The following is a 110,134-nucleotide window of genomic DNA, read 5'->3' as shown; positions in this document are numbered from 1 at the left end:
CTTGGTCCTCGTCCAGGCATCATCCCTGGGATGGTGTCTTCATCCTGCCCACCCAGCACCAGCACTGAGCACCTCTAACCTGCCCATCTGGCACCATCTCTGGGTGCTTCCATCTCCATCCAGACACCATCCCTGTGCTGCATCATCCTGCCTGTGTGCCACCATCCCTGGGCATCTCCACCCTTCTCATCCAGCACCATCCCTGGGCACCCCAAGCCTGTCCATCCAGCACCACCCCTGGGCATCTCAATCCTCATCCAGGCACCACCTCGGGGCATCTCCATCCTTCTCACTCAGCACCACCCATGGCAGCTCCATCCCACCCCCGCGCCACCACCCCTGGGATCCCCATCCTAAGGACATTCCCCCCAGGCCGGGGTCCCCGCAGCCTCCTCCTCGGCTGGATCTGGCCCCTGGGGAAGCTGCTGGGGCTGGAGCAGTGCCAGGCCGGCCAGCAGTGACGTGGAAACCCAGGCGAGCGGAGGGAGCAAGGCGCGAGGGAGTCCCGCGCTGTCCCCCGCCGGGCCCCCCCCCCCGGCCACTGCTTGCTCCAGCCGGGGCCGCAGCCAAGCCTCTGCTGTTCCAGTTGGCCACGGCTCGGCCCCGAGTTATCTGCAGCTCCGCGGCGGTCACATTTTCCACTGCTCCGTGTTTGTGTTTGAAAGGCGGCTGGGAGGAGGGGAGGAGAAGGGAGAGCACGAGAAAAGAGAGATTCCCCGTGGGCCTGGCTGTGGGCAGGGGGTGGGTGGGAAGGTGCATTTATGGCAGGGAGATGGAGCAGGGTTTGCACCTGGGGCAGGAGCATTAATCAAGGACGGAGCAGGAACGAGGGATGAGAGAGGTACCCAGGATGGGAGCACAATTTGGGTATGGGGGCATCGCTCAGAGATGGAAGCATCATCAAGGGCTGGGAGCATGACCTGGGGATGGGAGCATGGCGTGGGGATGGGAGCACAATTTGGGGGTGGGAGCATCGCTCAGAGACAGGAGGATGACCCAGGGATGGGAGTGGTACCCAGGGACAGAGCGATGCCACAGGATGGAGCTGCACCCCAGAGTTTGGAGTGGTACCCAGGGATGGAGGGGTAGTGGGGATGGAGGAGTACCAAGGATGGAGCAGAACCAGGGATGGGAGCGGTAACCAGGGATGGGGAAGGTACCCACGGACAGGAGCACAACCCAGGGATGGGAGAGGTACCCAGGGATGGGGAAGGTACCCACGGACAGGAGCACAACCCCGGGACAGGAGCACAGCCCCAGGATGGAGCCATGCCCGGGGATGGGCCCATGACTCAGAGGCAGCGCAGGCGTCGCTGCAGCCCCAGCCCTTCTGCTCCCCTCTGCTGCAGCACGGGCTGAGGCTCCCGGGCACCAGCAGCCAAAACAGCCTGGGGCGGTGGCTCCCCTCGAAGTCCCCTCTTTACTCCCAGCCCCTCCGGACCCCTGGGGATGCGGGTGCCCCCTGTTTGGGGCTCACCCCACAGCGGGGCCGAGGCGGTTCCTCGAGTGAGCGAGCGCCGGCCAGGCGCATGCCGTGCGCGCCGGAGGGGACGTCACCGGGGCCGGATCCTCGCCCTGCTTCCTCGAAGGAGCCGGCTGCTGCGTGCCAGGGTGACGCTGGCGGCTCAGGGCTGACCTGGTTTCTCTCCTCCAGCCCTTCCTCACTCGCTCGCATCCCTCTGGCCGGCCTGGCCCCGGTGCAGAGTGCTGAGAGCGCGCCGACGGCTTCCTGTGTGGGCGGAGGAATTTGGCACCCGGCCGCCGGGGATGGTAGCCGGCCGATGCGCAACGCCTGGCCGTGCGGCCCACCCGGCACCAGGGGAGCAGCTGCAGCACAGCAGAGAGGGGTCTTGGGGCCCTGTCCCCCCGCCGGGATGGGGATGTCGGAGCGGGGATGGAGGTGGCAGGAGGTGGCCTGCGTGGGGCATGTGGTGTGCACGGCCCTGAGTGTGCACATGTGTGGCACGGGCGTGGGGCTGGTGCTGCCTGGAACACTTGTGCATGCACAGGGGTTGCATGCGTGTGTGGGTGCTATGTGCAGGGGTTGCATGCACAGGGGCTACATGTGCAGGGTTTGCATGTGCAGGGGTTGCATGTGCAAGGATTGCTCACACAGCAGTTGCATCTGCAGGGTTTGCATGTGCAGGGGCTGCATGTGCAGGGGTTGAATGCTCAGAAGCCGAATGTAGAACCTGCATGCACGCAGATGCAGCCTCCTCTATCCCCTTCCCTCAGCCCTGGTGTGGCTCTGAGCTAAACGTCCGGCTTCACTGGGGGTCACAAACATAGCCCCCCTGACCCCCAGACTTGTGTCCCTTTGGGATGTCTCCTTGTCACCGGAGGGGGTGCGCTGAGGGATTGGGGTGCTCGCTGTGACCCTGTGGTACCGGAGCATCCTGGTCCCTGAGGGACGGGGAACAGGGACCCTTCTCCCCCCCTGCAGCTCCGGGGACTCCCAGAGAAGCCCCAGCACTTTGCCAGCACCCCAGGAGCTGCTTCTCTCCACTCAGCCCAACCGATCAGAATTTCAATGCCTCATGTGCTCTGTGGCCTGCGGGTGACTGGTTTGGGGTCCAAGGAGCTGAGGGGGGGGCAGGAGGTGCTCAAGTCCCTAGTAGCTATCAGAGAATCCACACTACACCTCCAGAACCAGCAGCGAGGGCTGAGCATCTGATCCTGGTGGGTCTGGACCATCCTCATCCCCGTCCCCATCTCCATCGCCCTCATCCTGGCCAGAGCTGGAGCAGGAACGCACGGGGAGCTCGGCGAGCACCCAGCCAGCTGCTGGCAGCTCTCCGGGGATGTGAGCCAGAGCATGCTCCAGCTGGAAGCACCCCGAGGTGCTGCCACGGGCAGGGCTGGGCAATGGGGGGCCGGGGGATGTGTGAATGGGGCCTGGCTGCAGCGAGGGGGTGACGGAGGGAGGGATTCAGGGAGGGACGGAGAGACAGAAGGGATGGAGGGATGAAGGGAGGGCTGGAGGAAGGGAAGAAGGGATGGATAAATAAGGAGCAGATAAGCAGTGGGATGCTTGGATGGTTGGTTGGATGGAGAGACGATGGGAAAAGGGATCGATGGGTGCAGGGACGCGCTGCTGGAAGGGACACGCAGCTGGAGAGAGGCGTGGCTGCATCTTGGCCAAGGGGGACATTTAACAGCACCAGCAACAAACCCTACAAGCAATACGCTCAGGTCTCTCCACAAAACCCCTTTATTCCCTCTCTGCCCCCCAAGCCCCATCCCCTCCTGCCTCAGGGACCATGCCCGTGGGCTGCCCCCAGCAGCGGTGCCGTGCCCCCAGCCTCGGGGCGGGCACCCCGGGTGTCCCCACGTGCCCGGGCCTGTGGTCGCTGCCGTCCCCACGGAAGCATGGCCCCCCCGTGCCGTGCCCGCGGGCAGGGGTGGGAGAGGCTCCTCCGGCTCGCCCTGACCTGCCGAGGTGCAGCCACGGGGCCCCTCAGCACCTGCAGAGCCGGCACCGGCTGCGCAGCTCCTCCTGCCCCGCAGGGCCAGGGGCTCCCTCCTGGCCTGCGCCAGGGGATGGAGCATGGGGCTGGGTCTGCCCCAGCACCGCAGGGAGGGCACGGTGCTGCCCGCGGTGTGGGCACGGTGCTGCCCATGGTATGGGCTTGGTGCTGCCTGTGGGGTATGGGATCCATTCTGCCCATGGTATGGGCACGGTGCTGCCCATTGTATGGGCGCTGTGCTTCCTGTGGTGTGGGCACAGTGCTGCTCGTGATATGGGCACCGTGCTGCCCATGGTATGGGTACGGTGGTGTCCATGGGGTGTGGGCATGGTGTTGCCTGTGGAATATGGGCATGGTGCTGCCTGCGGTATGGGCATGGTGCTGCCCATGGGGTATGGGCATAGTGCCACTCATGGTATAGGTATGGTGCTGCCCATAGGGTAGGGGCACGGTGCTGCTCATGGTATAGGCACAGTGCTGCCCGTGGTATAGTCCCAATGCTGCCCGTGGTATAGCCCTGATGCTGCCCATGGTTTAGCCCCAGTGCTGCTCATGGTATGGGCACCATGCTTCCTGCAGTATGGACATGGTGCTGCCCATGGTATGGGCTCCGTGCTGCCCATGGCACAGCCCTGGTGCTGTCCATGGTTTAGCCCCAGTACCGCCCACGGTATGGGCACCACACTGCTCATGGTATGGGCTCCGTGCTGCCCATGGCACAGCCCCAGTGCTGCCCACACACAGCCTCGATGCTGCCCAATGCACAACCACAGTGCTGCTCACAGCATAGCCCCCGTGCTGCCCACACTTTAGCCCCAACACTGCCCATGACATAGCCCCGACCCTGCCCATGGTATAGCCATGGTGCTGTCCACAGTATAGTCCCCATACTACCGTAGCATGGCCACCATGCTGCCCACAGTATAGCCCCTATACTGCCCACAGTCCAGCCCACATATTGCCCAATGTATAGCCCCCATACTGCCCACAGTATAGCCCCCATACTGCACACATTATAGCCCCCATGCTGCCCACAGTCCAGTCCCCATGCTGCTCAATCTATAGCCCCCATGTTGCCCCCTGTATAGTCCCCATACTGCCCACATTATAACCCGCCCCCCCCGCACCCGTTACAGCCCCGCTGCCGCCCCCGCGGGGCCGTGCCCACCCCTGCACTCGGTGCAGGCGGCTGCTGCCCCCCAGGTGCTGCAGGGAGGGGGCAGCACCGGGGGGGGGCCAAACCGGGGTGGTGGTGGTGGGGGAGATGGACTCAGCCCCTTCCCTTACCCCCTCCTTATCCCCCCCCCCCGGCCCCCCCGCAGCCTCCCCTCCCCCTGCCGACGTGGAGGCCGTGCTGGGGACGTGTCAGTTTGGGGGGGGCAAGAAGGGGGGGGAAAGGAGGAGAGGGGTAAAGATGTGGGGCAAAGATGGGGGGGAAAAGAATGGGGAGGGGCAAGGAAGGGTGGGGGCAAAGAAAGGGGGGTAAAGAAGGAGGGGAGCAAAGAAGGGGGGGCAAAAAAGGGCATTGCCTGTGCCTGCCCCCATTTTTTTGGGAGGGGGGATGCCCAGGGTGGAGGCCCCGGAGACTGGAGGGATGCTCGAGGCCCCGTGGGATGTCCCCGGCCCTGTCCGACGTGGGGACACAGCAGCTTCCCCCAGCTTTACGGTGCTGGGGGGGGTCCGGGGGGGCTGCATGGAGGGCATCCCCTGGCCCCCGCCGTGCCTCAGTTTCCCTCGCCCCGCTGCAGGCATGTGCGTGGGCAGGGAGGGGGCTGGCGGCCGTGGTTTTTTTTTTTGGGGGGGGGGGAAGAGCAGGCGGCGGGGTGTGGAGGGAAAGGACTTTTTATGTTTTTGCCCTGTTTTCATCCCTTTGAAATCCTTCTGTCGCGTGGCCCCGCCCCCTCCAGCACAGGCCCCGCCCACCATTGAGGCCCCTCCCCTCCCCCCTTCCCCCCCTTTCCAAGGAGCCCCCCCCCGGATTTCCACGATGGCCAGATCCTGCTGCCAAAGCGGCAGGGCTTGGCCCCGGCGGCTGGGGACGGGACGTGGCGGGGATGGGGGGGGCACAGGAGGGGTGTGGGGGGGCCCACGGAGGTGGGGGGACACCGTGGGAATAGGGGACATGGAAGGGATGGGGGGGCTCCACGAGGGTGGGGGGATGCCGTGGGAATTGGGGACCCCATGGGAGTGGGGGGGGGTGGGCTAAGGGGATTGGGGGGGCACTGTGCGAATAGGGGGACCCCATAGGGATAGGGGGGTGCTGTGGGGTCAGGGGGACATGGAAAATAATGGGGGGACCCCATGGGGATGGGGGGGGGTGCTGTGGGGACAGGGGGACCCCATAGGGCTGGGGGCACGGTGTGGGGATGGGGGACATGGAAAGGATGGGGATGGGGGGGCAGCAGCCCGAGAGGGAAGAGTTAACCCCCCTCGTCCTTGCTGGTCCCCCAGGCAGGGAACTGGGATGAACTGGAGGGAACGGGGAGGGAAGGCTGGGGCGAAGGTGCTGACGTGGGGCTGGGAGCGGGTGGGAAGCAGGCGGGGTGGGGGGGAGGAGGAGGAGGAGGAAGAGCAGAGGCTGGGCTCGGGCATTGCGGAGCTGGAGCAGAGCCCCAGCTGCAGGGCTGCTGGGGTGGAGAGGCCGGGCTGGGGGGGCTGGGCGGGGGGCACCGGCCCAGCTCCCCCCGCCAAGGCCCCAGGCTGAGCCCTGCCTTCCTTGGTGGTGGACGCGTCCTCCCCCTGCAGCGGGGCCTCCCTCCTGCCCCAGCCTCCCAGCCCCATGGAGATGGGGCCCCCCACTTTGGGGTCCCCTTGCCCAGGGACCCCCATACCCCAGCACCTCCCTGGAGCCCCCGGTTGGGGCTGGAGGGGGGGTGAGGGTTTGGGGGTGCCTGGGGGAAGGGGGACCCCCCTGGTGTTGTCCTCCCCCCCGAAGGACCACCCACTGTCACCCTCACACACCCCGCCTGGCCTCCAGTCGTCTGTCCTCCCACCCACCCAGCCTGCATGACTGGGGGACCCCAGACCCTAAATCTGAACCGAATCACTCCGAAGTTGGGGAACCACCAAACCCCAACCCCAGCAACCCCAGCCCAAACACCCAGCATCAACAGCCTTAACCCAACTGTCCAAACCCCCAGCCACCCCAGCCACCAGTAACCCCAACCCCCAGCCGCCCCATCCACCAGTAAACCCAACCACCAGCAACCCCAACCCCCAGTAACCCCATCCACCAGTAACTCCCAGTAACCCCAACCACCAGCAAACCCAATCACCAACTCAACAGCTCCAACCCAACAACCCCAACCACCAAATACCCCAAAATTCCAACCCAACAACCCCAACCCAATAATCCCATCCCAATTACCCCAACCCAACAACCTCAACCACCAAACACCCAACAACCCCAAGCCAACAACCCCAAGCCAACAACCCCAAACCAACAGCCCCGACCTAACAGCCCCGACCTGACCCCAAGCTCCAGCCCTTCTGGACGAGCCCTGACCACCCGCTGCCAGCCCCCTGGTGGGATTTGCCCTTTCTCCATTTATCCCCACCCAGTTCCACCAAGCTCCGCACTCAGCTTCCCACTCCCCCGCTGGGACTGAGCCACCCCAAAACCAGGAGGGCTCGGTGCTGGATGTGCCCAGCGTCCTTTGGAAATGGGGACTGTCACCCCCTGCTGGATTGGGGGGGGGGGGGGGGGAGACACCCTGCAGCTCTGTCCCCGTACAAACTCACAGCCCTGCAATATCCCCTGGGGGGATATTGGGGTTTGGGGCTTCAGCAGCCCCCGGGGTCCCCCCGCACATTGGGGCTGAGGAAGGGTGCGAGGTGGGCGCCGGCAGCCCCACGCCCCGGCCACGTGGCACCGGGGGCCACCGTCCCAGCCAGGCCCCGGGCGCCCGCCCAGCCCATGGCGGATGAGGTCACTCGGAGAAATCCCAGCCAGGCTCCGGTGCCGGCCGGCAGCGCGAGGAGCCCTTGCCTTCGTCCCTATTCCCATCCCCATCCTCATCCTATCCCCATCCCCATCCTCGTCCCATCTCCATCCCCGTCCCCGTCCCCAGGGGGATGAATCCAGCAGCCCCTCGGAATGCTCTTGCAGGAGGAAGAATGGGGTGGGGACCCCTCCAAAGGGAGCTGGGGGCCATGGGGAGGGAGGCAGGATGGGTGCTGGGGGTACCCCTGTGTTCCTCCTGCCCCCGTGGTCCAGCTGGGATGGGGCTGGGGAGCAGCGCCCCGGCCCCAGGGCTGCGTGGGGCCACAGCTGGGAGCAGCAAATTCTTCAATGAAATTGAAAAGGAGAAAAGGGGGGGAGAAAAAAGGGAAAAAAAAAAAAAAGGCGAGAGAGAAGAAAAGAGAACTGGCAACGGAAAATGTTCGGCGTGTACCTCGGCCCTCAGACTTTCCATCTCGGGCTCTGCAAGCTGAGACGGCGGGGGCCCGGGCTGGGCTGCTGCTGCTCGCCTGGGGGCTGTGCGGCCCCGTGCTGGGGGTGTCCCCACCCCGGGGGTGCCCTCACCCTGGGGATGTCCCCACGGGCTGCTCCCCGCCTTGGGGTGTTCCCATCCTTGGGATGCTTCCACTTTTGGGATGCTTCCCCCCTTGGGATGCTTCCCTCTTGGGATTCTAACCCCTTTGGGATGCTTCCCCTCTTTGGGATGCTCCCCAATTTGGGTTGCTCCCCCCTTTGGGATGCTCCCACCATTGGGATGCTCCCACCTTTGGGATGCCCCCTTCCCAAATCCCAAATCCCAAATTCCCAATCCCAAATCCCCCCCATCACCCCATGCCACGTCCCACGGCGGGGGACACAGACTGGGGCCACCTCCCCTGATCCACCATCACCGTCCCATCCACCTGCACCCCCCCCCCCAAGCTGGGGGTCCCTGGCGGGACACGAGCATCCTATCCCGGCCCCCCGCTCCCCTCTCCGGGGCGAGGAGCCGCGTCTCGCTGGCAGCCCGGAGCCCAATTAAGCAATTGCCCTGGCTGCTTTGAACGGGAGCTGGAAATAGCCGGCGCAGTCGCTGCCCGTGATTACGGGGTTTTGCCCTGCCTGCCACAATTGAGGGTGCCGAGGGACCAGGAATAGCCAGGGCGGTGCCAGGCTGCGGGCTGTGGCCGTGCCGGGGAAACTGAGGCACCCAGACCCCCACCCTCCCCGTGGGGGGGAGCCGTGCCACGGTGGGATGCAGGGGAAAGACCCCCCCTCCAAGCATCTCTTCAGGTGCTTTTTGGGGACTCTCGGGTCCCACAGCAAGAGGCGTGACCCCCCCAAAGGGTGCCACACCTGTGTGCCACAGCCCCGGGGGACACCCGGTGCCCTCCCCGCCTCCCCTGATGGACGCAAGGCCCTGGGGGCACCCAAGGGTGCGGCCGGCTGGGGCGGGGAGGGGGCACGGGATGGGGAGCGGGGCGGCTGGGTGGGTGGGGGGCGGCGGGGGCCGGGAGCGCTGCGGGGCCGCGGAGCGAGGGGGGGAGGAAAGAAAAAAGGGAGTTAATCCGATCCATGTGTCTGCGCTGTCGAGGGGAGTTAACTCACACCAGATGCCTGCGTCTGCTCCAGCTCCTTTCGGCGCAGGCAAACAAACCCCACCGCCCTCCTCCCCACCAGCGCCCCCGGCCCCATCAGCTGTGTTTTTTGCTAGGTCCTACCCCAAAACGCAGCGCCGACCCTCCGACCCCTGCCCGTGCCCCCCTCTGCTGGGTGACACCGCGGCCACTGAGGTTTTGGGGGTGGAAAAGTGACTTTTGGGGGTGTCTGCCTCCCTTCTCGCAGACAGGAGCCGCAGGCCCAGTTGGCACCAGTGCAACCAGTCTGGAAAGGGTCAGGGCTGGGGCTGGCGGGAGGGGGCTGCGACCCCCCCACCAGGGCCAGCCCCCGCTCCCAGATGTCCCCAAGGCGAAGGTCCCAGGCGGGTGTCACCGTCCCGTGCAGGACGTCCCGCAGCTGGGAGCCACAGCAGGCCTCCGCCTGCAACTCCCATCCCGCTTCCTAGGATCCTAATGGCTTTTCCAGGCTTTTATTATTATTATTCTAATTTTTTTTTTTTCAAAAAGCGGGATTTCTGCCCTTTCCCTCCCCCAGCCCCCAGCCCCTGCACCAAACCCTGCATTCCTGGGGCGGGCGGCCCGGGGCTGATGAGGTGGCACCGTCCCCCCCCTCCTCCCCTCCCGCTCTACATGCATATAAAAAACGATGACATTCTTTTCTTTTCTGTCATGCTGCAAAAATTAAAGACACATCTTCAGCCTGGAGCCCGGCCAGGGGTTTTCGAGTCGCCGAGGCATGATTGGAGGAGCCTTCGCCTGCAACGTGTCTCGGATGCATAGATACAGGCTTGAACGCCGGCCAGCTGCTCCGCGCGCGCGCCCGGGTGTGCAGCTCGCGCAGATAACTCCTGCTGCTGGCTTTTTTTTTTTTTTTTTCTTTGCATTTAATTGCAGCCTGGAAAAAAAGACCTGGAGAGGTCAGCGGCGCAGAGTGGTTTTTTTTTTTTTTTTGCTTACCAGTTCGACGTGTCTCTTCCCCCCCCCCCCCCCCCCCTCCCAGCCCCGCTCGCCTTCGTTGCATTGTGGAATTGTGGAATTGCTTTCGTGCCCCCTGCAAGAAAAGTCACCGAGGGACTCGCTCGGAAGCGGGTGTCCCCAGCGGGTGGCTTGGCTTTGCAACGAGCCACCCAAAACTCAACGGCCCAGCAGCTTGCAAACCCACACCCAAACAGAGAAGCTGGTGGGACAGCCTCCCCCAAAAACAAAACACCAGCCCCCAGCCCCATTTTCCCTAAAAACACCTCCAGCAAAAAAAGGGGTGCCCCCCGCCCTGTGCCACATTGCTTGGGGCGCTCGCTCGGGTCTCCTTCCCCCTCTGTCCCGGAGACCCAAGCGGCTGCCCCGGCCCTGGTGAAGCCGTATATTTTTTGGCGTGTAATTATAACCTCCCCAAATTGCACGGTATATTGTGGATTATTGTCAGCGAGCATTTTCTTTTTCCAACCAACGTGGCTCTTCAAATGTGGAAACAGCCATGGAGGCGTGCCAGACGGGAGGAAGAAAGGGGAGAGGGAAAGAAAGGAGAGAAAGAATAGGCGAAAAGAAAGTAAAAGATGGAAATAAAGCAAAAAAAACCACCAAGTTTGGGGCGCCCTGCTGAGTTTCTTGGGGGGGGGTCGGTGTTCCCCTGTGCCGCACAGGGCTCATGGCATGGGTGCTGCTGGTGCAGCCTGTGCTGCTCGGCCTGTGGGGCTTGGTGGGCGCTGGACACTGAGGGTCCTCATGGGGACAGCCCTGGGGTGTGGGTGGGGGGCACGGTGTGGGGGCGCAGCCAGGAGTGGGTGCTTGCACCCCAAATTCCCCACCCCAGCATCCGGTGTCGCACCGGGACCGCGTGGCACTGGGGTTCCCAAGGCAGCCACCTCGCCGTCCCGACCCAATCCAGCCACATCCTCACCCCGTAACTTTGGGACACCCCAAAAAAACAACCCCAAAACCCAAAAAACCCACCCCAATTCCCCCCAAACCCCCTCCCTGACACTCCCCATCCCCACATCCCAACCACGCTGGGGTCCCCATCCCAGCACCCCGCTTCGGGGTGCCGTGTATGCGTGTGCGAGGAGGGGGGGGAAAGGGGGGGGTGCGGGTGCCCCCGACACGCAGGGCCCCGCTGATTGGCCGAGGGGCTGTCCAAAATTCCCCGTGCGCTCCCGCGCAGGCTGCGATGGGTCCCACCTCTCCCCGCCGCCGCACCGTATATAAGGGGAGGCGAAGGAGTGGGAAAGGCAGTAGGAAGTTTCTGCTGGGGTCTGGATTGGAGCTACAGAGTGAGACCGGCCCTGAATGACCCGAACCTAAGACAAAGAGGCCCAAAGAGTCTACATGTCTAATATTTAGACATGTTCAGCTTTGTGGATTCTCGGTTACTGCTGTTGATAGCAGCGACTGTACTACTCACCCGCGGGCAAGGAGAAGAGGACAGTAAGTAGCCGCGGGGTCTCGCGCCCTCCACGCCGGCGGGGACGGGTGGGCTTTGACGCCTCGGCCTCGGGACGGGGCGAAAAGCGGTTTGCATCCTGCAAAAAAAAAATATTAAAAAATAATTAAATAGTATCTGGAGATAGAAAAGAGAGGGCTGGGTCGGCAAAAGGAAAGGCGAAGGGACGCAGAGGGGAGCGGGGCGCCGTGGGGTGCTGGGGCGGCCGGCCAAGAGGGAGGGAGAGGAGGGTGGAGGGAGAAGGGGCGGAGGAGACGGGAAAGGGGGGAAAAGAGCGAGGGGGGAGAGCAAGGGGAGGGGGGGGGCCCGGCCGCCGGCTCTGCAAAAGCCATCAGGAAAGAATTAGAAAAGTCTCAGATGATTCATAAGGAAAATGTTTCTGCAGCCCGTAAAGTCGGGGCTGTCTAGACAGCACTTTGTGGGCTGCGGGACGCCACGCTGCTGTCCCCCCCCCCCCAGCCCTGTCCCTGCTGGGGACACCTCGGCGGGGCTGGGGGTGCGGGGTGGGCCAGGGGGCATGGCTGGGGTCACCCCCCCCCCCCCCCCCCCCGACGTGTTCCCCCCGCACCCCGCTGGCGTGCCTTCGCCTGCCTGCGCCTGCCACCTGCAGGCATGGGGACACGGGGGACCCTGGGACAGCGCCAGGCCTGGGGCACAGCAGCCACGGCCCTTCGCATTTTTCCCGATTTTGTCATTTTTGGGGGGTTTGGGTAGTTTTTTTTTTCTTTTTTTTTTTCTTTTGGGTCCTTTTCTTCCTGCATTTTGCATCGCGTTTTGCAAGGCGCCTTTTGCGTTTGGCAACGTCCATTTTGCAACGCGCGTTTTGCATTTTTTGGTTTTCTTTTTTGTTTTTGGTGGAGGGGGAGCGTTTTGCATTTTTCTAAACATTTGCTGCATTTTTACCCTTTCCTCTTGGCCACCAGTGGGGTGGAGCAGGGGGGAGAATCCCTGGCACGGGGCAACCCCGCATCCCCTCCCCGGCCCCCCCAGCCCCGCTGCGAGGCCGCCCCAAGCCCTGGCACCCCGCCCTGCGTGCCGCAGCCCCCCTCTGCCTGCAGCCTCTGGACGCTGCTCATTCTGGCCTGATCCAGCCCCATCCTGGCTCTGATTTCAGCCCAGATGTGGGGGCCAGCCCGCCAGCCTCGCCTCGCCCCCCCGCTTTGCACCGAGCCTTTCTCCAGGCATCGCCTGCACGAAGCCCCCCGAGCCCCCCGGTATTTTCCTTGGCCCCCGCGGGCCAGGACGCAGCAACTGGCTGGGGGTTTTGTTTAAATTCCAGAGTAAGTGGGAAGAGTTTATTGTGGCGGTGCTTTTCCTGTGTCACCGAGACGGGCTGATGAGAACCAGATGAAGGGAGCGAAGCTGCAGAAGCAGGAGGCGGAGAGGGGGGGGATCCCGGGGAGGGGGGAGCGCGGACCCGTGCCCCTGACGCCCCCGCACCCTGCCCCGTTCTCCCAGTCCAGACTGGAAGCTGCGTACAGGATGGGCTCACGTACAACGACAAGGATGTGTGGAAACCCGAGCCCTGCCAGATCTGCGTCTGCGACAGCGGCAACATCCTCTGCGACGAGGTGATCTGCGAGGACACCTCCGACTGCCCCAACGCCGAGATCCCCTTCGGAGAGTGCTGCCCCATCTGTCCCGACACCGACGGTACCGTGCCCCCCTCAGCCCCCCCGGGGATGGGCGCTGGGTGGGTGCTCAGCCCCTCTAAATGCCCTCCTTTCTCCCGCAGCCTCCCCAGTCTACCCAGAAAGCACTGGAGTAGAGGTAATCACCCCCACCCCCTTAAAAAAAAAAACATATCCTTGATGTTTCCCCATTTTTTGGACGAACCCAACCGCCCCTCTCGCCTCTCCCCCACAGGGTCCTAAGGGAGACACCGGCCCCAAAGGAGACAGGGTGGGTACCGCCGCCAGCACCCCACTCCCTGGGCACCCCCTGCCTGGGGCGCCCCGCTGGAGCTCAACCTCTTGTTCCCCCCCCCCTCAGGGACTCCCCGGCCCCCCTGGCAGAGATGGCATCCCTGGACAGCCTGGCCTCCCGGGACCCCCAGGCCCTCCAGGACCTCCAGGCCTCGGCGGAGTGAGTATGGGGGGGTCCCCCCAGCTGTGAACCCCTCCCTGTATACTCTAGGGATGCTTGTGTCCCGCTCAGCCCCTTCTCTTCCTTCCCCCCCCCGCAGAACTTCGCTCCTCAAATGTCCTACGGCTATGACGAGAAGGCCGGTGGCATGGCTGTGCCCGGCCCCATGGTGAGCACCGGGATGGCACGCGGCACCCATGGGTGGGGAGGGGTCATGTGGGGGGCGGAAAGCTGGGTGAAATGAGGGGATGGGGAGGGTGAGATGTGGTGGTGGTGCCCAGGGTGCTGCCAAGGGGTGGGGGGTGTTGGGGGTGGGACTGGGGAGATGGGGAGAGCAAAGAGTAGGGAAGGGGACAGGGATGGGGATGGGGGGTGATGGGGACTGGGATGGGGTGGTGATGGGGGCTAGGATGGGGATGGGGTGTGATGGGGATTGGGATGGGGATGGGGTGGCAATGGGGACTGGGATAGGGTGGGGATGTGGATAGCAAGAGGTGGTGAAAGGGACTGGGATGGGGTGGCAACAGGGACAGCAAGAGGTGATCATGAGGACAGAGATGGGGATGGGTGCCAATGGGGACTGGTATGGGGTGGTGATTGGGATAGGGATGGTTTGGCAGTGTGGACTTCAATGGGGTAGCAATGGGGGCATCAGTGGGATAGCAATGGGGACATCAATGTTATAGTGATGGGACAGAGATTGGGTGGTGATGGGGACATCAGTGAGGTAGCAATGGGTACATAAATAGGGCGGCTATAGGGCAGGGATGGAGAAATCAGTTGGTTAGCAATGGGACAGGGATGGAGTGACAATGGGGACATCAATAGGGTAGCAATGGGGACGTCAATATGGCAGCAACAGGGACATCAGTAGGGCAGCAATGGGACAGGGATTGGGTGGTGATGGAGACATGCACTGCTGATGGGGGACAGAGGTGGGTGGCAGTGGGGACATAAATGGGGTAGCAATGGGACAGGGGTGGGGTGGTGATGGGGACATCAATGGGGTAGCAATGGGGACATAAATAGGGTAATGACAGGGATGGGGTGGTGGTGGGGACAGGAATAGGGTGGTGGTGGGGTCAGGGATGGGGTGGCAAGAGGGACATCAGTGGGACAGGGATGGGGATAGGGATGGGGACAGGGATGGGGACGGGGTGCCTGGCACCCACTCAGCACCTCTTCCCTTTCTCCCTTCCAGGGTCCAGCTGGTCCCCGCGGTCTCCCTGGCCCTCCTGGTGCTCCCGTGAGTATCTCATCCTCCTCAACCTCTTCCTCCTCCTCCTCCTCCCCCCCACCAGCTCCTTTCTGGGGACGAACAGCCCCAAGGGCCATCCTGGCATGGGGCCCTGCGGTGGCGGTGGGGGGACAGGGTGGGTGAGGAAGCAGCATCCACGTGGATGCGTCAGGGAACACACAACGATACGAGTCCATATGGGGGAGGGTCCAACACTGCCGGTGGGGTCTTCAGTCCCATCTTTCGCCTTTTCTAACCCATTTTTTCCTTTTTTTTTTTTTTTCTTTTTCCCCACAAAACGTTAGGGTCCTCAAGGTTTCCAAGGTCCCCCCGGTGAACCCGGAGAGCCCGGTGCATCTGTAAGTCTGGCTGATGTGCTGCAGCAGCATGTCCCGCGGGGCTGGGGGGCTGAGGCACCCCCGTGTGTCCCCCCCCCCCAGCATGGCCAGGAGCCACGGGAGGGGGCAACGGTGTGCCCTGCACCCACAGCACCCTCACCCCCACCTCACCTCTCTCCTAGGGTCCCATGGGCCCCCGTGGTCCAGCCGGCCCCCCTGGCAAGAACGGCGATGATGTAAGTGGCATGGGGATGGGGTCACCCCCACACACTCTGAGTTTGGGGCCTGGTGGCACTGCCACCCCCCCAGGGCTTGATGCCTGCCCTGGGGACGTGCCACCTACCAGGCGTCCTTCTCCATAGGGTGAAGCTGGCAAGCCTGGCCGTCCCGGGGAACGCGGCCCCCCTGGCCCCCAGGTGAGCTGCTCCCACGGGGAGACCCCATGCAGGGTGGCAAAGCTGAGGCCGTGCCACTTCCCTGGGGACAAGGGCATGGGGACACCCCCATGCCCCCCCGAGCATCTCCGTCACCCCCCCCTCCTTTTCCCCTAGGGTGCCCGTGGTCTGCCAGGAACCGCCGGCCTGCCGGGCATGAAGGGACACAGAGTGAGTCCTTCCCCCACCAGACACCAGATTTAGGGAGCTGCGGGTGACCCAAATTTGGGGTGAAACCCGAGGGACCCCAGCCCCGAGGCTGGGGATGAGGCTGGGGATGAGTGTCCCGGACAGCTTCGTCCCCAAGGGGCTGGGGACATGGCGAGGTCCCCTCCTGACCCCACTCTTCTCTCTCCTGCTCCCCAGGGCTTCAGCGGTCTGGATGGTGCCAAGGGTGAGCCTGGTCCTGCTGGACCCAAGGTGAGGAGGCTGGGGAGGCCCCAGGTCTGCTCGGGGTCTTGCTTCTCCCCTTTTGGTGCAGAAAACCCATTTTTATGCCTTTTTCTTTTCCTAGGGTGAACCTGGCAGCCCCGGTGAGAATGGTGCTCCTGGGCAGATGGTGAGTGCTGGATGGGAAATACTGGGGGGGGGGCCCACACACAGAGACTTCACCAGCAAAGGAGGCTGGGGTGGGGGGCACGGCGCATCCCCAGGGATGCAGAGCCAGGGATGCCTGGGGGGCGGGGCTTCCCCTTGCTGCGGGCATGGGGAGCTGGGGGGGGGGTGCGCACAGAGAGGTTACAGGAGGGGAAGGCGGCTGCATTCCCGATAAAAACATCTCCTCTTGTCTTCCCCAGGGTCCTCGAGGGCTTCCCGGCGAGAGAGGCCGTCCAGGTCCCTCCGGCCCTGCTGTGAGTACGCGCTCGGGGCAGGGCTGAGCACCCCTCCTGCCCTCCTGCTGGTGGGCAATGCTCAAGGGTCCCTCTGTCCCGCAGGGTGCTCGCGGTAACGACGGTGCTCCCGGTGCTGCTGGTCCTCCTGTGAGTAACCCCAATCCCCCCCCGATCCCGTGGAGGGGTCCTGCATGGGACATCTCCTCCTAAATCTGCTGTCGGCAAATTCTGGCTGGGCTCCAGGGCTCTGGAAAAGCCAGATGTGAGGTGTGTGATTGCTTCTGATGCATGCCCCTTCTCCCATCTAGGGTCCAACTGGTCCCGCTGGCCCCCCTGGCTTCCCTGGTGCTGCTGGTGCTAAGGTAGGACCTATATACAATCCTATAGGTGGGGCCCCCAGCTCCTGGCTGGGAGATGCTGGGGGAAATGGGGCAGGGAAATGGAGAACTGAGTGTCAAGCGGGCTTCACGTGGCCTGAACAGTGCCCAGAGGTGGCCAGGGCCAAGGTGGATGGTGCCAAGGTGGTCGGTGCCAAGGTGGCCAGTGCCAAGGTGGCCAATGCCAAGGTGGCCCACGTCAAGGTGGCCAATGCCACGGTGGCCAATGCCAATGTGTCCAGTGCCGAGGTGGCTGCTCTTCCCATCATCGGGACAGAGGTGGCCCTTTGCCACATCTCCGACGCTTCTCCAGGCTGCGGGGTGTTGCTTTCGTGAGAAACTAGGCCAAGGATGGAGAAGAAAATCGTCCGCTTCTGGGTTTTCATAGCAGTCCCCACGCTCATGGCTCTTCCTCTCTCCTCTTCCTCCCCAGGGTGAAACCGGTCCCCAAGGTGCTCGTGGCAGTGAAGGTCCTCAGGGTGCCCGTGGTGAGCCCGGTCCCCCCGGCCCCGCTGGCGCTGCTGGTCCTGCTGTAAGTGGCCCCTGACAGTGCCCTGTCCTTCGGCCTCATGTCCCCCTGGCCCCGGCGTAACCCTCCTCTTCCTCTTTCTCTCTGGCAGGGCAACCCCGGTGCTGATGGTCAACCTGGTGCCAAGGGTGCAACCGTGAGTGTCCCACCCCAGCCTCACTGCCTGGCTCAGGGACCTCCCTGCAGCACCCTCACCACCTCTTCTGCCTCTCCTAGGGCGCCCCTGGCATCGCTGGCGCTCCCGGCTTCCCCGGTGCCCGCGGTCCCTCCGGACCCCAGGGTCCCAGCGGTGCCCCCGGTCCCAAGGGTAACAGCGTGAGTATCCCCCCGCTGTCTGCATCCTCTTCTGCCCCTTGCCAGGAGCTTGGTGCTTTGCTCTGGGGCTGGATCCTTGTCCCTTTGCTCCCGGGGGACGGCTCCAGGGCTGCATCCATCCTTTGACTCCGTCACATCGCTGTCCCACCTCCTCTGCATCCCTCCTTGCCAGCCCTGCTGGCAGCCCCCTGGGAGGCACTGAGCATCAATTCCCCTGCAAAGGGTCGGGGCAGGATCAGGCTCACGGTTCCTTTTGCTCATCGAACTGGTGCTAACCATCTTTCTTTCCTTTTCCTTCCACCTCCAGGGCGAACCCGGTGCCCCAGGCAACAAGGGAGACACTGGTGCCAAAGGCGAACCCGTAAGTGCCCCCCCAGCAGCGCCAGGACTCGGCGCCTCCCTGGCTGGCTGCACCCTGCAGGCGCTCACTCCTCTGCCTCCTTCCCCAGGGTCCTGCTGGCGTCCAGGGCCCCCCCGGCCCCGCTGGTGAGGAAGGCAAGAGAGGAGCCCGCGGTGAGCCTGGCCCCGCTGGGCTTCCCGGTCCTGCTGGCGAAAGAGTGAGTAGGAGCCATCCCCGGCATGTCCCCATCGTGTCCCCGTCCCCATCCCCGTCCTCTCCCCGTCTCTGCACACCTCATCCAGTGTTTGAGCCTGGGGGGCTCTCCCCAGGGGGTCTGGTGCTGTCCCCAGCGGCGCCCAGCCCATTTTGAGACTCTCCTGAGACCCCTAGTGGAGCATCTCACGAGCCACCAGGGCTGCTCCCGCTGCAGGCTCAGCCGCAAATCGTCACCCCCTTCCCTGAGCCCCCGCACCCCCCACGACCACCCTGACCCCTCTCCCGTCCCTCGCAGGGTGCTCCCGGCAGCCGTGGCTTCCCCGGCGCTGACGGCATCGCTGGTCCCAAGGTAGGTGCCCCCCCTCTCCTTCCTGCACAGGGGCCGGCGCCGTGTCCCCAGCAGGGTGGTGGGGACACGGTGCACTTGTCACCCCCCCCACACCCCAATTCGGGTCACGCGGTGGCGAAGCCGGTGCTGTGCCACCGCCTTGCCCCGTAGCACGGCTCCTGTCCCTGTCCCCGCTGATGCCCTGCAGCCAGGGTGACTGCTGTCCCCTCCCTCCAGGGTCCCCCCGGCGAGCGCGGCTCCCCCGGCCCCGTTGGCCCCAAGGGCTCTCCTGGTGAAGCTGGCCGCCCCGGTGAACCCGGTCTCCCCGGTGCCAAGGTGAGCGTGGAAGGGGCACGGCGTGGAGGGGTTGGGGACAGCCTGGTGGCCCCCTTCCAGGGTCACCGGGCTATGGAGGAGGCTGCTCTCTGGGACACTCGCTTGCTGGAGCATCTCCCACGGCCAGCAGCGACCTGGTGCCTGACATTCTAACCCCCCCTTGCTCCTTTCTAGGGTCTGACTGGGAGCCCTGGCAGCCCCGGTCCCGATGGCAAGACTGGTCCCCCTGTAAGTAGCACCCACCACCCACCCCGCTCCCCCCTTCGCTCCCCATGCCCTTTGCTAATGGGGTCTTTGCTCCCCCCACCATAGGGCCCCGCTGGTCAAGACGGCCGCCCCGGCCCCCCAGGCCCACCCGGAGCCAGAGGCCAAGCCGGCGTGATGGGTTTCCCTGGTCCCAAAGGTGCTGCGGTGAGTATGGACGGGAGCTGCATCCCTCGTGGGGCTGCTCGAGCCCGGGGTGCCTGCCCCATGGACACAGGGGTGCTCCACGAAGGCTCCCCACCCAGGACCGTGGCTGCGGGTGGGCACGAGGAGCAGGCACCCAGGGAGGGGTGGTTCAGGGGACATGTCCTCCCTGTCCCCATAGGGTTTGTGCATCCCGCAGGCTCGATCCCGTGGGTGCTGTGTTCTCAGCGTGGGTCTCATCCTGCTCTTTTGCTTTTAGGGTGAGCCCGGCAAACCCGGTGAGAGAGGTGCTCCCGGCCCCCCTGGCGCTGTTGTGAGTATCCCCAGGGGCTGGGGATGCGTGGGGCTGGGGTCGTGTGGGGCTGGGGATGGCTCCAACGGGGGAACTTGCCACGAGCTGTGGTGGCTGGGAGTCGGGGCTGGCAGCTGCCAATGCCCCTGGAGCGGGGACAGCGGGAAGGTGACGTGGCTGTGGGCAGCTCGCTGTAGCTCCTCTGCTCCTTGGAAGGATGCTATGGCCAAATCCAGCTCCAAACATCAGCCAGGGTGCAGAGCACGACAGGTTCATCTCTCTAAAATCACCTGGAGGTGGCAGGCGAGCTCTGATCACCCTCTTTCTTCCCTCCCCTCCGCAGGGTGCTGCTGGCAAAGACGGTGAAGCTGGTGCCCAAGGTCCCCCTGGCCCTACTGTGAGTACTGGGGTGCCCAATGCCACCCAGGGCAGGGCTTGGCTGCTGGAGCGGGAGCTCTGGAGCACCCCGCCCGGCCTCACGCTTCTCCCCTCTCCCCCAGGGTCCCGCTGGAGAAAGAGGTGAACAAGGTCCTGCTGGTGCCCCCGGCTTCCAGGTGAGGGGGTCCCCTCCCCCTACAAGGGGACGAATGCCATGTGGCAGTGGCGGTGCCACCTCCCTCCCTTGGTGGCTCACCTCACCACGTCTCACCTCCTCCTCTTCCTCTTCCTCCACAGGGTCTGCCAGGCCCTGCTGGCCCCCCTGGTGAGGCTGGCAAGCCCGGTGAGCAGGTGAGTGTGGGCAACACCATGCCCCAACCCCCTCATTCCCCCTGTCCCCAAGGCCACCTTGCGTGTCCCCATCCCCGTGCTAACTCCTGCAACCTCTGCCTCCATCACAGGGTGTCCCCGGAGATGCTGGCGCCCCCGGTCCTGCTGGTGCCAGGGTGAGTTGACCCCTGCTCGTCCCCCAGATGTTTTTTGGCCCCCCAGTGCCCTGCTGATGGGGTCAGCTCCTTTTCTTCCCCTCCTGCAGGGTGAGAGAGGTTTCCCTGGTGAACGCGGTGTCCAAGGCCCCCCTGGTCCCCAGGGTCCTCGTGGTGCTAACGGTGCTCCCGGTAACGATGGTGCTAAGGTAGGTGCGAGGTCTCTGCCCTGCAGGACATCTCCAAGGAGGAATTTTCTCCACCAAAGCAGTGCCGATTTCTCACTAATTCCCCTTTTCCGTCTCTTTCGCCCAGGGTGATGCTGGTGCTCCCGGTGCCCCTGGAAACCAAGGGCCCCCCGGTCTGCAAGGGATGCCCGGAGAACGTGGTGCTGCCGGCCTGCCAGGCGCCAAGGGTGACAGAGTACGTGTCCCTGAGATCCCGACATGTCCCCTCCATCCTCTGCTTGCAGCCTCTTCCCCTCCTGCAGCCGCTCGCCCCCCCGGCTGCTGGGCCTCCCCCAAGCAAAGCCAGAGCCACGAGGATGGGATGCTTGGGGATGCTTGTGTCCCTTGGGGACAGCCCCTTGCTGCGAGCTGAGCCCTGCTATTCTGCATGGCCAGGGAGGAGGAGAAGGATGATCCCAGCCCCTCTGGGGATGATGAAGACCCTGGGGTGCAGAGCAGTGGGGTGCAGAGCAATGGGGTGCCCCCCCTGGGTTGGAGCTCCTCAGGTAACCCCGCTGTGTCTTCTCCTCCCAGGGCGACCCCGGTCCCAAAGGTGCTGATGGCGCTCCTGGCAAAGACGGTCTCCGAGGCTTGACTGGCCCCATTGGCCCCCCTGGCCCCGCTGGTGCTCCTGGTGACAAGGTAGGGACGTCTCTTGGCTGGACCCTGCACCGGGGAGGTGGCCCCACGCCCCCTGTGCCACCTCCTCGCCACGGCTTTAACCTCGGGGTCTTTCCTTGTGTCCCTCTGCCAGGGTGAAGCTGGTCCTCCCGGTCCTGCTGGTCCCACTGGTGCCCGTGGTGCTCCTGTAAGTGTCCCGGCACCCTGAGGGATGGCCTGCCATCAAGTGGCCACCCCTTGCCATCAAGTGGCCACCCCTTGCTGGTGGTGGCCGTCCCCTGCCCGGCGTGACAGCCGCTCTCTTGCCTTCTCCCCTAGGGTGACCGCGGCGAGCCCGGCCCCCCCGGTCCTGCTGGATTTGCTGGCCCTCCCGTAAGTGCTTCTTCCTCCCCCGTGGGCCTGATCCTGCACCACCACTGCTGCCGTGAGCAGGGATGATGCTGTGCCCCAACCCCCCGGCTCACTGCGCTGCGCTCTCCCGCAGGGTGCCGACGGCCAGCCTGGTGCTAAAGGTGAAACTGGTGATGCTGGAGCCAAGGGTGACGCCGGCCCCCCCGGCCCTGCTGGCCCCACTGGTGCTCCTGGCCCTGCCGTAAGTTGTGCCCCCCCACCCCATGTTCCCCTTGGATCCGGCCCTGCATTGTGGCTCACCCTCCTCTTCCTCAGGGTGCTGTTGGTGCTCCCGGTCCCAAAGGTGCTCGTGGTAGTGCTGGACCCCCTGTAAGTACCAGCCTGGCTCTTGTATGGGGGGGACGGGGCTGCGCGGCCCCCAGGGGATGGGATTGGGTGTGTGGACCCATGGGTGGCTCAGCCCTTCCTGCCTCTTGCTCCCCAAAACGTGCGTGAGTGCCGCTCCGCACACCAAAGCCCTTTGGGAAGATGGTGCCTGAAGAAGGGGGGGGGTCATCTTATAGGGGATAGAATGGATGGAAAAAGGGGGGGGTTACTTTCACTCCCCCAAACCAGCAGCCACTCCTCACCCCTGGGCATGAGGACTCTCCTCCTGGCCACCGGCCCCGGGGCTCCCCGTGGTGGCCCTCAGCCAGGGGATGGTCCCCTGGCCCCGGACCCCACAGGAGGTGCCAGGATGCAGGCCCAAGACTGACTCCAGCATCTCTCCCTTGCAGGGTGCTACTGGTTTCCCTGGTGCTGCTGGAAGAGTTGGACCCCCCGGCCCCTCCGTGAGTACTGTGTCCCTGCCCGTGTCTCCTCCCCGAAGGGGTGAGACGTGTGGTGGGAGGGGGGGGGGCAGGAGGGTGCTGGCACCGTGGGGATGCCAGGCACGGGTCCAGCCGGCTCCACGCGGCCGCCTTGGCCCACTTGGCACTGGGACGCCCCTGGCTGCCCTTCAGCCAGCGGCGGCAGCGGCGGGGGGGGCCCGGTCTGAGGCCTGATGGTATTGCCCCCCCTCCTACCCAGGGTAACATCGGCCTCCCCGGCCCCCCCGGCCCCAGCGGCAAGGAAGGTGGCAAAGGACCCCGCGGTGAGACCGGCCCTGCTGGCCGCCCCGGTGAGCCCGGACCTGCCGGCCCCCCTGGACCCCCCGGTGAAAAAGGCTCCCCCGGCGCTGATGGCCCCATCGTAAGTCACCCCCCCAAGCGGTGTGACCCCTTCACGGATACCAGGCAGCATCACACCCAACGTCCCTTGGTTGTCCCCTCCATCGGGAGGGAGGTAACGGCCGCTGCCACCCCCCTGAGGTGCTGTTTGTCCCCCCCAGGGCGCTCCTGGCACCCCCGGACCCCAAGGTATTGCTGGCCAACGCGGTGTTGTCGGCCTCCCCGGACAGAGAGGCGAGAGAGGCTTCCCTGGGCTGCCTGGCCCCTCTGTGAGTACCCCCCCCGCAGGACCCCCACCCCAGTCCCCAGCTCACCGGTGTGGCCCCCCGAGGTGGGGACATGCTCACGGTGTCCGATGCATCCCCGTGTGCTCGACCTTCTGCAGGGCGAACCCGGCAAGCAAGGTCCCTCTGGTTCTCCTGGCGAGCGCGGTCCTCCCGGCCCCATGGGCCCCCCCGGCCTGGCTGGCCCCCCTGGTGAAGCTGGACGTGAGGTGAGCATCAGTGTCGTACTGGGGGGTGAAGGGGGGGGGCGTGGGTTTGCTGCGCTGAGTATGTGCCGGCTCATGGCACCCATGGGTGCTGAGGTCAGCGTTGGTGCCACCCAGGACCTCGTTAGCGCCTGCCTGCCCTAACGAGGGGTCTCTGCTCTTCCACAGGGTGCTCCCGGTGCTGAAGGTGCCCCCGGTCGCGATGGTGCTGCTGGTCCCAAGGTGAGTGACCACGGCTGGGGTGCTGGGACGGGGTGATGGGGCTGCGCTCGCCCATGCTGAGCTCTCATCTTCCTCCTCTTCCTTCTCCTCCTCGTAGGGTGACCGTGGTGAGACCGGCCCCGCTGGCCCCCCTGGTGCTCCTGGTGCCCCCGGCGCGCCCGGCCCTGTCGGTCCTGCTGGCAAGAACGGAGATCGCGGTGAGACCGTAAGTGATGCTCAGCCCAAGGAGACCCCCAGCCACGTTCCCCACCCCGGGCTCTGACCCCCCCCGGTGCAGCAGGGTCTGGCCGCTCGGTCCCGTTACGGAGCAAGGGCTCCTCTTGCAAGTCCATGGCAGGGCAGAATCCGGCCCTGGGCTCGGCTCCCACCGCTAGAGGGAGATTCCCAGCCGGGGAAGGGATCACAGGCATCCTGCTCAGGGTGACGCTCCTCCACCAAAGGTGGGGAATGCTCTGACCCGTCCCCTTCTCTCCCATCCCAGGGCCCCGCTGGTCCCGCTGGCCCCCCTGGTCCTGCTGGTGCTCGTGGTCCTGCTGTAAGTTGATGTCCTCCTGCATCCTCCTTCGTGCTTCTGCATCCCCTTGGATGCGGGGGCAGTGGCTGGCCTGGCCCCCACTCAGCCCATCTCCTCCTCCTTCAACAGGGTCCCCAAGGTCCCCGTGGTGACAAAGGTGAAACTGGTGAGCAGGGTGACAGAGGCATGAAGGGTCACAGAGGCTTCTCCGGTCTCCAGGGCCCACCTGGTCCTCCTGTAAGTACCATGGGGTGATGGTGGCCGTGGGTGCTGCCCCACGTCTCAGAGCAGAATGAGGTGCCAACGGGCCCTTTCCTTGTCTCTCGCTTTGCACAGGGCGCTCCTGGTGAACAAGGTCCTTCTGGTGCTTCTGGTCCCGCTGGTCCACGAGTAAGTCCCCTCCTGAGCCACGACCCCCAGCCAGGGTTGGAGCATCCTCCTGGGGGCTGCACGGGGACATGGTCCCCGATGTGATGCTGGGGACACCTCCATGCTCATGGCCTCTCTGCTCCCGTAGGGTCCTCCTGGCTCCGCTGGTGCCGCCGGCAAAGATGGTCTCAATGGGCTTCCCGGCCCCATCGGTCCCCCCGGCCCCCGCGGTCGCACCGGCGACGTCGGCCCTGTTGTATGTATCCACCCTGCTGCTGCTCGCCCAGAACTGCCTGCCTTCGTCTCGTGCTCACCATCCTCCTCCTCCCGCAGGGTCCCCCTGGCCCACCTGGCCCCCCTGGTCCTCCTGGTCCCCCCAGTGGCGGCTTCGACTTCAGCTTCCTGCCCCAGCCACCCCAGGAGAAGGCCCACGACGGCGGACGCTACTACCGAGCCGACGACGCCAACGTGATGCGTGACCGTGACCTGGAGGTGGACACCACCCTCAAGAGCCTGAGCCAGCAGATCGAGAACATCCGCAGCCCCGAGGGCACCCGCAAGAACCCAGCCCGGACCTGCCGCGACCTCAAGATGTGCCACGGCGACTGGAAGAGCGGTCAGTGTCCCGCGTTGCCCCGGGGTGCTCTCACCGCTGTCCTTCCTACCTGCTCCTCACCTCCGTCCTCCGTCTCTCATGGCTGCTCTCACCTCCACCTCTCATGGGTCATCCTCACCTTCCTCACCTCCATCCCCTGTGCCCTCTACCTGCTCCTCTCCATCCCCTATACTGTCTACCTCCTCAACTCCATCCCTCCATCCTCTGCACCCTCTACCTCCTCACCTCCATCCTCTGCACCCTCTCCCACCTCACCTGCATCCCTTGTACCCTTTACCTGCTCCTCACCTCCATCCCCTGCACCCTCTCCCTGCTCCCCTCCATCCCCTGCACCCTCTCCCTGCTCCCCTCCATCCCCTGCAGCCTCCACCTCTCCATCCTCCACCTCTCAAGGCTGCTCCTCACCTCCATCCTCTGCCCCTCACCTCCATTCCTCGCCTCCATCCTTCCACCTACAGTGGCTGCTCCACGCTTACCCTCCCTCGCCCCCCCTGACCCCGTCCCTTCCCCACAGGCGAGTACTGGATCGACCCCAACCAAGGCTGCAACCTGGACGCCATCAAGGTCTACTGCAACATGGAGACGGGCGAGACCTGCGTCTACCCAACCCAGGCCACCATTGCCCAGAAGAACTGGTACCTCAGCAAGAATCCCAAGGAGAAGAAGCACGTCTGGTTCGGCGAGACAATGAGCGACGGCTTCCAGGTGAGATGGGGGGCGCCGGGGGGGACACAAAGACACCCACATGGGGTGGGGATGATGAGCATTGTGATGCCTAACGCCTCTTCCCCGGCAGTTCGAGTACGGCGGCGAGGGCTCCAACCCGGCCGACGTGGCCATCCAGCTGACCTTCCTCCGCCTGATGTCCACCGAGGCTGCCCAGAACATCACCTACCACTGCAAGAACAGCGTCGCCTACATGGACCAGGACACGGGCAACCTGAAGAAGGCCCTGCTCCTCCAGGGCGCCAACGAAATCGAGATCAGGGCCGAGGGCAACAGCCGCTTCACCTACGGCGTCACCGAGGACGGCTGCACGGTGAGCAGGGATGGGGGATTTGGGGAGGATTTAGGGGGGATTTGGAGGGATTTCAGGGGGATTCGGGGGGATTTGGGGGTCCTGACTGCCCCTTCCTGCAGAGTCACACTGGCGCCTGGGGCAAGACAGTCATCGAGTACAAGACGACAAAGACATCCCGCCTGCCCATCATCGACTTGGCCCCCATGGACGTTGGCGCTCCGGACCAGGAATTCGGCATCGACATCGGCCCCGTCTGCTTCTTGTAAACCGGACCCCCACCCCACGCGTAACAGGAGAGAGTAATAATAACAATAATAATAATAAAAAAAAAAAAAACAGCCAAAAAAGGAGAAAATTTCACATGGACTTGAATTCGTGTCGGTTTCTATTCCAGCGTCTCTAAAATTATTTGCGTTTCCATAAAAAAAAAAAAAAAAACTAAAAAAAAAACACCAAAAAAAGCATTAAACCAAAAAAAAAATAAAAAAAAATAAATGACTTTTCAAACAAAATAACCAGGAAGTGGGTTCGCTTGCTTGCCCTCCTCTCCTCCTCCTCCTCGGCGTCGGTCTGCCCTAAGCCCCGCGGACGGCACCACTCGGACTCTCCGACAGCGCCGAGCCCGTGATGCTCACACCCCGCGGGGCCGCCCGTGCCGAGCCCCGGAGCCGGGGAGCACCCGAATGCAAACTCGGGCCGACCTTTCTCCACTGGGCTCTTTGCTACTTGCATTTCATTTTTTTCTCCTTTTTTTTTTTCTTTTTTTTTTTTTTTTTTTTTTTCTGAAAGGAAGATGTTTAACTCTTGGTTATAATCTGCTTCTTGTCATTGTTGTTTTTTTCCCTCTCTCTTCCCCCCTCCTTGTTTTTTTCTTTTTTTTTTTTTTTTTTTTTTTTTTGTTCAGGCAGCAAAAATAACACAATCCTGAGCAACCCACGGGGACCTGGGAGCCCGGAGCCGCCACCATCCCGCTTTTTGCATCCGAGCCCCGGTTCCGCAGGGGGGAGCTCCCCGAGTCCACCCCGACAGCCAAAGCCCTGGAGCGGAGCAAACCGGACCCATCAGTGCATATTCTCCTTTTCTGGAAGGCTACCTCACAGCTGTGGTTTTGGTTAATATTTTTAAATTTTTTTTTTCAAGTAGTTTTAGTAATTTTTTTTATTTTTTTCAGCCGTGCCGGGACTTTCCTGCCAGGTTCAGATCAAAGGTGCTAAGTTTTGTCTATTTTTTTTTCCCTCTCTATTTTTGCTGTTCTCTCTTTTTTTTTTTTTTTTTTCCCCTCCGTTCAAGGTCCCCTTGGAGTTCTGGGGTTTCCCCCACTGGGACTTTTGTCCTGATTTTTGCTCTTTTATTTCGGTCCCATTTCAGAGGCTCAAGTGGCACAAAGCCACCGAGCCGGGGACTGCGTGGTGCTACAGACACGGGGCTGCCCGAATGGATGCAAGTCTTGCGTTGATTTTTGAATTTCCCTCTATTTTTATTTTATTTTTTTTTAATTCCCCCTCATCCTTTTGCTGCCCGGGTCGACTTGTGAATTTTCTAAAGGTGCTATTTAACCCCACACCCCCACGCATCCTGACAGCGAGGCACAGAGGCAAATGCAAGGTCGAGCCAAAAAGCCTTGGAAGGGAAAGGAAAGCACGGGGAAAGCAGCCCTGGCTCCCGGGCTTCGCAGGTGGACTCCATCTCTGCTCTCATCTTCCAGCAGCTCTTTCTCCATCCATCCATCCATCCATCCATCCACACATCCATCCATCCATCCATCCATCATCATCTCCCCCCGCTTCTCTGCCCCCCGCACCCCCCAGCCTCTCTCCTCCTCTCTTGCCGCACGGAGGGGCCGAACCCACCCCGACTGCCGGCCCATCTCCCGGCGAGGCGGATGCTCCAGGAGTCTGTACCTAGTTTGTATATGTATAATAATTTGAGATGTTTTTAATTATTTTGACTGCTGAAATAAAGCATGTGAAATGATCCGACAAACCTGTGCTGCTCGCGCCCTCGTCTCTCCCGCGCTGCCGGGGATGCTCGGTGATGGGGTTTGGGGATGGGGTTGGGGACGGGAGCCCCTCGCCGTGTCCTCGCCGCTCTCCTCCTGCCACGCTTCTGCGCTCCTGTCCTCATTGCCCGCCCCTGAGCAGCCCCCGCCGCCCCCCCACTCTTCCTCCTCCTCCTCCCTGCTCAGCCCAACAGGCTGGGAGAGGGGTGGGGGGACAGTGGGAGCCACCCCCAGAGAGCAGGGGGCTGGGACAGGTTTGGGGTGCACCCGTGGCCAAGGGGACTTTGTGCTGTGCCCCCCCTTCAGGATGGGAGGAAGGGAGAGGCGAGGGGGAGCGCAGAGAAAGCTGGGGGCTGCTGGCACAAGGTGGGGTCCCACAGCTCAAGGTGCCCCCACCCCACACACCCAGGAGTGCTCAGCAGAGCTGGGGGGGGGGGGGGGGGGGCGGCACAAGGACACAAAGATGCTGTGAGCGGGGATGGGAAATGGGCGCAGGGGCTCTGTGCTCACTGTGGGGTGCAGGCAATGTGCCATGGGGTGCAGGAAACGCGCCATGGGATGTGAGCACACTGTAGGGTGCAGGCAATGTACCGTGGGGTGCAGGAAATGCGCCATGGGGTGCAGGCAAGAGGTGACCCCATTTGCAACAGGAGCTGGGTGCACGCTCCAGCTTGCAACAGGAGCTGGCCACCCACAAGCTGTGCATGCACAGGGTGCCACGCGCCTCTGGGGGAAGAACTGGGGGGGGGGGGGCACCCCCAGTCCGGGTGCAAGTGAGAGCAGCACGCGCCGCAGCCTGAACACCGCCTTCCTCCCCGCCTGCCCCAGGCCCATCAATGGCTCCTCTTGTTCCACCGTGGGGCCCCCGTGTTTTCCTAACCCCCACCCTGGCGCCTGCCCCGGCCGCCGTGAATGAGGCTCTGTCTACAGGCAGGGCTGCGGGGCCGGGGCACCCATCGGGGGGTGGGCGGGGGGGGGGGTTAAACCGGCTGGCGGGTGCCGAGCAGGATGCCTGGGGGAGAGCGGTGGAAGAAGCGAGCAGAGAGTGGCGAGGGCTCCGGGGTGCTGCAGGTGAGCTGGGGGATGTCGGGGTGCTACGACAAGGCCACGGGGCTGCAGCCACCCAGTGGGGTCCCTGTGCCCCCAAACTGGCTTTCTGTGAGCCCCCCACCCTGTTTGTGGGGTCACTGTGCGCCCTGGGGTGCAAGGCTTGGGGAGGGGGGAGCATGGATGGAGGGTGGGGAATCGGTGCCCCCTGTGAGCAGATGGGGCAAAGCAGCTGAGGAGGGGGCAGAGGGGAGCAGGGACCCCCAACCCCATGGTCAGCGACCAGGACCCCAGCTCCACAGCACCCAGTGTGTCCCCCCTCCAGCCCTGGGGGGCAGCCAGTGCAGAGAACCAGTAAACCCAGTGCAGCAGCACCACTGGGATCTGCTCTGGCTGGGACAGGGCAAAAAGGTCATGACAAAATAGCTCTTTTAGCTAAAACCTCATTAAAATAGCTTTAAAATAGCTATTCTAGACAAAAAGTGGGGGGAGATGACAGTGGGAACAAACCAGGGGCCACCCCCAGCCCTGCAGAGCAGCTGTGCAGCGATGCACAGGGCTGCACCCCACAAGTCCCACTGCCCACCCCCCAGACCAGCCAGGTTTGGCTGCTCACATGGGGAAATAAAGCAGAGAAACCACATCTCTTTGCTAAAGAACCACTTTACCAGGTAAATGCCACCCCACAGCAGAACAGAGCTCAAAGCAAGCTTGTCCCGTGGAGATGACAGCAACACAGCCACCAGTTACCTGGAAATGGGGAGAAAAAGGGTCATTCCTCCCTAAAAAAAAAAAGAAGGGTGCTGGTCCCATGGCCTCCATTTAAGGGTTTTAGCCGCTCCCTGAGCCAGCTGTGGCAGATTAGGTTGGATAGGATGTGGGTAGGACCTGCTCTGCCCCCCCAGCACACCTGGAAGGTGATCACCACCCCAAATAATTGCAGATCCCCCCCCAAAATACTCCATGCATAGCCAGGTGATCCCATGCAAAGTCACCCCAAAGCCCTGCACCACCCCTAAAGTGCCACCCCTAAAGTGCCACCCTGGTGCCACCCTGGTGCCACCGCTCACCGCTGCTGCGGGATGAGGGGGGTGCGCGCCCCGTCCCCGCGTCCCGGCATGGGGTTGATGCGCTGCCCCGTGCGGACGTTGAACATGGGCAAGGTGGAGAGCGGCCGCGGGACGTCCCGGCTGCTGGCCATGCTCCTCAGCTCCTCCGTGTCGCCGTGGATGGTGCTGTGGTGCACCAGCTGGATGCTGGGGGGGGAAGGGGAGTGGGGTGCAGAGACGCCCGCGCCCCTTTGGGGAACGGGGTTTTGGGGGGGGGTTCTCCTCGCCCGGTGTGAGCCCCGGGGGAGGTTGGTGAAGTAAAGAGGCTCCTGGTGCTCCAGCCTTTGTCTGTGTGGGGTTATTGGGGGGGGGGAGGAGTGGGGGCTCCTTTGGGGTGGGGGGACCTTGAGGATCCAGCACCCCCATCAGCTGGCAGCGGCTGCTGCTCCCCGTCACCTCCCTGTCCCTGTCCCCCCACCCCGGTCACAACCTGAGCCCCCCCCGAGCAAACCCACAGCTGGGGCACAGGGACTTACTCAGATGTCTCCAAGTCCCGTTTTTGCCTACAAAATGGAGCAGAAATGGGAAAAAAAGCAGATGGTGAGAAGTGTTGCCACCACCCCCGGGTTGTCCCCAGGCCACGAGAGCTGGGGAAGGGGACACCAAAACGGGGTGCCCATGCCCCGTCTGGGGGGGGACCCCTGTGCTCTCCCATTGGGTTAGGGGTGTAGGGCTGTGCCCACCCTGCCCGACTCACACTCCCTCCCTGCGGCAGCACATGAGGTGGCCCAGGAGCAGGCAGAGCAGCGCGGCCACCGCCAGCGGCACCAGCAGCGTCAGCAGGAAGCCGGGCAGGAGGTCCTGGGCGGGCGACTCGGTGGGGGGCTGGAAATCACCCCCGTCCTCCAGCACCCCGGGACCCCACACCGGCCCCGGCGTCGTGGGGGTGGGCAGGACCTCCAGCTGGAATTTAGGGGGGGTGGTTAAGGGGCAGAGTTGGGGGGCATCGCTGGGGTGGTGGGGACACAGGCATGGGGGTCTCACCAGGGTGAGGTTGCACCAGCGGATGGCGAAGTGGGGCGCGAAGGTGTCGTAGCAGGAGGCGAGGGGCTGCTGGCCCAGGCGGCAGAGGAAGCGGCTCTGCGGCGAGGCGGCGGCGGCCAGGCACGGCGAGAAGGCGGTGTGGGAGCCCACCTTCACGTACACCCTGCGATTTGGGGGGGGCTGCCTGGAGGGGATCTCCAAAACCCCTGCATGGATGCTTGGGGGGAGTAGGGGAGAGCTTCCCAAATGCAACCCCAGGCCAGGCAGCTGGGTGACGGCCCCCATACCCCTCCTTGCGTCCCTCGATGGGCAGGGGCACGCGGCCACCGCGGTCCAGGGCGGAGGTGACGTTGATGATGCTGAGGTCACTCTGCTCCCAGACGCCAGCCGCTGCCTGCCCAAAAAGCTCCCGCGCAGGGGCTGGCAGCAGCTCCTCCACGTTCCTGTTCCCCACCAGGAACTCGCCCTGGTACGGCGGCTCCCCACCTGTGGGACACACACGAGACACCCGTGGGGACCACCCTTTGTGGGGGCTCAGAGGCAGAGCATTTTGGGGGGCGCACAGCCCTCACCTGGAGCGGGGACAACGGCGAGGACGAGCCGCTGTGCCACCGTCTCGAAGGTGAGCCGGTTGTACGCCAGCACCTGCAGGAGGAGGAGATGCCCCAGCCTCAGGGATGCCAATTCCAGCCCCGTGGCGCACACCCCAGCACCCTGTGCTGCCCCCTTGCACGGGGCCGTGCACTTTGCACAGGGACGGGCACTTACCTCGACAACGTGCGTGCCCACCTCAGCGGCCGTGGGGCAGCCGTAGAGGAAGCCGGGCTGGTGGGCGCTGCGCTGGGCAAAGCGCAGCCACCGCGGCAGGTCGGGGTGGTCCAGGAGGTGGGCATGGAAGCTGATGGGGGCGGCTGCCGGGCGCCAGGACACACGGACAGTGGGACATGGAACACACGTGTGTCATCAGGTGGGATCCCTGCCCCACAAGCCCTTCCCAACAGAGCGCTCCCCATGAAGAAACTGGGTCCAAGGAGCGTCCTGATCCCCTTCTGGGGCTGAACGACCCCAAATGGAGGTGCCCCCCTCCCCAACCCAGCAGTGCTTGAGGGCAAGAGGTCCCTGAATAGATGTGGGGGAATGGATGGACAGACGGATGAATGGATGCTAGGAGGGAGGGAGATTTGGGTCACGGCTGTCAGGGGCAGGAGTAAGCCACTGCCCCCCATTAGCTGGGTTTTCACACAGATAGGGGACAGTTCTACCCCCCCACCCCCAGCCCAGCCCCCACAGGACCCCCTTGTCCTCACTCCCTTCGGCCTGACCCTCACCATCATCATCATCCTCGGCCTCATTGAGGAAGGCATCCTGGAACAGCTCCCGCTCCAGCTCGTGGACGAAGATGGCTCTGGTCTCGAGGGAGACGTGGTGGTCGGGGAGGGTGGCCTGGGTGCCCCCCAGGACCAGGGCTACGGCCAGGCACGGGGCTGGAGCCGGGGCAGGGGACGTGGCTCCTCCCTGCCTCAGTTTCCCCATTGCCCAGTGCCCCCATGGCACCCACAGTCCCCCCCAGGACACACGTCCCTGTGGTGCCAGGTGCTCCGGGGACAGCAGGGCCTGCTATTTCTGGGAGGTGTTGGGGACAGGGAAGGGGACAGGAATGGGGACAGGGACAGCACCTTCCTCTTGCCCTATACCCCTCCCCACAGAGAGCCCCCCCCTCGGTCCCCAGCCCGCCTGGCACCAGGGACAGGAAGGATTTATTTAGCTCTGCCCCCCCATCCCCTCCCATTCCCTCCCATTCCCTCCCCATTCCCTGCCCCATTCTGGGGGTCCCCCCCATGCCCTCCCTGCTGGGGCCCCCCCAGCCCAGCCGTGTCCCCACGGTGGGTGACGGGGCTGCCACTCGCCTGCCAGCACCCAGACCCGCAGCAGCTTGGGCGCCTCCATCTTCGCCGGGAGCGGGGCCAGCGCCTGAGTGACAGCGGCAGCGGGGCTGGCCTGCCCAGGGGGGCCCAGCTGGGGGGCATGGGGACACGGCGGGGACCCTGCCACGGCCACCTCCTGCCAGCCTGGCCTTGTGCGCCGAGCCCCTTTTGCCCCTAGGGAGCAGCGGGGACACCAAGGGGTCCCCGGGGTGGGTGGTGGGACCCTGCTGCGCCCTCTGCTCTGGGTGGGTTCGACCTGGTGCCACCGCTCGTGGGTGTTGGGATGGCAGCTGGGGCACAATGGGACATGATGGGGCACAACGGGACATGATGGGACACAACGGGACACGATGGGGCACAACAGGACACAGTGGGGTACAGGGGGACACGATGGGGCACAGCAGGACACAATGGGGCATGATGGTGCACGGCAGGACACAGCAGGGCACCGGAGGGGACAATGGGGCACGATGGGGCTCAGTGGGACATAAAGGGGCATGGTGGGGCATAGCAGGGCACAAGAGGCCATGGTGAGGCACAGGAGGACACAATGGGACACAACTGGTCATGGCTGGGCACAACAGGGCATGACGGGCACGAAGGGACACAACAGGACATGGTGGGACACAACGGGACACAATGGGACACAACAGGACATGAAGGGACACGACAGGACACAATGGGACAAGACAGGACATGGTGGGACACCACAGGACACGATGTGACATGACAGCACACGACGGGACACGACGGTGCACAACTGGGCACGACAGCACAGTGTGGCACATAGGGGTGTGGGGACATTTGGGGACAGCTGACCCCCCTGCCAGCGTGGCACGTGGCCGGCCAGCACCGGTACCCCACACACACGTCCGTGGGGTGCACGCGTGTGGATGCGCATGTGTGTGCACAAGTGGGGCGCAGAACCAAGGCCCCCCAGCCCTCGGCAGGATGCGGGGGGGGCGGTGCTGGGAGACCGCAGGGCTGGTGAGGGGGGGGAAGGAGCTGGGGGGGGGACAGACAGGCTTCGCAGCGGAAGGGGAAGGGGGGGGCCGTGGGGGCCGTCGCGCCGTGCCGCGTCACGCCACGTCACGTCTCGTCACGCACAAAGGGCCGGCACGCTGCGTCGGGCGGCAGCGCAGCAGCTGCAGGGTCCTGGCGCCCCCACCTTCACTGGCGTGGGGCCCCCCCCACGGGCCTGTCATTGGGAGGGGGACACAAGTAGGGGTGTCCCTACCCTGTCCCACCCCCCCAGTCCACATTAGTGTGTGGCTCTTTTGGGGCGCTCGTCCCACAGGCACCCCAAAATGATGCCATGCTGTGCGCCCTGGTCCCCATGGTGCCCACACTGCCGGGAAGAGAGGAGACCCCAAATAACCCCCCCCCCCAGAATATTCCCCCTCCTGCCCCCCCCAGTGGAAGTGTGGGGCAGATGGGCAGCACCCTGGGGAGGGCACGGGTTTGTGGGGGCAGAAATTAAATGGGGACCCTGTAGGGACACACTGGGACACCCTGGGGAGCTGTGGGTGTGGGGGTGTGGGGACCAAAGGGATGGGAGCAGGGGACGTGTGGACAAAAATGGGGGGGCACAGGGGAGGGAGCAGGGGTACGTGGGGACAGAGCCAGGAGGGGTGCAGGGATGGGATGGGGGGACATGGGCATGAAAATAGGGGGACATGGAGCAAGGAATGGGGGACATGGGGGACGTGGGGGACGTGGGTACAAAACCGGGGGGACATGGCTGGGGACAAGGCTACAAAACTGGGGGGATATGGGGATAGGAGGGGGGGGATGTGGGGATGGATAAAGGGGATGAGGGGACAAACGTGGGGGGCACGTGGCCAGGACTGAGGGGACACAGGGACCATCCTGGGGGCCATGGGGATGGAACTGGGGGGGGCAGAGGGGCAGAAACAGCGTGGCCACGGGGTCAGGGCTGAGGGTCCCCAGGGATGAAATCAGGGGGCCCTGGGGACACATGTGGGGTGGGGACAGACCCGAGGGGGGCCGTGGGGACAGAGCTGGGGTGGGGGAACATTGCACAAGGCCGGGGGGGGGGGGGACAATGATGGGGGGACACGGACACGACACATCCCCAGCCACGCGGAGGGGACGCGTGGGGACAGCTGGGGGCTGCAGGGGACCACGGTGGTGCCGCCAGGCCTGGTGCCACCGGTGGGCGTGGGGGGGGGGGGGGAGGGACACAGGGATGGGATCGGGGTGACGGCGGCGCCGAGGCCGAAGCACGGCGGTGAGGAAGAGGAAGAGCAAGAGTGCGTCGCTAAGACCCAGAGGGCTCTGCGGGCAGCGGGGCGGGCGGATCGCAGGCAGCAGCGGCTCCATCACCAGCGCAGCAGCGGAGAAAAAGGGGAAGAGGAGGAGAAGGGAGGAAGGAAGGAGGGCCGGGGCGGAGGGGGGGGGGCGCGCTGGGCCCCCCCAGGCTGGCGATGGCCTGACCGGGTCCCCGGTGGCCCCCCGGCAGCGGCCCCCTCCCCGCGCCCCAGCAGCCGGCGGGCGATGCGGCGCGGCGGTGGTGGCGGCGGCGACGACGGGGCAGGATGCTGAGGACGGAGGCAGCGAGCGGGGCGGCAGCCCCGGGCAGCAGCGGGGGGGCCCCAGGCGGCGGAGCGGGCAGCGGGGGGCTGAGGAGCGCGTCCCCCCACCGCAACGCCTACGAGGCCACCATCCAGGCCCTGAAACCCACAAAGGATGCCGAGGGCGAGGACGGCAAGAAAGCCCGTGGCAAGAAGTATGGCTCCAACGTCCACCGCATCAAGAACATGTTCCTGCAGATGGGGACGGCGCCGGGCCCTGAGGGCGCCTGCGACTTGGCCAAGGGCAAGGAGAAGCCCGTCCGCCTTTCCTTGCCCCGGGCCAGCAGCCTGAATGAGAGCATGGAGCAGGGCAACCTCCTCAAGCTGGGCACCAGCGTTTCAGAGCGGGTGAGCCGCTTTGACTCCAAGCCCGACAAGCCCTTCTCCAAGCTGCAGGAGACCCGCAAGATCTTTGAGCGGAGCCCGCAGGAGAAGGAGGCCACCACCAAGCTCCTGCTGCGCAAGGAGCGGGCCGGCTTCCAGGACCGCAAGCTGGACGTGGTAGTGAAGTTCAACGGCAGCACTGAGTCCTTGGACAAGCTCGACACCGAGGCCGTGTCACCCACCGTCAGCCAGCTCAGCGCCGTCTTCGAGAAGGCCGACCTCCGCAACAACCTCCACAAGACGCCGGGGCGTGCAGGGCCGCTCAACTCCAAGCTGGTGAGCAAACGGTCCCGCGTCTTCCTGCAGGGAACAGAGGCTGGCAAGGCTGAGAGCCGGACGGGAGATGGCCCCGCTGCCCCAGCACGGCCACGGCCGGCCGAGGAGGAGAAGGCAGCGGGCAAGGCTGGGAGGCCGGCGGAGAAGGATGGGAGCATCCCACGGGTGCAGGAGGTCTGCAAGATCAAGCCGGTGGAGGTGGAGGAGAGCGGTGAGTCGGAGGCCGAGGTGGAAGCCAGCGAGCCAGTGCCAGTGCCTGAACCGGCCAAGGGGGCCGAAGGGCCGGCGCCCCCCGAGCCACGCCTGGAAGGGGGCGAGGAGCCTCCCTACGCCGAGGAGGGCATCAAGGGTGAGCGGGCGGACGAGGGCGACCTGTATGACGAGTCCAAGAAGGAGGACTTCTCCGAGGCGGACCTGGTGGACATAAGTGCCTACAGCGGGCTCGGGGAGGACTCGGGGGGCAGCGGGCTGGATGAGGACGAGGAGGCTGATGGGCTCTACGAGCCCGAATCCAGCTGCGTGGAGATCCCCGGGCTGTCCGAGGAAGAGGAGCCTGTCCCCAACCGCAAGATCCAGTTCAGCACGGCCCCCATCCAGGTGAGCCCGGCCGCGGGGTTTTGGGGGTACCCGGGCAGAGCTGGGAGGAGAAACTGGGAGCTTTGGGGTGCCCCCTCCAGCCTCCAACGAGGCTTGAGGACATGGAGGCGGCGATGGGCAACCTCCTGCCCCACTGCTCATGGCCAAGCTTGGCCCACCACCATGCAGCGCTGGGGAGGAGCTGGTGGCCCAGCCTGGAGAAGGGCAGAGGGGCTCTGATGCGCCCTTGCACCCCAAAAGGACCCCTTTGTGGAGCACCCGGTGGCTGGGTGCAGCTGGTGGGGTTGCAGCCCCAGTATGGCCACACGGGGAGGGGATGGGGATGCAGCGTGGGGTGGGTACCCTGGCCGTGGGACCCTGGGGATGGTGCTACATTGCAGGGGAGTGACATCGGAACCTAACGTGGTGGCATGTTTGCACCATGTGCCCCAGGAAGGGCTGGGAGCCACTCAGTATTTTGGGTGGGGATGCCCAAAATATCCGGCTGGGCCCTGGGTGCTGCCGGGTGCCCCCAGGGCCATGCCACCACCCCTCTGCATAGGTCCCCAGGGTCCCTCAGTGCCGGGACCCCTCCCAGAGCCAGGGTTCTATGGGGGAGGATGTTTGCCCCCCCCTTTTCCCCCCCTCTCGGGCCCAGCGCGGGACCATTTCGGGAAGTGGAGGAAGGGGAAGTGTCTCAGCAGCACGGGCAGGCGGGGGCCAGCCACGAGAGCTGCCCGCCCCCCCCCCACACCCCGGCAGCCTGGGGACGCAGGGACAGCTCCGGGATTTGGGGTCCCCATCTCGTGCCACGGTCTCTGGCCAGTGCTGGCAGTGGTACAGCGGGGAGAAGGGGCCGTGCCGCTATTTCGGGGCTTTCTCTCGTGCTCCTATCCCCTCAGCTGGAGGAACAGAAATTGCTTTGTGCCGAGCGGGGTTATTTTTAGCGGCACGGCCTATATTCTGGCTCTGAGTCAGCGGCGGGTGGGTGGCCCCACCTGGGACGGGGGACAGGGACCATGGTGGTCCGGTGTGGGGACAGGGTCCCGTGGTGGCCGCGCACTGGCTGGGCGCACACCGGGGGTTCGGCGCCATGGGGACCGGCCGGCCCAGCTCCAGGAAGGGATTTCCCCCGTGGATGTGCAGTCGAGCTTTTTGGGGTGCTCTGCACCCCCAGGTGCTGCATTCAGGCTCCAGTGTTTGCCCCCTGCCCTGTCTCTCCTTGAGGTCCCATGGGCATGGGTGGGCAGGGCACCCACATGTCCTACTCCCTGAGCATCCTGAGTCCCCTGTGGCCAGGAGGCACTGGGGACCCCAGCACCAGCACCCACCCTGCACCCAGGGATGGGGGTACCCGATGCCAGCCCCCTCCCCAGGCCATTTGCTGCCCCTGTCTGCTTCTCCCTTGGGAATTGCTCTGGGTCCCCTGCGCATCCCAAACACCCTGAGGACCTTGGCACAGAGCCGGGTAGCACAGCGGGATGTCCATGCCTGGACCCCCCTGGGGACCACATGCAGGGGGACAGAGGCAGGTCCCCAGTTTGTCCCCAGCATCCCTGCATGCCACCCAGGAGGGTCCTGCCCGTCTCAGTGTCACCGGGCTTTGTGCGATGACCCTTGACACTCATCCCTAAATACCCTTTGTTGCAAGGCTTTAGCGATGTGGTGTTAGCCCTAATCCACCGCGGCCCCTCCGGGGACATCTGCTGCGCTCAGCACCAGGACCCCCACGCCTGGGTGACCCCCCCTGGGGAGCCCCTGGCTGGGGAAGAGGGAAGGATGAGGGGAGGAGTGAGGGAACGAGTCAGGTCTGCTCCCCTGAATCGTGCAGCTCCGAGCGGCCACTGCTGGTGCACCCCATCTGCCTGTCCGTCCATCATCTGTCCATCCATACAGTTATCTGCCTGCCTATCCAGCCATCCCTTGGTCCATCTGTCTGTCCGTCCATCCACCTATCTATCTGCCATTTCATCCACCCATCTGTCCGTCCATATATCTGTCCATCCCTCCATCCATCCATCCATCCGTCCATCTATCCGTCCATCCCTCCCTCCCTCCATCCATCCATCCATCCATCTGTCCCTCCATCCATCTATCCGTCCATCCTTCTATCTGTCCATCCATCCACACATCCATCTATCCACCCACCCACCAACCCTCTCCTCTCTCCCTCCCTTGGTCCATCTCTCTGTCCACCAGTCCATCTGTTCATCTGCCATTTCATCCCTCCATCCATCCCTCCCTCCATCCATCTGTCTGTCCGTCCATCCCTCCATCCATTCCCTCCCTCCCCCCCTTCCTCCATCCGTCCGTCCATCCGTCCATCCCTCCTTCCCCAGGACACAAGGCATGGAGTCACCTCTACTCCCAAGGCCACCCCAAGCCCCCCTCTGTGCTTCCTCAGACTCTTCCTCATCCTGCGGCGCGACGTGGGGCTGGGGGATTTTCCAGTGCCTCGTAGGATCAGTAACCCCCCTCTGCATGCCCCCGCCCCGCTGTCCGTCTCCCTCCCACACCAGGTCTTCAGCACTTACTCCAACGAGGACTACGACCGCCGCAATGAAGACGTCGACCCCATGGCCGCATCGGCTGAGTACGAGCTGGAGAAGAGGGTGGAGCGCCTCGACCTCTTTCCTGTGGAGCTGGAGAAAGGTGGGTCCTGGCCTCATCCTGCTCCCCAGCACCTTGGGGATGGATCCGAGGTGACCCCATTGGCGTCGGGCGTTTGTAGCCGCCGCTGCCACCCCCAGGACACGGCTCTCTGTCTCCGCAGACTCCGAAGGGCTGGGGATCAGCATCATCGGCATGGGCGCGGGGGCCGACATGGGCCTGGAGAAGCTGGGCATCTTCGTCAAGACGGTGACGGAAGGGGGGGGCGGCCCACCGGGATGGCAGGTACGGAGTGCCCAGCCCCAAATCCCCCCCCCCGGACTCCTGCTGCTGCACCCCTGTGGGCTTTGGGGGGTGATGGAGGGGCCAGTCCGGGAGCTGGGAGACGCTGGGAAGGTGGGCAGGGGGTGGCAGCACAGTGACGGTCCCCTTGTCCCCAGGATCCAGGTGAATGACCTGATCGTGGAGGTGGATGGCACCAGCCTGGTGGGGGTGACGCAGAGCTTCGCCGCCTCCGTGCTCAGGAACACCAAGGGCCGCGTCCGGTAGGGCCCAGGGCTGGGGACACACAGGGGCACGCTGCCCCCACAGCACCCCCTGCCCCAAAATACCCCCGATCCCTACTGTCCCCATGGCCACAGCCTGCCCTATGCCACCTTGCCTCCCCAAATCCCCACCACGAGCAAAATGCACCCCCAAATCCACCACTCCCAGGAGCATCCTAGCAGGGATGCCCCCCACCTGAGCCTCCCCTGGCTGTGCCACCTGGGTGCCCCCCATCTGAGGCCCCCTGCCACCTGAGCCCCGCCCCCCCCATCCCCAGCTGAGCCCCCCGCTGTCCCCGCAGGTTCCTCATCGGGCGGGAGAAGCCGGGCGAGCAGAGCGAGGTGGCGCAGCTGATCCAGCAGACGCTGGAGCAGGAGCGGTGGCAGCGGGAGATGATAGAGCAGCGCTACACCCAATACACCGAGGACGACGAGGAGGTGAGGGAGGGGACAGCACCCCCCAGGAGGGGACAAATGCAGCCTCTGCCCGATTCAGTGACTCGGTTTCCCCAAGTGGGAGTCCCGGGGGGGAGCTGCCGTGTGCCAACCTTGCTTGCTGCCCACCGCAGACGGGGGAATACGCCACGGACGAGGAGGAGGAGATGAGCCCCATGTTCCCCAGTGGCGAGATGGCCATCGAGGTGTTCGAGCTGGCCGAGAACGAGGACACGCTCTCGCCGGTGGAGATGGACCCCGAGAAGCTGGTGCACAAGTTCAAGGAGGTAAAGAGGGGCTGGAGGGAGAGGGGGGGATGTGAGTGCACATGGGGACAGTGCGGGGATGTCCCACCATGTCCCCACACCCCACGAACGCCTGGCTCCTCTCGCAGCTCCAGATCAAGCACGCCGTCACCGAGGCTGAGATCCAGCAGCTGAAGAGGAAGGTGAGCGGGTCCCTGGTGCGCCCTCCATCTCCCCAGATCCCCTGCATCTCCTGACCCCTTCCCAGATCCCCACGTCTGCCCCCCCAGCCCACCCAGAGGTTCTGTGCCATGCCATGCTGTGCCGTGTCATGCCGTGCCATACCTGCTCTTTGGCCACACCATGCCATGCCATCCCGTGCTGCGCTGAGCCATCCTGTGCGGTGCCGTGCGGTGCCGTGCCCTGACCCTGTTGTCCCCCAGCTGCAGTGCCTCGAGCAGGAGAAGGCTCGGTGGCGGGCCGAGAAGGCCCAGCTGGAGCAGAGCGTGGAGGAGAACAAGGAGCGCATGGAGAAGCTGGAGGGGTACTGGATGGAGGCGCAGAACCTGTGCCAGGCCGTGGACGAGCACCTCAAGGAGACGCAGGCCCAGTACCAGACCCTGGAGCGCAAGTACAGCAAGGCCAAGAGGCTCATCAAGGAGTACCAGCAAAAGTGAGGGCAGGGCCCTGCGCACGGAGCCTTCCCCCGGGCACGGACACATCCCCGGGGCACCGACCCCTTCCTGGGCACCCCTGGTTCCTGGGTGTGGACCATCCCCTGGGCACGGTCTCATTCTCAGGGCACCAACTCGTCCCTTGTCCCTGCAGACAAATGACCCCGTCCCCTGGGCACGACCCCGTCCCTTGGGCACGGCCCTGTCCCCTGGGCAGCAATTCCATCCTGGGCATCCCTTGTCCCCAGGCACAGACCATTCCCTGGGCATGGACTCATCCTGAGGGCACCAAGTCAACCCTTGTCCCTGCTGACAAACCATCCCCTAAGCATGTCCCTGTCCCCTCGGCATGACCCCATCCCCCAGGCACGACCCCATGCCCTGGGTACCAATTCCATCCTGGGCACCCCTTGTCCCCAGGCATGGACCATCCCCAGGGAGACCCCTGGGCACCACCACCCCACTGGGCACGATTTCTCCTCGATGCCCAAATCCCAGGGACCCCCTCACCTGGCCCATCTCCCCCACTGACAGGGGGGCACAGCCCCCGTCCCCGGTGCCATGCACCCACACGTTTGTCCCCCCGCAGGGAGATCGAGTTCCTAAAGAAGGAGACGGCGCAGCGGCGGGTGCTGGAGGAGTCGGAGCTGGCCCACAAGGAGGAGATGGAGAAGCTGCAGGAGAAGGTGGGCACCGGGCGCCGGGACGCGGGCTGCCCCTGAGCCCCGGGGCCCCGCGGGCATGGCCGGATCCGGCCATGGCCCTGCCGCCGCCTGGCCCCGCTCCGCCGCCGCTCTCGCCACCGCGTCGCTCCCGGGATGGATCGCAGCAGATCTGCTCTCGCTCCGGCCGCCGGATCCCACACCGGGCGGCAGCGGAGCCGCCTGGGTGCTGGCTCCCTCCGGACTGTGCGCCCCGGCCACTGGATCCCACGCCGGGTGGGATCTGCCCCGGGATCTGCCCTGGGATCTGCTCCCGCTGGATTCTGCTCCCACCGCCGCGCCCTGCCCCGGATCGCAGGGGATCTGCTTGGGGTGCTGGTGTGCACCCGATCCTCCTTCTGGCACTGGATCCCACGCCGGATTGCAGTAGATCTGCCTGGGTTTCGGGTCGTGCTGGATCCTGCCGCAGGGTCCGACAATTCCGTAACGGAGCAAAAGAGATCGTCTTGGGCGCTGGATCCCAGGCTGCTTGTGCGGGATCCCCCAGGGGTTCCCGGTAGATCTGCGCAAGACATTGGGTCGCGCTTGATCCTCAGTTGGGAGCCGGATCCCATGCTGGTCATGCAGGATCCCACTACCGGTCACACTGGATTCCATGCTGGCTTACACTGGATCCCCCCCAGCGGGTCGGGCCAGAGCTGTGCTGGGTCATAGCAGATCCCCCGCGGGGTCGCCAGATCCCCCGGGAGCCCGGAGCGCCCGGGAGGCTGCTGTGGGTCGCAGCGTGGGGCCGGGACCCGCCAGGCTGGGGGGCACCAGGCCCCCCCCCCCCAGGCACCGAGCAGAGCCCCCCACGTGCCCCCAGCCCCCCTTACACCCCAGTCACCCCCAGATGTCCCACAGCCACCCCCCCCACACCTGCCTGCAGCCCCCAGCCCCACACTGTCCCTCCATCACCCTGACCCCCCCTAGGTCCCCTGTGTCCCCCCCCCCATGTCCCCATCCTTCCCCCCCCCGCCCTGTGTCTCCCCCACCTCAACACCCCCATGTCCTGTCCCGTCCCCCCCCATGCTGTCCTCCCATCCCCGTGTCCCCAACCCTGTCCTCCCCACTCCCACGTTCCCCCCCACACTTTCCCTGTGTCCCCAGCCTCCTGTCCCCGTGTCCCCAGCTCTGTGCCCCTGTCCCCGTGCCCCCCGCCCCCCCGCTGAGACCTCTCCCCTTTGCTGTTTTTCAGATCTCCGAACTGGAGGCCAAGCTGCAGACTTTGAAAAATTCCAACCCGACTTAACCACCCTCAAACCGCAGCGATTTTTTTTTTTGGGGGGGGGGCCGGGGGCTTTGCCCCTCTCCCCCCAGCCCCGTCCCCTCCCTCCCCACCCCTTCCCCACTTGGGGGGGGGAGGTGAGACCCTGCCAAGGCCTCCTGGTGCCCCCCCATCTCCCCTTGGGGTACAGACAGTAGGGGGGGGCCGACCAGGGGGATTTTTTTGGGGGGGGTGCGGACATCCCACGTTCGTATCTGTTTCCAGTGTGAGTCTCGTGGTAACGTGATGGACAGATGGGGGGGGCATGATCCCCCCCCAGGCCTCCCCCTCCCCAGGCGCGCCCTTCTTTCGACGTGACCCCCCCTTGGACACAGAGCTGGCACCCTGGTTGGACATTGGTGTGTGTGTGTGTGTGGGGGGGGCAATCAGAAATGCCCCCCCCCCCCCCCAAATGTGAGCCATACTGGAGAGCAAAGAGGGGGCACTCTGGAAGCTCCCCCCCCCCCCCCCCGACCCCAGCTCCTCCTCTTGGGACTCAGCTGGAGCGCCAGCGAGGCAGAGGGGGGGGGCGCTTGCCTTTGGTGCACGGCACTGTTGGGCCCCCCCACGGACTCAACCCAGCGTTCGGTGCTGGGACCCCTTGGCCCTTCGACATGGGGGGGGAGGACACCCCCACTGCCCCCCCCATCACCCCCCCAGTGCCACCACCGCGGGGACGCTCCCGGCCTTTGCCAAGCTCAGCCTTTGCCAACCTCTGCAGCGGGCATGGTGGGGGGGGGGGGGCACAGCTGGGGGTGCCCCCCCAGCACCACCACCGACCTCCCCCAGCCCGGGGCTTTCGCCTTCCCTGGGCGGGGGGGGGCAATGCCAGGAGGCGGGGAGCCCCCCCCCCCCATTTGTAAATACACCCCCCTCCCCCCCATAAATCACAGTATTTCTCTGGGGCACCCCCCCACCGGCCAACCCCAGCCGGGTGCGCCCCCCCCCCCCCCCCTTTCTCAGCCCATTTTTTTTTTTGTTTCTATTTGCCCCCCCCTCGAAGTACTGAGTCTCCGACAGTAACTGGATGTGGGGGCAACTGGGAGCCAGAGCTGGTTATACTGGGAGGGGGAGGCGGGGGACACGACGGGGTGATGGGGGGGGGGGGGGGTCCGACTGGATTGGAGCCACTTTGGGGGGGGGGGGGGGGAGTATTTAAAGGGGGGGGGGCGGGGAGCAGAGCCCCGGGGGGGTGCTGGGGTTATTTAATCTCACACGTATACCTGTGGGTGTATATACTATATATATATGTACGTATGTATGTACTGGTCCTCGTTTTGTAACGCAACGTCCTCGCATCCCACCCCGCCGATAAACGCACCTCATTGTCCCCCCCCCGCGCATCATTGCCCCCCGCCAGCTGGGGGCACTGGGGGGACTGGGAGTGGCGGGGGGGGGGCACTGGGAGGGGTGGGGGGTATTGTGGGGAGCACTGGGGGCACTGGGAGAAGGCGGGGTACTGGGAGGGATGAGGGCACTGGGAGGGGTGGGAGGCACTGGGAGGACTGGGGGGTCACTGGGAGTGGTGGGGGGTACTGGGAGGGATGGGGGCACTGGGAGTGATGGAGACACTGGGAGGACAGAGAGTGGTGGGAGGCACTGGGAGAACTGGGAGTGGTGGGGGTACTGGGAGGACTGGGAGCGGTGGGGGGTACTGGGAGGACTGGGAGGGGTGGGGGGCGCTGGGAATGGTGGGGGGTACTGGGAGGGATGGGGGCACTGGGAGGGGTGGAAGCACTGGGAGTGGTGGGAGGCACTGGGAGGACTGGGAAGGGTGCGGGCACTGGGAGGGGTGGAGGCACTGGGAGGGATGGGAGGCACTGGGAGGGGTGGGGGCACTGGGAGGACTGGGAGTGGTGGGGGGCACTGGGGGCACTGGGAGGGCTGGAGGTACTGGGAGCACTGGGAGCACTGGGAGAGGCGGGGCACTGGGGGCCTTTCGCATTCCCAGGGGTAAGGGAGGACGGGAGGGAGGGGTGGGGGGCGGGGGGGGGGGGGCTGCGTGTGCGCGCGTGCCCGGGCCGTGCGCGTGCCCGCGGGCGGGCCCCCGGGCGCTGTCCGTTCAGCACCACGCGCTGCGCACCGGCTGAACCGGGCTGAACCGAGCCGGGCCGGGCCGGGCCGAACCGATCCGATCCGATCCGATCCGATCCGGGTCGGACCGGGCGGGGCGGGGCGGGGCGGGGCGGCGGATCCCAACCCCCCCCCCTCCCCTCCCCCAGCCGCTTCCGGGTTCCTGTCCCCCCCCCCTCCCCCCCCATCCCCATCCCCCCCCCCCGGCCCCCGACCCGGCTCGGCCCGGCCCGGTTCGGTTCCCCAGCGCCCCTGGCCCGGCCCGGCTCGGCCCGGCTCGGCCGCGGGCCCGGCGGCGGGAGGCGCCCAGGATGCCCGAGGAGCGCGGGTGAGTGGGGGGGGGGGGTGGGGGGGGGTGGGGGGGGTAAGGTGGGGGGCCAGGGCGGAACCCCCGGGAGGGAACATCCCGGGACAGCCCCCCCGGTACCACCCCATCCCCGGTGCAGCCCCCCTGGGACTGCCCCCCCGGGACAGCATCCCCGGGGCAGCATCCCGGGTACCGCCCAATCCCCGGTACAGCCCCCCCCGGGACAACCCCCCGGGATAGCATTCCCGGTACAGCCCCCCCGGTACCACCCCATCCCCGGTACACCCCCCCCCGGGACAACCCCCCGGGATAGCATCCCCGGTACGGCCCCCCCGGTACCACCCCATCCCCGGTACAGCCCCCCTGGTGCAGCCTCCATCCCCAGTACAGCCACCCCCCCGCCCCCCCAGGTAGAGCCCCCCCCGGGACAGCTCCCCCCGGTACAGACCCCCCGGCACCACCACACCCCGGGTACAGCCCTCCCAGTATCACCCCACCCCCGACACAGCCCGCCCCCCCCCCCCCGACTGGCCTCCCTGGGGGCAGGGAGGGGCATCGGGGGGTGGTGTTGGGGTATCTGGGCTGGGATCTACCCCCCCTCACCCCCCCAGTGGAGCCACCAAAGCATGAGCAGCCCCCCCCCCCGAGAGACCCCCAAACTTCGGGGGGGATTTAACCCCTTTCTGACCGCCCTGTAACAACTGGCCTCATTACCTCCCCCCCCCAAAATGCTCCCCCCCCCCCCCCCCGGTCCCTGACTGCCCCCTGCGCCCCCAGCCCTGCCCCACCATGTCGGTCTCCAAGCTGCAGGACGCGGAGGATGAGGTTTTCGGTGAGTCCCTGGGGGGGCTGGGGGGGGGCAGCACCCGGGGGGGGGTGCTGACCTTGCTGCCCCCTCTCTGCACCCTCTTGGTGTTCTGGTGGTGATGGGGTCACCTTTTTTAGGGGGGGGGGGGGTCACCTGTGGGGTTGGACACGGGGACAGCAGGGACACGTGTGGGGGGCGTGCAGGGACGTGCTTGTGGGCAGGGGGGGCACGGGGACGGGGGGACACGGGGACACAGGGACATGTATAGGGCACACAGACACATGGGCCTGGGGACACGCACAGGACCACCTGGATGAGGACACGGGGACACGCATGGGGCACACGGCATGGGGACAACCAGGGGACACTGCCCTGAGCCACCCGCCCCCCGGGTTGGGGCACAGCGGAGCGGGTGGTGGCACTTGGCCCCTCGGATATGGGGTGGCCCCATGCAGGCTGTGTCCCCAAGCGGGGCCAGGCCTGGGTGACGGGGACGCTCTGTCCCCAGGGACACCCCGCAGCTCCGCTCCCTGCTCCGGGCACCTCTGAACACTTCTCTCTGTCCCTCTGTCCCCGTCCCACCCCGCTGGGGTGCCCCCTGTCCCCGTGTCCCCAACGCTCCCCTCTCCCCCTGCCCTCTCCTCCGGGATCCTGCCGGTCCCGTGCTTCCCCTGCCCTGTCCCCGTGTCCCGTTGTCCCTCTGTCCCCTCTCTGTCCCCGGGCTGGCCTTCTCTTCCTGACCACCCGTCTGTCTGTCCCTGTCTGTCTGTCCCTCTGCTGCTCTGCCACCCCCCCTTCTGTCCTTCCCCATCCCTCCCTCCTCAATCGCCCTGTCCCTCCCCACCCATCTGTTCACCCACCTGTCTTGTCCCTACCTGTCCGTCCGTCTGTCCATCCCCATCTTCCCTGATCCTACACGTCCATCTGTCCCTCCCTCCCTCTCTCCCATCTTCTTGTACCCGTCTGTCTGTCTGTCCATCCATCCATCCCCTTCTTCCTTTCCCTACCTCTCCATCTGTCCCTACCTGTCTGTCTGTCCATCTCCATCTTCCTTTCCCTACCCCTCCCTCTGTCCCTATCTCCTGTCTGTCTGTTCATCCATCCCCATCTTCCTTTCCCTACCCCTACCCGTCCCTATCCCCTGTCCGTCCGTCTTTCCGTCCGTCTCCCTCCCACCTCCTCACCCCCACCCATCCCTTTGTCCACCCCTCTCCCTGTCCGTGTCCATCCCTCCATCCCCATCCCCTTTCCCCCACCTATCCCTATCCGTGCCCCCCACCCATCCCATCTCCCCATCTATCTCCCCATCCGTCTGTCCATCCGTCTGTCCGTCCGTCTGTCTCTCTCTGCCCCGGTCTCTCTTTCACCCCCAGATTTTACCGCTGTGGTTCCAGAGACGCCGCGCCTGGACAGCAGCTTGCAGAAGGCTCGAGCCCGGCTCCTAGCCAAGGGCCGCCGGCACCGACCCTCCCGCTCCCGCCTGCGAGACAGCGCCAGCTCCACCGAGGGCGAGGAGGGGCTCGACGCGGCGGTGAGACCCCTGGGGAGAGCACCCGGGGGGGGGGGGGGGGGGGGGGCGAGGGGATGGGGGGCACACCAGACCCCCTGGGAGGAATTTGGGGAAGGGGTGGAGGGGGAGGAACAAGCAGGGGACAACCCCGGCGGGGGGATTTGGACAGCCCCCAGAGGGCGAGGACGAGGGGGGGCACAGGGATTTGACACCCCCGTGCCATGTGCCCCCCCCCCCCTCCGCCCCCCTCCCCAGGGAGCCGAGGGCAGCCCCGTGGCCCCCGGCTGCTCGCCCCCCGCCGCGCCGCCGCTCTCGGCCCCTTCGCCCTTCTCCCGCGGCGCCGAGTTCTCCTTCGAGGCGGGGGCGGTGAGGAGGGCGCTGGGGGAGTCCCCCCCGGCCCCCTCGCCCCCCCTCAGCCGCTACCGGCCCCTCACCAACACCTCGTCCCAGGAGGGGCTGGCGGGCACCCCCTCGCCCAAATCCTGCCACAGCTCTGACAGCTCGCCCGGCTTCGCCCGCCGTGACGCACGGCCCCAGCGGCACAGCGAAGGTGAGCCCCCCCCCCTTCAAATCCCCCCCCCTTCAAGTCCCCCCCCCCCCCCAAAGGCGACCCCAGGCAGGGGGTGCTGGGTGACACCCCCGTCCTCATCCCGCAGACGACAGCAGAGACATGAGCCCCCCCGAGCCAGCCAGCCCCACCGTGGGGCTGGATAAGAAGACGCGGAGGAAGTTCTTGGATTTGGGGTGAGCCCCAGTCCTGGGGGGGCAGTGGGTGGGGAGGGGTGGACGCAGGACAGACAGGTGGACAGGGGGGTGAGGGGCAAGGGAAAGGTAGGGGGATAGATGGAGAGGGGCCTGGAGGGACAGGAAGGTGAAGGGGTCTCCGTAGAGACTGGCGGATGGACAGAGAGTTCTGTGAAGATGATGGGTGGATGAGGCTGAAGATGGGAGGGTTTTCTGAAGGTGGATGGATGATGGGATGGACAGATGGACAGACAGATGGATGGATGGATGGAAGGAGGGCTCCCTGAAGATGGATGGATGGATGGGTTCCCTGAAGATGGATGGATGGATGCTGGGATGGATGGAAGCTGGGACGGATGGAAGGATGGTTTCCTGAAGACAGATGGAAGAAGGGTTCCCTGAAGATGGATGGATGGATGGATGGGATGGAGGGTTCGTTGAAGACGGATGGATGGATGGATGGTGGAATGGACGGAAGGATGGTTTCCTGAAGATGGATGGATAGATGCTGGGATGGGATGGATGGATGGATGGGATAGATGGATGGAGGGTTCCCTGCATATGGATGGATGGAGACAGAGGGAGTGAGGGCTGGGGGGGAGCACGGCCACCAGGGCACCCATCTCTCCACCCCACTCCCCCCGCACAGGGTGACCCTCCGCCGGGCGTCCTCCAGCAAGAGCCGCAAGGAGAAGGGCAGCAACCGCCTGTCCATGGGCAGCAGGTGGGGGTCCCCTCCCTGGCATGGGGGGCTGCTGAGCCCCCTGCAGCGGGCAGGGGCGGCCCCGGGGTCCTAACACATGGCTCTGTCCCCAGGGAGGCATCGGAGGGCCCCGGCCGCCCCTCGGGGTCCCCCTTCCTGCCCTTCTCCTGGTTCTCGGACAGTGCCAGGGGCTCGGCCTCCCCCAGCTCCGCATCGCCCGCTGGCTCCCCCCGGAACGAGGGGCTCAGCCCTGCCAAATCCGCCTCCCAGGTCAGTGCCCGGGGGTCTCCAACCCCCCTGTTGGGGCAGATGGGCATGGGGGGGAGCACGGGAGTCCTATAGGACCAGGATGCTGTAGGGAAGGTCAGTGCTTCTATGGGTGAGATCACTATAGGGGAAGAGGTCAAAGCCCTTTTGGGTTTGGGTAGCTACAGGGACAAAGCCCCATAGGGTCAAGATAACTATAGGGGAGGGGGTCAAATCTATAGGGTTGTGTGGCTACAGACAAGGGGATCAAAGCCCCATAAGGGGCTTTCTATGATTTTCTATCATAATGATAGAAGAGTGGCTCAAAGCCCTACAGAATCAAGAAAGTTATGGGGGGAGTCAAAGCTTCATAAAGTCAAGCTAACTCTAGGGGAGGGGATCAAAACCCTGTAGAGTCAAAACAGTTTTGGGGGGAGGATGAGAGACCCATAGGGTTGGGTAGCTGTAGGGAGGGGGATCAAAGCCCAGTAGGGTCAAGATAGCTATTAGGGTGTCAAAGCCCTATAGGGTCTGGTAGCCACCTAGGGTGTCAGAGCCCTGTGGGGAGGACAAGAAGGGGGCCGGGGGGGCTGCAGGCTGCTCTGGGGGCACCAGCCCTCGCTCCTCCCGCTGCCCCAGGACTCAACGCTGAGCGACGACTCCCCGCCGCCCAGCTCCAGCCCGCGCCTGCCCGGCCCTGCCGCCACCAAGTGCTCCTACCCCTACCACACGCTGTCGCAGTCCTCGGATGAGGTGAGACCCCCAGGGTGCAGGGTGGGGGGCATGAGGTTGGCGTCGTGCGTCCCTCGCTAACGCCTGTCTCCTGCCCCCAGTTCCTGGACGAGCCCCTCGGTGCTGCCGCGGGCTGGACGTGCCGGCAGGTTGGGCAGTGGCTGGAGAGCCTCAACCTGGAGCAGTACGTGGAAGAGTTCTCGGCCCACGGTGTCGATGGCCCCCGGCTCCTGCACCTCGATGGCGCCAAGCTCAAGGTAGGGGGGGACTGGGGGTGACAATCTCTGTCCCTGGGTGGGGGTCTGCTGGGGCGCAGGGCGTTCTAGGTGCCCCCGTGGGCTCAGGCACAGGGCAAAGAGGGTCTAGGTATCCCAACAGGGTGCTCCAAGGGGCAGGAACTTTGTGTGTTCTAGGTACCCTAACTGCCATGCCAGAGGATAACAGGCTCTAGGTAACCCAACAGGAGGCTCAATGGGGCAGGAGGTCTGGGCGGGTTCTAGATCCCCCAATGGGGAACGTTTGGTTGGGTTCCAAGTACCCCATTGGACAGCTCTGCAGGGTAGGAGGTCTAGCCGGGTTCTAGATCCCCCAATAGGGCACATTTGGGTGGGTTCCAAGTACCCCAACAGGCTGCACTGTGGGGTAGGAGGTCTGGGTGGGTTCTAGGTATCGCAATGGCCTCATCAAAGGACAACAGGCTCTAGGTAACCCAACAGGCCACTCCATGGGACAGATGTGAGTAGGTTCTACATCTACCAATGTGCTTATCAAGGGACAACAGGTTCTACTTACCCCAATACACTGCTCCACAGGGCAGGGGGAGACTCCAGGTAGCCCAACACACTGAGTTCTAGGTCCCCATGGGGCTGGTGCATAGCCTGGGGGGGTTCAGGCACCCCAAGACCTGGGGTGGGGGGCTGTGTGGGCCCCCTGGCAGCAGCCGGTGTGCCGGCAGGCGCTGGGGGTGGGCAGCTCTCAGGACCGCGCCGTGCTCAAGAGGAAGCTGAAGGAGCTGAGCCTGGCCGTGGAGAAGGAGCGCAAGGCCCAGGAGAAGGCAGAGAAGCAGCGGGAGAAGCAGAAGAAGAAGGACCAGGAGCAGCGGCGGAGCTAGGGGGGGGCCGGGAGCGCCCCCACATCCCCCTCCCCTGCCCACTGCCCTCCCTGGGGGGCGCCTGGCCCCGGACACGCGGCGGTGGCGAAGGGACCGCAGTGCCAGGCTGAGACGGGCACGGAGCAGCACACGTGTCCCCCCTCTGCGTGTCCCCCCCCCCCCACCTGCACCCCATGGGCACAGACTGGGTCCCACCCCCAGGCCCCTATTCCGGATGCAAACAGCACATTGGACCCCCCCTCCAAACCTCATACCCCCTCCCCAACCCTGGCTGCCCCCCACCCCAAGGGGTCCAAGGTGTGTGGGGGGTCACAGCTGCCCCCCCAAATCCACCCCGGTATGGTGTGGCACCAGCTGAGGACAGTGCATGGCCTGACCCCCCCGGACACACGCACCCCCAGTCAGGGTGCAGTAAGCGAATGCTGACCCCCACCCCTCCCACCCCCAGCCCCCCCAGGTAAAAGCCTCCTAGCACGGGGGCACCCCAGGAAATAAAAGGGTATCAAGGGCCAGTGCAAACCAGTGCGAGCCTGACTGGGATGTGGGGGACCAGGCGGGGAGGGGTTGGCTGTGCTGGCAGGGGGACACGGACATGGAACATGGCTCCAGCCCCCAAACCTGTCTCTTGCTCCCTAAGTGCCACCACCGTCCCCAAGTCCCCAGGTGCCACCAGGCAGCAGCCTCTTCCCAAGCCCAAGGGGTAAACTGAGGCACGGAGCAGGAAAAGGGACTGCCATGGAGGGGGGAACATGAAGTGGGGGGGGGTCCCAGGGCCCCAAAAAGCCACCACAGGCGCTCAGTCAACATCCGATTTACTGACAGCATGGGGAGGAGGAGGGGGGACAGATTCCCAAGCAGGTCAGAGCATGCCTGGGAGGGGGGAAACCCTATGGGGGGTGGGCAACCCTATGTGGGGGGGGGGGGCAACCCTATGGGGTGCACGGGGTGTGGGGGGGTACACATGGGGGTGAGGACAGCTCAGTAGTGCAATGCCAGGGACGGCACAGGGAGCTGGGGGGGGTGCTCTGACCCGCTCCCCCCACCCTGTAATGGCTGGGGGGGGGGGCAGCAAAGTGCTACTGGTCATACTGGGAGGGTGGGGGGCAGTCCCTCGCTGCCCCCATGGGGTTGTGCCCTCCCTGGGATGGGGGTGCTGGGGGTGGCCAACCCCCAGCCCCATACCTAAGTGTCACCAAGGCTGGGGGGGGTCCCAGCGGAGCCCCCCCCCCGCCTAGGGCACTCGGTAGGTGGAGGTGTTCTTGGGCTCGGTGCTGGGCACGCACCAGTCCCCGGCCTCCTGGCTGGCCTGGTAGTGCCGCCACGCCGACTTGTTGTACACCGGCAGCCGCTCCACCGAGTCCGTGGACAGAGCCTGTGGGGACAGCTGGGGGATGGGGAACGGCCCCGAGCCACTCCCCGAAACCCTGGGACCCCCCCACTTTCCCCCCCGGGAGAAGGGGATGGGGAAAGACCTCACCTTTAGGTAGATGACGGCGTCGGTGCCGAAGCCCTCCATGGAGAAGAGCTGCAGGTCCCCCTGGAAGTACTTGGCGTAGAGGCGGGAGATGGGCAGCCCGTAGCCAAAGCCGGCCTGGGGTTTGGGGGGGTTATGGGGTCGGCACCCCAGGGAGCCCCCAAATCTCCCCACGCCACCCCAAGTAGCGCTACGCGCACCCACCAGCGTCCATGTGGCACCTCCAGGCACTACCATGCCACCCAAAAACATCCCCGTGCCAACCCCAAGTGTCCCCATGTCACCCCCAAGCACCTCCAAATGTCCCCATGCCATTCCAGGTACCCGAAAATGTCCCCATGTCAACCCCAAGTGTCCCCATGTCACCCCAAGCACTTTCAAATGTCCCCGTGCCATTCTAGGCACCCCACAATTTCCCCATGTTAACCCCAAATGTCCCCATGCCGCCTAAAGCACCCCAAAACATCCCCGTGCTCCTCCAGGTACCCAAAAATGTCCTCACACCAACCCATACCTCACCATACCACCCCCAAAATATCCCTATACCAACCTGAAATGTCCCCATGTTACAGCCGAGCACCCCAAAGTGCCCCCCTACCAACCTAAACCTGCTCATTCCACCCCAGGCACCCCCTAAATGTCCCTGTGCTAACCCTGAGCACCCCTACGTGTCCCCACACCAACCCCAAGCCCCCCACACCACCCCCAAACGTCCCCATCCCCCCAAACCCCCTCCAACACCCCCCAAGTGCCCCCAAATGCCCCCGTGCTGCCTCCAAGCACCCCCAAACATCCCCATGCCACCCCCCCCCGCGCCACCCCAAATGTCACCATGTTACTTGCAACCCCCCCATGCTGCCCCTAAACCCCCCACGCCCCCCCAGACTCCCTCCAACAACCCCCCAAGCGCCCCCAAATGCCCCCGTGTCACCCCCCAAGCACCCCCAAACAACCCCACACTACCCCCAAACGTCCCCAAAACCACCCCAAACCCCCCCGTACCCCCTCCCAGCACCGCACCGGGACCCCGCGGCACGTACCAGGGGGGCACCTACCAGGGGTGCCCCCCCGGTGCCCAGCTGCGGGGTGGGAGCGGTGGAGTACATGTAGCTGAAGAGCCGCTCGATCTTGCGCAGGGGGACGCCCATGCCGCGGTCACTCATCTGCAGGAGGGGACAGGGGGGTGTCAGGGGGTGGCAGACGCCCCCCCATGTCCCCCAGGGGGGCCGGTCACCCACCTTGATGGAGAGGTCCTCCTGGCCCAGGGCCACCATCACCCTGATGGCCGGTAGCCGCGGGCTGTTCTCGTGGCTCTCCACGGTGGCTCGCATGGCGTTCTGGGGGCAAGGAGTTTTAGGGACCCCACAAAATGTCCCCCCCACCCTCCCCAGTCATTGGGGTCCGCAGCGTTACCTTGAAGAGCTCGAAGAGCATGTGGTAGAGATGCGAGGGGACGTAGACGATGCTGATGGGCTGCTGGGGGCTGCTCGCTGCGGGGCACAGCACCGTCGGTGGCCTCCCCAGCCCCGAACGAGCCTCCCGAGATCCTCCCTCGCCCCCGACCCCATAGCGGGGACCCCCCCCCGAGCCTCACCGTTCACCTCCTCGATCTCGAGGTCGGGCGAGGCCATGTAGTACTTGTCGCACAGCAGCTTGGCCATGTTGTAGGCATCTGCAAGGGGGGGGTGAGGAGGAAGGGTCAGCATGCCCGGCACCAAGGCTTTGGGGCCCCCCTTTTCCCCACCCCCCAAAATATTTTGCATTTTTAGGGACCCCACAATCTGCTGGGGTGACCCCAAAACACAGAGGCACCCCTTGGCTGAGGCTTGCCCAGCTCATGACGCAGACAGCTCCCGGACTGGAAGCTCCCGGAGCAAGGAGAAGATCAGGAGGACTTTAAAGGACTGAACCCACCCCCCCCCCCAAATCCCCTCCCTGATGCCGTGCCCCCCCTGTCGGGGTGGGAGCCGACCCCCCCGGCCCCACAGACCTCTCACCACGTTGGCCACGCTGCAGTGAGGGTCGATGCTCCCGATGTGCTTGGGGTGCGCCGGGTTGGTGCTGCCGTCAAAGAGCAGCGCTGGGGAGGTGCGGGGGGGAGGTGTTAGCGCTGGGGACCCCCATACAACCCCACCAAGACCCCCAGATCGGTGCCCCCCCACCCCCAGCTGTGCCCAAGGCCGGGTTTTGGGTCCCTCACGACCCCTTGTGGTGGGTGACATGGGGACAGGGATGGGCGCAGGGGCAGGGTGGACACACAGGGGACAGGGACGTGTGCAGGGGGGGGACGTGGGGTAGCCGAGGTGTGCAGACACTGGGGATGATGGGGACACCTTGGGCTGGTGGGGACACCTGGGGACAATAGGGACACCCAGAGCAGGAGCAGGATCCTCGGGACTGCTGGGGACACCAGGGACAAGGTGATGCTGAGGACACAAGCAGGATGCCCAGGGCTGGTGGGGACGCTCGGGGCAGGGGTCGCACCGGGGGTGACAGGGGACACCCAGGGCTGGCAGCGTGCCCAGGACAGGACAGGGACACCCAGAGCTGATGGGGACAATGGGGGCAGGAGCAGGACACTTGGGACTGATGGTGGGATGATTGGGACTGATTATGGGATGCTCGGGACCGCTGATGGGATGCTCAAGGCAGGGTGAGACCGGCGGCGCTCGGGGCACCGAGGGGACCCCGGGGGTGGCGGTGGGGACCCGGGGGTGGCAGTGGGGACCCAGAGGGTGGCGGTGGGGACCCGGCAGGACCCTCACTGTGCTGGTTGATGAGCATGCGGATGGAGATGCGGCTCAGGTAGAAGCGGTCGAGGAAGTACTGGATGTTCTGGTTGGACACGGGGTCGTCCCCGTAGGCGTCCTTGTACTCGATGACGCCCTGCGCCATGGTGGGCACCACGTCGTTGTGCCGGTTGCGGATGGTGACCAGGGCGTCGGTGAACCTGCCGGGGACAGGGAGGGGGGGACAGGGCTGGGGCACCCGGTCCGGGCACAGCCATGATCCAGGCCGGGTTTTCCCAGGGATGGGAGGCACCGGGGAAAACCCGACGTGGAATCCGGTGGCGGCCCCGGAGGCAGCTGTGCCAGAGGTGACAAGGGGAGGGGACACCGGGGCTGTCACCCCACACTTACTGCCCCAGGGTGGCCTGGTCCTCGGGGTCCCTGTCGTGGAACTCCATGATGTCCAGCAGGCTCTGCACGTACCTGGGGAAGGAACCGGTCACCCCCCAGCACCCCCCCAAATTGGGGGCACCGGGGGTCCCCACTGCAGGGCGAGGGGCTCAGCACCCCCCCGGAGCGCACGCTGCCCCACGAAGCCACCCTGGGTGGTGGGGGGGGCATGCTTGTCCCATAGCATGGTGGCCCTGGGGATGGTGGGGACACAGCCCTGGGGTGGTTGTGAGGGTCGTAGCGATGTGTCCCCCCCCCTACGCATGTGCTTTGGGAGAGGAGCCGGGCCTGATCCTGCCACCCCCCCACCCCAAAGCTCGCAGGGCTGGCACGGGGACGCCGAGGACGCAAACAGCTCGTCACGTGGCCGCGCTGGGAGAAGGTTCAAGCTGCCACCAGCTGGCAGGGGGACGTGGCCCTTAAAGGGACACCCAGAGCCTGCCCCGCACCCCCAGGGACATGCCACCCCCCCCCCCCGCCCCGGCCACCAGGGCTGGCTTGGTCCTTTCAGGGGGCAGGAGGCTGCGGCGGGACTGGGGACCCCCCGCCCCGTGCTGGCAGCAGGTGGCGTGTCCCCAAGCTGGCCAGCAGCCCTTGTCACCAAAGGGCGAGAGCTGAGTGCTGCCCCGTGGGACGCCCGTGTCCTGTCCTCGTCCCCGTGCCACCCCCCTGCCCCCCCCAGCAGCGCCCTCTGGATCTGCTGGGGACGAGAGCTGGTGGCAGCGGGACCAGTGTTGGCACTCAGGCAGGTGGTGGCACCGGGATCCCTCCGGGTGACAGCAGTGGGAGCTTGGGGACAGTGGTGGGACCTGGGGTGACAATGGTGGGAGCCTGGGGACAATGGTGGGACCTGTGGTGGGACCCATGGTGACAATGGTGGGACCCACGGTGGCACTCAGGCAGGTGGTGGCAGTGGGATCCCTCTGGGTGACAGCGGTGGGACCTCGGTGACATTGGTGGGACCTGGGGTGACAATGGTGGGAGCTCAGGCACAATAGTGGGACCCACGGTGACAACAGTAGGACCCGTGGTGACAATGGCAGGAGCTAGGGGATAATGGTGGGACCTGTGGCGGTAGCAGTGGTGGGACCCATGGTGACAACGGTGGGACCCACAGTGGCAGTGCTGGGACCTGTGGTGGCACCCAGGCAGGTGATGGCAGTGGGACCCCTCTGGGTGACGATGGTGGGACCTTGGTGACAATGCTTGGAGCTTGGTGACAATGATTGGAGCTTGGTGACAATAGTAGGACCCATGGTCGCACCCACGCTAGCAGCAGTAGGACCCGTGGTGGCACCCCCGGTGACGGCGGTGGGACGCCCACCAGCACGGTGACAGCGGGGGGACCTCCCCGCGATGCCAGCAGGCTGGGTGGTGGCAGGGGGTGGCAGGGGGGGTGGTGTCCCCCCCCCCCCGGGGGTGTCCCCGCTCACCAGCTCTGCACCAGCTGCACGGAGGGGGTGCGCAGGACGCGGTCGGGCAGCAGGTTGATCTCCTTCATGATGTTGGAGAGGCGGACGGGCAGCTCCTGCCGCAGGAAGGCGAAGGAGGTCTTCTCGCAGGCATTGCTGGAGCCTGGGAGGGGGGGGGGCGGGGGGGTGAGCCCCAGTGGACCCCCCCAACAAGCCCCACGGTGGGCTTCACCCCCTCCGTCAGCAGGAACTGGGGGGACTGGAGCAGGTCCCTGATTTTATTTCAAGGAAGACCCTAAAGGGGTTGAGGGCACCGGGACGGGGCAGGGCTCAGCAGGCTGGGCGGCCAGTACGGACCAGTATGACCAGTATAGAGCAGGCTGGGGCTGGAAGCGCCTTGTCCCGTGTCTGGGAGGGTTCGCCCAGTGGTGGCACTAGTGTCCCCAGGTGGCTGTGTCCCCAACCAGGAGGTGGCACAAAGCCTGGTGGGGACACAGAGGGGTCCATGAAGGGGGGGGGAAAACATCCTGGGGAAAGGGGGGGGGACCATGGGATGGGGCTGAAGCCCAGGGGGACCTGGAGGGGGACAAAGCAGAACCAGAGGACCCCAGGGTGCAGCCACCAGCTACAGGAGGGACGAGGCGGGGGGGACGCAAATAAATATAGCCCTGACATTAACCGTGCGGGGGGGGGGGGCAGAGGGTGACAGAGACACAGAGACAGGTGGAGCCACCCTGCTTCCCTGGGGAGCATCACGGGGGGGGGGGACACCATGGCATCCCCTGGGGAGCTGGGGATGGCGGGAGAGGATCCCCCAGGGCCTGGTGTGTACCCGGGGGGGGGGGTGGGGGGGGGCAGGACAAGGAAGGGCTGGAATCGTGGGGGGGGGCTTTAACTAGGGGGGGTTGGGGGTGGGTCACAGGGGGCAGGACCCCCCCCCAGGTGGGGGCACATCAGGACAGCATTTTCCCAGCCCAGCTTCTTACCCGGGGGGGTATTTCCCAGGAGCGGGGGGGAATTCTTACTATCCTAGATGAGGGTGCACGCAGGGACACCCCCCCCCCCCCCCCCCCCCCCCCAAAAATAACAACCGGACACCCTAGCACCGGGAGGAGAGGGGGAGAGGGCACGTTTTCCCGTACCCTAACACTACGGGGGTCCCTCTCCAGGGGCAGCCCCCCCGGCCCGGCTATCTCCTACCCTATGGGGGTGCTCCCCGGGGGGGGGTGGTAACTAAGGGGTGGGCGGTTACTGCGGGAGGTGGGGGGAGGCGGGAGGCGGGACACCGGGTGTTTACCGGGGAGGGGAGAACAGAGCCGGCTATTTTCGGGGGGGGGGGTTCCGGTACTGCCCGGTCCGGAGGTACACCGGGGGGGGGGGGGGGGCAACAACGGAGAGAGGGGGACAAAAGGGGGGGAGGGGGGGGCACCCGCCGGGGGGGTATTTACCGAAGTCCAGGAACTGCTTCATGGAGAGCGGCGAGGGCGAGAACTTGCTGAAGTGCTCGATGTACGTGGGCACCCCGGCCAGGGCCGCCCGCTTCCGCAGGCACCGCAGCAGCCGCATGGCGCCCCCCCCGCCGCCCCCGGCCCCGGCCCCGCCGCGCCCCCGCCCCGCGGCCCCGCGCCCGCGCCCCCCGTTCCCGCGCCACGCCCCCGCGCCACGCCCCCTGCCCCGCCCACCGGTCACGGCCCGCCCGCCGCCAATCAGCGCCCGCCGTCCCGCCGGACCCGCCCCCTCCGCGGGGTTAGGCGCGCCACGCCCTCTGGCCACGCCCCCCCCATGGTCGTTAACCCCTTCGCGGCCGGAGCCGTGCCGGGTTTTAACCCCTTGGGTGCCGGCGTGCACCATGCTGCCCTGTGCAGCGCTCTGAGTGCCCTGCCCACGCATAACCCCAACCGGGGGGAGCCCCACCCAGTAACTCCAACCAGAGGGACCCCCCCCCCATAACCCCAACCGGGAGGAGCCCCCCCCCCAATAACCCCAGCTGGGGGGAATCCTGTCGCGTTAAGGGGTGCAGCCGATCAACCGTTACGGGCCTGGTCGGACTCAGGGCACTGAACTACCACGGCCACGGGTTCACCAGCAACGTATAACCGCCCTCCCTCCAGTCGCGGTCAGTGAGAACTCTCACGGCTGGGAACACTGCGGTTAAGTGCAATTTATTACAGCAACAGGTACACGGGTGCTTTGCACTGCCGGCGATAAGCTGCTGTCTGCAGAAGCAAGCTAGCATGCATGGAAATACACGGGTGCACGGCCTGGAAATTAACGCGTTAAAAGGCTCAAAGACTCTATTGTAGAGGTTTCTAAGTATGCGTGCAGACACCCCGTATAACCAAGCGTTCAAATCGCACCCAAAGGCGTCCCAATGGGGGTGGAAGACAGGCTCAGTCCGTTGACCGATCCCAGGAGTCAGGAGGTCCTTGTGATTGTATATTCCCTCGTGGTGGTATTGCCCCTGACAATGGTATCTTCCCTAACATCCCATCTCTCTTCGGCCAATTTATATTCTGTCTTTTAGGTGGAGCTCGAGTGACTCTAGCCGAGCATATCTTAGTTATGATTGGTGAGAAGTTGCCCCGTCTCTGTTTCAAGGAATAGGCTCTGAGAAACTCAGAGCGTGTGCTCAGGGAAGGAGGGTTCCACCATGGGAGGCGGGCAGCATTTGGGATGGAAGTGCGTTTTGGTCCTAGTTACGACAGGCAATTACACCACAAGGTGTACCCAAAGGCTTCCTTTGGGAGAACTTTTTGATGGGAGAAAGCGGCACCGTACGTGTTGTCTAGGGTCCTACTTAGGGTTCGGCTCAGTGTTCGGTTCAGGGTTACGTTTAGGGTTGTTTGGAAAGAGAGAAGGCGCAGAGCCCTGTTGTGTGTGGGGTTGCGTAAAGGCTCCCCAGGGGAGTTCAGGTGTGCGGCGTTATTGCTTATTGTAATTAGGACCAAAGTACACTTCCATCCCAAATGCTGCTCATCTCCAAGGTGCGACCACCACTCCCTTATTTCCAGGCCGTGCACCCGTGTATTTCCATGCATGCTAGCTTGCTTCTGCAGACAGCAGCTTATCGCCGGCAGTGCAAAGCACCCGTGTACCTGTTGCTGTAATAAATTGCACTTAACCGCAGTGTTCCCAGCCGTGAGAGTTCTCACTGACCGCGACTGGAGGGAGGGCGGTTATACGTTGCTGGTGAACCCGTGGCCGTGGTAGTTCAGTGCCCTGAGTCCGACCAGGCCCGTAACGGTTGATCGGCTGCACCCCTTAACGCGACAGAAGTCCCCCCAGCAACCTCCAACCAGCTCAAGCCCCCCCCATAACCCCAACCGGGGGGAGCCCCCCCATAACCCTGACCCAGCAGCATCCACCCCATAACCCCAAGGGGGGGGGATTTCCCCCCCCCCCAATAACTGCAACCTGGGAGGAACCCCCCTCCCCCTAACCCCAAAGCAGGGGAATCCCCTCCAATAACCCCAAAGGGGGGGGGGGGGGAAAATGCCCCAAATAACCCAAACAGGGGGAAAGCCCCCCCAGATAATCCCAACCTGGGAGGAGCCTCACCCCCCTATAACACCCATCTGGGGCAGTGCCACCCCTCCCCCCCCCCCCACTTCATTGGGACCATTTTCCCCCTGGGCCTACTTTTTCCCCATCCCCTATACTTTTTCCCCAGAAGACCCCTGCCCCAATGGGTGCACTCTTCCCGCCCCCAATTCCCCTGAAGAGCATCTCCCCCCCCCAACCCTTTTCCCACCACCCCAGCCTCCTGTACCCCCCCCCCCCCAATAGGACCCACGGGACAGACACGAGGTTACAAATCCCAGAGCGAGGCTTTATTGGGCCCCAGCAAGGCGGGGGCAGTTATGGGCTGGGAGGGGGTCACAGAGCCCCCCCAGACCCCAGTACCGACCCCGCTCTGGGGCTCAACACAAATGCACACAAGAGACACGGAATAACTTAACCCCAGCTGCGTCTGTCGGGGGGGGGAGGGCTGGACAGAGAAGCCCCCCTGGGGGCTACAGCTGGGGGGGGGGGACACCACCTCCCCAGCAGGAAAATGCAGGCGGGGAAGGTGCAGAATGAGCCCCCCCTGTACTGCTTCAAGCAGAGGGAGAAGGCACGAGCCCCCAGCCCCGCATAGCACAAAGCTGGGGGGGGCCCCACGCCCAGAGCAAAGGGAGGGGGGAGAACTGGGCGGGGGGGGGGGCGGGGGCAAGTGTGTCCCGGCGTGCAAGGACGTGCCCCCACCTGGGGGACCCACGGGGGGAGGAGGAGGAGTGTCTGCACAGGACCCCAGGGGCAGAAGGCACTCAGTGGGGTGAGGACGCAGTGGGGAGGGGGGGGGGGTTTCGCCAAGGGGGGGCATTGCCCCCCCCCTCCCCCAAGCGTGCAAGGTGAGCGTGCGAAGCCAGCGCCGGGAGGCGGGCAGGGAGCGAGGTGCTTGTGCAAAGTAAACCCAAGAAGTCCTGGTGCTCCCCGGGGACTTGGGGGGGGGGGGGGGGGGTGCACTGTAGGGTGGGGGGGGCACGGGGAGGGGGGGGTCAGTAGTACTTGTCTGGCTCCTGCCAGTTCGTCACCCAGTGTTTCTTGCGGCGGTGGCGGGGGGGGGCCAGGAGGCCGGGGGGGCGGCAGCGCTGCTCCTGCCGGATCCTCACCGCGTGGTACTTGGGCATCACCCGGTAGTAGCGAGTCCGCTGGAAGAAGTCGCACTGGGGGGGGGGGGGGATAAAAAAAAAATTAAATAAAATTAGGGGGGGGAAAGGGGGTCAGCGTGGGGCTGGAAGAGGGAGTGGAGACGGCGGAGAGAGGCTGCGGAGGCAGCACAGAGCAGAGCCCCCAGCCTCTGGGGCGGGGGGGGGGGGGGGGCAGGTCCGGAGGGGCTGCGGGGAGCCCCCCCCCCTCAGAGCCCCCCCTGCGCCCTGTAGGGAGGAGCGGAGAGACTGGAGAAGAGGAAGAAGAGGAAGAAGAGGAGGACGGCCGCAGCCACCCCGGGGGCGCGGGGGCATTACCGGGCGGGTGGCGCGGGTGCTGGGGGGGGGGGCAGCGGGGTGGCTCCCCCCCCCCTGCTAGTAGTCATCCGTCAGCCGCTCCGTTTCAGACGGCTGGATCCGCATCTCCGCCTTCTGGCCCTTGGCTTCGTACATGGCCCGCGTGCTGGCCCGACGGAAGAAACCGCACTGCGGGGAGGAGGCGACACGGCTCAGGGGACCCGGGGGACCTGCAGACCCGGGGGGGGGACACACCCAGGTAGCCCCCCCCCCCCCAAAGGACGAAGAGGTGCCGTGGCACCGGGCGATTTCGGCTCCCCAAGTATTCGGCACCAGGAGAAGCTCACACGGGTCCGTCCCGCGAGCGTCCCGTGGTGGAGAACCACGAGACGAAGCCACGGGGTCAATGCACGGCTCTTGCACACCCCCCCCCCCCCTCCTCCACATGGAGGGGGGGGGGGGGGAGTCCCGGGTGCCCCCCCCTCACCTTCCACAGCAGCACGATGATCAGCCCCAGCAGCAGCAGCCCGGCCGCCACGGCCACCAGCACCAGCCACAGCGCGATCTCGGCCGGCTGCTCCTCCGTCAGCTCCGAGTCGACGTCCACGGAGAACTGGGAGAGCCCCCGAGAGCCTCGGTTGGGGTGGGGGGAAGCTCCCAGTGCTCCCAGTGCCCCCCCCCCCCCCCCCCCCCACTCCCTTCCCCAGCCCATCCCCGGCGAGGACTCACCCGCACCGTGTGGTTCTTCATGCTGATGGTGGGGACGTGGGTGCGGAGGAAGAGCGTGGCCGTGCCGTCCACTTTCACCCGGTCAAAGTTGCTGTAATCCTGGGGGCGCACAGACCGGGGGGGGGGGGGGGGGCGGGGATTGGGGCAGGGGACGGTGCTGAGACCCCGAGGACTCGGTGCTGGGGGGGGTGAGGTGGGGGGGGGCAGCCCGGCCCCGCTGCCCGCACTGACCTCAATGAAGGTGCTGTTCCACACCCGGGCACGGACACGGAAGGTGGTGGGGCGCTGGGTGTCGAGGAGGGGGCACTCGAACCAGACGCAGCGAGCGGTGCCCTGGGAGCAGCTCTGGGAGGGGGAGAGGGGCGCTCAGCGGGGTGCGCAGCGCCAGAGACCCCAGTCTGGTACGTGTGAGGTGTGCGTGACTACGGCGGGGTGCATGCTGTGCACGCGCAGTTTGGGGTCACCGCATGCACACACGCGCGGTTTGGGGTCACCCCAAACCCCTTCCTCTGCGCCCACAGCCCCCGCTCACCAGCAGCACCTCCGACTTGGCCTTCTTGGCGGTGGCCAGCGTGAGGGGGGGCTCCACAGGCTCGGCCGCCCCCAGCTCCCGTCTCTGCCGCGTCGGGGTCCTGTCCTCCAGCAGCTGGAGAGGAACCAAAAGACCCCACGACCCCCCCCATCAGAGCCCCCCCCCAGGCGTCTCCAGCCGGGCGAGGGGCCGAGCGGCAGCACCAGGCCACTCACCGTGAGGTTGAGGGGGTTGACGACCCCCCCGGGGGGCTGGCAGGTGCCGTTGCCGTCGATGAGGATCTCGGTGGGGTACAGGAGCCACTTCCCGTTGGGGACCTCGTAGGGCCACTCGAAGCCCAGCAGGATGGTGCCCAGGGCGCCCAGCGCCTCGCCCTTGGTGGACACCTGCGGGGAGCGTGGGTGGCATCGGGCGACGGAGCTGTCCCAGCCAACTCCCCCCCCCCCAGAATGTGTCCTCCCCCCCCTCCAAATCTCACCTGGAAGTCAAAGGCGAGGGCGCTGCCCACGTCCTGCTCGCTGCGCATGGCCGACTCGCCCACCACCACCCCGCTGAAGTGCGACTGGGTGTGCGAGGGGGCTCTGGAGACACGGGGGGGGGGGGGACACGTGGGGGTGTGAGGGAGTGCCCCGGGGCACGGCTGAGATGGGGTGGGGTGGGGGAGGACAAGGGGGGGGCTGCGCTCACACGGTCAGCGAGGACTGGATGCTGTAATCCACCAGCAGCTTGGCCAGCACGGGCTGCAGGTCCTCCTGGGTGCTCTGCCTGCCGACGCCACGCCGGGGTCAGCGGTGTGGGGAGCCCCCCCCCCCCAAGTGCCCAGCTTTGGGGTTCCCCATCCTGCCCAAGGAGCCCCCCCTCCGCTGCATCAAGGAGCTCCCCCCCAAACCCTTCCCGGAGCAGCAGCGCTGATGGATGCGATGCCACGACACCGGTGCCACGGGTGCGTTTCCACCAAGCGCAGGAGAAGCCCCCCCCATCCCTGCCAGCACCTTTTTCCCCCCACCCCAGGGATGCTCACGTGGACAGGTCGAGCCAGATCAGCACCTCCCGCGTGTCCAGCGCCATGCTGTTGACCTCGAAGGTGATGAGCAGCTCCAACTGCAACACCCGGGGCCGTGGAGCAGCTGGGAAGGACCCTCCCGAGACCCCAGCCCAGGCTCGGAGGGGTTTGGGGGGGGGGGGTTTGACACACACACACACACACACACACACGCTCACCCTCTGGTTCTTCTTGAAGGGGTTGCCCAGCTCGCACAGCACCGTCTCCTCCACGGAGGTGCAGGCACCACTCTGCAGAAGAAGAGAACATGAGAAAGGGCTTGGGACCCCCCCCGCCCCCCCAGGCCCTTGAGCCTCCCTCCCGGGGATGGGAGGACGCCCCCGTACCGGGCGGACGGAGGAGAAGAGCAGGTTGGGGGGCACGGTGATGCTGAGCTGGGCTTCGTGGGCGTCCTCGCCGTTGGAGTCGGTGCTGGGCGCGTTGGTGATGTTCACGCCCAGGTGGAGCTTGCGCAGGTCCCGGCTGTACTGCAGCACCTGCGTGCCGTTCAGCCTGCGCAGAGACCGGACCCGCTCAGCACAGGGGGGGCCACCAACCCACCCCCCCCCAAAAAAACGCCCCAGGTGGGACGGGGAACCCAGCACGGTCCAGGATAGGGACGCCGCGGCCAAGAGGTGGCTCAGCGTGGGCAGGAGAGGTGCTGGGGACCCCGGTGCTCACCTGGGCAGGAACTGATTCTGCTCGTTGATGAAGCCGCTCTGCATCTGGAGGTTGCTGTAGCACTTGTTGTCGGAGCCGCACTCCTTCTGGAACTCGATCTGAGGGGCAGGGGTGTCCCCACACGTCACGCCCCGTGCCCCCTCCCGTCCCCGCAGCCCGGTGGGCGCGGGCAGCCCACCTTGGTCTCGTTCTCGTGGGACTGGTCCTGGTTGAGGACGGGGAAGGCGTCGAGGGAGTGGGGACCCAGCTGGAAGCTCCTGGGCTTCTCCACCAGCGAGTAGTTCATGGAGAGCACGATGGGGTGCAGCTTGTCCCGGATGTTCTCCTGTGAGGGGGGGGCAGCAATTGCAGCAAAACCCCGCTATGCGCAGGCACAGCCTGCTCGCGAGACCCTACAACCCCACAGCCACCAACATTTCCACCTCTCCTCCCCTCCGCACCCCGGCGTCCCTCATCCCGTCTGCTCCTCGTCCCCTGGCTCCAGTGATGCACGCAGAGCAGCTTGCGGCGCACTGCCATGCACACGCGTGTGTACGTGCACACTCACCAGCAGCAGGAGTTCCTTGGATTCGCAGCGGGTCTCGGGCATGGGGAAGACACCGCGGTAGGTGGCCGAGTGCGTCCCCAAAAACCTCACCCTGGGGGGGTGCCGCTCCTTGTCCGCCTCCAGGACGTACTCCAGGGCTGCGAGGGGAGCAGAGCCGTGGGTGCCGCACGCTCGCGTGCCCCATTGCACACACACGATGCCTCCAGCACAACCCCTGGGTGCATGCACAGCACGTGCACACCCCCCCACGTATCAGCACACGTGTTTTAGTGCGTGCAAAACACACCCAAAACACCCCCCCAAAACACACGTGCACACCCCCCTGCATGCACGTTCCCCTCCGGGCACCCTTTCTGCACGCACCCTCGCACAAATGCACGTGCACGTGCCCCCAGCGCACCCCCCCCGTGCACTCACTGATCTTCTCGTTGTACTTGGGGTTGCCAGCGCTCTGGTTGTAGGCGAAGCAGACGGTCACCGTGATGCTGGGGTGGGGGGATAAGGGGTGGGTGAGCGGAGCCCCCGGCACCGTGCCGCGACCCCGGTGCCCGCTGTGCCGGGTCTCACCAGGAGCTGGGCGTGCAGCGGGTGGGATCCACCTTGCTGGGGGTGACGGTGAAGGTTTTGTCCAGGATGTTGAGCACGGGGCGAGCCCTGGGGTGGAGGCAGGGGGCTGCCTGAGCATCCCAACCCGGTCGCTCCCGTACCTGTCCCGCTGTCCCCGGAGATGCACCGTCCCCGGTCCCCGCGCCCCTACCTGAGCAGGGCCACCCTCTCCGCCAAGCTGCCCACCAGGAGGTCGGGGTAGGAGTTGCCGTCCACATCCAGGCCCCCGCTGAGCGAGTACCCGAAGGTCTGCATGCTGGCGGGGCCCAGGTCCGAGCCGCTGACCACCTGGGGAAGGGGGGGGCACCGGCACCCCATCAACCCCACGGATTTGGGGTTCGAGCCCCTGCGTCCCAGGCTGGAGGACAGGATGCTCAGAGGCAGCCCTGAGCCCCCTTCCATTTTTGGGGGGGGTGGGGTGGGGGGTCCGTACCTGGCTGGGTTTGGCCAGCAGCCCTCCTGCACTGCTGTGGTAGATGTAGACCTTGCCCGCCCCCTCGAACGGAGCCCCCACGGCGATGTCTGTGGGTGGCAGAGAGAGGTCAGCCCCACCGACGTGGGGTAGGGGCTGCCACAAAGCGCCTTGACACATCCGAGCTCCCCTCTTTAATTCCCCCCCCATGCCCAATTCCCACCCAGCCCCTCCAGAAGCTCCCCTCTCCCCCCCCAAAACAAGGTGCCCCCCATCCCCTTCTGCTCACCCCCAACCTCCCTGACCACCCCCCGAAGTGGGATCTCCCCTTACCAGAGGACCCCCGCACGCCCCCAAGAAGCAGCCCCACTGCCCCCCCAGCCCGGTGGCCCCCCGTCCCCTCACCCTGGAAGCCGTCCTGGTTGATATCCCCGATGCTGGCGATGGCGAAGCCGAAAGCGGAGTAGCTGGGGCCGGTGAGCACCAGGCTGGGGTCGGGCTGGAAGCCCCCCACCTCGTTCATGTACACGTAGACGGCTCCCCCCACCTCCTGCTTCCGCTGGAAGTAGTAGGGGGCTCCCACCACCAGGTCCTGCCACCTGTAGGGACAAGGGGACTGTGACACGGGCCGGTACCCCCCCCCATACCCCAACACCCCCCCAAGGGAAGGGGAGCCCCCCCTAAAATTGTTCAGAAGCCCCAGAAAGATGACTCTCCCCAAAAAGACCCCAAAGCAGGTGGGAAGACCCCCAGAGCCCAAAGCAGCATCCCCCCCATGCTGTGAGCCACAGAAATGCCTCTGAGCCTTGGGGGCTGCCCCAGGACAGACCCCAAACCCCCCCCCCAGGTCTCACCCATCGTTATTGAGGTCTGCCAGGGCCACGGCGCTGCCGAAGTAGGAGCCGACCTGGTGGCCACGGAGCACGCTGCTCTTCTCCAGGGTGTTCTGGGGGCTGGTGCTCAGCAGGTACACGGCGCCCGTGTGCTGGTACCGGGGGGCACCCGCCACCACCGTCACCGCGTCCTCCTGCAGCACGCCGCTGCCCACCTCCGCCGTGTACCCTGCAGCCAAGCCCCGCCGTGAGCCCGTGGCGCATCCCCAAAATCCCAGACCCCATGCCCCCCCCACCCCGTGATGCCCTCCAGCCCCCTCACGCCATCCCTGGGGTCTCCAAGCCCCCCTACACCCCACAGTGCTTTAGGAACCTCCACAATTCCCCCCTCCTCCAGGCCCCAAACCCTCTCCAGCCCCAGGAGGAACTGGGGGGGGCCCCGCACCGCGCTGCCCCCCACCTATGTAGGTGTTGCCGTTCTTCTCGTTGGGGTAGGAGAAGTCGTGCAGGTCCCACGTCTCCCGCTTCAGCATGTAGTTGGTACCTGCAACGGGGGGGGGGGTGGGGTGGGGTGGGGTGGGGAAGGTATCAGGGGGCACCCGCTCCCCTTGCACACCCACAAGCAAGCACGTGCATGGCCATACGCGTGCAAATGCACGCAGAGATGCTTCCGTGCAGCATTGCAGAGGCATGCACACGCGATGCACGGGGCACGTTGCACAAGCATGCAAACACACGCGGCTTAGTGCACGCACGCACTTTTGTACAACGAGCGTGTGCACGCTCAGACACACGTGTCCATGCTCCCCCGTGCAGGGATGCCACGTGGGAATACGGTCCCGGGGAAGCAGGAGGTCCTTGCACACCCCCAGCCCCAGACACACCTTGCCAGTTGTAGGCGCCGGGCGCCCCGAAATAAATGATGTTGGAGGTGAAGCCGGCGCTGGTGCCCATCTGGCACATGCCGGTCTCCTCCGCGTCCACGTTGGAGTTGCACATCTCGTTGTGGTACGTCTGCCACTCGTCGGTCAGGTCGAGGCGCAGGTCGTTGCCCCGCACGTAGCACCGGCCCACCATGCGCCGCTGGTCCTCGCTGCCCGACCACAGCACCCTGGTGTAGCGGTGGGCGCAAGCCTGCCGGGACACCCCTAAAAATGAGGTGGGGGGGGGGGGGGGATTCCTCCCCAGGGCGTAACCGCAGGGCTGGGGGTCCTCCCCAGGGAGTGACTGCGGGGCTGGGGGGCCCTGCCTTGATACAGGGCCGTATATATGGACAGCGCCCTGCTTCTGGTGCGCCATCGCAGCAGGATTGGGGGGGGGGGGGGCACGCACCCAGCTGCTGCCCCCCACCCGGGGGGTGAGCATCAGCCTGGCGCACCCCAGGGGGACAGCGGTCTGCGTGCTGTCACCCAAGCCAGGGGGACAGCGGGGAGGTGACAGCGGGGAGGTGATGGGGAGCCCCTGCAGTGGGGCTCTGCAGCCTCTCCTGTGCCAGCAGGGGGGGTGACACGGTTTGGGATGCAGGAATCACCCCCCCACACATATATACTACAACTCCCAGCATGCACTGCCACAGCAATCAACCTGCCCCCAAGCCCCCCCCCTGCACTGCATGCTGGGAGCTGTAGTCCCAGCCCCACGCAACCCACCCCCCAGCATCCCGATGCACCCCGATAAACCCACCCAGGCACAGGGCACCCCAGCACCCCACCAGCTCCTGGGGGCTCCCAGCTCTTGCTCTCCCCCCACGCTCACTCCAAAACCATCCCACGGCTGTACCCCCGTTTCCCACTGCCGGGTGGGGGGTGGGAACTGGGTTCACGTGTGCAGGAAAATGGGGTGCACACGTCGGGGCGGGGGGGGGGGGGCGGAAATGGGGTGGGCGTGCACTCACCAGCACCCTCCCAGCTGGCTGCCGCTGGCTGGCCACCGTCACCCCCAGCCACATGTCCTCGATGATGTATTTGTCCGGCTCACCTGGTCGAGGAAGACGCAGCGTGAGAAGCGGGGGACGGAACCCCCCCCCCCCGAGGCAGGGGAGGCTGGCGGGGGTGTCACGGGGTGGTTTTGGGGTGCTCGGGGCGCTCACGCACTCTTCAGCTCGATGTCGAGCCTCTGGCAGTCGCTGGTGGAGGCGGAGAGGGGGCAGGCGTAAACAGCGCCCGTCCTCGTGCCGTTCTGCGGGTCCTCATCTCGGGGCGCCCCGACCAGCAACCTGGGGGGCAGAGCAGGGGCTGGGGGGGCTGGCAGTGGTAACGGGGGGGGGGCATCACACCCAGCACACCCCAAATTGAGCAGGGCGCACCGAAGACCCCAAAGGGCACGGGAAACAAAGGGACGCAGGAACGCAGGACGCCCTCCTTGCACCCCCATACTCCAATCCGAGCCCCCCCAGGATATGGGGGAAGAGCCTGCGCCCCCCCCCAGCCTGGCAGACAGCCCCCTGCCCGTGCCGGGGAAGCCAAGCGGGGGCCCCACGCGGGTAAACAGCCGCAGCCCTCCCCAGCCAACCTTTGAGCCGCCAGGGCTGCGGCACCGCAGCTGCGTCCCATCCGACAGCCTCGCCGCCCCCCCGAGCCGTGCCAGCCCAGGAATGCTGCGATAAACACGGCCCGGCCGGGGAGGGGGGATAGAGCTGGTGTGGGGGGGACACCAGCACACACGACCCCCCCACCCCCCAAGCCCAGCCCTGCTTGCATGAGCCTGGGCTTGTCCCACTCCATGTGGGGGTCCCGGGGCGCGCTTTTGGGGTGACTCAGGCCCCCGCGGGTCACTGAGTCACTGCGGTGCCACACCGAGGGGGGGCACACTGGCATGCCAGGGTGAATGCGTGTTTAATAAAAATGCAGAATAAAATGGCCCCCAGCACCCACCTGGAGCACCCCTCCATGCTGCGTCCCCCAGCCCAAGCAGCCCCCAAAACCCACCCAAACCCCACGGTGCCCAGGTAGGGGGGCGCGGGGGTACCGGGGGGCTTCGGGGACAACGGGAGGACGCGGGGGCTGCGGAAAGGCCAGGCCTTTCCGCCGGGAAGTCCCGAGGACAATGGCGAGGAGGAGGCACGGCCACGGGTGCCAGGGCAGGAAACGGCGTCCCCGAGCCTGGAGGGGGGGGGGGACACGCATGGGGGGACAGCGGTGCCCAGGTAGCCGGCGCATCCCGGCTGTCCCACGGAGGCATCCATGCACCGAGCCGGCCCGTTCTCAGCATCCCCACCATCCCATGGCCATCCCGAGCAGCTGCTGTGGGGATTTTTATTTTTTTTTTCGGGGGGGGGGGGGGGGGGGACAAACACAGAAAGAGAGAGGAGCGTGGCCCCAAGCTGGCACCGCGGCACCGTGCCGGCAGCGCGGGCGCGTCCGGGCAGCGCTCGCTGACTCAAAGCCCAGGCGCAGGAGGAATGCGGGGCCCCAGGCAGCCCCAGCCCCGGCACGCCGGGACAGGCACCGAGCCAGCGGGATGCTGCGAGGGGAGGGGGATAAAGGGGGGGGGGGGGGGTGAAAAGCTGCTCAGCCGCAGGAGAACCCCCCAAAAAGGGATGGAAATGGGGCCGGGGGTCAGCACCCCCCGGGATGCCCGCGTGCCCTGGGGACCCAGCGGGTGCAGTGGCGTTTTGTCCCGGGTGGCACAAAGGAGCTCGGCGCCCCAATTCCTGCCCACCCCCTTATTTTGGGAAGGGGGGGGTAGAACACAACAAGAGGGCACCGCTGCTCTCCGCTCACCTCCAAGGAAGTGACTCAGGGCTGTGACTCAGGGAGCCCAGGAGGCTCCTGCCAGCACCATGCCCCTCCTGGGGGTGCTGCTGACACCCTCCCCGGGGGGGGGGGGGCGTGGGGGGGCAAAGCGCCAGCCCCCTGCCTCCAGCCCAGGTTCCCCTGCAGCCGCCCACCCGCCAGGGAAATGCTCAGAGCTGGGGGGGTGCTCTTAGGATGCTGAGGGCTTTGGAGCCCCCCCCGGGGGGGGGTGGGTGGGCACGGGGCTGGTTGTGGCAGCAGTCCAAGCAAAAAGGGGGGGGGGGGGTCCCAGCCCAGGCGGGGGCCGGGATGGGGCTCAGCCAAGGCCTCGTGCTTGTCCTTTCCAGCCGATGGAGCAAGCTCAGGGATGGCCAAAGAGCAGCAAGGGGGGAGGCTGGGAAGGGAGGCAGGAATGCGGGAGGCCGTGCCCCCTCCTAATCCGCCCTGGTAAATGAAGGGGGGGCCCTCTGGACCCCACACAACAGCACCAACACCCTGGAGGGGGGGATAGGAGTGGTGTGGGGGCTGCAGCGTGGGGAGATGGGGCAAGCTGCGAGCTCGGCTCAGCCCCAAAGAGCTCAGCTCCCCCTTAACCCCCCCTCAAAGCTGGACAGACGCTATATACCCTGCTATAGCCCCCCCCAAAGACTAGCTACTCCGGGCCAGCCCCAACCCCCCCCCCCCTCACCAACCCATACCCGCCTCCGGTGCTGTTACATTACCATCAGGAAGGCGGGGGGGGGGGGGCTTTTACAATCCCCCTGTGCCCCCCCAGACAGCCCTGGTCAGCCAAATCCGCTGATGCAGGCGGCGCAGAGGAGGCGGGCGAGGGGGGGGGGCAGCGGCTCCAGCAGCATCCCCGGGAGCCAGGACGGCTCCAGCCCCTGCCAAGGCGCCGCAGCCCCCAGCGCCCCGGCAGCTCCCGACAGGCCCCGGCTGGTGGTGGTGGTGGTGGGGGGGGGGTGATGGGGAGTGTGGGGGGGTTGAGCTTGGTTCTGGCAAGGAGCGGAAAGACACGCGAGCACATTTCCTGAATTAGCAGAAGTCCCCGGAGGGAGGTTTTGGGGTTGGGGGGGGGAAAGGAGGAAAAGTGAAGAATTCACCCTGCTGCCAGCCGGGAGCTTCTGCTCGTGGCTCTGCCCCCATCCCTGCTCCCCCGGGAGGGAAACTGAGGCAGGGGGGTGGGCAGATGTAGGTGCTGCTGCATCCCTCCCCCCCCCCCCCCGTGCCTCGGTTTCCCTGCATTGCTCAGGAACCCCTGAGCCTGGCACCGCCGTGAGCCGGATCCCAGCGCCCGCGGGAGCGGCCGGGCTCAGCCCTCGGGGCCCGAAGGAGCTGCGTGCTCTCTGATAACGCCGCCGCTTCCAGCCAGCCTTCACCTGGCCCCAGGAGGAGCGAGCAAACAAACCTCGGCGGGGCTACGGGGCCGGGAAAGAAAAAAAACACGTCCCAGCCACCTCCGTGGGCACGGGGACACCGGGTCCTGCCGGCCACCACCCCGCAGGGAAGGGTCCCCCAAGGACACCCAGCTCCGCAGGGGGGTCTGCTGAAGGTGACGATGGCAGCGGGGTGAGGACGGGCAGCGGAGCACCCCGAAACCTCTCCGGGAGCCCCGTGGCAGGGAGGAGCGGGGCAGGAAGCGTCCCCTTCCTGTCCCCACCCTGCACGCACCTGCACTTTGGAGCCGGCGGCAAGCAAAGGGCACGGCCGAGGCACCAACGCCCCGGTGATACCCGGCACCGGGGGGCCGGGGACGGGGTGTCCCCCCCCCCCCGGCAGGGCTGCAGCCCCGACCGCAGACACCCCGGGAGGAAGCTGGTGGCTGTCACCGGGCTGCAGGAGGGCAGGGAGCGGTGGCAACGCCTGCCTCGGTCTCACCACATCCGCACCAAGCAAAGGTTGGATCCTGCTGGGTGCAAGCCGGGGGGGGGGGGCAGGCAGCACCCCCCTGAGCAGGAGCAGGGCTGGGGGCGGCTCTCAGGATTCGGGTATTTCACTCAAGACGCAGGTTCCTCCCCAAAACCTGCCCGCACTCGCCCCAGCCGCCCGCACGTGAACACCGCGGGGAAGCGGAGTCGCGCTCGGCATCCCGCAGCCCCCTCCTCGCTCCCAAGGGGGTGGCAAAGCCCCCCCAGGGCTGCAAAGCCCCCCAGGATTTCACACCCCAAACCTCGGGGGGGACCACAAAACCGGGCTCCAGACACCATACAAGGGACCCCGTCGGGGACAAAGTGACAGTCACCATCACCGCACGGGCCCCTCTGCCCCCACATCCCCTCCACCTCACCATTGGGGACCCCCCCAAGGACCACCAGCTCCTGCACCCCTGTCCCGCTTCCCAGGGACAGCGACGGAGCCATCCCACGGCGGGTGAGTTGCTGAAATGCATCCGTGGTATTCGGAGCACGCACCCCAGCTGGTCTGCCACCAGTGTCCCCCCCCCCCAAAAAAAAACAGGCACAGGGAGCCCCTGGGTGTTACCCCATGGGTGCCCCCAGGCGAGGAAAACCCAGCCCGTGCTGCCTGCCTGCCCCGAGCGCCTGCAGCAAGGTAGCTGCCAGCAGGAGGGATTTGGGGACACGGTCTGGGGGTTTGGGGATGGATTTAGGGTTTGCTCGGGGACAGATGTAGGGTTTGTTTGGGGAGCATTGGAAAAAAGGGGGGTTGCTGAGGGCTGAGCTGAGGGAATTGCAGCCCGCGGGTTCCCGCAGTGGGATGGGACCCGGCGTTGCTCCATATGGGATGGGGGGGTCAGGGAGGGGGCCGCAGGTAGGGCTGAGGAGGGGACAGTCCCTGCCCCATGGCACCGGGCTGCTGGGACGCGGCCACACCAGGTGCTCAGCACCAGGGTGCTGCTGCTCCAGGTGGGACCGGGACATCCCCACGCTAACAAAGGGGCATGGAGCCACAGGGGAGGGATGAGCCACAGGGGAGGGATGAGCCCCCCCCCCCCTTGCCCTGATCTCAAGGCTCTGCCCCCCCCCAACACACCTGAACCCTCCTCCAGAGGCCCTACGTCTCCCCCCCAAACCACCCCAGGACCCCAAAATCTCTGCACACCCCTCACCCTCCCCACCCCCCCCTTAGCACCTAGGACCCCCCCCCCCCCCCAACGTCCCCCCCCCCTCCCAGGGGGCCCCCCAGGACCCCCTCAGGGCCTCCCCCAGGTGCACCCCAGGACCCCCCCCACCCTCCCACACCCGCCGGGCACCCCCCCCATCCCCCCCCATCCCCCCCCATCCCCCCCCAGTACCGTGCTGCCCCCCCCCCCCCACGCACAGGTACCGCTCCTGCCGCTCGCTCTGCCGGTGCAGCGCCACGGAGAAGCCGAAGAAGCCGCTGCGGGCGGCGCCCTCCTTGAGCACCGGGAAGGCGGTGTCGAGGTTGAAGGCGGCGGCGCGGAGCAGGGCGCCCAGCACCAGCACCCCCAGCACCCCGGGGTGCCGCGCCATGGCCGCCCCACCCCCCCCCAGGAACCGGCCCCGGGACTCGAACCCGGACCCCCCGGACCCCGACCCCCCGCTCCCGGACGCGCCGGTGCCGGTGCGCTGCGGGCGCGCGGGGCGGGGCAGGGCGAGGGCGTAGCCAGGAGGGGCGCGCGCGCGCGCCCTTCCGGGCACTCCCCTTAAAGGGGCCGCACGCCCCCGCACGCCCCCCACCCCTCCTCCTCCCGGCACCTGCGGAGGGAGGGGGCGCGCGGCGCATGCGCGAGGGTGTGGCGCGCGGGCACGGGGCGGGGAGCGGGGGGGTGGGGGGGGAGGAGGGCGCACACCTGGGTGTGCACACGGGAGTGCAAGGGGCAGCTTTACCGGCATGCACCTGGGCGCGCACATGCTGGCGCAAGCAGTCACCCATACCAGAATGCACCTGGGCGTGCACCCGCGTGTGCAAGTGACCACCTATACCAGCATGCGCCTGGGTATGCACACGTGTGCAAGCAGCCAGCCATACCAGAGTGCAAATGGGTGTGCACACACATGCGCAAGCGCTCGGCCATAGCAGAATGCACCTGGGCATGCACACACGTGTGCAAGCACACAGCTGTACCAGCATGCACTTGGGTGTGCAAGCAGCCAGCCATACAAGCACACACCTGGGTGTGTGCGCATGCCCGTGCAAGCACCCACTTGCGTGTGCACAGCCCATGTAATGACACACCGACGTGCACACACGCCCGTTCAAGCACACAGCTCGATGTGTGCACACACCCTTGCAATCACACACCTGTGCATGCACACACCCCTGCAACATGCACATGCGCACACTTGTGCAATCACACGCCTCTGCACGGCACAGGCCTGTGCATGCACACACACACTCCTGCACATGCACACGCCTCGGCGCACCCCCCCCCCCCCCCCCCCCGTTGCAATCACACAACTGCATGGGCACACTGCAGCTCCGTGCACACCTGTGCCCTGCGTGCACACGCAGGGACTTGCACACAGGGGCACGCGCAGCACGAAGAGGCAGGGCTGGGTGCACCCCCCCCCCGTGCCCACCCCTGCGGGGTGACCCCCCCCCCCCCCCCCCCCCCCCGGACAAGGCTCCCCAGGCTGAGCCCTCCAAGTCGGGACCTGCCCGGGATGGGACCCGCGCCCCCCCAGGATAAGCCCCCTCCAGGCAGGGCCAGGACCACCAACGCTGGGACCCCCCTTGGCGTGGGGACCCCCCTCCTCCCCCCAAATCCCCAGCCTGGCCACAGGGCAGGAGCAGCAGTAAATTATGGGGTGGCGGTGCCTCCCCCCCCCCCGCCCCCCCCCCGCAGGGTCCTACTGCTGCTGCATCCTGGGGGCTCCGCCGCGGCTGCAGGGGTGGGGGGAAACTGAGGCAGGAGGGGTTGGGGCTCAGCGTCCGCTGGGAGGTCCGAGGGGCTTTGGGGGGGTGGGGGGGTGGGGGGGCGAGAAAATCCCCGGCCTCCCACGGCGGCTCCCGGCTGCCCAGGAACGCCGGGAATGTGCCGGCTCCGTGCCCGGTGCCGGCTCCCCTCCCGCGGGCTCCCTGCCCGGTACCGGCTCCTGGGAGCCTCCCACCCATGGGGGCTGCGGCACCGGCTGGGGGGGGAGGGGGGGGGGGGCACCCGAGGGACCTTCCCTGCTCCCGCAGCCTCAATGCGGGGGTCTTAGGGGTGTGGGGGGGGAGGGGGCGCGGCCCAGTCTTGTCCCCCCAGCCCCGAGGAGGACAGAAGCGGAGGCCGCCTTGGGCCTCGAGGCTTGTTTGTGCCGACGGAGGCCAAATTCCTGCCTGGGAATTGCTCAACACCCCCCCCACCCCCCCATCCCCCCCCCTTACCCCGAGCGCTTCCCGGGGGCGTCGTGTGCTCGGGATGGATGGACGGGCCGGACAGACGGACAGACCGGACAGGACAGACGGACAACAACCCCCACCCCCCCCCCACCCCAGCCGAGGGCAGGAGGCCAAGCCTGAGCCTCCACGGTGCGCCCGTGGCGTCACCCCGGCGAGGCGAGGTGCCGGCGGTGGCCGTGTCCCCTCCCGGTGTCCCCGAGCAGGCCGAGGTCACCGGGGACGGGGGGGGGCCTGGCGCCGCTCCCACCCGTGCCAGGAAACCCGTCCCTTCGGCCGGGAACGGGGCGCAGGATGTCCTGTCCCCCCCCACGCCCCCCCCCCCCACGCCCCGTGCCCCTCTTGTCACCCGCTCCCCGGTGTCACCGGAAAGTGTGACGGCACCGGGGACCGGCTGGCACCGTGGCACTGCCCTGCCAGCACCGGGACCTGGCACCGTGTCCCCCACCCCCTGTCCCCCCTCCCCTGTCCCCCACCCCCCTGTCCCTTGTCCCCGATCCCTGCCTTTGGGTCATTTTGGGGTGAGGCGGACCCAAAGGAGGGATGTTTGCACCCAAAGGGAGGTGTGAGCACCCAGGGAAGGGTGCTGGCACCCAAAGGGGGGATGCTTACACCTGGGGGGAGGGGGGTGTATTATCCCCCAGGGAAGGTATTATGGCCACTGAGGAGGGTGTTGAGTCTCGGGGGGGTGTCAGCACCCAAAGGGGGGGGTGAGCACCCAAAGGGGGGTGGGTGTCAGAACGCAAAGGGGGGTGTCAGCACCCAAAGGCGGGGTGTGAGCACCCAAAACGCCGCTAGATGGAGCCGTCCGACCAAGGATGCCGCTGGGGTGGGGGCAGCGCGGGTCGGCCCGCCCTGGCGCCCCCCCCCCCGCCGCTCCCCGTCCCCGCCGCTGGGACAGGAGGGGGGGACACCAGGGGACCCCCGGCGGCATCGCTGGGCTCGGGGGGGCGGGGGGTCGTTTCAATCGGGGCACCTTGGGGACCCTCCCTAGCTTGTGGGGGGTACAGGGGACAATATGGGGGGGGGTTGGCTTCGAGGCCAGCCCTGCCTGGTTTGTGCCCCCCCCCACCCCCCGTGCACCTCCTTTTGCAGAGACCCCCGGTACCCCAATTAAGCCACTTCTAAGCCGCTTCCAATTAAGCCACCCACTTCTGCCAGGTTTGGGCACCCAAACTGGACCCCCGCCCCCCCCTCTCCGTGCTATCCACGAGCTCCCCAGTTTGGGGCTTCGGCAGGAGCCAGCCTGGCCGAGCAGCCTTCGGCAGTCGCAGGCACCAGTGTCTCCCAGTCCCAAACTGGTTCGGGACTGAACAGACCTGCTCCCTGTTTGCACCGTGCTCCTGAGCTGCCTTCGCTGCTCGGCCTGCAGCTCTCCAAGCAGGTCTCCGACCGGCTTTTCCTGCCTCAGGACCCATTTCGGGGCAGAAACCAGCCCCAGTGACCGGCCGGCTGGTGGGACAGCCGGGCTGGGGACCTGGGGATGTCCCAGCGGCTCCCCCGGGACCTTGGGAACCTCCCCAGGGAGGCCCTCGCGCAGCTCCGAGCAGGACGGACGGCAGGGCCGGGCTTGTCCTAGACATTTCTGTCCCCTCGGAATTAATTCCTCAATCTCAAATTACAGTTCCCATGCGGGGAGGTGAGCCCGTGCCTCCAGACACAGCTTTGGGGTCACGCTTGTGCTTCCCATCACGGCCGGCTGCTTCCCCCTGGAGCTGATCTCTGCTCCTGTTGTACTCTAGTTTGTGCTATTTCTAGTCTATTATTCTCCGCTTTACTTCTATTCTACTGTTTTACTTCTATTCTACACCACTTCTACACCACTTCTACATCACTTCTATTCTATTCTATTCTATTCTATTCTATTCTATTCTATTCTATTCTATTCTATCCTATCCTATCCTATCCTATCCTATCCTACCCTGTTCTATCCTGTTCTATCCTATCCTATTCTAAATTCTAATTATTTTCAAATCCTATTCTATTCTTCTTTTCAAATCTTATTCTATTCTTCTTTTCAAATTCTATTTTATTCTATGTATTCTACTTCTATTCTTAACCCATCCCATCCCAATTATTCCGTCCCGTCCCATTCCCAATTTCTATAATTTCACCAATTTTCTCATTCTCCCCCCTCCGCCCCCCATCCCGGTGCCCGACTCGGTGGCGGCGGGGCCGGGACTCGAACCCGCGGCCCCCGGACCGCGCAGTGCCCGCGGCGGCCGCCTGGTGGCGCCATTGGACCGCGCTGCGCGGCGGCGGGGGGGGCACCCGGGGGCTGGGGGGGGGGGCAGTGCCTGTGGGGGGGGGCCCCCAGGGGGGGGTTGGGGTGGCAAATTTTTCATTTAACAACACAAAAGCCCCAGTCAGGCTTAAGAATCTGCTCCCCCCCCCCCCAAGCCCCCCAGCCACTTTTCTTAGGGTCAGGAACCTGCCAGGAGAGGTAGAGACCCCCCACCAAAATAAAAGACCCCCAATCCCATCCCCCCTCTATTCCCCTTCCTGCTGGGGGGCTGGGGGGGCTGGGGGTAGCCCTGTGGGTGGACAAGGGTGGCAGGGCCTCGCCTGGGGGGCCTGGGCTGGGTGACGCTGCGGGGGGGCTTTTAGGGCAGCGGGGGGGTCAGGACCCTGAGTGGGACTGGGAGGGGGGCGCGGAGCCCGCGGGTGGGCAGCCCTGGGATGGGGACTTGGCACCGAGGTCCCCCTGGTGCAGGAGAGGCAGGGGGTGGAGAGCAAGTTTTGGGGTCCGGGGGGCTGTGCCATGGGGAGGGGGCTGTACTGGGAGACACTGGGGGCTGCTGGGGGAAGGTGGGAGCTGGGGAGGAGGTCTTGCCCTCCTGGCACCTAACCCTGCAGCCCCCCAGCCCCAAACATGAATCCATCATACTCCCTAACCCCAAGCCTTCCTACACCATGTGCCCCAGCAAGATGCCCCGCACTCCCTGTCCAACCCCCCCTTAGCTCCAAGCACCCCCAGGACCACGACCCCCTTGCAACCCCCCCCCCCCACACCGCCCGGTGCCCTAGGGGCCCTGCCCGCCTCCCTCCTTCCTCCCCTGCTCCTGCAGCTGGGAGCCTGCGATCTTTATTTATTCCTTCTCCCTCTTTCACCCACTCTTTGTTGTTTCTTGAGAGAGGGAAAAAAAAAAAAAAAAAGAGAAGGGAAAAAAAAAAAAAAACAGGAGGCAGGAGCCTGTTTTGCCTCCCAGGCAATATTTCTGGAGCCAATAGGAATGCGCACCCACCCTGCCCTGCTCCATAATTAAAGGCTTTAAGCAGGCGGCCGGGGCTGGAGGTTTGGGCACAGTCGCTCGCTTGCTCCTCGCCAGAAGCCGTGCGGAGGGAGCCGGCTCTGGGCACGCCAGGCCTGACGCGCGGGCAGCCGGGGGTCCCCAGCCGGGCGGGCAGCCCCCCCGCTCCAGCGATGAGCGGCTCCTTCGACAAGAAGCTCTCCAGCATCCTCACCGACCTGTCGGGCTCGCTGAGCTGCCATGCCGCCTCCAAGGACTCCCCCACTTTGCCCGAGTCCTCCGTCACCGACCTGGGCTACTACACCGGCCAGCACGACTACTACCCGGGCCAGTCCTACAGCCAGCCCGTCGGCCACTACCCCTACCACCAGTTCAACCTCAACGGCATCGGGGCCGCCGGCACCTACTCGCCCAAATCCGACTACTCCTACAGCCCTTCCTACCGCCAGTACGGCCACTTCAGGGACCAGCAGCTCCCAGCCCAGGATGCAGGTAGGATGCCTGGGAAATGGGGGTCGTATCCTTCCCCTCTGCTTGGGAGTTTGGCGAGGTTGTGCCCTCCCCCCCCCCGCTACTAAAAAAATAAAAATAAAGCGTTCATAAGTTGGGGACGGGGCGGCCGCGGGGCTGCGCCAGGGGTTCCCGGTGCGTTGTTCCCACCGGAGGACGGGGAGGTTTTGGGGATGGGGCTCAGCCCCCTCCGGTGCTGCAGAGCGGGGCGACCCTGGGTTGGGGAGGGGATGGGGGGGCTGCACTGGGACCCTTTCTCCAGCCCCGTCCTCACCTCTGCGCTCTGTGCCCAGTGTCGGTGAAAGAGGAGCCGGAGCCCGAGGTGCGGATGGTCAACGGGAAACCCAAGAAGATCCGCAAGCCCCGCACCATCTACTCCAGCTACCAGCTGGCGGCTCTGCAACGCCGCTTCCAGAAAGCCCAGTACCTGGCGCTGCCCGAGCGCGCCGAGCTGGCCGCCCAGCTGGGGCTCACCCAGACCCAGGTAAGGGCTGAGCCCCCCCCCCCCCCCCAAAAAAAAAAATCCCAGCCACAGCTAGAGGGGAGAGGCGGGAGGGGGAGACGGAGTTGCACCCCCCCCCCCCCTTTTTGCAACCCCCAAGTCGGTGTGGGTTCGGTGCGGCTCTGGATGAAGCTGTCCCTTTGGGATGTGGTGAGAGATGGGGGGGTCTGGGGGATGCCAGGGATGGGTGCTCCCCCTTTGCAGGGTGCAGGGATCCTCGCTGCTGGGTTTCGCCGCAGGGAGCAGATCCGTGGTGCCGAGGGGACGGGGGAGAGGAGGGAAGGAGCGGGGAGAAGGGACGGATCCCGGCCATGCCCCTATCCGCAGTTTCAGGGTTTATCCCCTGGCTCCGCAGCCAGCCCCAGCTCAGACCCTGCTCTGCCCAGTCACCCAGGAGGGGCCGAATCCTGCCCCGGTCCTTGGAAGTGTCCTGGGTCAGCACCCGGCTTCCCAGGATGTGAAATCCCAGGAAGGACAGGGTGCTCGGGATGGGACACTCAGGACAGGGCGCTTGAGGTGGGTGCTTGAGTTGGGTACTGCTGACGGGGTGCTCAGGACCCCACATCCTGGCTCATTCGCCCCAAATCCAGCCGGGTCCAGCCCCTGCCAGCCCCTGCTCCTCTTGCCCGGGCTTTCCACAGCTCCCCTTCTGTCTGTACTCCTGGCACCCCAGCTCCCAGCTCCTGTGGGAGACTGGAATTGGGGACAGGAGCACCCAAAGGCGCTGTCCGGGGGCTGCCAGTTTTGTTTACACCCAACAAGAAGGGACGGGCAAGAGGTGCTTCTCCTTCCCCACGCTGCCTCCCAGCTTTGGGGCCAAACCCTCGCTTTTGAGGCTTGTCAGGCGCAGGCACAACCCCTACCCGCTGTCCTTGCTGGTGTGACAGGCTGCCACCGCCGCCACCGCAGCACGGCCACCCCTTCCCGTGTCCCGTCCCGTCCCTGTCCCGGTGCCCTCCCTGCCTGCGGGCCGGCGCCGGCGCCCTTGTGCCGCCCTTGGCGCGGCGCTCCCCAGCGCGGCCTTCCTCCTCCTCCCTTGGGCGATGAAGCAATCGGGGACACTCGGCAAAGGGCTGACGGAGCGCGTCACCCGCTCCCAGAGGGACATCCTGTTTGGGTGACAACCACCGCCCCCCCCACCCCTTCCCCGGGGGCCAAGGGCGCCCAGCGCCGCGGCCTCACCCAGCGCCGGGGACGCTCCCGACGCGCGACGTGCCGGGCTGGTGTCCTGTGATGCATGGCGTGACGGGCGGCTCGCGACGCCCACGTCCCGGGTGGCTTGCCACCATGCACCGAGTGTCCAGGGTCCCCACGACACCTGCATCATAGGTGGCTTCCCATGGGGTGTCCGGGGTCCCCATGACACCCGCACCAAAGGTGGCTTTGTCTATGGTGCCTGGTGTGTGGGCTCTCCGTAATACCCTTGTCATCGGTGACTTCCTGTGGTGCACGGTGTGTCTGGGGTCCCTGTGACACCCACAGCATAGGTGGCTTCCCATGGGGTGTCTGGGGTCCCCACGACACCCATATCACAGGTGGCTTCCCGTAGTATGTCCGGGGTCCCTATAGCACCCATATCACGGGTGGCTTCCCATGGCGTGTCCGGTGTCCCTGTAGCACCCATATCACAGATGGCTCCCCACGGCACCTGCTGCGTGCTGGCTCCCCACGGCCCCCCTACCACAGGTGGCTTCCCACGATGTGCCGCGTGTCCGGGTTCCCCACAACCCCCCCAAACCCCGGGGTGCCTTCCCGCAACCCCACTGCAAGCCGACGCGGGGCACTCACCCCTGTCCCTCCCTGCCAGGTGAAGATCTGGTTCCAGAACCGCCGCTCCAAGTTCAAGAAGCTCTACAAGAACGGCGAGGTGCCGCTGGAGCACAGCCCCAACAACAGCGACTCCATGGCCTGCAACTCTCCCCCTTCCCCGGCCGTCTGGGACAGTAACTCGCACGGCAGCGCGCCGGGCCGGACCCCGCTCCCACAGCCGCTCCCCTACAGCTCTTCACCCGGCTTCCTGGAGGAGCACAACCCCTGGTACCACCCGCAGACCCTCAGCGGACCCCACTTACCCCACCAGCCGCCGCCGGCCGCCACAATGCATCACACCTCCCCGGGGCCGCCCCCCAACCCTGGCGCAGTCTACTAAGAGTGCGGCGTGGGAAAGGGAACAAGAGACAGTGGCAGGACTCCTTTTCCTTCCTTTTTTTTCCCCCCACTTTTTTTTTTCTTCCTTTTTTTTTTTTTTTTTAAAAAAAAAAAAAGTGTTTTCAGGACACACATGTACACACACCCCTATATATACACTTATATATCCTATACTCTCATCTCAGGAACAACAGGACCGCAAAGGGTTAAACTCGTTAGCTCCACGCCAAGGGAAAGCGAGGAAAAGGGGGCGAATCCTTCTCATGCATTTTTCTTTTTCCATCACCCCCCGACAGCAACGGCCCCCCGGAAGCCGCGTTTTTCCCCACCGGCCATGGTGCCCCCCCCGGGCGAGCCGTTTTGGGGGCGACTGCTCCGTACCGGGGTCCCCGAGGAACACCCGGAGCCCTGCTTGGGATGGAAACACGGGGACCAAAGCCATGGTGAGGAGGAGGAAGAGGCGAGACGGCTGCGGGGTGCCCATCGGAGTCGAGGGCATGGGACGCATTTCGCCTTCGCAGCACCCAAAATCCAGTGCCGAGCGGGGACCGGCACCAGTCTGCGGGACCGTGGGTGTCCCATGGGTGCCAGCCGGCACCCCCAGCCCGGCCAGGGCTGCGGAGCCACGGCAGCTTCACGGGGATCACCCAGGACAATGCTCAGACAACGAGGTGGTTATTTAAAAATTTAAAAAAATAAAAATAAAAATGGGGGGGGGGAATATTTTAATATTTAAACTGTTCAGGAATGGCTTAAGTTATTTTTTAAAGAGAAAATTGTGCTAGTGTCTGTTTTCTAACAGTGCCTCCATCTGTCATTTAAGCTAACGGCGAAGCAGAATGCCTATTTTTTAAATAAGTCGACAACACATTTAAAAAAAAACAAAAAAACTCTTTACTATTTTTTAAGAGAGTGATGCTATTTTTTTAAAAGCAGAAAGTGCAGTTTTAAGAAGTGTTCATATGTGTTGTACAGTCCCGAGGATCTTATTTATGTTGCCTTATATAAATAGGGGTGTATGGGGGAAAAAAGAGAGTGTACATAAGGTTCGTTTGTATAAAGTTGATCAAAACCAAGCTGTTTCGTTCTGGTTTTTTGTTTGTTTGTTTGTTTGCGTTTTTTTTTTTAAGACCAACCTGGCTGGTGATTGCTCCCTTCGAGGACAGGGGCTTCCTCCGAGCCCCCTTTGCTGCTTTCTTAGCAAACAGAAGCTGATCTGCGAATGTTAATAAAAAGTACTTTGAATTTTAAGGCTGTCCCAACGCTATTTTTGGGGTAGGTTTGCCAGCGAGCGGGGAGGACCCCAGCCGCAGAGGAGTTTTCTGGGATAGGGAATTTCACGTTCAGCCCCGCGTCCCGTGTTCTGGGCACAGCTGGGGGCGGCTGGGGACCTGGCGTGACAGTGGCAAGGTGACGGGAATGTCCACTTCTGGCTCCCCTGACCACCTCTTTGTGGGAAGGGAACTTTTTTTGGGAAAAGAAAATTGTATTCCTGCTCTGCAGAGCTGCCTCCAAAATGCCGCGGAGCCGCGCCGCTTCCCTTCCACTGCGCTTACTGGGAACCAGTAGGCTCTGAGCCGTGCAAACTGGGAGGGCAGCTGGGCTGTCCCGGTGTCCCCTTTGGGGTCACTGCGTGAGCAGGGGCTGGCGGGGACCCCTGCCCGCTGCCGTGCCGCTGTGGGACAGCCGTGCCTGGTGCCGTGCCGGCACCACCAGCCCCTTGAGCCCCCGTGCACCTGCCCTGGTCGCCGGTGGCCATGGATGGGGTCCCCCAAAGCCCCCACCCAGCCCCCTTGGTCTGGTCCCTCTGCACTGCGGGCATGGCCGGGACGCAGCCAGCTTCCAGCGCACCCACAGCAGTCCCCACGTCCCCCTTGAAATGATCGAGGACACGCAGGGGCTGTCCCCGCACCTTGCACCAGCGGGGACTTCCCCGAGCGGGCTGCACCCGCGAGGTCCCCAACTCATCCCCATCACCTCGTCCCCGCCTTGTCCACCCCAGCCGTGGCTGCAGAGGGACCTCGGGTGTCCCCAAACGGGCGTCTGCGTGTCCAGGCTGGCTGCGAAGGGTTAAGGGGAGCTGCCAGCCCCTGGTCCCCGAGCGCTTGGGGTTGGGGTTGGGGTTGGAGGCTGCGTGCAAACCCGACCCACAGCCGGCAGGCGGGCAGACACGCTGGAGACACTGCGTTTTATTAGGGGTAGGCTGCCAGCAAGAGCAAGGAGGCGGCGGGCGGGTTGGGAGAGGAGGAAACCGAGCGGCGTTGCCTGGAGTGAGAAGCATGTCATGAGCTGGCCCTTTTTTTCTTTTTTTTAATTTAGGAAAAAAAAAAAAAGAAAAGAAAGAAGATTACATATCCGTGGATTATATAAAGGCTGGGCGCATCTCTGCCCGCGGACAGGCGCTAATCCTGCTCCCCTCCGGCGGCACTGCCTGCAAACCGGGCTCCTCTAGCCAGCCCCGACACCCTGGGGATGGGCGCCTGGCAGGAATTTGGCTCACAGAGGCTGTGCTCATGCAGCCCCTCGTCCCTCCTGCCCTGCCCCGACACCCCAGCTGCGCAGCAGGTCCTGCATGGGGCCGGGGGTGCCCGTGCCGTGGGTGCCAGGAGCTGGAGCCCCCTTTGCACCTGCCTGATGGAGCCAGGCACGGTGCCTCCTGGCTGCTTTCCCCCCTTTTCCTCCCCACAGACGGGGGGGGGCACCACCAGCATCAACTGCAGCTCCACCAGCCCTGAGCCCAGAGGTGGACAAGACTCCCAGATCCTCCCAAAAGCAGCCACAGGACCTGGATGTCCCTCTCCAGGGACAAGCCCTCTCCTCCTGCCCCTGCATCCTCCCAAAAGCAGAAGAGCGTAGGCAGGTCATTGCCCCCTGCCCCCCACACACACTCCTCCCAGCATTTATCACCCAGTTTGGGAATAAAGTGACCCTCCTTTACCCCAGAAACCCCAAAATTGCTTATCCCAGTTATCCTCCACCACCACCACAGGGGATGGAGAGCAGCACCGGAGGGTACCGGGATGGGGATGCTGGACAGCCCCAACCCCACAGAGGGCATTTTGCCACTGGCCACGGGCACAATGAAGGCTCAGAGTTGGTTCCCAGCCCCCGTGGGTCCAAGCTGTTGGGAGCAGGGCTGGGTGCCCGCCGGTGTCCCCACACAGCTCTGCCCCACGACCGCGTGCACAAGCCCCGGCGCGCAGCCCTCCCAGCGCGGCGCGCGTTTCCTGCCCCGTTGCAACACGCCGCTTCCAGCCGCTTGCGTCACGCTGCTGCCAGCACAAAGAGCGGGGGCAGCCATCCGCCCACGGCCCAGCCTGGCATCCGCGATGTCTTCATCGCCTCCCTGGCTCTTGGCTAACCCGGCACGCGGCAGCTGGAGCGCCGAGGAGGGACACGAGGCAACCGCGGCATTGCCGCTGGCTGGGGCTTGGCCACTGTCGTTGGACCTGGAAAATAGGAGAGAAATGGTCCCGGGTGGCTTCAAGGACATCTCGGTTCCCTTTGTACCCTGGGTGAAGCACCAGCAGAGCCAGCATCACCCTGCACAGGTGGGGTTGGGGACAGAAAGGGGACACGAAGCTGCCCGAACATCCCCTGGGAATCTGAAGGGGGCAGGTTGGACACCCAGCCTGGGCTGGTGGAGGGAAGAGGGACCCAAATAAGCCCAGAGACATCCCCATTCCCCAGGGAAGGGAATCTGGAGGGGATTTCTCCCGGTCAATGGCTTGATTCCTTCCAGAGCGGGATGTTCTCCGGCTCTTGGCCTTTTCAGAGCCTTCCCAAGCCAAGGATGCTCCTGGCTGATGAGAGGAGCGAAGACCAGCTTTAGTGATGCTGTGCCGGAAACGCTGCCCCTCTCCTGGTGCACAGCAGACAGCAGGATCGTGGTCCTGTCCGAGTGCAGAGGAAAGGGCAGAAAAGCCCCCAAGCCCCCCCTCCTTGGGTTGCAGACCCCATCCCTTTCTCTGCAGGAGCATCCCGAGCAGAACCAGGGCACGAACACCTTTTTTTGCACCGAAGGGGACAAACCGCCGCTGTTTCACACATAACAAAAGTCGCCTGCACCCATGGGTGCCCTGAGCAGGCTGCGACCCCCCCCCCAGGTGCCAGCGCAGCGGGGGGGTGGCGGCGCTGCTATGATCGAGGCTCGGTGCAAGGCAGCCGCGAGCACCGGGCGGGCAGGATCCCGGGAGCCAGCGCCTGCTGCAAGACAGGACCTGCGAGCGGCTCTGGCTGCAGGTCCTTGGCAGCACATCCGTCAGGAAAGCTGAGCGGGAGCCGTGGCCGCTGCCGCCCGCGTTCCCCCAGCCCGGGAACGGATATCAAAGAGGGGAAGCGGCAGCGCACGTCGTGGTACGGGTGCAGACCTCTCGGCCGGCCCGTACACGTCCCTGCGGGCCAGATCCTTCCCTTCCTGGGCACAGAAAGGTGCTGAGTTTCCTCCAACCCCACTGCCATCAGCGGGTTCCCCCCAAGTGCAAACGGCTGGTGCTCGGTGACCAGCACCCCGAGCTGCCGGTGCAGCCAGTGCCATGTTTCAGCCCCTTCCCATAGCCAGAAAATAGCACTCAAAGCGAAGTCACAGAGCTCCTGCCCGGGGACAATCCCACCCTGCGAGGGGCTGGGTCTTCCCCAGTCTCTGTACGAGAAATTGTAACCCCCGTGGGGACACTGTCCCCCCACGCAGGAGGCACCGTGCATCGGGGCTTGGTCCCAGCCATGGGGCTCGTTGCACCGCAGGCTCCACGTCCCCCCAGTGCCACCCTTGCAGGGTGCTGGTGGCCATCCCAGGGCACAGCTTGGGGACAACTGCACCCACGCTGGGGTTTGGAGCCCTGCGTCCCCGCGGGGTCACCAGCACGTGGCTGCCAGCAGCCCAAATCCCCAGCACAGGAATCGATCTCGGTACCTGGTGCTGCCCCAGGAGCCTCGGGGCACGCTGTCCCCGCGCTCAGGTCCCATCCCGACCTGCCCATCTCCCAGCTATCGGCCGATCACTCACAAACCCAGCTCCTCAGGTGGGAGCCAAGTGTTTTGGAAAAAATCTGGCCCCAAGCACTGCTGAATGCATGGAGCAAACACAGCCATGCACAGAATTTTGCCGTCCCCAACCTTGCCACCCCTGAACTGAAACGCTGCAGTGAAGGGAGCGGGACGAAGGGTCGGGAAGCACGGGTCCTCGAGGCAGGTAGCGATGCTTTCAGCGGGGAAATAAAATGTGGGGGTATCGGGCACCCAGCCCATTTGTGCCATGCGGCAAACCCAGGTACGGATGGGCTGCAGCCCCAGATCTCTGCTGGGCAGAGCCCCGCTGCGGGTCCTGTCCCATCCACAGCCGACACAGGCGGGGATGCAGCAGGTGGTCCTGCAGCACAAGCACCAAGCAGGACTGGGGAAAGCAGAAAATAACCATAAAATGTTTTCTAGCCAGGTCCTGGCCTCTGAAAAGGATAAAGGGAGAGGTGAGTCTCCGGAAAACCTGCAGCTGAAAAAGATCCCCCGCTCCCAAAGTGTCGGGGCCAGGAGGAGCAGGGCAGTAACCCCAGGGTCCTCAACCTGCCCCGCACTCCCCACCCTCCTTCTCCCACCCCTATTAAGGGAGACATCTTCAACAGCTGCAAATTGCCCGTAATTACCCCAAGGAGGCAGCGAGAAGCCCCTCACTTAGGGGCCCCCAATTACTATAATTGCGCCTCCATTTCGGAGGAGCAGGGCTGAAAATAGCGGCGGGTCCCGCGCAGATGTGGAGCTGGGCAGGAGGAGCCCCAGACCCCTGCTTGGGTGCCCCCACCCCGTGGGGCCACGTCACCTGCAGACGGGAGCCTCTGAGGACAGGGATCAAAGTGTCCCACCCCCCTAAAGCAGGGAACCCCCCCAAATGTAGCAGCAGGTACTGAGGAGCAGTCTTTACTTTACAATTGTACAGCCCACTTATAACGGGGGGCACATACAGTAACGGACGGTGTTTATAAATAAAGCCAGGCTTTGTTTTTTTTTTTGGGGGGGTCTGGGGACTCCCCACCCTTCCAGCCCCTCTCAGGGCCCCACCCGCCCCGGTGTCCATGAGCAGAGGGACCCGGGGCTGTGGCCAAGTCCTGTCCCGCCAGGACGGGCGCACCGGCGCTTTGTGCCGGAGCCGTCTCGCTTCAGACCGCGATGGGGCGGGTGGTCCTCAGTTCCCTGCAGACAGCGGTCACCTTCCTCCTCCTCGTCTTCTTCATCCTCCATTCGCTGGGGTCCCCCAGGGCATTGCTGGGCTCCCCGGCCCCTCGGGGGAGGGTGGCGGCACGTCCCCCCCCAATGCTGGCCCTCCCGGAGCCGGTGGGTGCTGGAGCCATGGCGGCATCACATCATGGGACCCCGGGGCATCGCGTCCTGCGGGTGCGGCTGGTACCAGGCGCCGAAGCTGCTGATGTAGTTGCTGGGGGCCAGGGGGGGCCCCTTGCCCGGCACGGGGATGTCCCAGAGCGGGGGCATGTTGGGGGAGCAAGGGGAGAGCGAGGAGGAGGTGTGGAGATGCTCCCCATCGGGCACGCTCGAGCCCTGCTTCATGATCTTCTTGTACTTGGAGCGCTTGTTCTGGAACCAGATCTTCACCTGCGAGCGAGAGCGGGGTGAGCAAGGGATGCAGGGAGCACAGCGCCGTCCCCCCATAGGCCCCTAGCACCGATATTTTGCAGACCCCTCTGCAGTCCTTGTCTCCCCCACCTAGGACACCACCTGCCCTTTCCCAGGGGCACAGCTGGCCCAGCACGGGGGTCTTATGGGATGATCCCAACCCTTTAAAAGCCACTAGAGAATCCACTATGGGGAGCCGGAGGAGAACGTGGCTATAAAACCAGGGTAACGTGTGATAAACGGAGAGCAACCCACGAGTCTCCAGCCGTGCACGTCCGCCTGTGTCCCCATGTGTCCCCCCGGCTCGGGCTGTGCCCCCACCAACCCAGCGCGGGTGCTGGGGCTGGGCCGGGGTGCGGCGCGGTGGGGCCCTGCCGCGCGGCGGCTGGGGTGGTGGCCCCGCTCATTCCTCCCCGCGGTCCCCCCCGCGCTGCCGGCAGGTTCCCACTTGCCTCCTCTTCCCCGGCTTTATGAGCTCGCTTCGCCCCTGGCTCCGGGCTGCACCGCTGCCGCCTGCCTGTCTCTCCCCATCGCCTTCAAAAACCCACTCGCCCCGTCCCGCGGCGCGGGGCCGCCCAGCGCCGGGCACGGCTGGGCCGGCAGCCAGGCTCCGGGGCTGGGAAAGTCCCGGTGCCTCTGGGAGGTGCGAGCAGGGGCGCCCCGGACCCGAGCCGCGGGGCCTGCCGGCGCCGGCTGCCCGCCGCGGCACGGCTCGGCTCGGCACGGCTCCAAGCGCGCAGCCTTAATCCGGAGTCGCTCCCGGAGCGGAGACGGGGGACGAGCCACGTGCGTGGCGCATCCCCCCCCGCCATGCCGTGACAGTGCTGACAGCAAGGTTTAGGGGACGCCGTGGCTGTACCTGGGTCTGGGTGAGCCCCAGCTGGGCGGCCAGCTCGGCGCGCTCGGGCAGCGCCAGGTACTGGGTCTGCTGGAAGCGCTGGTTGAGGGCCTGCAGCTGCAGGCTGGAGTAGATGGTGCGGGGCTTGCGGAGCTTCTTCCCCTTGCCGTTGATGCGCAGCTCCCCGTTGGCGACGGCCGGGGGCTTGTCATGCTCTTGGGGGAGGAGAGGAGCAGAGGGTTACACCACCACGGGAGGACAATAGAGCACCCCTCCCGCCCTGACCCCGGGGGCTGCACCGGGTCTTGCTTTTTTGGATATATTTTTGGGGAGGGGATGAGCAGCGGGAACTGCTTCTGCCCTGCTGCTTCATTTAAGCCCCCACATAAAGCAAAGGGGAACCAGGAGGCACAGCGATGTCCGGTCACGGCCCCAAAAGCGGGCAGGCCGCAGGGCCATGCAACCACCGGGGGGGCCGGCAGGGCCCTGCAAGGTGATGGGGAGCAGAGGTGATGAGGGGCAGAAGCCGTGCTGTGGGTGTGCTGCTCCCCCCCCGGGCAGCCCCTGGCCACAAGGTCTGTCCTGCCCACCCCTGCTGTGGCTTTGAGCATCCTTGGGGCTTTTGGGGACGTGGGGCTTGGTGGGGACCAAAACATGCCAGGCATGGAGATGGGGGACACTGAGGTGACACCGGGGACACTGTGGTCCCTGGGCTCAGTGGGACACCAGGCAAGCACAGGGCAACAGGCGTGTCTGCACAGCCCCGTACGCCCCATACACAGCCCCACTCCCACAGGGGAGGGGCGGGGGGGGGGGGCAGGGCCAGGGTCCCGGGGGCTGAGCCATGCTCACGACCCCCCCACGGTGAACCTGGGGGCCACTTCTTTCTGGGGTGGCTCAGCGGGCAGCGTCCTGCAGCAGCTTTGGGGGAAACCAGACCAGAGCGGGGCTGCGATGGGGCAGGGGGCTGCAGAGGGGAGAAGCTGGAAGGGGGGGTTGCAGAATCGGTGCAGTGGGGGGGGGGGGGGCTGAGACAGGACAGCACAGGACACGAGCAGCGGGGGCTCAGCGCCCACCCCCCGGGGGGGTCCTGCAACCACCCAGGCGGGGCTAGCAGCGGGGGGGGGCATCACCCCCAGCCCCCTTTGGGTCTCCCCCGGGGGGGGGGGATCCCCTCCCACCTCTCCGAGCCCCCACATCCACGCTGCCCACTGGTGGCTGCGCGCTCCCGGCGCGCTTCCGACGGCGGCGGCTGCGCTCCCGGCGGCTCCGCGCTGGCTCGGCGGGGCCAGGACCGGGACGGGGACAGCGACCGGGACCGGGAAGGGGGTCGGGACAGGGCGGGGGATGCCAGGATCGGGTGCGCAGCGCCGAGCACCCCGAGGCCGCCTTACCTGCGTCCTGCAGCCTGGCGCCGTGGGCCAGCCCGGCCGGGGGATGCTGGGCGCCGGCGGGCGGGTAGGGCAGGTAGGGGCCGCCGTGGGGCGGCGGGGGGGCCCCGCCGGTGTAAGGGTAGGACCCGGGCCGACCGTAGGAAGCGAAGGGCGGCGGGTCGTGCTGGGGGTGGCCGGCGGGGTGGAGGCCGTGCAGCGGGTAGTGCGGCGGCGAGGGGTGGCCGAGCTCCAGGAAAGAAGCTTTGGAAGGGTCGGAGCCCAGCAAACTCTCGGCTACGGAGCTCATGGTCATGGTGAACCGAGCCGAGCCGAGCCGGGCTGAGCCGGGCCGGGCCGGGGCGGGCAGCCCCCGGAGCCCGCAGCACCGCTCCGAGCCCCGCGCCCCCCCCCGACGGGCTCCGCGCTGCCGCACCGCGGCCCCGCGCCCGGGGGATCCCCTGCCCGCCCCGCCCCGCCGAGCCCCGCCCCGTGACGTCACGGCCCCCCCCCGGGGGGGGGGCAGCCCCCTGGATGCCCCCTACCCCATCCCCTCGGGGGTACCCCCTCGGAGCCCCCCCCTGAACCCGGGGTCCCCCCAACCCGGCTGCGCGGCACCCAGTGAGGAGAGGGGAGCTCGGGGGGGGGCGGAGGCACCGTGTTCCCCCCCCCATTGTCCTGGCTGAGACCCCCGGGAGGGTCTTGACATCAGCGTGCAGCAGTCTGCAGCGGGGGGCACTGATTTTTTGGGGAGCCCCCTCCTTTGAGGGCACAGGAGGTGGATGGCAGCCCCCTGGGGGGGCGCACAGCCCCTTGGTGGGGCAGCAGGGCAGCCCTGGGCCCACAGGGGACTAAGTGGAAAAGGAGCAGCTGGGGACATGGGGACACAGCAGGGCACAAGAGAAGGACGGATGGACACGGGACAGCTGGAAGGACAGACACCGGGCCGAGGGACGGACACAAGGCCCTGCATCTCCGTGTCTGCCAGCTGCTGGGGTGGGCACCCAGGGTGGGAGCCCCCAGCCCTGGCAGATGGGGGCCCCTTCCCATGGCGCCGCAGCGCCTGGACCCCGCGGGGCTCCGCTCCCGGCTGCAGGCACCGACCTGCCCGGCCGCTCCCTGCCGCTGCCCCGGGGAGCCCTGACCCCAGCAGGGTGCACGGAGTCTCCACGGGGCCACCAGCCGAGGGGGGGCACAACCCCCAGCACCGTCACCTCCACCACTGGGGACACCCCCAGTGCTTGGCGGAGAGGGTTTGCACCTCCCGAAATCCCAGGTCTCACGTCAAGCCCTGGATGGGGGTCTGGGTCCCTCCCTGCCACCCCCGGCTGCACTGCAGTGATGGGTTTGGGGACACTGCGGGTAATGCAGCGGGGAGCCAGGTGGCCCACGCTGGCCACCAGTGTGCCAAATCTCAGCAGCTGCCCCATGCGGGGTTTGCCTGGGAGGGGCGGCCCCGGGGGAGCGGGGTGACAGCGGCCGGGGATGCTGGCAGGGAGGGTCCCCCATCCCCACCCTCCCATTAGACCATCTTCAAAACATGTTTCCATCTCGCCATCGTGCCGAGGCTGAGTCACTCAGTGCATGGGCCGGCAGCTCTGATATAAATAGCCGAGCTCCTCACTAACCCTCGGACACACTGGGACTGCTCTCCCATCCCAGACTCCAAATAAAACAACTCTGACCTGCGGCCGATCCTCTGATGGCCTCCTGCCATCTCTCCCCATCCCAAACATCTCCTTAAAGGCTCACAACCCCACAGGGATCAGGGCCAGTACGGACAGACCCACAGAGCAGCCCCTCAGTGCCGGGCAGGCTCTGGGGTCCCTGCACCTCTCCATCCCAGCGCGGAGCTGGACCAAGTGCCCAAGGGAGATCCTGGCTCAAAATCCCCCCAAAATCTCAATTTTGGCTCGGAGAGAGGCTGCTCTGACGTCTCTGCCCAGGCCACCAAACTCCGGGGGCAAACGTGGAAAATCCTCCAACCCCACCCAAGCAAAAGCGGGGGGAAAGCAGCATTAAAAAAAAAATTAAAAATAAAAAGGAGAAATCCAGATGTTCGCCAGCCCTGCCTGGCCGAGTCATCCCTGGGAGCCTGGCGTGGCCAGCACCGGGGGCAAAGTGTGGCGGCCGCGAGTATCAAAGCGAGCCTCCGCCGATCTGCGTCTGTCCCGGCTCCACACTTTCCCTGCTGGGGTGACTCAGCTCTCCCGGGGACGGGTGCCGGCTTGCCGGGGTGTGCTACCGGCAGCTCCGCTCCCCGAGCACTCACTCCCCCCCGGTGCTCCGCACCCCGGTGCCGAGGACGGGAGGGAGATGGAAGTGGAGGATGCGTCCTCCCCGCTGCGGAGGCTGTGCGTGGTGGCCGGGTGGCTCCCAGGGCTGGATGGGGGCACCAGGGGGTCTGAAGGCTCAGGGCACCTGGACCCCTTCCCACTCTTCTGCTTTGGTGTTTCCTAAGATGTTTTAGGGACAGGTTTGGTCCCCTGGCATTTCTAGGTGGCACAAGGGGACCACAAGAGCCTCGCACCCCAGTGTGGCTGCACCCTGGCCGGTCCCAGGGAATTCTCTGCACTGGGTGCTGGTGTCCCCCTGTGTGTTTTGGGGCAATATATGGCTTCTGGTGGGAGGAGAGCCAAATCCCCACCTTGGGCAAATGCAAGTTTCACCAGTGATGCCACGAGGGATGCTGCGCTGGGGTCCCAAACCACTGTGCCTGGTGGAGGGCGGATGGGTCCCCTCAGCCAGGGGGGATCATGGGGCAGCACCAAGGCTGAGGTGACCCCGGTGCAGCCCATCTCCTCCTCCCTGGCAGCACCCAGCCTCCGCACCAGCCTCGCACAGGAAGAGTTTCGGGTTGGGCATCTGAAGGTGTCGATTGGAGCATCCCTGAGCCCCAGCTGCCAGCCCCACGGTTTCCACCCGGGGTGGGCGCACAGGCAGCGCTTTCTGCACCACGATCCCCTGGGAGATGGGGTAAGCAACCAGCCCCAACCCTCCAGGCTGTGACAAACGTCCCCGCCACCCCGCAGCCGGGTCTGGCTCCCAGCAGCTCCCGCAGCTCGAGGGCAGGAGCTGGTGGCACCCAGGCACCTGCCCACGGGGCAGCGCCGGGCGCACGTCCCCGGGTTAGACCCAGCCCCAGCGCTGGGCTCCACGCGGGCTGGAAGGCGCAGCACATGCTGTTTTAGCAGGGTTTGGGGTTTGAGGGTAACCGGCTGCCAAAACAAATACATCGAGTCAACTTGTATTAAATTAAAAAAATAAATCAAGGCCGTGCTCGGAGACAATTAAAAGTCTCGGTCTCGAGGCTGGAAGGTGCTGACACACGCCGAGCCCCACGCGATGGAGGGGGGGGGGTTGCGGCCACGTCCCCCTGCAGGTCCCTCTGCTGTTTCCCTGCCCGGTGAGGGGGCTTTGCTGTCCCCGCGGGACACGGGACGAGCCCAGCTTCGTCGTGGCTGCTGCTGCGAAGCTGAAACGTCGGAGGCTCCGGGATTTTACCTGCCGGCTCGCCGCCACTGGCTGATGAAAGCAGGAAGGATTAAAGGGGTGCAGGGAGGGAGAAGGGTGCGCGGGGAGGGAGGGGGTGGGGGTGGGGGGGCAGGAACGCATGTGCCAGGTAACAAACCTCCAAGATCGCCCGAGATAAAGGGAGATCCCAACAGCTGTAATTACGCGCTGGAGAGATAGAGCGGCGCGGGGAAAGCCTGAAGCCAAGTACAGGAATTGTGGGTTAATGGCAGCCCAAGGAGAAGTTAATAACAAGCCGAACAAAGTGGGAGCAGACAGCCTGGCGTCTGCCCTCCCACACGCCACCGCTGCCGCACTAACGAACAAGCGCGCTATCTCCAGCCCCGCGCCGAGCCCTCCATAACCGAGGGGGAGCGCGGGGAGACAGGGGACAGGCTGCTCGCGCTGCCTTTCCTGGGGGTTTTCATCTTTTTTTTTTAGGGGGAGATGCAACGGGCACCTTATGAGGGGGTGAGGGGGGTGAAGGGGGTTTGTGATGCAAGGTGCAGATGATGAGGGGGGAAGGATGATTCCCCAGGGCCTGATCCTGCCCCACAGGGCAGCACTGACACGAGTGGGAGCAGGATTTGGACCTGGACAGCGTGAGACATCCCCAAAGCAGCCGTGAGCTGCTCCACGTGCAGGGAATCGTGGAGTGAGCGATGTGAGATGGGAACGCCTGGCAGGAGACGATCCGAACACGTCCCCCTGGCCCCCGGAGGTGACAGTGACGTGGCTGTCACACCGGGGCTGGGACCTGCTTCGACCGGGCAGCTTCAGAGGGACACGAGGGAAGAGAAAGTTCACATTCAACACTTTTGTTTCCCCTTTTTACCTTTGCAGGGAAATCTCCAAAGGGCGGAGGCTTTGAAGCAGCTTTTCTGCAAAGAAAGAAAGAAACGAAAAGATGCTGAGAAATTGCTTGTCCCAAATTTTGCAGCCCTCAGCCACTGGTCATGAAAACTTCCATTGCTCCTCCTAACCAGAACAGATCACACGCAGAAATGCTACAGAAATGCCCAGGATGCTGAAAACAAGTCTTTTTTTTTTTTTTTTTTTTTTTTCCTAAAATCTTTGTAAAGCCCTCCCCAGCCTCTCTCCAGGAACAGGAGATGATGGAAGCACCCCAGCCCCAGCCTGGCTTTTCAGTGCTGGTTGAAATAACATTGCCCAGCATCGTGGCTGTGCTCAGTGTGAATAAGAACAGCCGAGACCTCCGCTGCAGCCAGGATTTGTGCCCTGCTCCGTCACTGCTTAGAGCTGGGATGAAATCATATATATGTTAAAAACTCTGAAAACGAGTAATCCTCCCTTCCCTCCCACCCTTAATAAAGTAAAGGCAATGTTTTGGGTTTGAACCGAAAACGTTTTCCAGGACCTGGCTCCGGTCTGGGTTTGATTTTCGTAGGGATCGCTGGCTGGAAATCAAAATTCAAAAAGGACCAGGCGATGTAAATCAGCAGCAATGCTCCAAGGGGCATGCTGTGCCACTGATTTACATCGCCCCAGCCCTTGGGCCCTCCTGAGACAGACAAACGAGGGAGCAAACACCCGGGGAAGTTTCCCTCCATGGCACCCGGTCGGAGCAAGCAAAGCTGGCGCCGGCTTTGCTCCCCCATCAATGCACAAAGGGCTGAAAATCTCCACCGGCGTCGCGCCACGGGGTCACGGGAGCTGTTCCTGCCTGGCACCGAACCCAAAAGGGTCTCTCCCTGTTCCCGCTGTTCCTCGGTGAGTTTATGAAGTGCCTGGGATTAATTGTGGGAGCAATTTTCTGCTGTTGAAATTCCCCATGTCACTGTTACCCCTCTTGCGCCCTGGCGTGTGAAGCAAGTTTGGGGGATAATTATGCCCCATCTGGAAACCTTTGGGGAAGGTGTGAACCTGCTATGCAGAAATATGACATATTTAATCAATTATTCCATTCATTAGCCCCAGCCTCAGTGCCTTGCCCTGCTAATTTGACAAGAGCACCAGTTAAAGAGGCTTTTTAACCCTCATTCATTTCACATCACCCTACAAGCAGCGAGCTGCAGAGCGCTGGAGTCAGTGCATGGCTGGAAAGGGGATGGTGAAAACGATATTTTCATTGCAATGTGTTTCTTTTTTTCCCCTTTTTTCCCCCAAACTGAAGAGTTAAAGATTTGCTCACACCACGCTCCTAAAATCACACTGCTTGATGCTCTTCCCCATCCCTGCCTTTGCTGGAGTGGTGCAGGATGCCTCTTTCTGGGTGGAGCAGATAAAAAAGGATAACTGGAATTTATTGTGTTGCAAGCAGTGCATTTAAATGAGAAATATTGATTTAGATATTTTTTAGATGGCTGTTTGGAGAGGTGATTTCCCTCTAAGGGTGAGCCTAAAAGCAAGCCCAATTAAGATCTGGCCCAGCCTTTCTACAATATTTCCAGGGGACTCTTCCTTGCAGAAATGGACTTTTCCTTCCCCATCTCTGGCTCCTCGTTTGGGACAGTATCATTTTCCCCTTCGTGAGACCCATTAAGGGTTTGTACCTTTAACAGCCTAACGAGGCAGCTAGTAATGGCTCGATGTAGCCCTTAAACAAAGAGATAATCAAGTGCTGGCCTCTCCATGGAGAACTTGATCCAATAAACCCTGATTAATTTGTTTTAAAATAATCTCTTGCAGGCACAGGTCTCTAAAGCAGACACTTTATGAACGTTGCATTTAGTGCTGGAAGGGGCAGCACCTCCTCTACCACCTCACCAGCATCTGGACTGGCACACTGGGATGCGGAGGGGGATTTAATGCGATGCTTTTGGAGACATGGGGATGCCCTGACATGTACTGCTTCTGCTCCTAGCCATGCCCATGGGCACCCGACCATCCCCTCGTCCTCTTCTTGCGGAGGCCAGAGGTCCCCGTGTGGATGCGGATCCCATGGGGTGACACCATCCTGTTCCCCTTGGGAAATGCCCCGCACTGGGGCAAAGGAGCCCAAACCCTCGTGTCCCCCCCCCGAGTATCCCGCTCCAGCCCGCTGGCTGCAGCCTATGTTGACATGTTTCTCTGGAAAGGGACTTAGTCAAGGATGGAATTTAAAACCACAGATGTTGTTGTTGTTATTCATTTTCTTTCTTTCTTTCTTTCTTTTTCTTTTTTTTTTTTTTTTTTTTGGTTTGTTTTTCTAATGTCCTCGCTGGAGATTTGAAAGCAGTGGCTGAGACGTCCTCTGGCAGCGCGGGGCTGGATCCCTGCGGGTGCCCCACAGCAGAGCCACCGCCGGTGTCACACGCACCAGCACCACACAGACACCTAAAGGTGGCTCTGGGTGCTAGGTGCAGACCTGCTGGTGCTGGGACAGTCGCAGGAGGATGCTCCGAGGATAAGTGGGAGGAAAAATCCTAGAGGTGAAGTGGGAGGAAGAGCTGAGCTTCTGGGAAGAAGAACCACTGTGGACACTTATTAGCACTGAAAAGATGTGAGTTTTCATTTTGAAAGCAAGCTACAAGCAAAAAAAAATCAATAAGTGGAATAAAAGCCTTCCATTTTCTCAAAGCGAAGCATTTTGTTGGGGCAGAAGGGCTGGGGGCGGCACCCCACCTGTGGGGTGGTTTTGTCCTGGATTTAAAAGCATCAGGCAGGAGCGGCTGCGCTTCCCCTGAAACCTGGCCCCTGCCCGGGATGCTTGGGAGCAATGCAGGAACCTGGGGGGGGGATCAGGTGCTGTGATGGAACCAAGACCCACTGCGTTTGCAGGCAGACACATGCATGGGATGGCAAGAGTGTGGACGACCTTGCATCCTCTACATCCGTTGCACGGTGCTGGCTGTGCCATGGGACATGCCAAGGGCTTTGTGTTTTGGGGAAGAATTTGCTGAACATTTAAAGAGCCGACAGGAAGGGCTCAAGCTTGCGGCTGAGCATGCTCGGTCCTCATCGGGGAGCACTTTGCAGGGCTGATGACAGAAAATTGCTTTGTTGCCCAGGTTGTGGGGACCGAGCAGCAGGAACCCTGCGGTGCTCCCTCCAACTGCCAAAGAGGACACCTGGGCAGGTGGGGGAGCCGAGCCCTCCCCCTGCACCTTCCCCCTCTGCCAAAAATAAACGAGCGATTTCCCCGTTCCCCTTCCCAGGATCTGGATTTATCAGAAAGTGCTTTCGGAGCAGCCGCGTGCCGGACCCGGATCCAGCCGCGGTTTGTGGCCACGGGGGATGCTCGCTGCTCGGCCAAGCCAGGAACCACGCCAGAGCCCCGCGGCTAAAAGGTCCACGAGCAGGTGAACAGAAGAAGGGGGAAGACTGCTGTGACGTTCTACTGATGGAACAGAAACTTTTCAGCAAACACTTGGAGAGAAAAATATATATTCTGCTGACATTTCCCATATTTGGCGAAAACCCAAGCCTTCCACCAAAACCCCAAGCACACGCACGCACCAAGTCCCTCGGTGCTTTAACTAAAAGCAGTGCTCCAAAGTGTCCTTTTCTTTTTGGTGGTTAAGGCTCTGAAAAAAAATTATTTCAGGAATTTTTAAGAGGGAAAAGAGCAATAAATCGGCAAAGCTTCAACATCTCCGGAGCAATGGGTGTTTTCCAAGCCACCCCAGCGACTTGATCCTGTGGGTTTGTTGCTGGAAGGTGCCAGAGACAGTGGCCGTGTGAGTCCTCGGGGGAATGAATGTCTCCAGCCCATCCCTCAGTATGGAGCACAGTGTTTGGGAGAAGCTCCCAGGGTCAGACCCATTGCATCCTCCATATTCCAGCTCTATATTTTAGCACTGATGAGAAACACCTCCTTAACAGCCTTCTCCTCCTTTGCTGCCCACAAGGAGCTTCATCGGGAGCAGACTTGGGCCAAGCCTCAGACGAAACCATCAGCAGCATCCTCCGCTTACCCCCAAAAGAGGCAGCAGCACAGCGGATCCCTGAGCCCAGAGCCCAGGCAGGGTTCGGAGCCCATCCTTCCCTCTCTGCCCCGTGACACCGTGGCTCCGAAGGGGACCCATGGAGGCTCCGCATTGTGTGGTCGCTCCTTGGCCCCAGCTGGGACGCGTGGGTTTGGAGAGGCATTGAGAGCATTATAATCAGTGACCCCCACATTCTTGCTAATTAACAGAGAGAAAATTAGTGGTAAAAGAAATTGTTCCTCTCATATTGCTGTTTGCAGTTTGTTTGGGTTTTGGCTTGTTTTGGTGTGTTGTTTTTTTTTTGTTGTTGTTGTTGCTGTTCTCTGAGTGTACCATCTAGAAAGAATTATTTAAGCCTCCGGGGCCAAATTCCCAGGCTCGACTTCAGCAAAACTATCAGTGTGAGTTTTTGCCTGAAGAGGGGAGTTGGGGTCTTGCCCAGCAGCAGGGAAGGGCCCAATCCTCCCCTCTGGTTCACAGCAGGCTGAGCCCGCGGCGCTCACTGGTGGAGCGGTGCCAAGAGATGCTCAGCTGAGCTGGGAAGCTCCAGCCTGCAGCAGAGGGCTTGGTTCCTGCAAAGGGCTGCAAGGGAAGGACATGTGGCTTTGGAAGGTGACCTGACAGTGCCACGAACATCAGACATCTTATGGGGCACGCAGAGTGGCTCTGGTAGGGATGGCTAGCTCACGCTTAGGGCTAGCAGCCACCTGGTAGCACCATCCTGCTGCACAGGACCAACCCTGCTTCTCAGTCGCCATGCAGCACCTGGGCTCTCCTCATCTGTCCCCCGACAGCCGTGTCCCCAGGGCCTGGAGGCACAGCCACTCGTCCCAGGCTCATGGACACTGCTGCTGAGCCAGCTGGGGTGGTGTCACCTAGAGTGTCCCCACGCCACCGTCCTCCTCCCCAGCACACTCGCAGGTGGTCATTAGAGGAGCTGACAGTCCCCGCAGCACGCGCGGGGTATTTACGTCGCTGGGGAAGCTGAACTCAGGGGAGAGAGAGAGGGAGAAAAAAATGGTGATGGTAAATGTATAATTAAAGTCCTATTAAGAGGCGCCTAGGAGTCGCAGAGGGAGCAGGGTGGATGGGATCGCTGCCTCCCCGACGGCTCTCGGGTGCAAAAGTCCCCCTGGGCACAGCCAGGAGGGGCTGTGGGGAGCTGCCCCAGGGGGACGTGGCATTGCTGGGGTCTCTGCGGTGCTGAGTCAGGCTCCAGCGTGGGAAGACCATCCTGTCTCATGCCATGCCATGCCATGCCATGCCATCCTGTCCCATCCCATCCCCTGCAGCCTGGCTCTAGGTCCCGCAGGGACACCCTCTGGCACCCCAGCATCCAAAACCCTCTGGGATTGGGCTGGAGCAAGGGGCCACCGAGCTCAGATGAGCAGAGGAGCCAGGCTTTGGGGCAGTGCCTGGCTGGAGCTGGGCAGCTAGGAAGAGCTGTTGGAGCAGACGTGTGCTTTAACGGGCAAGAAGAGGGAGCTGCTGCTGCCTGATCTTTTAGCACTATCACGGGCTCCGGGTTTCACCATCTGCAATGCCCCGGCTACTCCCTTGCCATCTCACAGCTCTTTCTGTCTCACACCCCCACCCTTGCTTCATCATCCTTGTCTTCCTCAGAGACCTGCCCACATCCCTGCACCAAATCTTCAGGTTCCCTCATTCCCTGTCCCCTCGCAGGCTCCATGCCCAGGACGCAGCCCGGTTTTGTGACCCCTCTCAGCAATTCACCTGCACCGCAGGATTATTTCCCCTCCTCTTCAAAGCATCCCCACCACGGAGGTGACACAACCCCCCTCCCCCCCCGCCATAAACTCTCCCGACGCTGCCCAAAACTGCCACCATCACCCAGGGTTCTCCCTGGGTGCTCCTATTCAAAGGCGAGAGCGAGCAGGTTTGTGGCCAGCACTTGGTCAAAAAACCTCCTTGCACAGGTGGCTTTCCCGTCCCAAGCCGCCCACCTCGCCTGCCCTTGCTCTTTGCAGCTCCCCTATTAGTCGTGCTTCACCGGGCACTGAATGGGGACTGGAATTCCTTAATCCACCTGCGACCTGCCGAGGAGCTTTCCCACCCCAGCCCTGTAACCCAATCCCCCCCAGCACAAAGCCGGGGCGGCAGCGCCCGATGAACCAGCAGCTGAAGTCTCACCAGCTGCCACATCACCTTGAGCTCAGCACTGAGCAGTAAAAGGCACAGAAAGAGGGTTTGGAAGTGCTTTTTTTTCTTTTTTTTTTTTTTTTTGGTTCATCCCACCGCATCTGGGAGATGATGGAGTAGGGACCACACTCTGCATTTGGTCTTTGGCCGGTGCTGGATGTGGTCTCATGGCCGGGTGGCCTCCATCCCGCAGCTGATGGAGCTGACTTCACCTACACGTTGGGACAAGGGATGTGAGGAAGGGATGCGGGGCTGCCCTGCTGCCTGTGGGGACCCTGCCGTGAGGCACAGAGACCAAGAACCAGCCCCGCAGGTGGTGCTGGGCAGCCTGCGGGACAGGGAAGGATCAGCCGTGTGCAGGGCGATGCAGCTGGATTTACCCCCATGTGCAGAAAATGAGTCTGGAAATCCTTGATGACTCCAGTCTTGCACCCCCTGAGCCAGCCCAAATCCTTTGTGTCAGAAGATTTTACATGAAATACGTATTTTCCGTAAAAATATACCAATGTATACAAAAAATAAAAATAAAAACATGCCAAAATATACCAAAAAATATACAATTAACCTGCAAACAACAGCTAGCTTTCCTAGTTTTGCTCTGGTCCTTCCTGCCTGACCTGTAGCCATCCTCCTGGAACCTCTGGGAATAGGTAGGAAAAATCTAGATTTGCTAAAGGAGAAATTGTGAATCTTAACACGAGTATTGGGTGCTCCAAGTAGCATTTCAGGTGGGAAGCACCTCTTCCTCCAGCCCACAGGAGCTCCGTTGTGAAATCACGTGAAATAGTGGCACCATGACCTGAGTGTTCACTCGTCCAGCCCAGCCATCGCATTGCCATGGGGAAATCGGGATAATAGTCCCAAATTTTGGTAATTTGGGGCAGGAAAGCATCACCCCCTCCACAGCAGAGGATGGGGATGCTGCATCCTGGGCAGGGGGTGCTTTGTAGGTGTGTGCACGCATGCACAGATGTGGGGATTTCTCCGGGGTGTGTGTGTCTGTGCACACAGGAGCCTGGCGGTGGCTTTGTGCTTCCCGTCCCCTCGATGTCCCTGTCCCGGCTGCGGACGGAGCTGCACGCCGGGGTGGCCAGGGCGGCCGGCTGAGCTCAGCTCCAGCTGCGGCGATGGGAAGACAAGGCCAGAAGCAAGCGCCCACTTTCCATTTACTCCGACTTTCCGCCCCTGCATCCCCCCGCATCATCCCCATGAGTAATAGGGAGCGGCCGTTCCCGTCTGGGCCAGCGGGGACGGGGCCACTCGGGGCCACCCTTGGCCTGGGAAGGCAGCTGGCAGGCAGTGAGAAGGAGGAGGAGGATGATGAGGAAGGAGACTCTGGGCTTTCCTGTTCCTCTTGGCTGCCCAGCGTTGTTTGGGGTCCCGTCCTGACATCCCTGGGAGCCGGCCAGCTCTGTTAGTCACGCAGGGAGGCGTGGAGGCTGGAAAGACCTGCAGCCCCGCTGCCAGAGAGGGCAGAGCGGGCAGGGCTGCTTGGCCAAGCGCAGTCACACTCTTCCCTGCAGAGGAGACGCGAGGAGGCACCCAGGACTCGAGACCTCCGGACCTCCAGGCACAAATTGGAGGCTCCATCCCTCAGCTCCCATCTCCTGGAAGGGTCCTTGGTAGCCTCTGCTTCATCCTCTCGGGCCACATCCTACCCTTCCTGTGGTGTGGCAGTGGCAACTCTCCCGGCACCGATCGGTGCGTGGCATCCCACCCTCGGGGCTCCTCTCGGTGGCTGCAACCTTCAGGGCGCACTGGGTGAAGTTTTGTGGCCGGCAGAGCGTGGGCACTTTTGTGACAAAGGCTGCTTTCCAAACACACAGTTCTGAGAGTTCAAAAGGCTGTGGGTGGGGAGGAACAAAAGCCCTAAAACCAGGAAGAAAAATAATACCAAGCACCTGGAGGCAGCGGGGACCAGGGGACTTCAGGAGGGTGGGCAGAGCCATCGGCAGGCTCTGCTCCTGCCTCCCTCCCCAGCCCGGACCACCACGGTCCCCCCTCTCTAGGCTCTTGCCCCCTCTCACCGACCATCCTCCGGGGTTTATTTCACCTGCTGCATTTCTACAAGCTCCAGCTTAAGACTCCCATAAATCTTTCCCCAGGTGCACAGCAAATCCCCTTGCTGCTCAGGGCCGCTCTTTCAAACCATGCCGTAGTTTCACTTCCTTGTGCACTGTGTCCTCAGTGCAATGGCTAATTAATTAATTAGCACTCCCATTCAGGCCGGCTGGCTGCCTTGGGGAGCCGTGCCATGATGTTCTTGCATCCTCCTCCTCTTCCTTATTTTAGGGGAGACAGAGAAGCCTCATCACATGGGGAAATCAAGGCACAGAGGCACAGGCTCGAGGTCAGTAACTTCTGTGCATGCAGGGCACCGTGACGCGAAGCCCGGTGGGCTCTCAGCACCCTTTCTCCTGCCCTTCCAGGGGAACAAGCCCAAGCCTCAGGTGGGTTTCACACCTGGCATTCTCACCTGAGCACTTCTAAAGCCCTTTGTGTAACAGGGCTCAGCTAGGCGGGCAGCTGATATAACGTGGGCAGCGCTGGTAACGAGGGGAGCAAGGAATGGCACGGGTGTTCCCCGGCAGGTTACGCGCTGTCACGCATTCCTGCGCCGGCTGGGTCAAAGCCAGCTTGACTTGATCATGCCTACAGTCCCTCACCGCAGTGAGATCAGGGCTCCCAGTCTCTGGGAGCAGCCCTGGTAGAGATTCACAGAAACTGGGATGGGCACTGGAGGGTCTCAGCTTCCCTCTGCACCTGCTGCATGGACCAGAGCATCCTCTTGAGATGCATCCCTTAAAATTCAACCCCACCAGGCTTACAAGAGACAGTTTGGCCATTACCTGAGCAATTCTGTGGGTAAGCAGAGTCTTCAGGGACGGAAACACATGTAAGTGCAAGTGCTGTGCACAAAGTACGCGTACCTTGGTGCTGTCACCTCTCTGCCGGTGGTGGGATACTTCGTGGCGCTGCAGCCAGCGTGCTGCTGGAGGCAAAAGCAATGCCCTGGAATCGAGGCGATTTGCAGTATCTCGCTAGGGTCCCCCAGCAGCTCCCCCCACCCGGGCAGCACCCCCAGCCCCGCTCGCATCCCCAGGAGAGGCGGCCAGACTGCAGGTAACGTTGCCATCTAGTGGCTTCCCCTCCCCGAGCCGAGGGAAGGCACTTTGGGGAAGATTTGGGAAGAGGATGACGGGGTGAAGCAGCAGCACGGATGCTCCGGTCCCAGCTGGTACCCGGTAAAACCGACACGGTGCCCACACCTGGGGGCACATGCTGTACCCACACATGCGACGGGCGAGCTTCAGCCTCTCCGCTCCAGGCAGCAGCATCCTGCCCTGCTCCCCTGCGGCTCCCACCCACAGCCGGGTCCGTGCCCGTGCAGCCGGTCCCAGGGCGAGCAGCGGCAGCTCCGCCGGGCCGTGACAATGGTAAGGCCTAGGAATTAGGCAGGCGGAGGAGCAGGGAGCCCTGAGCCTCTGCACGCCACGGAAAGTAGCCTGCCTCCAGCCCCGGGGGCAGAAGGTGGAGGCTTGGCTCCAGCTTGGCAACACCTCAGCTCCTGGAGCTGTCAGGGCTTGGTCACGGCTGTGACATCGCAGCCGCCTATGGATGGTACTTGATGGGCGAGATTCCTGCCAAAGCATCTTTCTTGACAGAGCTGAAGATCAAAGGCGGACAGGCCAAGGACTTGTGCGGCTCGTCTCCTGCGTTTGAACCGAACGCAAGACGGTCCCGGGAGCTCCCCGGCCAGGAGTCGAGCAGGACAGCATGCACGGGGGCGTAAATCCTCACATAACACAGGGCTTGACTGAGTGCTCACTTCTGGTAAATACAGTGAATTTTTCCAGTGTCCTCAGCTCCACTCGGAGGCCAGAAGCAGGGCACAAGGAGCCTTCACTGCTTTGCCAGCACCGGAGGCACGGGGTCCTGCCGAGCTGCCACCGCTGCTCTGCTCCTGAAAGTGTCGGAGGGGAGAAGCAGGGTTGGGTTGGCACCCAGAGGGGAAAGCCCCCAGGTGGGAACAGGGCCATCTCCTGGAAGTGTCAGGCCCCCAGCCAGCATCACACACGGGCTCTGCAGGCTGGGGGCACCTGGGCTTTTTGCCCGGTTCCCAGAGAAAACAAATCTCGTGTGCTGCCTCCGCAGTTGCTGGCCTGTTTCCTCGCAGGGCTTGCAGGCTCGTTGGCCAACCTCATCCCCAGCTGACAGCCGACATCCCGACAACAAACTCCCTTTTGCACAAAAGCCTTTCCACCCTGCCCCAGGGAACCACGCTCTGCCACGCTGATACCAAGACCCCTTTCATCCCAGAGAAGCAGACAGATCCTCGCTCAGGCCGGGACAGTAATTCAATATTATCTCAGAAGAGTCTTACAGAGGAGGAAAACTACTCCAGGATTAGAATCAGGATTCCTCCAGCTCCTTCTCTGGAAACCCTAAAGGAAGTGGTTTGGGGATTACCTGTCCCTACAGTAAGCTCCTGCCTGTCCCTTCATCCTCTTGTGCTCCCAAGCATTAAGATTTTATCTGTACCCAACCCCTTTATCGTTCTACAACTTACTATTTTTAAACTCTTCCCATCCCAATACCTCTCTAAAAGCTTTCTTAGTCCTGCTAAGCTGTCAGCAGCAGCAGTGTCTGGTGGCAATGAGTTTTGCAGATTAACCGGCACCACTTCCACGTTATTTCATGCTGGCTGGAGATGCTGAGACTGACCCTTCCTCTTGCCCTCTAGCTGCCAGTGTGGTGGCTGTGCTAGCAAAAACTCGGAAGCAAAGGCATTTTGCAGCTGCCCTTCTATCTGCTCTCTGCATCTCACATGCACAGAGCCTGTGCCTGCATTCCTCACAACCTAGTCACCTTGTTTGGCTGGTGTCTGATCCCTCTTGGTTTCTCCCCTGCTCTGGAAAACACACCCACAGGAAGGCAGCCACCTCCCCTTTCCCCCTGTCATCTCCCTGTTCCCCATGGTGTACGCAGCGGGTGGCAACACTCGATGCCTTGTTTGATTGGGGAAGAGGACGCAACGGCAGGGTGTTCACCCCTGAGTGCCCAGGATCTTTATCTTTTCTAGGGAGAGGGGGAGGCGAGCGCAGAGGATTTCAATTGGGAGCTTAAAATTAGCTGAGGAACATGATTATCTCTGTGCAGCCTTGGGTATCAGTCGCTACATCTGCCCTAATCCTCCCTTCTGCATCCTGCAGGGCTCTCCTGGTGGTATCCAGGCATCCTCCTGGGGATGCTGCGGGCTGTTCCCATCAGAGGTCCAGGCATCTCCTCTCCCCAAGCCCTGGGGCCCAAGGAGCTTTTCATGTGAAGGTACCACACATCCCTTGGGCTTTGCAAACCACCTGCTCCAGCTCCCTGTGACCAAAGGCACATAGAAAATAACCAACTCTCCCCCGTCCCTGCTAACTTCTGCTTCTCCCCGCTCAGTCAGCCTTGAGCCGATGGAAATCACCACGTCTGCTCAGCCCCACATCCATGGCACCTCCTTTTCCCACTGCATGCCATATCCTTTGCAGTCTGGGGTGCTTTCAGCGCTCCTGCATGCAGAAGCAGCGTGGGGGAGCGCCGGGTGTGACATCCAGGAGGGCTCAGGGCCTCGTGTGTAGGCTGCTGGACGGGGCACGGGCAGGGTGCTGCAATCCCTGCCCTGCTCTGCTGTGTTTACTTCCCCTCCCAGCTTTTTTGCAAGCTCCTTGGGGCAGCGCCTGTTTCTCAACACAGAGCCTTGCTCTCTCCTGGGGCTTCTTTCTGCAACTGCCAGCTAATGCTTTTGCCAGAGATGATGCCCAAAATTAAAAAGTCTGGGCTCTAACCCGACTCGAGCCAGGATCCTGCTGATCTCTGAGAGCGCTTCTGCACGTGGAGACTCCGGGAAACCCCTGACCGAATGGCATGCTCTGTGTGAAATCAAGCTTTCCCAACCCTGGAGCATCACCGCTTCTGTCGCAGAAGGCTACGGAAAAGACCTCTCAGTACACGCAGGAAGGCGGCGCAAGCCGAGCAGCCCAGCCCAGCCTCCCCGTTCCCTCCCCGGGCTCAGCTCAGCACCAGCCCATACCCCAGCAGCAGTTGAAGCTCATGAAAGGAGACTCGCTTCCATCCAGCCTGGGTTTTGGCTCCCGATCCTCATTCTCTGAGGGTACAAGCACAGCCCATGCGGATCTGTCACCAGCATACAAGCAATTCCCAAGTGTCATCTTCGGGTGCCAGCCCCCTCTGCAGAGCCTTCATCCTGCTGCCTAAAACCTTCCCAGGGTGGCCAGCGAGCCTCTGGAGCTGACAGCTCCTAATCTGGGGGTGGATGGGGACAGGCACCGATCACGCAACCACCATCATTGTCCCATGGTTTCTTCAGACTTCCTAGGAGGTACCCACTCGTTTTTCTCATTTTCTACCAGGCTGCAAAACTCTAGGAGCAGAACTCGTTTCTTGCTGCTTGCACAGCACCTATAGCAGGATGCTGGCTCATACCGGGGACTCCCAGCCGCTGCAGCAACTCGAATAAATCCAGGATGTTTATTAGCTATATGTAATGGCACCTTCTGCTATGCCTCTATGGCACCTATAGCCAGCCTCGGTTGTGGCTGGGAACCCAAAGAAATAAAAATGGAAATGGCACGTCCATAAAGGCCGAGAGTTAAGGCAGTTTTGCTGTAAGATAACCAGAAGAGTCCGAGACAAACAACTGTGACACGGTCACGCTTTCCACGCAGGCCCGGCTGTGATTAATCCCCGAAGCCTGCCAGGGAAGCGCGCAGCTAAGCAAACGCGGCCTTTGATGTGCAGCTTGGGGATTGATGAAACCGGAGCACGTTTACGGCAGCGTAGCTCTAGGGTGGCCAGAGGAGAGCAGGGGGAGGAGCGGGCAGATAGTCAACCTGTCTATTCAGCGTGTTATACAACTTGCCCCGATGGACTCAGAGCAATGCCTAAGGTATAGAATAATAATAATAATAATAAAAAAGATGCTACCTAAATTTAATTTAATTTAATTAAAAAAAAAAAAATCGGCCGATGAGAAGAAAGGGAAAAAAGGGCTGTCCCAGGAAACTTCCCCTTGCCCAAGGGAGGTAGCGTGGCCCTACAGGTGGCAAGCTTGCCCGGAGATTTGGGATTTACTCCAAGCAAGGTTGCTAGCCCCTGTGTGGTCTTGGTCAAGTTCCCTTCTGCTGTCCCTCTGCCTTGGTGGACGTCAGCCTGCAGCAAAGGCTAGGCAGCTCGGAGCCT

The 110,134-nt window shown here is 64.2% G+C and overlaps 8 protein-coding genes and 1 long non-coding RNA gene across 19 annotated transcripts; 5 read left to right on the top strand and 4 right to left on the bottom strand.

Annotated features, from left to right (window-relative positions):
• The first annotated feature begins 11,189 nt into the window (after positions 1–11,189).
• COL1A1 (collagen type I alpha 1 chain) lies at positions 11,190–28,016 on the top strand. Of its 5 annotated transcripts, XM_040536531.1 has the most exons (51): positions 11,190–11,447; positions 12,922–13,116; positions 13,199–13,233; positions 13,330–13,365; positions 13,456–13,548; positions 13,649–13,717; positions 14,750–14,794; positions 15,091–15,144; positions 15,306–15,359; positions 15,486–15,539; positions 15,675–15,728; positions 15,924–15,977; positions 16,072–16,116; positions 16,355–16,408; positions 16,493–16,537; positions 16,699–16,752; positions 17,201–17,299; positions 17,388–17,432; positions 17,513–17,611; positions 17,919–17,972; positions 18,061–18,168; positions 18,463–18,516; positions 18,733–18,831; positions 19,006–19,059; positions 19,144–19,242; positions 19,499–19,552; positions 19,875–19,928; positions 20,032–20,085; positions 20,207–20,260; positions 20,371–20,415; positions 20,505–20,603; positions 20,710–20,817; positions 21,156–21,263; positions 21,376–21,429; positions 21,561–21,614; positions 21,727–21,834; positions 21,909–21,962; positions 22,370–22,423; positions 22,662–22,823; positions 22,963–23,070; positions 23,187–23,294; positions 23,460–23,513; positions 23,611–23,718; positions 23,995–24,048; positions 24,157–24,264; positions 24,364–24,417; positions 24,545–24,652; positions 24,730–25,012; positions 25,527–25,717; positions 25,809–26,051; positions 26,153–28,016. In XM_040536531.1, exons 1-51 carry the CDS (start codon positions 11,366–11,368, stop codon positions 26,297–26,299), a joined length of 4,362 nt encoding a protein of 1,453 aa, XP_040392465.1. In that variant the 5' UTR covers positions 11,190–11,365; the 3' UTR covers positions 26,300–28,016. The 5 variants fall into 5 exon arrangements, with proteins under 5 accessions (XP_040392465.1, XP_040392463.1, XP_040392467.1 ...); XM_040536529.1 differs by having other exon boundaries at positions 25,527–26,051; XM_040536530.1 differs by having other exon boundaries at positions 11,193–11,447; positions 13,330–13,548.
• A 1,711-nt stretch (positions 28,017–29,727) lies between these two features.
• SGCA (sarcoglycan alpha) lies at positions 29,728–33,256 on the bottom strand. Of its 2 annotated transcripts, XM_040536740.1 has the most exons (10): positions 33,080–33,255; positions 32,501–32,638; positions 31,941–32,083; positions 31,745–31,817; positions 31,460–31,658; positions 31,173–31,335; positions 30,886–31,091; positions 30,665–30,691; positions 30,150–30,335; positions 29,728–29,829 (listed from the first exon to the last, which is right to left on the bottom strand). In XM_040536740.1, the coding sequence occupies exons 1-10, from the start codon at positions 33,117–33,119 to the stop codon at positions 29,826–29,828; spliced, it is 1,179 nt and encodes a 392-aa protein (XP_040392674.1). In that variant the 5' UTR covers positions 33,120–33,255; the 3' UTR covers positions 29,728–29,825. The 2 variants fall into 2 exon arrangements, with proteins under 2 accessions (XP_040392674.1, XP_040392673.1); XM_040536739.1 differs by lacking the exon at positions 29,728–29,829 and having other exon boundaries at positions 29,889–30,335; positions 33,080–33,256.
• A 2,130-nt stretch (positions 33,257–35,386) lies between these two features.
• On the top strand, positions 35,387–44,734 carry PPP1R9B (protein phosphatase 1 regulatory subunit 9B). Its single transcript, XM_040536671.1, is given in 11 exon segments — positions 35,387–36,948; positions 39,447–39,579; positions 39,701–39,795; positions 39,797–39,822; positions 39,978–40,082; positions 40,385–40,520; positions 40,652–40,804; positions 40,912–40,965; positions 41,206–41,435; positions 42,026–42,122; positions 43,336–44,734. Coding segments are annotated over 11 exon segments (2,376 nt in total). The 5' UTR covers positions 35,387–35,655; the 3' UTR covers positions 43,390–44,734.
• A 938-nt stretch (positions 44,735–45,672) lies between these two features.
• SAMD14 (sterile alpha motif domain containing 14) lies at positions 45,673–52,140 on the top strand. Of its 4 annotated transcripts, none has more exons than XM_040536851.1 (10): positions 45,673–45,805; positions 46,562–46,616; positions 47,987–48,123; positions 48,553–48,652; positions 48,759–48,846; positions 49,496–49,570; positions 49,663–49,819; positions 50,435–50,548; positions 50,629–50,784; positions 51,483–52,140. In XM_040536851.1, the coding sequence occupies exons 2-10, from the start codon at positions 46,574–46,576 to the stop codon at positions 51,636–51,638; spliced, it is 1,026 nt and encodes a 341-aa protein (XP_040392785.1). In that variant the 5' UTR covers positions 45,673–45,805; positions 46,562–46,573; the 3' UTR covers positions 51,639–52,140. The 4 variants fall into 4 exon arrangements, with proteins under 4 accessions (XP_040392785.1, XP_040392783.1, XP_040392784.1 ...); XM_040536849.1 differs by having other exon boundaries at positions 48,358–48,652; XM_040536850.1 differs by having other exon boundaries at positions 47,966–48,123.
• Positions 52,141–52,433: 293 nt separating this feature from the next.
• On the bottom strand, positions 52,434–59,310 carry PDK2 (pyruvate dehydrogenase kinase 2). 2 transcript variants are annotated; one of them, XM_040536852.1, is made up of 11 exons: positions 59,152–59,310; positions 57,725–57,866; positions 56,253–56,324; positions 55,878–56,062; positions 55,103–55,192; positions 54,707–54,784; positions 54,526–54,602; positions 54,351–54,449; positions 54,153–54,275; positions 53,116–53,229; positions 52,434–53,010 (listed from the first exon to the last, which is right to left on the bottom strand). In XM_040536852.1, the coding sequence occupies exons 1-11, from the start codon at positions 59,267–59,269 to the stop codon at positions 52,870–52,872; spliced, it is 1,239 nt and encodes a 412-aa protein (XP_040392786.1). In that variant the 5' UTR covers positions 59,270–59,310; the 3' UTR covers positions 52,434–52,869. The 2 variants fall into 2 exon arrangements, with proteins under 2 accessions (XP_040392786.1, XP_040392787.1); XM_040536853.1 differs by having other exon boundaries at positions 54,168–54,275.
• A 2,201-nt stretch (positions 59,311–61,511) lies between these two features.
• Positions 61,512–75,385, bottom strand: ITGA3 (integrin subunit alpha 3). 2 transcript variants are annotated; one of them, XR_005814597.1, is made up of 26 exons: positions 75,084–75,384; positions 70,164–70,285; positions 69,965–70,047; positions 68,955–69,204; positions 68,531–68,614; positions 68,092–68,299; positions 67,643–67,836; positions 67,259–67,347; positions 66,977–67,113; positions 66,787–66,873; positions 66,637–66,704; positions 66,220–66,356; positions 65,851–65,997; positions 65,673–65,770; positions 65,339–65,504; positions 65,171–65,242; positions 64,971–65,050; positions 64,637–64,714; positions 64,428–64,530; positions 64,165–64,335; positions 63,950–64,063; positions 63,649–63,762; positions 63,418–63,516; positions 63,176–63,301; positions 62,710–62,877; positions 62,276–62,409 (listed from the first exon to the last, which is right to left on the bottom strand). XR_005814597.1 is itself a non-coding variant. In XM_040536575.1 (25 exons), the coding sequence occupies exons 1-25, from the start codon at positions 75,254–75,256 to the stop codon at positions 62,242–62,244; spliced, it is 3,168 nt and encodes a 1,055-aa protein (XP_040392509.1). In that variant the 5' UTR covers positions 75,257–75,385; the 3' UTR covers positions 61,512–62,241. The 2 variants fall into 2 exon arrangements, 1 of the variants encoding a protein (XP_040392509.1); XM_040536575.1 differs by lacking the exon at positions 62,710–62,877 and having other exon boundaries at positions 61,512–62,409; positions 75,084–75,385.
• Positions 75,386–80,378: 4,993 nt separating this feature from the next.
• DLX3 (distal-less homeobox 3) lies at positions 80,379–84,770 on the top strand. The gene is made up of 3 exons (XM_040536893.1): positions 80,379–80,851; positions 81,163–81,353; positions 83,179–84,770. Exons 1-3 carry the CDS (start codon positions 80,533–80,535, stop codon positions 83,518–83,520), a joined length of 852 nt encoding a protein of 283 aa, XP_040392827.1. The 5' UTR covers positions 80,379–80,532; the 3' UTR covers positions 83,521–84,770.
• A 5,058-nt stretch (positions 84,771–89,828) lies between these two features.
• DLX4 (distal-less homeobox 4) lies at positions 89,829–92,793 on the bottom strand. The gene is made up of 3 exons (XM_040536912.1): positions 92,373–92,793; positions 91,000–91,193; positions 89,829–90,119 (listed from the first exon to the last, which is right to left on the bottom strand). Exons 1-3 carry the CDS (start codon positions 92,662–92,664, stop codon positions 89,868–89,870), a joined length of 738 nt encoding a protein of 245 aa, XP_040392846.1. The 5' UTR covers positions 92,665–92,793; the 3' UTR covers positions 89,829–89,867.
• Positions 92,794–94,213: 1,420 nt separating this feature from the next.
• LOC121059806 lies at positions 94,214–96,762 on the top strand. The gene is made up of 2 exons (XR_005814649.1): positions 94,214–95,324; positions 96,705–96,762. It is a non-coding gene; the product is annotated as an uncharacterized LOC121059806 (long non-coding RNA).
• The last annotated feature ends 13,372 nt before the right edge of the window (positions 96,763–110,134 follow it).

This window comes from Cygnus olor, chromosome 25, assembly GCF_009769625.2.
Source record: "Cygnus olor isolate bCygOlo1 chromosome 25, bCygOlo1.pri.v2, whole genome shotgun sequence".
In the NCBI taxonomy this organism is placed as follows: domain Eukaryota; kingdom Metazoa; phylum Chordata; class Aves; order Anseriformes; family Anatidae; genus Cygnus; species Cygnus olor.
The sequence above is the reverse complement of the archived record's forward strand: the minus strand, read 5'-3'. Positions and strand labels throughout refer to the sequence as shown.

What these genes read in the sequence shown, in the direction of transcription:
- SGCA (XM_040536739.1), bottom strand. Translation starts at nt 33,119, where the DNA reads ATGGAGGCGCCCAAGCTGCTGCGGGTCTGGGTGCTGGCAG. An exon ending in GCGGGTCTGGGTGCTGGCAG is followed by an intron (nt 32,639 to 33,079) that starts GCGAGTGGCAGC and finishes GCCTGGCCGTAG; the next exon opens with CCCTGGTCCTGGGGGGCACC. An exon ending in GGCCGAGGATGATGATGATG is followed by an intron (nt 32,084 to 32,500) that starts GTGAGGGTCAGG and finishes GGCGCCCGGCAG; the next exon opens with CCGCCCCCATCAGCTTCCAT.
- ITGA3 (XM_040536575.1), bottom strand. Translation starts at nt 75,256, where the DNA reads ATGGCGCGGCACCCCGGGGTGCTGGGGGTGCTGGTGCTGGGCGCCCTG. An exon ending in GAACGGCAACACCTACATAG is followed by an intron (nt 68,300 to 68,530) that starts GTGGGGGGCAGC and finishes GCTTGGCTGCAG; the next exon opens with GGTACACGGCGGAGGTGGGC. An exon ending in CAAGTACAACGAGAAGATCA is followed by an intron (nt 66,357 to 66,636) that starts GTGAGTGCACGG and finishes CTCCCCTCGCAG; the next exon opens with CCCTGGAGTACGTCCTGGAG.
- PDK2 (XM_040536852.1), bottom strand. Translation starts at nt 59,269, where the DNA reads ATGCGGCTGCTGCGGTGCCTGCGGAAGCGGGCGGCCCTGGCCGGGGTG. An exon ending in GTGCAGCTGGTGCAGAGCTG is followed by an intron (nt 56,325 to 57,724) that starts GTGAGCGGGGAC and finishes TTCCTTCCCCAG; the next exon opens with GTACGTGCAGAGCCTGCTGG. An exon ending in CCCTGGTAGGTGCCCCCCTG is followed by an intron (nt 53,230 to 54,152) that starts GTACGTGCCGCG and finishes CCCAAACCCCAG; the next exon opens with GCCGGCTTTGGCTACGGGCT.
- COL1A1 (XM_040536529.1), top strand. Translation starts at nt 11,366, where the DNA reads ATGTTCAGCTTTGTGGATTCTCGGTTACTGCTGTTGATAGCAGCGACT. An exon ending in CTGGCAAGAACGGCGATGAT is followed by an intron (nt 15,360 to 15,485) that starts GTAAGTGGCATG and finishes CCTTCTCCATAG; the next exon opens with GGTGAAGCTGGCAAGCCTGG. An exon ending in ACGGCATCGCTGGTCCCAAG is followed by an intron (nt 18,517 to 18,732) that starts GTAGGTGCCCCC and finishes CCCTCCCTCCAG; the next exon opens with GGTCCCCCCGGCGAGCGCGG.
- SAMD14 (XM_040536848.1), top strand. Translation starts at nt 46,574, where the DNA reads ATGTCGGTCTCCAAGCTGCAGGACGCGGAGGATGAGGTTTTCG. An exon ending in CGCGGAGGATGAGGTTTTCG is followed by an intron (nt 46,617 to 47,965) that starts GTGAGTCCCTGG and finishes TTTCACCCCCAG; the next exon opens with ATTTTACCGCTGTGGTTCCA. An exon ending in CTGCCAAATCCGCCTCCCAG is followed by an intron (nt 49,820 to 50,434) that starts GTCAGTGCCCGG and finishes CCGCTGCCCCAG; the next exon opens with GACTCAACGCTGAGCGACGA.
- DLX3 (XM_040536893.1), top strand. Translation starts at nt 80,533, where the DNA reads ATGAGCGGCTCCTTCGACAAGAAGCTCTCCAGCATCCTCACCGACCTG. An exon ending in GCTCCCAGCCCAGGATGCAG is followed by an intron (nt 80,852 to 81,162) that starts GTAGGATGCCTG and finishes CTCTGTGCCCAG; the next exon opens with TGTCGGTGAAAGAGGAGCCG. An exon ending in TGGGGCTCACCCAGACCCAG is followed by an intron (nt 81,354 to 83,178) that starts GTAAGGGCTGAG and finishes CCTCCCTGCCAG; the next exon opens with GTGAAGATCTGGTTCCAGAA.
- DLX4 (XM_040536912.1), bottom strand. Translation starts at nt 92,664, where the DNA reads ATGACCATGAGCTCCGTAGCCGAGAGTTTGCTGGGCTCCGACCCTTCC. An exon ending in CGCCAGGCTGCAGGACGCAG is followed by an intron (nt 91,194 to 92,372) that starts GTAAGGCGGCCT and finishes TCCTCCCCCAAG; the next exon opens with AGCATGACAAGCCCCCGGCC. An exon ending in TGGGGCTCACCCAGACCCAG is followed by an intron (nt 90,120 to 90,999) that starts GTACAGCCACGG and finishes TCTCGCTCGCAG; the next exon opens with GTGAAGATCTGGTTCCAGAA.